General features: G+C 54.4%; 5 protein-coding genes, 5 long non-coding RNA genes and 1 other non-coding gene across 11 annotated transcripts in view; 5 read left to right on the top strand and 6 right to left on the bottom strand.

Moving 5' to 3' along the window:
• LOC132249518 (butyrophilin subfamily 1 member A1-like) overlaps window positions 1-4,010 on the bottom strand; it is a 21,487-nt gene extending 17,477 nt beyond the window's left edge. The window contains exons 1-2 of the mRNA XM_059724816.1: window positions 3,905-4,010; window positions 2,058-2,405 (exon numbers count right to left, since the gene is read on the bottom strand). Coding sequence (XP_059580799.1) covers window positions 2,058-2,405; window positions 3,905-4,010 — 454 coding nt within the window. The remainder of the gene's footprint in view (window positions 1-2,057; window positions 2,406-3,904) is intronic.
• Window positions 4,011-15,444: 11,434 nt separating this feature from the next.
• LOC132248854 (uncharacterized) lies at window positions 15,445-20,184 on the top strand. Its single transcript, XR_009460313.1, has 3 exons — window positions 15,445-15,524; window positions 16,438-16,624; window positions 20,110-20,184. It is a non-coding gene; the product is annotated as an uncharacterized LOC132248854 (long non-coding RNA).
• A 22,151-nt stretch (window positions 20,185-42,335) lies between these two features.
• LOC132248849 (uncharacterized) lies at window positions 42,336-49,482 on the top strand. The gene is made up of 5 exons (XR_009460303.1): window positions 42,336-42,376; window positions 43,120-43,813; window positions 45,646-45,829; window positions 46,943-47,020; window positions 49,374-49,482. It is a non-coding gene; the product is annotated as an uncharacterized LOC132248849 (long non-coding RNA).
• Window positions 49,483-50,779: 1,297 nt separating this feature from the next.
• On the top strand, window positions 50,780-55,907 carry LOC132248853 (uncharacterized). The gene is made up of 3 exons (XR_009460310.1): window positions 50,780-51,611; window positions 53,069-53,129; window positions 55,677-55,907. It is a non-coding gene; the product is annotated as an uncharacterized LOC132248853 (long non-coding RNA).
• A 5,218-nt stretch (window positions 55,908-61,125) lies between these two features.
• LOC132249517 (E3 ubiquitin-protein ligase TRIM39-like) lies at window positions 61,126-65,171 on the bottom strand. The gene is made up of 4 exons (XM_059724815.1): window positions 65,154-65,171; window positions 64,674-64,696; window positions 64,463-64,563; window positions 61,126-62,458 (listed from the first exon to the last, which is right to left on the bottom strand). The coding sequence occupies exons 1-4, from the start codon at window positions 65,169-65,171 to the stop codon at window positions 61,917-61,919; spliced, it is 684 nt and encodes a 227-aa protein (XP_059580798.1). The 3' UTR covers window positions 61,126-61,916.
• Window positions 65,172-65,415: 244 nt separating this feature from the next.
• LOC132248847 (E3 ubiquitin-protein ligase TRIM17-like) lies at window positions 65,416-70,888 on the bottom strand. Its single transcript, XM_059723280.1, has 3 exons — window positions 70,804-70,888; window positions 69,725-69,820; window positions 65,416-65,695 (listed from the first exon to the last, which is right to left on the bottom strand). The coding sequence occupies exons 2-3, from the start codon at window positions 69,779-69,781 to the stop codon at window positions 65,447-65,449; spliced, it is 306 nt and encodes a 101-aa protein (XP_059579263.1). The 5' UTR covers window positions 69,782-69,820; window positions 70,804-70,888; the 3' UTR covers window positions 65,416-65,446.
• A 17,708-nt stretch (window positions 70,889-88,596) lies between these two features.
• Window positions 88,597-95,407, top strand: LOC132248850 (uncharacterized). Its single transcript, XR_009460305.1, has 3 exons — window positions 88,597-88,831; window positions 90,055-90,150; window positions 94,836-95,407. It is a non-coding gene; the product is annotated as an uncharacterized LOC132248850 (long non-coding RNA).
• Window positions 95,408-99,779: 4,372 nt separating this feature from the next.
• LOC132249515 (E3 ubiquitin-protein ligase TRIM39-like) lies at window positions 99,780-100,706 on the top strand (the record flags this gene model as incomplete). Its single annotated transcript, XM_059724809.1, has 1 exon — window positions 99,780-100,706. A coding segment is annotated over one exon (561 nt), but the record flags the coding sequence as incomplete, so codon positions are not given.
• A 7,061-nt stretch (window positions 100,707-107,767) lies between these two features.
• On the bottom strand, window positions 107,768-107,838 carry TRNAG-GCC (transfer RNA glycine (anticodon GCC)). The gene has a single exon. It is a non-coding gene; the product is annotated as a tRNA-Gly (tRNA).
• A 15,668-nt stretch (window positions 107,839-123,506) lies between these two features.
• LOC132249513 (E3 ubiquitin-protein ligase TRIM39-like) lies at window positions 123,507-128,850 on the bottom strand. Its single transcript, XM_059724807.1, has 3 exons — window positions 128,845-128,850; window positions 124,887-124,893; window positions 123,507-124,781 (listed from the first exon to the last, which is right to left on the bottom strand). The coding sequence occupies exons 1-3, from the start codon at window positions 128,848-128,850 to the stop codon at window positions 124,240-124,242; spliced, it is 555 nt and encodes a 184-aa protein (XP_059580790.1). The 3' UTR covers window positions 123,507-124,239.
• Window positions 128,851-129,405: 555 nt separating this feature from the next.
• LOC132248852 (uncharacterized) lies at window positions 129,406-134,768 on the bottom strand. Its single transcript, XR_009460308.1, has 3 exons — window positions 134,395-134,768; window positions 133,076-133,171; window positions 129,406-129,434 (listed from the first exon to the last, which is right to left on the bottom strand). It is a non-coding gene; the product is annotated as an uncharacterized LOC132248852 (long non-coding RNA).
• Window positions 134,769-139,475: the final 4,707 nt, after the last annotated feature.

Genomic DNA, 139,475 nt, shown 5'->3' with positions numbered 1-139,475 from the left:
TATGAATCTAGGCCAGACCCCACGAGGGTCATGAGCAAGCTCTGAACCCGAGCCCCAGATGAGACCTCCCCCCATGGGCTACAAGCCACAGCTCTTGGCTCTTCTCGGCTCCACGAACCCTTTTACACTCGCTTTTACACCTAGCAAGTTGTAGCTCATCAGGCTGTTCTGTATGAACGTTACCCACGTGGGTTTGAGGTACACTGATTTAGCTTCCACTTCCAGCAGATCTGAGAGGTGTGCCCCTGAGTGCTAAGTCCCTCCCTCCGTTAGCATGGTATAGCCATTCCTCTGTCCACTCCCTGGTGCTTCCCCTGCCCAGGGAGAGGAGCCGGCTGGAAGGGGAGAGACTGGATGGGGCTCAGGCACTTCACCACTTCTGTGGCCTAAGTCCTGTACACCCCGGCGGGGCAGGGTGCTCCTGTATTCTCCCACGTAGGCCCCAATTGTTGTGCCCTATCCAACCAGGTGCAATGAAGAATTTTCTGCAACATCCCCACCTTTCCCTGATCCTGGGGTCCCTGTCTGTGCCATTCCCTTCCAGCACAGCCCAGACTTGCCACCAGTATCCACGCACCAGAGTCCCCCATTCTTTCGCTGATGCTCGGGGCCAAGTGCCCCCACACGTGCCCTCCCCCAAACCAGGAGCTCAGTGTGCTCCCTCAGTCTCCATCCATCTTTCTTTCTCTTCTTTCTTTCTGGCAGGAAGGTCATTCAGGCTGTCACCCTGGGAAACTCCCCTAGATGCCTGGGCAGAGGTGAGATGGGGGTGCTACACAAGGAAGCACGGATAGCTTTCCAGTTCTCAGCTCCAAACTCAGAGATGCGCTGGTCTGAGCTGTGTGTCAGGCCTGGCGGGGCTCAGCCCGTCACCAAAGGCCAGGCAGGATGAGCAAAGGACAGGCAGTGAGGCCCAGCAGCCGAGACACGTCCAGCACGTCCATGCCCAGGTTGTACCGGTGACTCTGCCTGTGTGCAATGTTCCTCTGAGCTTATTCTGAAAGAGGCTGGGGGCTCGGTCTGGGCTGCATCCAGGGTTGGCCGTGACCTGACAAGGTGTGATGAATGGCATGAAAATACACCCAGCAGGCACTGAAGGGGAGAGATGAACTGGCCTTTGCTCCAACAGCCTTGGCCCAGGCTACAGCTACTGGTGTAAGGAGAGTCCTGGTTGGTCTCTAGATTAGCTGTGTTATCTTAACACTAATAAACACACTGCATTTCTCTCAGCGTATCCTTTTGAATCATACAGAAAAGGTGACAAGCGAGGAGACCAGCAAACATCCCCTGGGCACAGCTACCAGCATGTGAACTGGCTGACGATTAGCAAGACAGGGTGCAAAGGCCAGAGCCCCCAGTATTTCACCCATATTACAGCAGGGCTGGAGACTGGAGAGAAAATCCAGTAAAACACTCTATGCAGGGATTAGGACACTTGTGTCTGCATCCATACACATGAAAAGTCCCCACACTCCCCACAGCTCACTTTATCTAAGAGAGGGGCTATGTATTGTTATGCCAGAGACAGGGGTTGGCCTCTCACCTCAAAATCAATATATGAAAAATCACATCAAAATCAATATATCCAACATATGTACAAATATCAAAATATATCCAATATAATCACAATTGCATAAAGATCAATATAGCCATGAAAGATATCAATCAAAAAAATCCTTGCCTCTCGCATTGTTCCTGGACCACAGCTACAGCATCCCCCTACCACCAACAGTACATATGACATGTTAATGAAATTAAGTGTTAATAAGTCTGTCAAACTGAAACCTTCTGCCCCAGCCCCACGGTCCTGCCCCAGCGTGCTCCAGCCCTCGACAGACCACAGGCTACCCTGAGGTCAGGATGAGAATGGAAAACCCTCCCGGGCTGCTCTCAGGAAATAAATCCCCCTCCTCTCTCAGGGAGCGCACACTGCAGGACGTGGAGGCAGAGATGGGACTCTGGGGACTGACAAGTGAACTATCACCTGCTCCCGTTAAGCCCTCCAGCCCCATTCAGTGCACTATGGGCAGGCCCAGACCGTAACAGGAGCTACCCACCTGTCACCTGCAGCTCCAGCAGAGCTTCTTCATAGGAGACACCGGCCTGGACGAAGCAGGTGTACTGCCCGTGGTCGGAGGGTCGCACCCCCTGTATTCTTAGGGAGACGCTCCCAGACGTGATGTTGTGCTTCAGGAGCTGAGTCCTCCCGAGATACTCCTGCATCTGCTTTCCAGGCTGATCCCGACCTCCCCGGTACAAGTGCACCACTGAAGAGACCCGGGACCGAAACCACCGCACCTCCATGCTCTCCGCGCTCGTCGCAGGGGAGAGGCGGCAAGGAAGGACTGCGACTGCTCCCACAGAGGCAACAACTGGCTGGTCCGGTCCAATCACTCTGAACTGGGCTGGGGAGAGTGCAAGACCAGAGGGAAATTAAACTGGACAGAAGCCATGAACTCTGTCAATGCAGCTTCAACGGCAGCATTACATAAATGTGGACACAGGCAAACACGCATGCAGAGCAGCCTGGCTGGAGCGGGCAGAGGACAGCATGGCCTCCCTCGGCCTCCCTCTGCAGTGGGGCAGCTCTCTGGCCCTGGGCCCAGCAGTGACAAAGGAGAAGGGACAGGGCCCTGCACATGCATGGACAGGACGGGGCAGGTATATGTTGGAGGAGGAACAGGCCTGGGTCTTCCCGCCGCACCTCAGCCCACAGGGCTCAGGGAAGAGTCTCAGGCCCTGCCCGCTGGCTGCATTGCACTATGCATCCCAGCCAGGAATTTAGTTTGCTGAGTCAGAGACCAGGGAAAGGGGCCCTTGTAAATCCAGGAGAGACAAATGGTTAGCAGCAAAGGCAGACAAAAGGGAGGGCAAGGTGGTACTTTAGGGCATTGATACACAGACCGTGAGTCTTCTCTGTCATGCTGGAAACACAGCATGTTGGAGCACACTTGATTAATTGAGTCTGCTGGAGTACATAATTAATCTACCCAGAGCTCTTACAGGGGCAGTTGTACAAGTGGTGTACTGCACATCAGCACTGAGAAAATAGTGGACTGTGTGCTTTAAACTAAAACACATTTGACGTGCTTTAGTTCAAAGCGCACTACCACCATTTTCTCAGTGCTGACACGTGCTGTGCCACTTATACAACTGCACCCAATGCAGCACTGGGCGCTTCTCATTAGTGTGGGCTGCTAATTAAACGTACCCAGCACTGCATCTGGCACATGTGTAAAAATGCCCCCAGAGACTAACCACTTCAGCTACATGCTTCTGCAACAGAAGATTCTCTAGAAGAGAGGAATTGCTCTATTATTTTTCCATAGTCAAGAAATGAGTGAATGCAAAGAGCTGGCATTTTTCAAGGTGTGCCTTGAGTCTAACAAGTGAGCTGTGAGTCTAAACAGGTTGTGAGCCACTGATCCAAGGAGCCGCCCTGCCCTGCCTTCTGCCTGACTCCAGACTGCTGTGGCTGACACCCCGTAGCCAAGGGAGAGAGACTGACCTGAGACCTGAACTCAGTGCCTGCAACAGGCTCATCGCAGACTGAACTGGAGGCATGACTAGGGACAAGGGAAAGTGCCCCAGTGGTAGGAGATGCCATGGACAAGGTCTCTAACCAGCAGTGGGGATGGGGTAGGAGGGGAGGGAAGAGGCCGGGCTGGGCTGGCTCCGGGAGGAGGGTGAAGCAGAGATGACAGGTGCAGGAGCGGGGCTGGCACAGGCCTGCAGGGAGGCTGCGAGAAGGAAGCTCCGTGCCTGCCCTGGGCTGTGCCGGGTCCAGGGGGATGGCTGTGGGAGGGGGTGATGGGATCACATCTCTGACTGTGTAGGGAGCCCCGGGCAATGGATCTCTGCATGAGAGCAAGCAGCAAATGCCACGAGGAAGCAGGGGTCCTACCTGCCACCAGACGGTGAACCTGGAGAGCGATGAGGAGAGCGATGCAGCCGGGCAGAGAGGGGCTCGCTGAGGGGCTGAAGCAGAACAAGGAAACCTCCCTTTTCATGGTGGTGTGGTCTGTGCAGCAGAGAAAAGCACAAACCCAGCCTGAGTATGCCCAGGGCTGTGACCCCGGTGCCAGGGCAGCAGGTGGGATGGTGCAAAGGGAAGGGGCTCTCCAGAGGCACCAACCTGGGCAGTGTCACACAGCAGCAAGGCGCACCCACAGCAGGAGATGGCACATATGAGCATCTGCGCCCCTGAGCTACCCTGGAGCTACACAGCGCTGGGGGAAGCTGGAGGGAGCAGGGCAGGCCGGGACTCCACGTGTGAGATAAAAACACTCACCCCCTTCCCACCACAGCCCCTCCCCTGCCCATCCAGAACAGCACAGAAACAGAGACAGCGAAGTCCCCAGAGGGAAGAAGTGCCCCTGTCCCTGCGGTGCCCATCCCTGGCAGGGGATCTCCCTGGGAGCAGACCTGCCCTCCACCCCGAGGGCACAGCGGGTAGAGCTGGCCCTTGGGGCCTCTGGGTCCCACATATGGGGAGCTGCCTGCTCACGCCCAACCCCTCTCTGGACTGTGGGGCTCTTGGTCCAGTCCCTCTGAGCAGAGGGATGTCAGACTGAGCACATCCCCGGCCATGGCAAGAATGGGTTGCACGAGTCCCGGATCCATTCAGGGCTGACACCAGCTCTCCGTTCTGCTCTGTCTAGACACCATAGATTCATAGATGTTAGGGTCGGAAGGGACCTCAATAGATCATCGAGTCCGACCCCCTGCATAAGCAGGAAAGAGTGCTGGGTCTAGATGACCCCAGCTAGATACTCATCTAACCTCCTCTTGAAGACCCCCAGGGTAGGGGAGAGCACCACCTCCCTTGGGAGCCTGTTCCAGACCTTGGCCACTCGAACTGGGAAGAAGTTCCTCCTAATGTCCAATCTAAATCTGCTCTCTGCTAGCTTGTGGCCATTATTTCTTGTAACTCTGAGGGGCACCATGGTGAGTAAAGCCTCACCAATTCCCCTCTGCACCCCCATGATGAATTTATAGGCAGCCACAAGGTCACCTCTCAACCTTTTCTTGTGGAGGCTGAAGAGGTCCAGGTGCCCCAGTCTCTCCTCGTAGGGCTTGGCCTGCAAGCCCTTAACCACGTGTGGGGCCCTTCTCTGGACCCTCTCCAGGTTATCCACATCCCTCTTGAAGTGTGGCACCCAAAACTGGATGCAGTACTCCAACTGCGGTCTGACCAGCGCCCGATAGAGAGGCAGCATCACCTCCTTGGATCTATTTTTCATGCACCTGCTTATCGATAAAGTGCCATTAGCTTTGCTGATGACTTTGTCACACTACCGTCTCATGTTCAACTTGGACTCCACTAGGACTCCGAGATCCCTTTCCACTTCCATGCCACCGAGCAGGTCATTTCCTAGGCTGTAGGTGTGCTGGACATTTTTCCTCCCTAGGTGCAGCACTTTGCATTTCTCCTTGTTGAATTGCATTCTGTTGTTTTGTGCCCATTTGTCCAACCTGTCCAGGTCTGCCTGTAGTTGTTCCCTCTCTACAATCCCATTGTGAGACTTGTCTTGCCCCTCATTTAGGATCACTGAGGCAAAGAACTCGTTGAGGAGTTCAGCCTTGTCCCCCCTGTCTGTCACCGATTGCTTTTGCCCATTCAGTAGAGGTCCTATTCCTCCCTGGGCCTTCCTTTTACTCCCTATAGATCTGAAAAACAAATTTTTGTTATCCTTAACTTGGGATGCCATCCTCAGCTCCGTGGTAGCTCTGGCCTTTCTAACTGCCTCCCTACAACTGCGAGCTGAGGAGGCATACTCCTCTTTAGTAATCTCTCCCTGTTTCCACTGCTTATATGCCCCGCTTTTTGCCCTTTGCTGCTCTGGATTTCTCTGGTCAGCCAAGGAAGCCTCTTGGCTCCTTTCTCCCTTTTCCCCCACATCGGGATCATCTCCCTCTGTGCCCGAAGGATTGCTTTCTTAAGGCACAGCCACCCTTCCTGGGCTCCCATCTCGCCAAATCTCTTACCCTTCAGTGCGTCTTCGACTAAACGCCTGAGCTCGCTGAAGTCTAGCACTTCCACCCTGATAGTTACCTTTCCCACTCTACGCCTTATGATGAATTCTGTTATTTGGTGGTCACTGTCCCCCAGGTGACCACCGATCTGTAGGTCTCCTACCATGTCATCCCCTGTTGCCAGTACCGGTCCAGTAAGGCGTTCCCCTTAGTGGGACCGTGTACCTCCTGCGTCAGGTGGAGGTCCTGCACACAGGATAGGAACCTGCGTGACCGATGGGATTTTGTTGTCTGCATCTCTCAGCAGATGCCAGGGTAGTTTAGGTTCCCCATGACTACCGCCTCCCTAGTCTTTATGGTCTCCAAGAGCTGCCTCAGGACTTCCAAATCTATTTCTTCCCCTTGGTGTGGGAGTCTGTAGCAGACCCCTACCACCAAATCCCTTTCCTCCTGACCTCCATGTATCCTAACCCACAATCCTTCTACTTTCTCCTCCTCCGATTCCATTTTGATAAGGGTCGATGTATAACGCTCCTTGACATAGAGCGCAGCCCCTCCCCCTCTCCTCCCCACCCCATCCTTTCTGTACAGCTTATAGCCCTCAGTGTGCACCGCCCAGTCGTGGGTCGAGTCCCACCAGGTTTCTGTTAACCCCACTAAGTTGTAAGTGTTTTCTGCAAGCAGGAGTGCTAGTTCATCCTTCTTGTGCCCCATGCTCCCAGCATTAGTGTATAGGCACTTGAGCCCTGCGACTGGTGCCTTTGTTGCCCCCCAGCTCTGTTGCCCAATGGGCCCCTTATTGCTTACCTACTGATTGCTTACCTGTGCTATACTGCTGGCTGCCCCATGGATTGCAGGTTCCTGATGTTACCAGTGTGACCCCATGCCGGGGACAAGGGCCCTGCTCTGGGCTGTGGCTGGGAACCAGATGTCGTGGCTGTAGGCATGTTGAAAAGGGCTCTGCATAGCCATTAAAACAGATCACACTGCTGGACGTCAAGGTGGCAGACATGGATGGCTTGGGGAAGGGCCTGTTTGCTGGGCTAGCCCTGATCACCCAGCATGGACGGATCTGGTCTCAGGATGCCCCTCCTCAGCCGCCCTTCTCCCCCGCTGTTATCTCAGGACAGGGACAGGCTTCTTAATGCACAAAAGCCCTGGCACACACTGGAGGACATCATGCAGGGCAGGCCAGCACTTTTTTGGCTGAAGTGCCACTAGCTAGACCCAGACCTTCCCTGACTGCTGCTCTGATCCCTGCGATGTCCGTGTCTCTGCCTCCGTCCCAGCACCTTCCCTTACCCCAGGCTCACATGCCAGACCCAGCCGCTGCCCATGCCCCTCATGGCACACAAGCACGGGCTGCCCACACTAATGTAGGGAAACAGGCAGGGGCACCTCTGCACACCCACAGCCAGCCGGGCTGGTCTCAGGAGTGAACAACCAGGGCCATCGCCCGGGGACCCTCTAGGCTAAGTCTGTGCCAGTCCCACAGCCCTAGGACGGTGGGGGGGACCCTGTCACAAGTGTGTCACAGGCTCTGACTCGGAGTGAGCAATGGGTCCTTTTCTTGCTGACAGGTCCCATGGGTGGTCAGTGGGTCCATGTGTGAAGATCTCAGAGCGAGCGTGGACCCCCTCCCCAGAGCCCCCCACTACCTGCTGAGTGCTGGACCACCGCGGCTGGGCTGTGTCTTCCTCTCCGGTGCTGGGGCTGCGCTCCGTGCTCCTTCCCAGGGCTGTTCCCCAGCAGGACCGGCCCTACGAGTGTTACCCCTCATCCAGACAGGAGGTTCTGGCCCAGAGGCCTCAGGAAAGGCACCCCTCACCGTCCTTTTGTTCATTTAATGCATTTCAGGATCACTGGGGATCCTCTTTCCTGCTGCTCCCAGCAGTTACAAAAATGAAAGTAAATGGTTACAGGAAATGACTGCCAAGGACACCTGTGGAGACACACCAAGATCACTGAAGCAGAGGTCAAAGTTCCCATCAAGAAGCACGCAGGTGTGGCACTGGCAACTTCAGTGACTGCTCTCCAGAGAACCTGGCACCAGCCTGCCCTGCTCTCCAGGACCTGCGACAGTCGCCGTCCATGGGGTTTGCATGATGCCAGCGACCAAGGCCCCTGTCCCTGGGGAAGTCGGCAAAACCCAGCGCTCCTGCAGTTTCCAGGCTGTGACGGAGCAAAGGCCTGTGTGCTCCACACCACACCAGGGCACTGCTCTTCACGGTACTGATGTGGAAACAAAAGATTAGAATATATAAATGTAAAGGCCACCCTTTACAATTCATTACACTGATTTCTTTGTTTGATTTCTTGCTACTGTAACAAAGTGAATAAAAACAGGTAAAATAATACTGCAACAACAACAACACAAGTTCCCTGAGGAATACTGAGAGCTTTTCCCCACCTGCTAAAAGTCTGCCAGAATTGAAAGGTCTTACTCAGACTCCAAAAGATGGCCAAAGTAATGGGTCGTGTTGTGAATGGAGGAATTGAGGGATGAGCCCTACTTAAACCCAGGAAGCCAGAGCTCCAGTTTGCAGCAGCTCTTCATGACTGGTGATAAAAGGGTTCATTTTTTTTCTCGTCCAATGGCTGTTCTTATCTCCTGAGCCCATACAGACACCACACTAACTGCCCCTGCACCCACACTTTCCAGCTAGGGCCTGGTCAGAGGGTGCAGAGTGCCAGGAATACATCTGGACTCTGTAAGGGTCACACAATGTGCTGAGCTGAGAGACCCCACGTGGGCTGTCTCCTTGGCCTCTGCCACAGGAGCCTGTCCCCTTCCACACTAAGGCCATGGAGGTGGCTTGCAGGACCGCAAAGGGCACAAACCCGACTACAGGCCATGTGTGAAGCCCTGTCTGTGCTGCCAGGAGCTGGACAAGGAGCTGGACAAGGTGTGGAGCGATGCCCAGGAGGAAGTTCCCACCACACGGCACAGCTGGCTGCCCACGTGGTCAGGACATGTGTGCACAGCTGGGAAGGGAACAGCCACTGCCCAGCATCGCAGTGCAAGGACAGCCCTGGCTTCTGGGTTACTTTTCTAGTCTTTCCCTGCTTTCCTCCTGCAGCTCTGGTCTCTGTGCTAGCCACGACAGTGGGGCAGGGGGAGACCTGTGCCCGTGGGTCAGCACCAGTCAGGAAAGTGCTGGCCTGGAGCCCAGGAAGTGCAGAAACCTCATGGTGCCTCGATACCAGGGAGGTGCAGCTCAGGGCACTGAGCAAGACAACTGCCCAGAGGGAACCTCCCTCCCAGCCTCTGCTTTGGGGTCACCTCACCCCAAGCAGCCAGCGCAGCTGAGACACGTGTTGGGAAGGGGGTAGTAGTAGTGGGGTAAGCAGATGGGAGGAGGAAGGGGATGAGGAAGGGGAGCTGGCAGAGCTGGGTCGTGAGGCAGAGCCTGTGAGACAGCACTGCTGTGCCCACTCGTGGATTAGAAATTGGCTTAAGATAGAAGCAAAGAGCGAGTAGAAATGGCCCTTTTCCAGGATGGGAAGTAAACAGCCGGGCTCCCCCGGGATCCGTGTTAGGGCCAGTGCTGTTTAACAGGTACATCAGGGAGCTGGAGAAGGCACTGAGTAGCAAGGTGGACAATTTTCATATGGCAAAAGTATTCCAAGCAGGAAAGACTGAGGCTCCTGCGAGGACCTGCAGAAGGCTGTGCAGCAGACTCAGGTTACTGCTGAGCTCAGACAGTCTCTCGTACGACAGTCCGTACAGGGGCATTCACAGGCCTGGGTCTCCTCTAGCCCTGAGAAGGCACCTCTAGCTCCCTGCTGCTTCCTCCGCACTGCCGTCATGCACCCCGCTCTGACGCTGGTCCTGTGGTGGGACAGCTGCTTCTGGCCTGGGGTCTCTTTCCAGATCCTAAGGAGTAGCTAAACGAGGGATGAGCAGCTAAATGGCAGGTGAAATTCAATGCAGATAAATGTAAAGTGAATGTAAAGCACATTGGCAAAAATAGCCCAAACCCTACCTGTACTCTCATGGGCTTTACATTAGCTATCACCACACAGGGAAGAGATCTAGGACTCACTGTGCACAGTTTGCTGAAAACATCCGCTCAGTGCTCAGCAGCTGTTGAAAAATAAAGGCAAACAACATTGTTAGGCATTATGATGAAGGGGATTGTAAACAGGGCAGACAGTATCCTGATGCCTCTTTGCAAATCCAGGTTGCGCCCACACCGTGAACTCTGCGTGCAGTTTGAGTGCCTGCCCCTCACAAAGCATGGAGAAGAACGAGAGAAGGCGCAGAAAGGGGCAGCAAGGACGGCTGTGATGTGGCAGGACTTCCCGACGAGGACAGATGGAAGATGCTTGGCCTATTGAGTTTAGAAAAGAGACACTTGAGGACATAATAGGACACTTGAGGGGGACATGATAGGAGTTTTTAAAATACTAAATTTTGAACAGAAAAAGTAAATAGGGATTTATTATCTACTCTCACAGTACAAGAACGAGGGGTCATAAAATGAGTTTAAAACAAAGAAAAGGAATTCTTTTTTAGCCAGCGTATTACTAAAGTGTATAACTCGTTGTCTCAAGATGCGATGGCCATGGGGCAGGATGTTGTGGAAGTCTACAGTATAACTGGTTTCAGAGAGGGGTTAGATAAATGCATGAGGAAAAAAATCAAGACAAAACAGTCAGGGCTGTAACCTCAGGCTCAAAACACCCCTAAACCTGAAATGAGAGGTGTAGGCAGCTATTCCAGCACCCCGGGCAGCAAGGAGAAGGGAGAAGGCATGGGGTGGGGAGTATGGTGCCTGCTGTGATCGTGTGGATCACTGAAAACAGGCAGACATGAATGAGAGAGAGGAGGCCACCCGCATGATCGGGGGCAGCACGGCAGGCCCTCCGAGGAGAGGCTGCAGGACCTGAACCTGTTCAGCCTCCACAAGAGAAGGCCGAGGGGGATCTAGTGGCCATCTACAAACTAGTCGGGGGGACCAGCAGGCATTGGGGGAGTCCCTGCTCCCCCGAGCACTCCCAGGAGTGACTAGAAATACCGGTCACAAGCTGGCAGAGGGGAGATTCAGACTAGACATCAGGAGGCGCGACTTCACTGTCAGGGCGGCTAGGATCTGGAACCAACTTCCAAGGGACGTGGTGCTGGCTCCTACCCTGGGGGTCTTTAACAGGAGGTTAGACGAACACCTCGCTTTGGGTCGTTTGACCCCAGTACTTTTTCCTGCCATGGCAGGGGGTCGGACGTGATGATCTGCTCAGGTCCCTTCCGACCCGACCAACTATGAAACACTGACTTGTTGCTTCATGTGGCCAGGTGTGGCTTTTTGACAAATTTTGCAGCGAACTGTGACTGAGTATCAATAGTGAACGGAGGCTGGGGCTCAACCCTCAGTGAACGCCTGAGCAGGTGGAGTCATGCTGACAGTGGCTGCAGCATCACAAACCAGCTCAAACTTCAACAGGAAACATTTGCTTAGGTCCTCAGTGACACAGGATGGAGCTGCACATCCAGCTGCACCCACGTGTGCTACCACACTGCTCTGCGCCCTGACCCCCAGCCCTGCCCGTGCCCCTCACTCCCGACCTGCAGCCCTGACCCCCTCCCCCTACCAGCTCTGCGTCAAGAAGAGAGCCCTACATGAATAAATGAGAGACCAAACGCCACCCGTGCACCAGAATGAGCGCTCACCGGAAATCTATCAAAGACAGGAATTCCCAATGACCAGTGGGGACATATTTCTCACAAGAAAACCACTCTCTCAATTACCCGGACATCTCGTGGGAGGATCGCTTAGCAAAATCTGAGCGGTCACAAAGCTTCCTCTCGTGCGTGGATGACCTCTACTTGACTCAAGAAGTCTATGGGCCAACGAGAGGCAAAGCGCTGCTCGACCTGGTGCTGGCTACTGGGGATGACCTAGTCGGCGACCTAGTGATCGATGGGAAGCTGGGTGACAGTGACCACGAGCTGATCACCTTCACCATCCGCTGAAAAGCTGGCAAGTCAGTCAGCAACACGCAAGTCCTTGACTTCAGGAAAGCCGACTTTGACAAGCTCAGGAGGCTTGTCAGTGAGGCCCTAAGGGACCGTGACCACAGGGAGAGGGGAGTTCAAGAAGAGTTGTTGCTCCTCAAGGGAGCGATCCTCAATGCACAAACTAAGTCTATTCCATCTCGGAGGAAAGGCAGGAAGAGGGCACAGCAGCCCCCCTGGCTCTCCAGGGACCTAGCAGACCTCCTGAGGCTAAAAAGAAAGGCCTACAAAGGATGGAGGATGGGAGTCACCTCCAAGGAGGATTATTCTGCACTGGTCCGGTCCTGTAGGGAGCAAACCAGGAAAGCCAAGGCTGCAACTGAACTCCAGCTAGCTTTGAGCATCAAGGACAATAAAAAGTCCTTTTTCAGATATGTGGGGAGCCGGAGGAAAAGCAGGGGCAACGTTGGACCCCTGCTGAACCAGATGGGGCAACTGACAACTGACGCCCAGGAAAAAGCCAACCTATTAAATAGGTACTTTGCGTCGGTCTTTCATCAGCCCCATGGGACGCCCGTGCCCGCTACAGGGCCGGGAAGTCCGGGTGAGGGTGATCCCCTGCCCTCCATTAATGCTGACTTCATGAAGGAACATCTTGAGAAGCTGGATACCTTCAAGTCAGCCGGCCCTGACAATCTTCACCCCAGGGTACTCAAGGAGCTGGCGAGCATCATAGCCCAGCCTCTAGCACGGATCTTTGAAAACTCTTGGCGCTCTGGTGTAGTGCCCGAAGACTGGAAGAAGGCCAACGTGGTGCCTATCTTCAAGAAAGGGAGGAAAGTGGATCCGGCTAACTATAGGCCCATCAGCCTGACTTCTATCCCGGGGAAGATCTTAGAAAAGTTTATTAAGGAGGCCATCCTTAATGGACTGGCCGACGCCAACATCTTAAGGGATAGCCAGCACGGGTTTGTTGTGGGTAGGTCTTGCTTGACCAATCTCATTTCCTTCTACGACCAGGTGACCTATCACCTGGACAAGGGAGATGAGATTGATGTCATATATCTTGACTTTAAAAAAGCCTTCGATCTGGTGTCCCATGATCGTCTCTTGGAGAAACTGGCCAATTGTCGCCTTGGGTCCTCCACGATCCACTGGCTGGAAAATTGGCTCCTGGGTCGGACCCAGAGGGTACTAATTGAGGGAAGTCACTCATCGTGGTGTCCTGTGACCAGTGGGGTCCCCCAGGGCTCTGTCCTTGTACCCATACTGTTCAACATCTTCATTAATGATGTGGACACTGGAGTCAGAAGTGGGCTGGCCAAGTTCGCCGATGACACCGAACTTTGGGGCAAAGCATCCACACCAGAAGACAGGCGGGTGATCCAGGCTGACCTGCACAGGCTCAGCAAGTGGGCGGATGAGAATCTGATGGTGTTCAACGCCGATAAGTGCTGGGTTCTCCACCTTGGGAAAAAAAACCCGCAGCATCCTTATAGGCTCGGCAGTGCTATGTTGGCTAGCACTATGGAAGAAAGAGATTTGGGGGTCATCATTGACCACAAGATGAACATGAGCCTGCAGTGCGATGCTGCGGCTAGTAAAGCGACCAAAACGCTGGCTTGCATCCATAGATGCTTCTCAAGCAAATCCCGGGATGTCATTCTCCCCCTGTACTCGGCCTTAGTGAGGCCGCAGCTGGAGTACTGCGTCCAGTTTTGGGCTCCACAATTCAAAAAGGATGTGGAGAAGCTTGAGAGAGTCCAGAGAAGAGCCACGCGCATGATCAGAGGTCAGGGAAGCAGACCCTACGATGACAGGCTGAGAGCCCTGGGGCTCTTTAGCCTGGAAAAGCGCAGGCTCAGGGGTGATCTGATGGCCACCTACAAGTTTATCAGGGGTGACCACCAGTATCTGGGGGAACGTTTGTTCACCAGAGCGCCCCAAGGGATGACGAGGATGAATGGTCACAAACTACTACAAGACCGTTTCAGGCTGGACATAAGGAAGAATTTCTTTCTGTCCGAGCCCCCAAGGTCTGGAACAGCCTGCCACCGGAGGTGGTTCAAGCGCCTTCATTGAACACCTTCAAGATGAAACTGGATGCTTATCTTGCTGGGATCCTATAACCCCAGCTGACGTCCTGCCCTTTGGGCAGGGGGCTGGACTCAATGATTTTCCGAGGTCCCTTCCAGCCCTAATGCCTATGAAGCCTATGAACAAACGTGGCCCAGTGTTAAGGGTGCTAACCAGGGGTTGAGAGCCTGTGGGTCGTGTTTCATTTCCACCACAGGTTTCCCCCGTTATCTTGGCAAAAGCACGTAATCCTTTTTCAGACCTGGACCGGAGATGCTGCTCTGCTGAGCTGCAGAGTGCCTCCCTGCGGGCGCCCAGCCCGTGGAGGGGAAACCAGAACAGCGATCCATCTAGGCACCTAGGGCCAGAGTTTGCTTCCCCTGCTAGGTATCTATGTCCGTAACACACGGTTGTCTTTGCCTTAGGGCTAGTCAGGAAAAACAGAAACAGTGGGAAATGCTCAGCGACAAGTGGTATAGGGTGTAGGACAAACCACCTTCCTCTCCTGCCCCCGCTCCAAACCCCCATCCCCATGTCCGAGCCAGCCATTCATTGGGGCGGGGGTGGGGGGTTACAAAAAAAGGCTGAGATGATGGGTAGGCACAAAGGTACTTTTCAGCTGTTTTGGAAAGGATAAAGGCAGCAGCTGCTGAGGAGTGGGCACAGCCTGCAGTGGTGCGCACTGGCTGAACTGCCCTGACTCACACTGAACAATGCCGGGTTAGCGCTGTAGTGGTTCTGGTGTATTTGTGCAGAGGATCAGGCAGATGTATCAGTTTAGTTATTAATACATAAAGTTGCATTGCAAAAGTTTATACTGGGACCCTATACAATTGGTGCAGTTGTGCGTGGAATTCCCTCCCCAAGTCAGTGCAGAATTAAATTATAGCGTGCTTACATACAATATACCTGCTTAGGTAGAAATGAAGCCTGGGTAATTTCAACCCAGAAGACTTAGATTTCAGTAAGTGATCCAAAAAAAAAAAAGAAAGAAAAATGCATAGGCAATCTAACCTGATTAGTTCCCCAACTAAGGCTATTGATATTGGAGCCACTTCTCTCTTCCTGTAGTTCTTGCCTATCCTCTTTTCCCTTTGCATCAGTTTTGCGTTCATGTTTTTCTAAACTTGTATAAAACTACCAATCCTCTCCTCTTTGCCATCATCCTTCCATACAGAAAATCACCCCTAGTCTCTTCCTGTATTATTGTTTTTTCCTTTTATCGTCAAACAAGAGCGTAGTTCAAAAGAGTCCCTCACGCTATCAAATGAGTACAAGGAAGCTCTGAAAGCTGGGAGTCGCTGTCTCTCTCTCCAGGCAATTTTTGGCGTTGTGTTGGGGTGAAGGCTCGTGTGGTGGAGCTTTTCTCCACATGTTATGTGAGAGTCCACTGTATGAGACGTAATAACAGAAAAGAAAATCATTTCTGGCTCTTGCAGACGGATTGTTACTACGAAGGGTTTGTGGAAGACGTCCCAGGATCTGTAGTTTCTCTCAGCACCTGCTCTGGACTCAGGTAAAGCAGACTGCTCTGTGCAGTGGGTAGTGCGCAGTTCGAACCACTTAGCTCTGACATGATAGAATAAATGGTGAGTGGCTCTTTTTTCTTTCTTCACGGAGATTTTATTCCAGTTATTTTATTAGGTGTCCTTCTGTGTTGTATCTCAGTGACATATCACAAATGTATGAATGTAATCCAACGCACAAAATAAGCCATGATATTATAACGTTATAGCTCTTATCGAGGGCTGTGATACACATGTGAGGGACATAACTCCCAGTAGATTAGATTACAGCCTTGGTCAACATTAAGCATTTATATGGTCAAATGCTGTTTCTGTTACTTTTTGTATTGTGCTAAGGGAAAGGCAAATCTTGCTGGACAATAGGAAAGAATATAAGTGCCGTTCCTTGGAGCAATGGCAGAGGCTCATAAGGGCTGGAGCAAGAACAGTGTCACAGCGGTTTAGCAGAAATCACACTGTCCTGAGTCAAGATCCTGTGCCCAAAACCACGTTGATTTTAACTACTGCATAAGTACAAATGACTGGTTTTCGTGGTGTCCACATAGGCAACAAGAAGTACCGTTGTGACTGCAGAGTTTTCCTGATGTCAGATTTCTTCACAACACCAAAGTTCATAACGCTGCTTAAAAATGGTCATTGCCCACACTTCTGTCTTTATTTTGTCTCTTCCTCCTTCTACCTTCTGTCTATAGTCTTTGAAAGGTTGAGAGAGGCCATAGATTTGTCCTAATGGGCTTGTGGATACACACAATTTTACTGTGCTAGTGCAATGAAAAGATTGGTAAATTGTAGGAATTTTAACTGCTTTTTTTTCCCCAGTCACTCTTATTCTCCTCTTTAAAAAAAGACTGCAGTTTAATTCATGTGAACATTACGTTTTCACTTCTATTTGACCCTTTGTAGTGGACTCCTGAAAGTTGAAGATAGAAACTATGATATTGAACCTATTGAGGACTCGTCATCCTTTCAACACCTCATTTTTCAAGTCGCAGCTGATGAGGACTCACCCGATCGCTGTGGAGTAACTGGTGATTTCCTGGAAAATCAAGCAGCTGAAGAGAGAGAACTTCCTACAAACGAGAGCCGGAAAGTACATACTATATCAATAAGAGTTACCTGAATTCATGCATGTGTTTAGTAGGGAACTTGTGTATGGAAAGGCCATGTTTAGGCTGAGAGTGTCCTCGCTGGTGCTGGGCGTTTGTTTTGTATTCTGGGGACAGAGATCATGCTGTTTCCCTGCCACCCCGTGGTTCCCCCATGGTCTGGAGGCTAAGGACATTGTTCTCTGTTCAGACACCCTTTGTCTGTACCACGGACTCTCTGCTCCACGTCCGCGCTGTGGCAGAGCACAGGCTGTGCCTCCCCTGTAAGGGCTTGAGCAGGCTGCAGCCAGTCTGCAGACCCAACCAGGCGGTCATAGGGTGATCAGGAGGAGCCTGGGGATAAGGATAGGCCCTGAGAGCAGAGCGGGCAGCTGCTGAAGGGAGCTGAAGAAGCCACATTGCCCAGCAGGAGATCTGCTGGTCCCAGAGCAGCCGGGAGGTCCAGGGTAGGAGCTATGGGATGGAGACGAGTTCTGGCCCTGGGGCATGACCTGAAACTACTCCCTGCTGGGGAGGATGGTGTGAGGCTGCCTGTGGCGGGACAGTCCCCAGGACATGCCACACCAGTACCTCCCCAGTGCAAGGTGAGCATGGGGCACTGGAAAGCCTCAGCCCCTACTGCCTTGTGGATGCTCCTATGGAGAGGAAAGACTCGGGGAGCACACCCCGACAGAAAAGCACAGGTCCCAGGCCCACTGAGTGGGGCTGAGCCAGGGTCCAGGCTGACAGAAGGGGGCCTGAGGCCAGGCCAAAGCACGTTGAGCAAGGCCTGAGGCCCAAAGGGCATAAGGCCCAAGAGCCCAGGGAGGGGCAGGGCAGAAGCCCCAGCGAGGGGCCTGGGCAGAGGTCCCAGTGAAGGGGGCATGTGGCCTAGGTACCTGAGGCCTCATTTGGGCCAGAGGTTGAGTGTGGGCCAACAATGGGGCCAGGGGAATTGGAAGTAATTTTGGATGCCATCTGCGAGGCATGGGACATAAGGTGAGGTTTGAAGCTGTGTTCTCCACCCTTAGCATCAGGGCAATTAAATGGGCAGCTTCCCGCCTAGGGACAACTTCAGTTACAACAAAGGCATGGCAGGAGAGTCAGGTAGGCAGACTTCCCTAGACAGGTAGGTGAGCCAACGCTTGGACTGGCCTCAGGACAGTGCCCTGTTACACATGCCCAAACTCTCTCTGGTCTGCCTCTGCTGGAGACAGAATACCACCACTTTCCTTTTGGGCACTGCTTTGGGTTGTTGTTCTTCTTCTTGATATGTTTCTAGAGGATGTCCAGCCCTTGCTTCCCTTTCATTTGGGGTCAGATAAAGAACCAACTTTCATTATCATGCCCAGATTTCTTTCCCACTCTCTTCCCCCCACATTCATAGGACATTTATCGTTCTGGAAGAGTCTGCTAGGTAAGGTGTGCCCAGTGCACTCAGAAATACCTCACTGCAGAGCAGCTTTGACACCCAGTTGCTGCCTATGCAAAGAAAGCCTGTAACCGGGGTCTAGTAATGTACCTCCACTTATGATAAGCAGCTCTTCTTTCTCTGCATGTTACATCTGAAGAAGACTTGATAATCCTTCACGTGGTCTTTTCTACCTTTCTCTCTTCTCTTCCTGACAAGTCCTGGTCCGTAGTCTTTGGAGAAGTGAGTGGGCTAGGAGCAGGCAGGTTCAGGTAGGCCCTTTCTTTGCTCGTTTGACCTCAAGGTACTGCAGACCAGCATTGAACCTTGGGATTGTCCCCTTGTATCCACGTGCAGCTAGGATGAAGTTTGACACTCTCAGAAAGTGATGTCATTTTGCTGGAGATGGGGATGCCTAGACCCTTGAAAAGCTGAAGAGTATGACAGAGTTGTAGACCAGGACCTCAGATTCTCTTCTCCAGGCTTTTCCTTTGAGGTATCAGATGATGTCATCCCATCCCTGACATCTACCGTCATCGGTTTAGAGATGCCAGAGGATATGATATATCCCTGACTGCTTTGTTTAATATTTACTAATTAAAGATAGAACAAAAATATTATCACTTCTTGGATGTTTCCTAGACCATCATGACTACAACAACACTGTAGCCTTATTGCTTTATCAGTCTATCATCCATTAATTCGTCTAGTCCCTTTTTGACCCTGACTATGCTAGCTGCCTCTACAGCCTCCTGTGGCAATGAGTTCCACAGGTTAACTAACTACCTGCTGCACAAAAAGGTACTTTCTCTCGGTGTTAAACCTGTCTCCTGTCAAGGTCAGTGGGTGCCCTGAGTTCTCCTGTCCTGAGATCTGATGCAGAACAGTCCCCTGTTACTGTCAGCAGCTCTCACATTCCCTTTCTTCGTGACATCCCTGCCCTTTCTCTTCTACATGGAATCTGTTCTTTCTGTCTTATCCATAGCATCTGGGGAAGCTGGTTGCTGCTTATGAAAGCTCATGCTTCTCTGAGCCAGTGAGACTCCAACGTGCCATCCTGCCCTACCTTCTGCCTGACGTCAGGGACCGTTAGTCTCAACGCAGATACTGGTCTTTGTTATAATACGATGTCTCTGTCATTTGTCTTCGGTGGGTGGCAAATGAAGGGAGTGTCTACATCTTGAATCTTTTCCCCAAGTCTGCATACTTCTTCTTTATTTGTTCCAGTGGGATTCTTGCAGTGGTAATGTTTTCCAGGAAAACAGCACCCCTGTCTCCTCCTCCCAACTGAGTTTAACATATAGGCCCCCTCAATGACTTCCTCAGTATTTCTCTCTCTCTTGGACCCGCCTCTCTCTGCCCCGCCCAAAAAAGGTAGCTGGGGGGCATGCACACAGTTTCAGCATAGGCAGGGAAGGGAGGAGCACACGAAATGGGGCCAGGTAGCAGGGGGTTGTGAATCCCTGGTGTCGATGCACACAGAAGGAGGGGAGCTGGCGCAGCAGTTAGGGGTGGAGGAGTCATTGTGCCACTGCCATGGTATGGATGATGTGGGGAGCCTTGAATGGGAGGAAGAGAAGAGGCGGCACACAGAGCCCTGACAGAGCAGTGACAGTGGGGGGAACCAGGGGGCCTGAAATAATGTGGGATGGGAGTGTGATGCCGAGGGAGCTCTTGAGGAGGAATGGAGGAATGCATTCCCTGAAAGCACTAAGATGCCTTTTCAACTCTCTGCTATTCATGCTCTGTGCAATTACAGTCACAATTTCCCTCTTCCGTGTAAAGGCACTAAACCAAGTCATTTGCAGGGAAACGGGCTACAGTCGTGTAAAGGAGAACTCTGGGTGTAAACTGCCCGTTCAGTAACCTATGGTATCGTCTATGTTAAAATTAACAGTTGATTCTCTCCTTTCACGTTGCATGACGCTCCAGATCGGTAACCATGGCATACATAGGACTGGCTGCACCGGAGTACACAGGATGGCAGCGTAGGACTGTACTATCGTGCTGCTGTCTTTGCATGCCATGTCATTTCCTGGATTTGCTGTACATAATGCTAGTATGCTCCTTAATTTCCAGTATGATCCTCGTTACCACACCTTGTATGGACACACCAGATACCTAGAGTTCTTCCTTACTTCAGACAAACTGGTGGTAAGTCTCAGCACATTTTACTTACAGTACTTTTTGTTCTGGCTGTATTCTGATGCACTGAACATATTTTAGTGATGCTGTGTTTAAAACACTTGTACAAATGGACTAAACACTGAAACCCGTTATAGATTAAAATGGAAATTATCCCCCTTAGTCATTCATTGGAGAAATTAGGGAAGTTAGTGTCCTTCCTTTCCTAAGAGCTCACCTTACATCTGCCTCATCTGCCTCAGCTCCTGTGTCAAGGCAATGTGTTACCTGGTTGTAAAAGGCTATAAGGTTTGTCAGGCAAGATCTACCTGTGATGAACCCATGCTGGTTTCCCTTCGGCATCATCTCCCCTGCTGGGCCTTCACAAATGCACTCTATAATGATTTTTTCCAGTGTTTTTCCAAGGATAGAGGTGAGACTGACTGACTTAATGTTACCCGGCTCATCCCTTGACCCCTTCCTAGAGATGAGCACCACGTTGGCCCTTTTCCAGTCCCCAGGGACCTGCCCAGAGCACCATGAGTGTTCAAAGAGCCGTGCCAGTGCTTCAGCTATGACACTGGCCAATTCCCTCAGCACCCGTGGATGGAGGTCGTCCAGGCCTGCTGACTTGTACCCACCCAGCCCCTCCAAGTGCTCCTTAACGAAGTCAGCACTAGCCATTGGCGGTCTAGTGCCTTCCGGACATCTATGTATGTTCAAGCTGGGCAAATTGTCTTCATCAGTCCTGAGGAATACTGAAGCGAAGAACTCATTGAAGAGCTCCGCCTGTTCCCTGTGTCAGCCCCCAACTGTCCTGACTTGTCCTGCGGGGGCCCTGTGTTACTCTGCGCCTTCCTTTTGCTCGCCAGGTCTCTGTAGAAGGGCTTTTTTATTGTCCTTTATTGTTGTAGCCCTCCTAAGCCCCAGTCCTGCCTTGGCGGGCCTGATTCCCTGCAATAGTGCGCCAGAGGGGTATATTCCTCCTTGGGGGCTGCCCCCTGCTTCCACTGCCTATACATCTCTTTCTTTGCCCCGAGTCTTTTCTGGGGTTCCCTGTTCAACCAAGGGGGCTTTTTAGTCCCCTTTCCCCCTTTCCAGCATAGCGGAATAGTCTCCTTTTGTGCCCTAAGGATCACTCCCTCGAGAAACTGCCAAGTCTCCTGGACCCATATGCTCGATGCTCTTGAGTTCAGCCACCTCGCCAACTAGCCTGGGCCCTAATTGTCCCTTCTGAAGTCTAACACTTCAGCCTTGCTGCTGATTTTTCCCACCCTTGGTTGGATTGTAAATTCGACCAAATGATGGTCGCTGTCTCCCAGGCTACTGTGCGCTCTCAGGTTACCCACAAGATCATCCCCTGTTGCAAAGACCAAGCGTAGCAAGGTGTTATCCCTGGTGGGACTGGACACCTCCGGGTTAGGTGGAGGTCCTGCATGCAGGTTAAGGACCTACGTGAGTGGTTAGTTTTGGCCGGCTGCTCCTCCCAGCAGATGTCCGGGTCATTTCGGTCCCCCATGAGCACTGCCTCTCTCGCCTGAAGCTGCCATTTCGGTGTGGCGTCACCAGTGCTTAGTCTTTCTTTCTTCAAGGGCCACGTTCAGCTAGTTCTTCCCCACATAGGGCCCCACGTAGGGTTGACTAATGGCCACTGAAAAGAGGTGTGTCAGAGGTGGAAGTAGCAGATGACGCTTCCCCTTCTGCCATTTCTCAGCATAACTGTGCAGATGTCACCTCCAAATGCAGACAGCCTAGGAGAGCATGAAGGCAGGGGCACTGAATCGGTCAGTATAGTCTCTGCAAGCCCAGATCAACCAGGGAGAGTTGCCAGGCATTAGCCTTCTTGAGCATCAGTAGGGGAACACAGGTGATATCTTTGGAAAAAAAAGTAATCGCCATCTCCTTTTAAGCACATCTTTTTTTCAATATTTCTGGAAGTGTTGTGTGTTTTCTCTCCCTGGACAGGCGTGGTGTCCCCTAGGACCCACTGCATAGACACAAGTCCTCCTTCCCTATGTGGCTGTGACCCATGTATCCAGATAAGGGCCAGCGTGGGCCTGGGCTCTGCACATGTTTTGTGATGTGAAACACTGGATTTTCTGTGGGAAACCACAGAGGCAGGTTCTGAAGAGTTTTTTCCTGCATAATAGAGATACAGAATAGATGCATAATAACACTATTACAAGAGGTAGTACTAAGAAGAAAATTGGTTCTTTGTCAGTCCTGTGTTTCCAGAGGTGTTTTGTGGGGTTTTTTTTCTTCTTTTTGCAGTATAAAAGGCTTGAGGAAAATGAAACCAAGGTGTTAAACTCAATGCTCCTTTTGACCAGCATACTGAACACGGTAAGTTATTTCCTAAATATATGCTGTAAATGAAAAATCTTCTACTATTCTTTTCAACTGAATTACTAGTTTGGCAAATATTAGCACCAGAAGAGTTGCTGTTCTGTGCTAATCCAGTGGTCTGTCTAATCTGGTATGCTGGCTACGACCGGTCACAGTTTTGGGGGAATAATTGACTGAAGGGTAACGTTGAGACGGGCGTCCAGTCTAGATATGAAAAGAGAAAGGAATCGAGACCCTACGACTTCTCCTTGTAATTAGGTTTACTGGTTACTCCACCTTGGTTTTTGGGGTTGTTTTAAAGCCCAGTTTTAACCTGCAAAATATTAATTCTTGTTTTACCTGTCTCCCCTATATTTAAAAAATAAACAAAATACTTAGCAAAAACTAAAAATCCTTTAGTCCCCTTTTTTCCATTATTTTGTTTGAGATTGCTTTTATATTAAATGACCTATAATTTTTTTTTCCTTGGTCTGACTGCCCTTCTTAAAAAAACAAACTAATACAAGCTTTCTTTCCATCTTATTTTAGTCGCATTTAAAATATTACTAATCAACAGCAGCAACAGGATGCCAATCTTTGTAGTCAGCTCTAATACCACAGGGTTCAGGGTATCCAGCCCTGCGCCTTTCAAAAGGGGTTTCTCCAGTAAGAGCTGTTTTGTGCTTTACTAGCCAATCTCCCGTTGTGAATGATGGAGCATGTCCAGGAGAGCCGACATGCCCCCACCCCCCGCCACACACTCTTTGGGGCCGGTCATGTAAACCAGGGGTAATTATTTTGAGCGGAGGATGATGTCCTGAGTTTTGGAAAGCTGTTGAAAGCCGCATGGGTAGCTCCACCCCTTGGCAGGTGCCTCCCCCCCCCCCCCCGTCAACATCTTGTGACCGGAAGTCCAGCCCCCTGACCTTTGACACCAGAAGTCTGTTCCCTTGCCCCCAAAGTACTCCTTCCAGAAAGCGGTTGTGCCGTCTTGGAACCAGCACAATACCAAACTCTATTTGAAAAAGGAAACATCTACAGCATTCATGAATTTGATTTCCAACAGTTTTTGTCCCAATTTAAACAAGTTTGTGTCGTGCACACACAGGGGATTACACAATGGCTTAAAATACAGTTTTGTGCTTGTATATTGTATGGGGGGGTGGTATGTGGGGTGAGGGAGCATGTGGGTGTGTGCGTGTGGATATGTGGGGTGTGGGTGGGTATGCAGTCTGTGGGGGGCTGTGTGTGGGGGGAGTGTGCCTGGGCTGTGTGATGGGGTGTGGAAGTGGGGGTTAGTATGTATGGCAGTACGAGGGGAATGTGGGTGCATGCGTATGGTGGGGAGTGCACGTGGACCTCCTCCTATGAGCACACACACAACCCCACACACTCTGCCCTGGCTACACATGCACGCGCGTGCGCGCACACACACACACTTTGCTCTTGGCTGCACACTCACCTACCCACCCACTCTGCCCCTGGCTACACGCACCCACCCACCCACCCACCCTGCCCCTGGCTGCACGCCCACACCCACCCACTCAGCCCCTGGCTGCACACGCACACCAACCCATACACTCTGTCCTTGGGTCCACAACCAAACCCACTCACCAACTCTGACCCTGCCTGCACACCTACACCCACCCATGCTGCCCCTATCTACACACCCATACATACCCACCCACTCTGTCCCTGGTTGCACACCCACACCACCCATTCTGCCCATGGCTTCACAACCACACCCACCCTTGCCTTGGCTGTACAGCCACTTTCCCACTATGTCCCCAGCCGCACACCCACCCACCCACTCTGCCCATGGCTCTCTCCACTTCCAGCTACCTGCCTGAGGGGGCAGGGCCTGTGCAGACATTGCTGCCCGCCCTCTCTGGGGTGCATGCATAGCTGGCCCCCAGCATTAGGAATAGACAGGCGGAAGTACTAAGCCTTTTATTATACTAGAATACTTGTGTGGTATGAACGCATCCAGTTGCTTTGGTCCATATACAAAACAGAAATATTCATGGTTACTATTTGTGTAAAATTATTAACATTCATATAACGGGACGTCATTGTTCCTCTCTTTCCTTTTCCTTTGCGCATTAAAATCTCCTTATTGTTCCTTTGCCCTGCCACCTGTATCATCCCTTTCTCCTCTTAACCAAACCGAACTTTTAAGGAAAGTAATGGGGAAATGAGATTTTAGGACTTTATAGTAACCCTTTTTGAAAAAATCCCACCATTTTCCCACTTTTTCCTAACATAATTTTACTTCTTTCAGCATTGGGAATTGTTTGGATGCATTTTCCATTTCTCCAAAATGATGGTGTTCAGGTCATGGTGTGTAGCCAGCATGTTTCCAACAACCTCTTTCCAGCCATCATCACAATGTGGTCTAAAACCATGTTACTCTGTAATGGATGAGATATCTTTTGTTTTAGAAAGTTATCTCCAATTCTCAGAACTAGTTTCCTTACTTGTCTCTGTATAGCCCGAGGGTAATGCATAGTTATTCCTTTTCTTCACTTTGCAGATAGGCACTTCAGGAACCACTCCTTCGGTTCTCTCCTTTGATCTGGGGGATCGTAACAGGTTCCTGCCAGTGTCCCGTCCTGTGTGCCACACGTTCAAGGTCCTGCTGTTGGGAGCCATCACTTCTTGTAAACCGAGGCACTGTGCTCAGTGCCTCCCTTCCACTCTGGTACCCACTTTGTCCTTCAACCAACTGGTCATTTTAAAAGTTTGGTCCAATGACGCGCCCCATAAATTTCAATAATACCGGCCCTTAATCTCCTTTTCTACAACCTAACCACACTCAGTTTTTTAACCTTTTCCCAGTGGCTTGCATTTCAACTTTTACAGTAGGTTGGGGCAGATGGTTGTCTGGCTCCATTGTGTCTCATTGCTTGAGACCTGCAAGCAAACTTCAGGATCCCATCCCATCTGGAAGTTACTACTGATGAGAGTATGCGAGGAATCAGCCTCTTCCAGGGGAAGCTCTTCCTTGGCACTCCCTGGAAAGTTTTGTTTGGTCTCTGTCCTGAAGGACCCCTACGGCCAACCCTGGTATGGGTTCCAAGGGGCGTTGAGACCCTGCCTCCCTGTTGGTCTTGCTGTGTTAGATGGCCTGTCTGCTCCCACGGCTGTGACTGTGACCCAGACTCCTAGAGACCAGGTAACCCCTGCTACCCTTTCCGAACCATTCTCATGCATACACAGATACCTGTAAGCCAGTTCCCAAAAAGCAAACCTTTAAATGCCATTTTCTAAGCCAACAGGGAAGAGGTAGGAGTGCCATGTCCCAGCCAGCACAGCAGACTGCTTCACTTCAGTTTTTCTTGTGCCATTGCCATTCCCCTGTCCTCCCTGGGACTCGTGCTTGCCTCCTCCAGCTCCCTCCATGCCTCTTCAGTGACCTTCAGGTGCAGTGTGCCACATTGGCAACAAAACTATTACAAGACTGTCGTATCAACCCTGGGGACTCACCTTGCTCTCCTAGGACTCCCCCTGCTCTCCTAAGTATCCCACTTACAAACCTATCTATAGCAAAGGGTGCTCACACTAAGCCCCTCAAGATCTCCCCCCCAGGATGCTAGATCCTTTCGAGGGAGCCTGGGGGTACCACACCTATCAGCACTGTTAGGTGGGCAAATATGATTCACAAGATGCACCCAGAGATTTCCAACAGAAATCCAGAGCTGTGGTCTTTTTGAGTCCTTCGCAACAGAAAACTGCCGTGTTGTTTTTCAGTAGTTAAAAAAGAGTGAAAATGAAGAGCTGGTGTTTTCTGAGGGGTTCCTCCAAGCGATCCAGGCTGAGAACCACTGCACTAGATATATCCGGTTTAATTTGCCACCTCTATAGTGACCATTTCTGCCACTGCTGGAGCAGGGTCTGGGCTAGGTGGACCATGGGTCTGACCCAGTATGGCACATCTTTTGTTCTTATGCCCCTTTCAAGTGCCTGATTTGGGAGCTACTTAATTGCTTCCAGCATGATTATTTCTTGGTTGCTGATGGCAAGCCCCTTCCCCATTTTACATGCACACCTCAGCTTCCTCTTCTTGCCTCCCAAACTTCCTCCCCTCTCAAGTACCGCATGCGTGTGCTGTCAATGTGTTCATGCATGAGGGAGTGTAATCATGAACTACCAGGGCAGAGGAAGATCTTAGGTGAGCAGAAATGGTATTAAAAAAAAAAAGTGAACAAATGAAAATACATATTCTGCAGTCAATATTGTTCTTATAACTAACAATATAAATGAACAAACTGCAGAAAAATATTGGGTCAAGCAGAAGGTCTCTGAAACATCAACATGAGCACATGGAAATCATGTACTGTAAAACCCGGCAAGTAGATGACACCTTGTTTTCAACGCTTGGTCTCTTTGCAGATGTACACGTCACTTAATCTGCGCATTGTTCTGGTTGGAACTGAGATATGGACAGACGTGGACCAAATCACAGTCACTCATTTACTGGACCACGCTTTTCACTTTTTCGCTCCATGGGCTAGACGGTTCCTTAAACCCCGCATATACTTTGACCATGCGCAATTACTCCTGTAAGATACTCTTTCATTTTTGTATGACTATGTAGATACTGTTTCTGACGTGTCAGTATTAAATGCACGTTCCTCAGCTTTTATGAAAGATTTAACATGCATTTTCGTTTATGTAACCAAATTTGCTATTTCCAATATTGGGATGTTGTGGGGTTTTTGCATCTGAAACAAGAGGAGAGTTCAGACCTTCTGTGCCCACAGAGCTGGCTTTGTTTCTAGGAAAGAATATAAGAACTGCCCCACCACACTGTACAAGTCGTCTCTCTAATCCCGGGGTGTCAAAAACACAGCAGCATGGGTCCAGCCTGCGGAGCCGGGTCATCTGGCCTGCGGGTCTGGGTCCTGGGTGGTGGGGTGAGCAGTGGCAGCATTAATATCCACAGCTTCGGGAGTTGTGGCAATTCACACTGCTGCCGCTCGTCCCGCTGCCAGATTTCCAGCCTCGTGGGCTGGATCCAGAGCGCAGCGCTGCGTCGTCTGCCTGCAGGACTGCTCGTGGGCCAAGAGTGTGACTTCAGGACAAGCAGCGGCCAACGTGGCTCTAGGAACCACAGCAGTTAGTGCTGCTTGACCCACCACCACACTTCTGCCCTGCGAGCAGCCCCACAGGGCAGATGAGGTGTCTCCACACTGGATCGAACCTACTCCGGCACCCCTGGGGCAAGGTGAATACGATACCCCTGCTCTAATCCAGCAGTGATGATCACTAGACATTTCAGAGGGAAGGGCAGGACCTGTGCAGTTATGAGTGGCTTCTTCCTAAGGAAATGGTTACTTTTTAATCCCCACTTAGATGAGCTTGGGTTATACCCTAAAGTTTGATGGTTTTAAGAGCCTTTCCTGGTGTTTTTTAAACATTTATATTGGCACTTGGGATATTCTGAATAGCTGTATCTTGTACACACTATCCATAGTTTAATGATGCAGGGTGTGTCTACAGGTTCATTAATGTGCCCGAATTACTGTGCATTTAGTTTAGTATGTGTTCAATGAAGTACTAACTAACTGCGCAGTAACTACAGTTCCTGTGCAGTAGTGCTGGCACACGGGTATTTTGCAATGCTTTCTGCGCATTAGCCTAATAACACTGCACAGCAGGCTGTTAGCATGGTTTTTAACAGCCACACTACTGCACAGTGTTTTAGGCTAATGCGCCGTAAGCATCTTATGTAGATGTGCCTGCATTGTGCTAAAGTAGTACTTACAATTGATGCCAGAACATATAATGTCTTTCCATATTGAGTATCCTCTTATTCTTTCTGTCCACACACTGTTAAAAGCACATTCATGTTCAGAAGATAAATGTTAAAACAATTCAGAAACGGAAGAATTACCAATGCGGCTGCAAACATGATTTGGTAGCCTTGTGCGCTGTATTTACAGATTCATTTCAATGGCTACTTGACCCTGCTTGCAGCTGGAGCCTGAACTAGACCTGCCAGTTAAATGGCAGAAGGAATATGGCTTATTAAAATGAAAGGCAGGCTGCTTCGCCTTCTCTGCTGAAGAGCTTTGCTTGAGGAAATTGTCAAGCCCCTTTTTTCAAATAAGAAATTTAGAATAACATTTTGGAAGTCAGAGTCCCCGCCATATCCTAGGGATGTGTTGAGCTTTTTGATGAGACTGCCCTTTGGCTTTGCATCCTATGCAGGCTCAGGGCTAGTGCCAGGCCAAGAAAATCCTGATACAAAACGTCTCCTGCTTAACGTCCTTGTTGCATGGTCGCTGGAATACAGAGCCTCTCTTCGGTCAGCATGCAGTTCCCCCATCACGTCCAGTCTGCATGCGGTTTTTTCCTTCCTTCCCCCGCGCTTCCAGTGTAAGCAAGGAGGAAGGCAAGTGTTGTAGAAGTTGGCTGCAAGACCCAGCGACTCCCCCAGCTCTGCTCCTGACTGTGCACGTTCTGCTTCCTGTGGGAGTGCAGATGGAGGACACTAAATTATATAGATACTGCTTATCCCAGATTGTGAGAAGAGGCTTCCTGGCGATCCTTACAGCCACGGAAAGCTTTGCAGGTTAACACTTGGGGATCTTGGTCTGAGCCTCTCCAGTGTGCAATTATCATACCTTAAAGTTTCAGCCCTTGTAAGTATGCCACAGGCTACCTCAAACTCTCTGTCCTCCTGTTTGCCCTTTATGACTTCTTCCGTGCCAGCAGTCACGATGTCCACTGAGACCTCCTCTCAGTTCCCTAAAACCACCTGCAGTCTCCCATACCAAGGACTCTGCACGTGTTTCGTGAGCAAGCCACATGCCCAGTGCTCGGACCCTGGGGAAGGTTTGCTTCCTCAACTCTGGGAAAGCTCTGGGAGGTGAAACGTTTCAGATATTTCACTAACCATTTCACATTTTCTCAGGTCTTCCCTTTGAGTTATAAAGGATTACTAGATAAAATCCAGAGATTTGAGGACATTTCTTGAACACTGACACATCTTTTTTTTTACCCATGAATCTGTATTTTGTGACTTGAGCCACTCATGTGTAGCAAGCATTAAAAGGCATAGCCTTGCTTGTGCATAGACTCTTCTTGCCTGTGCTCATCAGTCATTATAATCATGTTCTCTGCCTCGTCTCATATGGTATGACATCCTATATTTCTATTTATTCTTCATTTTATTCCTTGTCTATAACCATTTAAATTTAAAACAAATCAGCCGTGCACGCAGAAGGGTTACTGGAAGTCTTTACCCTTCCACCTTGCATTAAATGGCTTTCAGATGATGGGAAATGTTCAGCAAGAACTAGAAGGCTGAGGCTAGAGCTTGAATAAATAAACTGGCAAAGAAAATGAAAGTTTTCTTGCTTTTTTAGTAAAATTCTTTTAGATTTCAATGTGATTCCACATTGAGGGCTTAAAGATATCCGGGGTGATGTTGAAGTGTTGCTGAATTTCATCCCAGTGAATGTCAACGTTGCACCTTGATACATGGACTCATGAATTTCTCTACGCTGTCAGATTTAATTAACACGGCTTCCTCCATTATTTGTACAGCTACAGGCCACTTCTCCTCAACGGTGGGCAGCTTGCATGAGAAAATGGAACAATTTCATTCTGACCTGTACAGCTTATCTTTACATAATGTAAATGCCAAATTTGAAGAACTTCTCACTTTTAAAATGGTTTCAAAGTAATTTTAAAATATGAGGACCAGTCAGAAAGTGATGTCTCCTATTTTTCTTTCTCAGCAAATATTATTGGAAAAAAACCTTGCCTGTTAGTGCTAAACATGCAGTTATGGACTGAGGATGGGGCAGCGCAGTCCATTCAAATGATGCCGTTGTCTCTGCGGTGTGCAAACTGCAGTGTGGGTGAGCACTGCCACGCAGAAGCAGCGCCTCGGGCCTGTCTCCCTTGGGACACATTACAACGGGCTCGCGTGCAGTTTTCAGCTTCAAGTGGAGGCTCCTGTGCTTGGACAGAATTTTTTCTCCCTGGCTGCTACTGGTTTGCTTTGAAGGGAAAAATTAGGAAGCAATACTTTCTGACTGAACCTCATTTTTACCATTTAAAACGTCCTTTGTTGACTCCTGCGGCCTTGCAGCTTTCAGTACTGTTACTGCACCCCTGAAAAATTATAATTGCTTCAGACGGGGGGATCTTTAACCAGTAGGGACTCTAGATTTGAAGACCTTGGGTATAAGAGGACACATTTTCAGGGAAGAAGAACAAGAAAAAGTTCTTTTTGTAGGTAAAACAAGTATTTTTCTTTACTGATTTATGCTGTGAAATCCATGCCAACTGCAGATTGTAGTAGCATTCAATATTTTGTAATGTGTTTTCTCGACAGAGGCAGACACTATCGAGGCACGCTAGGACTGGCAACACAGGGAACCGTATGCAACACAGACGCCTCAACATCTATTATTAGGGTAAGAAAAGAGTATCTTGCAATACATCGTGTAATACCAGATAGTTTCAAATCGTTTCTGCAGTAAGGCTGCACCGGTGTGGTGCAATGTGGTGTGGCACTTGGGTTTTCCTAATTTTTGAGTTGTATCAAATGCATGGCCAGTTGAGATGCTTTAACCTTATTCCTGATCTTGGGAACATAACAGTTGTGGTTCCTCAACTTTTTATTTAATCCACTGAGACAAGCCGTAGGAGGAAAGGAAGGAAAATGGCAATGAAACCCTGCTTGCTGATGACGTGGCACTGGAGGGGACCAGGCCACGGGTCAGATGCCCAGCTGGAAACACTGAAAAGGGCTAGCTGAACAAGGTCAGGGAGGCAGAGGGAACTTGATGAGGCTGGAGAGCCTTGGTAGCCTGGAGGAAGGCACCGTCTGTGTTACAGCCTGGAGGGAGAAAGGCGAGTACTGTTTATTAGCCTGGAGAGGGAAGAGGGACGTTTTTCTGTTTGACTTCCTTTGCTGAGAAGGCTTCAAATAAAGGACCTGGCTTGCAAGTGAAAAAGAAGTGTGGCTGCTCAAGTGAGATGAGCTGATAGAAAGGACTACAGCTCCCAGCGCTGAGTGTCTTCATAACAGACTCAGTTGTGCAGGGAAAAACCCGGTTCTGGTTTCGGAGGTATTGTAGAGGAAGTAGTAATATGTGAGTACGTCTCGGCCATGTGGGACAAGGACATGAACGGTGGATGATGCCTCCGATTCCTGGCCTGGCTGTGAGGAAGATGATGGTGTTGTTGGCTCTGACAAATTAAGTTGAGGAGAGACTGAGGGAAAAAAAAGAAGTTCAGTTTTGGCCTCATTAACTGAGTTAAATAAAGTAGTCAAACTTATTATAAGTTGGCCCAAGTTGGGAGACTAGATTTGAAGGGTTGTTGACTGTAACCATGCTGATCTAAGGCCACAGGCAGACAAAGTTGTTTGGGTGGATGTCATATCTTTTATTAGACCAACTCAATTGATAGCTTAAGATCTCACTTCTATCCAAAGAAACTTGTCTGTCTAGATTTGAAGGCCCGTTCTGTTATAGGGGTAAAAGCCTATCCCAGATTGTATGCTTCGTGTGTCCACAGCTGGCACTTGTAAGGCTATTGTTTTGAGTCCACACCATGCAGTTCTCATGCTAGTGAGTCTACCTGACACGTACACCTCCTCCCGAATTTTCCTACAGTATACTAGTGTTCTCCATTGCAGATGTCAGATGATTGGAAATTTTCTGAGCCAAGAGTGTTCTCAAAAATGGTTGTTCATTAAACCCAAAGTTTCATTTTAAAACGTCAAGGATTTCTGTGATATCTTTTGTTGGACCACTGCATAGTTGACAGACCTGTTGGACAAGCCTTTGGTCATCGAGGCTAGGGACAGAAGTTACACATAAACTGGTATAAGTGATTGGAAACCAGTTCAAATCTTTAACATAACAGAAGTTCAGTGCATATAAACTGCTTTCAAAATGGCCAAAACCAGTTTAAGATCAACCTGGATGGATGTAATATCAGACTTATTTACGTTAAATTGGTTTATTGAACTTCTCTCCCAGTTCCCCCCAAAATTCAAGTTAACTTACATCCCCACCCCTGCACCCCCCTACCCCCCAGGGTGAGGGGGCTAGCCTTGTGCAGGCTGTCTGCTCCAGCCAGGCAGGGAAACATGCTCTAGCTTCCCCCAGTTTCTGGCCTGAGCCACTGCAGACATAAGGCTGCATTTCCAGAATCAAAAGTGAACGTCTGTTCACTTGCTTATTGGTTCAGTCCAGTCTGCGAAGGTTGAATTGATTCTGTCTTGGGGTTTTTGACAGTCTTCTCTTAGCCCAAGTGCCCGTCCTCAGGTCGCATTTTAAACCTGTCCAGTTTGGCACAGTCTGGATGAATGCATAGCAACCCTGTCTGGATTTCGCAGATGAGGCCTGACCAGCTCTGAGGAGAGAGGCACGAGCACCTCCAGGGTCTTGCACCTAATTCTTCTATTGATGCATCCCTAAAATGCAGGTGCCCTAAAATGCTTGTGCCTTTTGTGCAGCTACATCACACTGCAGACACATTTGAGTCTGGGATCTACCAAGACTCCCAGATCCTTCTCTGCAGTGCTGCCATCCAGCAGGTGTCACCCATTTTGCATTTGTGTTTTTGATTCTTGTTCCCAAGTTGCAGTATCTTGCACTTGTCTGCCCTGAATTTCATTCGGTTAGCTCCAGCACAGATTTCCAATCTTTCAAGAGCCTTCTGAATTGCACTCCCTCACATCCTCCAATGTGTCCACAGTCCTTCCCAGTGTAGTGTCGCCTGCAAACTTGCTCAGGAAGCTTCCTGTGCCAGTGTCCCAACCATTAGCAAACATGTTGAACAGCACCGGGCCCAGGACAGACCCCGTTGGACTCCCCGTGAAACCTCCTGCCATTCTGACAGGGATCTGTTGATAATTTCCCTTTGCTTTTGGCTGCTGAGCTAGCTGTCTATTCACTTACTAGTAGCTCTGTGCAGCCAACGTTTCTCCAATTTATTTATGGTCCTGCAGGACCTTGTCGAAAACCTTGCTGAAGTCCAGGTGCACTATATCCACAGCATTTTCTTCATCTACCCAAGTTGGTACTTTGTCAGAGGAGTTCAAGTTTGTTTGCCTTGACACTAGGTCCCTGAGCAGGTGTGAAGTTCCCAACCCTGGAAAGATGCACTTGATGGCTTTTGCCTGGAAATGCAAGCTCTGGATACTGCCTGGTCCCAGGTCGAGAAGCAGATGCATTTGTTGGGTGTTCCTGAAAACGAAGCGCTCTGACCCCCTCCGTGCAGGGGCTGCCCATAGTAGTGAAGCTCACAGAGTGCTCAATATTACTGCGTGTCTGCTGCATGCAGGGAGTGTGTGTGGCGTATATGGAGGTGATGGCATAAGAGCTCAAACAAGTCTTACTCTTGTATATTGTGGGTAGAGGGGCATGGGGTCTGGGGTTTGTGGGGATTGTGTGTGTGTGTGTGAGTGGATGTGGGTGGGTGGGTATGGGGGTTTTGTGGGGAGGGTGTGTTGCTGCTGAGTCTGGGCACGATGTGTCAGGACTGTGCAGTACAGGTCCCCGCTGGTACCACGGGGCTGGGGCCAGTGGCAGCGACAGCTGGAAGGAGCTGCCGCCACAAGCTGGGCTGCCTAGAAAGACAGTGCAGCTGCGGAGCTGCCCAGCCGTGCTGCATGCCCAGGGGTGGCAGGACGTGCCATAGCTGGACTGTGCCTGAGCCAGGCAGGACGGAGGGACCTACCACAGGCCAGACAAAGACCTGCTGTGGGCCCCAACAGGCCGTATTTCACCCACCCCTGGTCTAATGTCTCTCCTGATTGTACAGTTGGTCCAATAAAAGATATCACCAGAAAAAGGCCCTCTTTTCACCAGCGACAGATACAGGACTGTGGAAAGAGGAGGTTTGGTGTCGTCTGCAAACTTGCTCAGGAGGCTTCCCGTGCCAAGAGACGTCCTAGGACACCACTAAAGAATTAATCCTTCTCTGTGCAAGTTCTCCCGTGGGATTCTGTAATTACTCAAACTGGCCACTTGCACATGCAGCCCTCATGTTTGCTGTGGAAATCATACTTACATATTTTTAGAGCTGAGCTCTCCCAGAGACTTTCTGAGTCAATGTGCAATTATTTCCAAGTGCTTTTCATCTTTGTGTTTTGTCTCCCTGTGTACAGTTCAGCAATAATGAGAACGTATATAATGCAGCTGGTTCTGCTCATGAGCTTGGCCACGCTCTCATTTTTGGACATGATGATGAAGCCGGCAATGTAGCCAGATTCTGCCGATGCCCTGGCTGCAAAGAAAGATGCATTATGAGATCAAAACTCTCGTGAGTAACGCTAAGTTTGAATGTACCCCTTTTTTTCATTCTCTTTTGATACAATAATGCTGGAGAATCCTGGTTGAGAATCGCTGCCCTAATCATTTGGCAGGCTGTATTCCTTGCAGCACTCAGCCACTCACCCCCCTTCACACTGCCTCTCCTCTTTTGTCAGTAGCAGTGATCACCAATACCAGTACAGTTGGTGAAAGGACAGCGGAGTTGGCATTAATACAAATATTAATCAAGACCAGTTCCTCAACTGATGTTTGGGAACTCTAGCAGTAATCTGCTTCCAGCCCAACATTTCTCCTTTCAATGCTGCACCTTAACATTGCCTCTTTTTCTGTGCCCTGCTCCTGCCAAGGTTGTTCAGATATGCTACAGAGATCCCAGGCAGCGGACCACAGTCCCTGCTACAAAGGGAGGCAAAACCCTGCAGTCCATACCAGCCTGACAAGGGGGAAATTCCTGACCCCAAATGTGGCAATGGGTCTGATCCTGAAAGGACGGGCAAAAGCCTCTAGTCAGAAACCTCCAGGTTTAAGACCCAGTCAAAATCCCCAGCTTGGGCTGCAGCCAACAGCCAGTGCTTCAGAGGAAGCTGAAGAAAATCCTCCTGACACATGTAGCAGCAGGAGGGGGGAAACTTCCTTCCTGGCCCTATGTGGCAGCCAGGAAAGCCCAGCAGCTTGGGAAATACCCATAGCAGAACATGGGAATAGCTATGCTTAGATCCTCCCTGACCAATACTTACCTGGCCTCCCCTCGAGCACCTCCAGGGATGGAGAGTCCCAAACTTGTCTCGGGGTCTGGTCCACTGCCTCTTTGGAAAGAAGCTTTTCCTGAGATCCAGTCTAAACCTTTGCACCAATTCAAGCCACTGGTCCACGTCCCATCATGCCCCCTCTTGAAGTGCCTTTTCGGCAAGATGAAAATGCTTAGCTCCTTAATCCTCTTCTTGTATGATTTGCTTTCCAAGCCCTTTGATCTTCTTTGTCGCCTGCCTCTGGGGCCTCTCTAACTTCTCCACCTCCTTTTAAAACTGCGGAGCCCAGAACAGCACGTGCTATTCCAAGTAAGGCCTAACCAGTGCTGAGTAGAGAAGCCTAACTATCGCTATCAGTCCCCATGTCTTGCACCTACTGCTTCCCTTGATGCGTCCAAAAAACACATTGGTCTTTTGTGCAGCTGCATCCCACCGCAGACTCGTATTGAGTCTCTGATCTACCAGGACTCCCCAGTCCTTCTCCTGAGTGCTGCCATCCAGCTAGGTGTCAACTTCTGATTGGTATTTTGGATCCTTCTCCCCGAGGTGCAGCACCTTGCATTTGTCTGCACTGAACTTCATCCTGCCCGTTCCAGCTCCGCTTTCCAATCTGGTGAGATCCTCCTGAATTGGGCTTCCCTCCTCCAATACTTCACAGTCCTTCCCGGTGTTGCGTTGTCTGCAGGTTTGCTCAAGACGCTGTCTATGCCAGTATTCACATGATCACCGAACACATTGGACAGCACCAGAGCCAGCACAGATGCCAGTGGGACTTCACTCAAAACCCTCTGCCCCTCTGACATGGATCTGTTGATGACTGCCCGTTGGTTGTGGCTGTTGAGCCAGTTGTCTAGCAGTCCTGTCCAGCCTGCGGTTCTCCAGTGTGTTTGTGGGAAGGTCACGCGGGACTTGGTTAAAAGCCTTATTGAAGTCCAGCTTCACACTATCCACTACATCCCCTTCATCCACCCAAGTAGTTACTATATTTACCTGAGTCCAAGACAAATATGAATTTAAGACAAGCCCCAGTTCGATTCTAGACATGGGACATTTCTAAATTGGTTATAATTTTCCATGTACGGCACCTGACTATTGGAGCTTTATCTTAAATTTCTTCCTCCGCTCCCCATTGCTGGTGTGAGGAAAGTCAGGCATGCGGGGGGAGTGGGGCAGGCAGCAGGAGAGTCAAGTGGCTTGACCCTTGCTCCCTGCTACTTGTTCCCCCCAACTTGCCCCCACCCGCCACCTGCCCCCACCTGCCACCCATGCCTGCATACCCTGCCCCTGCCCCCTTCAGTGCCCGTCTTCCTTAGCACTTGCTCCCCGCATGCCTGCTCCCCGCATGCCCCCCACATCGTCTTTAATCCCTCCCCCCAGCGCCTGAGGCTCCAGCTTCAGGGCACATCATCACTTCAGCCCAGCTCCTCAGCGGCAGCTCTGGGGCCAGGGCCAGGGCCAGAGCCAGAGCTACCACTGCTGGGTGGCTGGGCTGGGGCTGAAGTGCCACCGTGCTCCTTCCCCCGGGGCCAGACCAGACCTGGAGCTGCAAAGTGGAGTGGTGGCAGGTGGGGGTGCAGCGGCTGCAAGGAGCAGGGAGGGGGCTGCTGTGGCTCCGACTCTGCCCCCCACCCCCAGCTAGTGCTCAACTCCAAGATGAGGGGCTTTCCCCCGTGTTAAATGAGGTAAAAAAGACCTGATCTTGGATTTGAGTAAGCACAGTACTTTGTCAAAGAAAGAACTCAAGTTTGTTTTTACTGAAGTCCAGATCGATGAGAGACCCGCTTCATTTCCTTTGTCTACAAGTGAGCGAAATCTTTGTCCCAGTTTTCATTTATCACCATGCTTTGAATTATTTCTTGCTTTCAAAATGTGTTCTGTAGTCATACTGTTAAACTGATGCAAACACGCCTGTTGTTGCTCCGAGAGCGTTTCCCCTATATTAAATACAGGGTGAACATGTGCTGTTCTCCAGTCATCTTGGGCCGCTCCGGACTAGGTCTGTGAATAGTCTTACTTCCAGACCTGTGATGCCACACTCCAGTTCTTTGAAAACTGTGGGATGGGAGTTATCTGGTTTCCCCCAAAAGAGACTGCTCCCTTCGTACCCATCCTGGCTGCACCGATTCCCACGTCCACAACCTCAGTCTCTTTAGTGCTAATTGCCATATCTTGATGACTGAAGCAAAGTACTCATTTAGCTTTTGGCTCAGCCCCAGAGTTCTTCAATCTCGGCTCTATCCTCAGCGCCCCCCAGTAGCCACAGTACTTCTTTCCTTTCTCTCGTGTTTACATGACTAGAGGACCTTTCATTCTTTAGCTTCATTACCCGCTATAAGGTCTAACTCAGCTTGACTTTTGGAAGTTTTCATTTGATCTATACAGCCTCACTTGAAGACATAGCTTCCTTTTTGATCCCTTTTTTTCCATTCCTTTGAGGCTCTGCTTACATTCAGTACCCTTCTTGAGATGATCGTTCACCCAAGATTGGAGCAGCTTTTGCACCTTTAATTTAAGGAAATTCTAGCCCCTTGCACACTCAACTCTCTGAGGTACACAGTCCTCGTGTCTCTATTGACTTGTTCCCCTTAATCTATTTATATTTTCCCTTATGAAATGTAGACCCTCACTTATTTATTGACAAGCTGTGCTATCTTTAATATACAATCCTGTCACGCTGTCTTTACCTTCCTGCTTCTATCTTTCCTGAACAGGGTACGTCCTTCAAGCCCAGTTTCACAGTCAGGACCGCTATCGCATATTGTTTCCATATTCCCTGTGTGCCCAGTTTTACATCCTCTACTAATACTTTGGTTTCCTTCTTTTTGTTTTCCAGGCTGTTTGCATGAGAATATTAAATAACTGAGAGGGCAGTCACACAAAATAATTGAACCATTCAAAAATGCCACTGACAGGGATGAGAACTGCACGCAGTTTTTAAAATGTGGGCACAGTATGACTTTGAAAATGAAACAGAGAACATCATCGTGCCATTATACAATTTCCTCCTTAATGATGCCCAACATTTTATTGGCTTGTTTGGTCATCATTGCAAGCTGAACTATATACAATCTCACCGAGGTGTCTTTCTTGAGTCGTCATAAGCTAGTCTCTTTCCAAGGTCTCTCTCCTGAGTCATGAGCTAGTTCAGAATCCAGGTTTGTGCACGTAGGCTATGGACAGACGTTCAAAAAGCCTGAGCCTGTATTGATTCAATCTTTGCAGGTTAGTTCATCCTGGCTATGCCAAACCGGTTTGTAACCATACAGACACCCCCTCTAGACTGAAGAAAGGCAGGCATATGCCTACAGTGGCTCAGGCTAGAAGCTGGGGGGCACTAAAGCAGCCCTCCCTTCCCTTCCAGAGTGCTGAACTGAGTGGGGTGTGGTCAGGAGTGTCTGAAAGCTCCAATGAGGGAGGGGCTCCCCCCCACAGGGAGGGGTTCCCTCCCTCCTCCAGCTGCTCCTGACCAGCGAGGGTGTCAGCAGGGAGTTGCACCGCATTTAGTTACACAACAGGGAGTTACGCAGGGAGTTGATAGCATTTAGCATCCCATCAAGAAAACAAAAACCTCTTTTTAGTTCAAGCTCTTATTAGACAACTTTTTCCAAGCAAGGAGTGGAGGGATGTTACCAGCTACCTGTTGATTAGCTCCAAAAATCCCTAAGGGGACACAGTCTTGTCTGCCTTTGTCCTGTCTTTCTAACACGGACACCTTTCAGCATTAGCTAGCATACCACATGCTGGCTACCGTCCGTGCTGTGGGAGAGGGGAGTGGGGAATCCCTGCTGGAGCAGGGAGCGGGGAGCAGGGGCACAGGGAAGCCAGGCAGACACTGCTAAGCCTGCAGTCCCTGTCAGAGCGAGTGCCAGTGAGGTAGCAGGCGGGCGGGGCCAGCCCTGCTTTCTGGAGCAGAGAGCCCCGCCCAGGACTGCAAAGCATCTGGGATGCTGGGGGACTCTGGTTTAACTTAAACCAGGACGGAGTCCAGAACAGACATTGTATAAACTGGTTTGAGCCAAATCAGCTAAGTCTGAAACTACATTCAACCAGGTTTATCACAAGCCAGTTTCAGCCATTTTCAACCTAGTTTATGTGCACTGAACATCTGTTCTGTTACAGGTTGAAACAGTTTTTGATCGCTTATACTGGTTTATGTGTAATGTCTGCCCCTAGCCCCTAGATGAAGTTATTTTGCCCCAGGTGCATTACCTTGCACATATCAACATTAAAGTTCATCTGCCATTTCTTTGCCCACTCCGTTAGCCTGGTGAGATTTTTCTGCAGCTCCTCTCCATCAGCTTGAGACTCGATTACCCAGAATAATTTGGTATCCTTTGCAAACTTGGGGAGCTTTCACTGCACACCCTCATTTCCAGGTCATCAATTAAAATGTTGAACAAATTGGGCCCAGCACAGATCCCTGCAGGCCAGTGCAGCAACTGTTTTCCTTAACTCTAATTGTCTTCTACCAGCTTGTCTTTTGCTCTGCCTCGTCCTTACTGTGACCTGCTTCCCTGGTTCTCCATCCCTGTTTAAGGAGGTCTGCCCTCCATATCCTTCTGTTCAGTAGGGATTTACATTTCTTGAGTTGTCCGATTACAGTCTTCATGGGAAGTAATGTGTTTGTTGCTTATTGCTCACTGGCTCACTTGGTTGTTTTATGTACTTTATATCATTGATCCTAATGAATATACTTTATTCCAGAGAGTGCACAGAGTTCAGTAACTGCTCTGCTGCTGACTTCTATGACAGGTTGATGATGGGAAAATTAAATTGTCTACTTAACATGCCACCTGTAGCTACACTCACATATAATCAGTGTGGGAATGGTCTCTTGGAAGAAGACGAAGAATGCGATTGTGGTAGAGATAAGGTTAGTACATTAGGACTTTGCTTTGCCAGCTTTGTTGCAGTAACATTATTAAGCCCTTGGTTTTCTTTCAAGTTCAGAAATATTGTCTAAGAGATAGAGCGTGCTCACTTAAGGAATACACAGAGTCCTAAATCTGCCAGCTCCACAGCTCTCCTTTGAAATGAATAGAAGTCAGACACCTAAAATATCCCTTTCTTTTTATTTCCAATATATAAACTTGAATACACAGAGGATTATGGGGGCACAAAATCAATCCCGTCTTTCAGAGCTCTACAGGAACCTTTCGTAGCAGAATCTGTTCAGTTATACCAGAAGCAGATTGCATTTGAGCTGGATGTAGTAAACTTATATCTTGTCTGCGTACTGTATGGAAATACCTGAGACCTCAGGGCCATTTTTAACTGCTGAGTGGCAGCTCCATATGTTTTAGACCGAGTTGTCCAGCAAACTGAAATGACTGTAGTTTGCATTAACAAAAGTGTGTGATTGGAACAAGGGGAATGGTCTCCTGTGAGGGGCACTACAAACCAGATGCGACGGCATCAGACTGAAAGAAATCACCTGCGTCTGGTCTTGACTCGGTTCCTGCCCTGCTGAGTCCCTGATCTCATCGCAAATGTGAGTTAGCAGTGTGATGCTATTCGCAAAGAAAGCACAGGCAGTTGGGCCAGCCTTCAAATAAGTATTATTGGCAAGATACAGGAGATGCTAGCAGCACCCTGCACAGCTCTGGTTAGGCATCAACCTCTGAGAGGGCTAAGAGAAAGGAAAGGGAAGCAGCAGAGATGACGAGGAGCTGGAACACAAGCTTTACAAGGAAAGGTTGAGAGAGAGAGATGCATATGGGCAGGAGGAAAGAGGACACGACAGCAGTTTCAAGTATTTGAATGGCTCCTTAAAGAAAAGTTTGAACTACTGTTCTTTGTTGGCAGGCAGGGTTTAGCCGGCAGCCAGGTTTAGATTACATCTCAGGAAAAAAACCCACCCTTCCAAACTATAAGAAGCGTGGACAATGGACTGAGCTACCTAGAGAAGGCATGAGGTATAAAAATCTAAAAAGGTACCTCTCCAGGAAGGTTTAGCAGTAGTTTGTCTCGTATCTGTGTTGGACTAGCTGACCCTTGCACTTTCCACGTGTAAAATTCATCCTTTTGACAGTTCCTTTCCACAGTAGCTTACGGTCTGTGAATGAGAGGGGCTCTTTAGCACTGCATATCTAGTGTAAGTAGCAAAATGGTGATATTTCTGAAGAGTGTCTAATGCTTTCTATGAGAAATTTCTGTTTACAAGTGCTTTAAATTTTGGACAAACTAAGATCTGTGCTGCGATTCCCCAAGTTATTTATCAGCCGTAACTTGAAATCTCACGTGATATCGACTGAGAGGATTCTTCTTCTGTTAAATTTTTGAAAAAGAAGTAGTTTTGCTAATGTAAGAGACTTTTCAGACTATCAGCTTTCCTGTATTGTGGGATTGAGGGGTTCGGGAAGTCAACAAGTGGGACAGCTCTGCAGAAAGAGAAGAGTCGTTCAGTGGCCAGTGAATATCCACGTAGATCTGATGAACTTCTACGTGGCAGAAAGTCAGCAGGTGTTGCTAATGTCCTTTCTGGTCTTGAACCGCTGAGCCCTTGCCGAGCTGTCCTGTGTGTGCGCTCAGCCCTGACTGAGTCTCACGTGGTTTCCAAGTGACTCCAGCCGTCTTGCAGGGCTCGCAATTACAACCCAAGCTCTTCCTCAATGGGCTGAAGAAATGATATTAGGACACGGCATTACTTCAGTGACTATTAAATGAAATAAAGCCTGGCAATGCCACCTTCTCTGAAGGACAGCCCACATGATGTAGTTAATGAGACGGTATCGTGTTGTGTGCTTACAGGTATGCCGTGACAATGGCTGTTGCCAGTCCAATTGTACGCTTGTGCCAGGAGTCACTTGTGTGTCAGGACATTGCTGCACAAAATGCCAGGTAATACATTGCATAAAATATTTCTAGTAGGCTGCATATTTTAAGCTCAATTAAATATTAAATCATTTTTGTTTGGTTGGTTAGTTGGTTGCTTTAGCATAGTGCTATGAAATGTATTTTCTGTCTTGGGAAAATAAAGTTGTAGGCCTACTAATCCTGTGTAGAGATGTCTGGCACGTTTCTCATGGTTAGCTAAAAAAGCTGTAGCCCTGCAACAAACCACTGGTAAAATGTTACTGCTCCCAATGGAAGCAAAGAAAGGAGTGAAGAAATGTGGTGGAGCATACAGAGAATAAGCATACGATCATGAACCAGATGCCCAGACTCATGAATCTGGCGTTAAAATCATACTATTTTCAAAGATGACTTATCTGCCTTGTGATTGTGAGACACTGGGGAGAAAACAGTTGCCTGTTAGTGCCCAGGGCACAAATAGGCATGGGCACACATGACCATTAGACCTGAAATGCATGAATTCAAACATGAACTGTGCTAATGGCTGCTCTGAACCCACTGTCCCCTTCTGAATGCTGGGCTGGCGAGATGCCGTCCATCACTTCGGTTCCCTCTGCAGTTAGTGGGCTGCCTGCTTGTGAATGCAGGCTGACTTTTTCCTTTACCTCGAGTGTTTCTGGGTACCCCCAAAATAAATCCATTTTACAACGATAGATTTCTTCGTGTGAGAAGCTTGCTGAAAGTAATCTTATTCATCCTTGTGCTTGGTTTGCCTGTTTCCCCCCCAGTTTGATCTTGCAGGAAAGTTGTGTAGAGATATCGGTGATGAGTGTGATCTGCCAGAATATTGCAGCGGCGCGTCACATCTGTGCCCAGAGGACGTGTTTAGACAAGACGGAAGTGCGTGTGGGAAAAGTGACATCTGCTTCCAAGGGAAATGCAATAACCATGACAGACAGTGCAAAGCTATATTTGGTGAAGGCAAGATATCTTAATCTTTTCCTTCAACCACTTTTTTTCACAATTCATACGCTTTCTTGTGTGGAATTAGTAACCTCCCATTGCCAGGGTGCATGGCGCTCATGCATGAGCCCACTCCTGCTGGAAGCCAGGTCCAGAAATGATGGGCAGAAGCTTTCTAATTTCCAGTCAAAGTATATTCCTGGTTCATTGATACCTGTGTGCTCTTCTGCCAACATGATATTTTGGCTTAAAAACCTCCGATTCCTTGCTGTTTATCCCCCTCCGTCTTTGTAGCATAAGCCAACGTGTTTTCCCGTTAAGACAGTTCCGGACGAACCTGTCACGCAGGTGATGTACGGGGCGGTTATCTTCCACCTTGCAGTGAACTCTCTGCTCCGTCTTGACCTGTACAGGCGCCCGCCGCGCTCCAGAGAGTTGCTTCAGAGAAGTGAATCTGCGAGGTGACCGGTGCGGTAACTGTGGTTGGGATGGACTGGCGTACAAGAAATGTGCTGAAAAGTAGGTGGGACAGCTGTTACGAAAGTATCTGAGAGTGCAGCCCCGGTCATGACTGAGACCCCGTCATTTTGGGGGTTCTAGTGGCATAAAAATAGGAATCTAAATACAGATAGGATGGGCGAGGACGTGATAGAGGGGAAAGGAAAGAAAAGAGGTGGGTGACAGGAGAGGGAAGTCTGGGTTGTACACCAGCTGAGGGGGCAATCTGGAAGCTGCACATTGTGGTTTATTTTTCAGTAGACAATATTTCTGCAGCATGAACAGACAGCACTGCTTTATGGGAAGCGTAGCCCTGCTGACTTCCCAGAAAGGCCTCCCAGTCCTCTCATCCATCACCTCTGAATGCCTTGCAATCTCTCTCTCCACAAACCTCATTCTGAAAAAAAGCTGGCGTGCCCCTTGAGCAGCTCTCTCCCTGCACGTCCAGACTTGTGGGTGCAGTTCACGTCCTGGGCCTTTGACTGAAGACTTTTGCCATAGCAGCACCTAGAGCCGAGAGAGCGCGCCCCAGCTAAGCCTTCCCTCCTGGTCTGTCTTCTTCAGCCGTCCCTCGCAGTGGATGATGATTGTCTTCCGTGATCAAGCTGTTTTCATGGAAGATGCCCATGCAAGATTTCTGTTATCGTGGAGAAGCTGCTGCACACCAGCGTCAATACGGCTTTTCACGAAGTAGGACCTTGTTCCAATGGCAAGGAGACCAAGACAACCGGGGATCTCGTTCCGTGGCAGTCTTCCTCCGCCTTCAAGCCATTGAGAGCCTTACGTCTTCTTCCGCCTGCTCCGCTGTTGAAGACTTGTAGACCCATGGCTCTGGGCTTGGCAGGATTATTACAGTGGCGACCTGTTCCTGCCTTGTCACAGCACCGTCAAAAGATACAGGTGGCTTTTCAGGAGGAAAAGCATTGTCATGTGGTATCCTCACCACATCCTGGCAGTGCTGCTGCTGCTCGGTCCATGACTGCTCGTTCCTCAGAGTTACCCCTGCTTATTCCTCAGCGAACCTCCCTGGAGCTCAGTCCATTATCTGCCCCCTGGGGCCATGCTGGGCAGCAGCACAGCTCTGTGCCCTACTCCCAAGGAGTACAGTGCTTTTGACTGAGACCCCCTCTTCACTGGATCTCCAGTTGTACCCAACTGTGTTACAAGGATGGACACGCTACCTTTCATCCCATTGATGCAGGACCACAAGCGGAGGGGAGGCCAGGTTGCGCTGTACGAGTGCTGCTATGGCAAAAAAAAGAAAATCCCTGGTGCCAAGCGCAGGGAGTGAGATGCACCCGTCAGTCAGCAATGTGAATGTGGGCAATACATCTTGTAGAGCTCCAGTTCCTAGTAATTCATTCCCTGTTCCCACAAGAATGGTTTGATCTCCCCAGGTTCGATACAGGATGACCATGAATAGAAGGAGTGAAAACTAATGCAAGAATGACCATTTGCTTGCTGTGGCTTACCAGTATCATGTCGGTTTACAGAGACGGGGAATAGAATTGGCAATAGCAGAGCAGGTGTCTTGTGCTGAGTCCAAATTCAGGATTCTTGCACACTTGTTTTCTCCACAGCCTTGAGCATTGTGCAGTCCCCCCTGCCCCATCCTGCAGCCACGTCTCTACAGAACTGCAGCAATATTGAACAATTTCGGTAAAAAAACCTGCCCATAACGCTCCATGATAGAAAGATAAGAAGCTTCGCGCTGGGCTGCTAAAGGGTTAGCAAGGCACACAGAAAACGGGCCTGGGAGAGGAGTTGTGGGAGTGACTTGGCAGCTGTTCATGATAGGATATACTATAGATCCCACACAGCTCTTCAGATGCTCTGTGAACTTTTTCTTTCAGGGATATTTTGTGTGGAAGAGTGCAGTGTGTTAATGTTAAAAGCATACCAGTAAAGGCAGATGAGGAGACTACAGTCCAGACTCCCATTAATAATACCATTTGTTGGGGTATAGACTTCCATGTCGGGCCAGATGTTCCTGATGTGGGATCGGTGAAAGACGGCACCCTGTGTGATAAAGACCAGGTAGTATCATACAACACCGATAGATACCTGGACAGCATGAAAATGAGATTCAGTCGAGAAGGCATGGAACTGGTGTTTCCAAGTCTAACTTGCCCCATCTCTGTTACATGATACACTCCCCAAAACAGCCTGCTCTGACCCATGTATGTAGGAAGAACCCCAAAAGCAGGCCCTCTTACCCCTTCTCCAGGACCGACTGCAGCTGGCAAGAGATGCCACGCTTCTTCTGTAGAGCGAGAGGAGATGGCATGAGGATGGGTCCTCTCCTCCTGAAACTGCTACCCTGCCTACATCAAAGTTCATTCCTGGGTATGGGACACTATGAATGACATGGCGCCGTGCATTGTTCTTCCAAGGACATGAAATAAGGCAAATCCCATCCCCACAATGGTACCGCGGCAAAAGCTCTACCATGCTGATACATGCAGTGGTAGGATCCTTAGACAAGTGCGTGGGGCTGGAACGCAGATGTGCACCAGGAAATAGCAGTGCACTTCCAGGCACTTTTTCCCCTTACAGGAAGCAAGTGTGCTGGGCAGGATGTATTGTGATTGCAACTGCCCAGTCCCAGGGAGATGGAGACAATTAGGGTTGTTAATCTTTATGCTCCCCAGAGGATGTGCTCCTGTTTTATGGTTTTGTCACTTAATTGGGGAACGGTTTCAAAGAGTGCAATCCCCCGACTCTCCATGTTGAAAAATCATCCTGCTAGCATACCTTCCCCTTCTGACTAGTAGCTGTTTGTTGCCTTTATTCTGGGAAGATTTAAAAAAAAATAGTGATTCTTACAACATATTCTGAAAATGCTTAGTTTTGGAGGCTTTTGAGCTTTTGAGCTCAGTCAAATACTTCATTTCTGTAGCTTCCCAGCTGCCAATGCCTGACGGCTCTGCTTCTGTCCGCTGCAGCAAGAGGTTTCCAGCAGGGACTCTGTGTACCATTTTTCTTGAAAACAGGATGTTTTCAGACAAGCTTAGATACATTTTCTGTTTATCACTACCCATTGCTCCCCAACACACAGTGGTATTCCCAAATGTCTCTGTCTACTCTGGAGTCAGAATACAGGCTTCATTCCTGTCTTCTTATCTAATATACACCTCTGTATTTTTCTAGATGTGTATAAACAGAACCTGTGTCAGCACAAATATTCTGGAGTATTACTGCCGTGATGAGAAATGCAACGGCCAAGGGGTAAGTAGCAAAGATCCCGTGAATGCTAGAGTACATTCAGTTCAATTTTGGATTAAATGCAAAGGTGACGTTCCAACTTGCAGGTGCTCATTTATTTAGCAGTATCTAGGTTATTTGGGACTGAAAAGTTTCTCTTTAACAGTTGTCATTCAAGTGATTGTCCACAGATTTCACTCTTGGTGCTTGGATTTTTTTTTAAATAACATTATTCAGTGTGGCCAGGCCTTCTCAGAAGGAAAACGAGGGCAACAAAAATGGTCTGGGGACTGTGGGACAGGACTGGTGAAGAGAGACTGAGGGAACTGGGTTTATGTAGTCTAGAGAAATGAAGACTTGGGGTGGGGGTGGGGTGTTAAATCAGAGCCTTCAGCTCCCTGCAGGGGATTGCAAAGAGGATGGGGCTGGACTGTCCTCAGTGGGGGCAGATGACCGAACAAGGAGCAATGGGCTCCAGTTGCAGCAAGGGAAGTTGAGGTTGGATATGAGGAAGAATTGTCTCTCTAGGAGGGCAGTAAAAGACTGGAACAAGTTGCCCAGACAGGTGGGAACGTCTCTATCCTTGGAGGTTTTGAAGACCCAGGTAGACAAAGCTCCGGCTGGGATGATGCAGTTGTGGCTGGTCCTGCTTGGAGCAGGGGTTGGACTAGATGTGACTCCTGAGGTCCCATCCAACCCCCATTTCTATGATTCTATGTTTCTAATGGGCCTGATATGCAGGCAGCCATAATTTGTGCTTAATTCTTTCTTCCTGCCTGGGACTAAAAGATAGCAACGTGGAGTGTGTGTCTCTTGCTTTTTTCTGTGTCCTTTTTGGCTTTTCCACAACTACATCCCTCTTGAAGTGAAAATATGCTTTACTGTATGACTGTTGCGAGGGCATTGCCTCTTGGTTTGGTCTCTGACTAGGGTGACACCTTTTCAAAAGGGGGAGGCGGGACACACGCCTGCCCTTTCCCTCCCCCATTCCCACTGCTGCCGCTGCCATGGCCGGATGAGAGCCCAGTGCAGCTTGGGGCTCTCTGCCCTGCTGCCCTTCCCTTGGGATCCCTTCACCAGCTGTGTGCCCCCTGCCTTCCCCGTGGCAACAGGGAGCACAACTCCAAGCTGTCGCAGCCCTTGCTGCTACCAGGCGGGCAGGGTTTGCCTCGCTATGGCAGTGTGGCCAGTGTGGGGCCCTCAGGAGCAGGGTGGGGAACCCCAAGCCCACAGTGGGCAGCCCTTATGCACCCCTGCCCCATGCAGAAATCTGGAAGAGGACATGCCCCTCCCATGCCCCTCCCTCCCTCCCTCTCCTTTCCCACCCCCGTGAACAGGGGAGAGGAGGGAAAGTAGAATGAAGAGTATGGACCTGTGGCGCCATCCTGCTCCCTTCTCTGGACCCGTGCACTGCCTGTCTGGGCAGCACCCCCAGCCCCTGCCCCACTCCCTCACCTTGAGGGGCCTCAATCTGCCCCCACTCCCACTTTCCCCCTCCTGCCAATAGACTTACCTGCCGGGAGCTGCTCTCCGTGCTTCTTGACTGTATTTCCTGGCCAAGGGCATGTATGTGGGCGTGCATGTGCACGTAGGACCCCCTGAGCCCCTCTCCCGGCAGCCCCTTGCACGCTGGAATGCTGCCAGCCTGCAAGGGGAAACCCACTGTTTCCCGATCCCAGCAGGCACTGCAAACCAAGGAGAAACACTGCCCCAGAATCCTGCACCCTGAGACAAGGACTTGAGGTTCCCACAGTGGGACCATCCTGCCTTAGGGACGGGTGGTCTCCTAACCTCTGGCACTTCGTGCCATTTTTGAAAAAGCATAATGAATGCCAGCCTACAAGCTAAGTGGGTCTCACACTGCGTTGAAACTATATGACTGGTGGGGAAAAACAATCAAGAAATATGATTTTGTTGAAATTAACTAGAGTTAATGAAACACAGGTCTTCAATTTTTGTCACAGAGGTAAGAGAGAAAGAAGAAAACTGCTCTGATGAGATATTCAGCTTTTGGGTTCTCACTTCATGTTTTTCCCCCTGGGTCTTTACGTGACTTCAGTTCTGGGTTTAGAGGCTGTGGTAGTGATGCCTTGACATCTTATCATTCAGACTCTCCAATTTCAACTGAGATGAGTACTCCTAAATCAAAACTAGTGCGTTAACTTTCTAGCCCAGAGATGCAGAGGCTGTTATCATTATTCTGCCCTGTTACGTAGAGGGATTTAGAGGGACCAAATTACCAGGCCAGTTTGCTCCCCCACTGCGCTTTAAGGGATACCAAGCGTGCAGGCCAAAGAGGAGGCACTCATCACACACCAAAATAGAAGATGGATTAGATTATTTGTTTCCTGCAGTTTATGCACTTGCTGTATTTCAGATTTGCAACAGCAACGGAAACTGCCACTGCGACTTTGGATGGGCCCCCCCATACTGTACAGAGAAAGGATCTGGAGGAAGCCTTGACAGTGGCCCTCCTCCGTCTACCTCTACTAGTAAGTGCTGTGACAATCTTACCAATCTGCATATTGCCCTGCCTTTTTTGGTTGATGTGTCTCTTGGGTTTGTCCCTTGGTTCAAATAAGCTTGTGTACCTGGTCATTTATTTGCTGAGAGTCTTTTCTGCCTAATCTGCCTTCCTTTTTAAATCCTTCAAGAGATTTATGTAATGCATGATCCTGGATGAGGGTATGTTTATGGGACATACCCAGATTATGGAATATATTAGACCACCAATTTTCTTACATTTAGTAGCCAAAAATGAAGCGCACAGACTGCACAAGCCCTAGTGCTGCTGAGTGCTCTTCGACCGCTTCTCACTCTAGAAATAAAGTGGATTTCAACCTGTTTTCCTTTGTGGACTCCAAAAAGTTTCCAGCGGAGGTGTGTGGATCCCTTTGACTTGTAAGTGTGGGCATTCACATACTTTTGATTGATCAGAGTCATCTCTTGCAGACCCCTAGACATAGTCTGCAGACCCCCAGAGGTCCACCGACCGCAGGTTGCAAACCACTGCTCTCGATCTCTGACCCCAGTGACTTCTGCAGCAGAGTTTCCATCCTATAAAGGGACACAGCACACGTGGACACAGCCTTTTATAACAGCTCTCCTCTCCTCTGAGAAATGTAATGTCATCCAGCCCCTCAATTAAGACAAATACCACATTCATTGCTTCTGTTTGACTCATTGATTTCCAAACATTTTGGCCCTGCTCCGTAGATATTATTTTCATTTATAGCAGGGCCTCACTACCTTTGCAGACAATTTGCCAGTTAGCAAATATTCCCGCCAGTGGCTCTGCAATGACGTCGGCCAGTGCCTTCAGCACCCTCGGATGGAGCTCATCCGGGCCTGCCCACTTAAAGGCATCCAGTTCTTCCAAGTGACTCTGCACCATCTCAGGGTCTACGCATGGCAGTCTGGCGCCTTGCTGCTGCCTCTCTACAACCCCAGTGAGAGGCCTTTACTTGGGATGCCATCGTCAGCTCCATGGCAGCTTTGGCCCGTCTAACTGCCTCCCTACAAGCACGAGCAGAGGAGGTATACTCCTCTTTGGTGATCTCTCCCTGTTTCTACTTTTTATGTGCTCCCCTTTGGCCCGTAGGCTTCCCTGGATTTCTCTGGTCAGCCAGGGAAGCCTCCTGGCCCCTTTCCCTCTTTTTCCTCACATCGGGACTGTCTCTCTTTGTGCCCGAAGGATCATTTCCTTAAGGCACAGCCACCCTTCTTGGGCTCCCATCACTTCAAAACTCCTACTCTGCAGTGCGTCCTTGACTAGTCGCCTGAGTTCACTGAAATCAGCTTTCCTAACGTCTAGTACTTTCACCCTACTAGTTACAGGCACAAACATTTTGGCCCTGCTCCGTAGCTACTATTTTCATTTATAGCAGTGCCTGGCTACCTTTGCAGACAATTTGCCAGTTGGCTCCAGGAAAGCCTTCCTGGCCCTTAGCTCAGAGGTGCAAGCAATAGCCAAAACACCTCTGCTTTAGATGTGGCAGCGCTGCCTCACAAGCCGTGGGCATGGCACGGTCACGAAACATTGCTCCTGGCTCCAGGGGTCCTGATTCCTGAGGGATGTGATTAGCACTGAGGAGAGCCGTCCTTTCAAGAGATTGCAAAAGAGATTTTGTGCTATATACCTGGAAGCAGTTGAATGCATCCTTCCTTTGTTCGGTGTGTGCACACCTGCTCCTCAGTGAAAGCATAGGCACCAGGTCTTTTCCAGTGAGAGAGACCTGCACCGATTCTCTACTCCTACTCTATTTATTGGCAGTCCGCAAAGCTAATATGAATCCTGGCACATGATGTACAGAGAAAACCAGTTACAGGGTTTGTACTGTTAGTTAACTGGTGGGAGAGGGAAGGGGAGAAGGAGAGCCGGAGAGAGCGAGCACGTGCACAGGCATGCAGTCCTAAAAGTACCTGGGTCAAATCACACTAAAACATGTGTTACAGTTGTACCAGGAACGGCTGAATTAAAGAAAGTATAACCTTGTGTCTCTTTGTCTTTCCAAGCATCCTCCAATACCTTTTTAATAGGGATAATCATAGGAAGCGTGATTCTCCTTCTGCTTATCACCATTGCAGTGTGTAGTATTGCCTGTCGCTTTCGAAGGTAAGTCAAATCTGCTAATATCTAAACCTGATTCCTTATCCCAGTTCCCCATGGCACATGCTGGGTGGGACGATAAAAGAGGGCGCTGTGTTGTCACCATCCGTTGCCTCCACCGTTGTGCTGGGTCTAACCTGAATGTCGGACTCATCTGCAGAAGGGCAGGTGGGCAAGGCACGGCTGGGTGAGTAAGTGAGGTTACTGCCTCCTACTGTGACTCTGCTTCCTGCCACGTGAAGCAGGGCTTCAGCCGCAGGGCTTGCAGGATCTGGATGGCTCCCCGGTGGGGGCAGCCCTGCTTCTCTCCCCATGAAAGGAAACCGTGCCTTTCCCTGTCTGGAGGAGGCAAGGGCCCAGATGCCATTTGAAGAGAATTAGGGCCTAGAGCCATAGTTGACCCCAGTTACCACTCTGGTAGCAGGGAGGGGACACAGGGCTTGGCCCTGCCAGAGACTTCAGGATGGCTTTGACCAGCCTGAGCGGGTAGTGAGAGGGCGGCAGGTCAAGATGCGCAGCCGTGGTCTTAGGCCAAGGCCCTCGGTTTGAAGTTGCAGCCTGACAGCCTCGTCCACGATGAAAGTGTCAGAGCACCTGCGGGAAAGCGAGCGGGAGAGCCATCATGTCGTGCTGTGTGCGGAGCAGCAGCAGCTTCCCCTGCCCTGTGCCTGGCGGTCTCTTCCCCAGCACTGTCTCTGCTCTGCCTTGGCTGCTGTGTGCATCCGCAAAGGCCTGCCGTGCACCCGCATGCTGCTTTTACTTTCCCATCCCTGGCAGGATGGAGCAGCGTGTCCGGTGCTGGGGTCTGTGCACATCCCCTGTCTGCCGTGTGCTATGCGGAGAGGGCTGAGGTCCCCCCCATGGGGAGGGTCCTTGAACGACCTACTAGGCAGTGCTGCAAGTGAGTTATTAGCGGGGATCCGGATTTCCTCTCATTTAAAAAAACTCCCCAAATCCACATTTTAATTGGGGCTTGTTAAATCAGAGAAAACCAGGATCCCTGGTTCTTAGTTATAGTATCAAATGAAAGGCAGTAGTGTAGCTGGCGGGGGGGGCAGGGGGAATAAGCCCCAGGGCTCAAGGCGAGGTAGATAGAGGCTCTTAACACTCTTTCCTGCCTGCCTGCTATCGGGTGCTGAATTAAGGTACACCTGTGTACAGCTATCAGTGAGCCTGCGTGGAGCTCTGGTGTTGCAGCTGGATTACTTCCCAGCACCTCGCAGACTCTTCCAGCAGTACAGGGGGAGAAGCAAACAGGGCACGTTTGATCTTCAATATAGGGCCATGAACTGTGGGGCCTTCATGGCTTTCACATCCTGCCATTTGACAATCCAGTTACACGGAAGTGTTTTATTAAGCATGACCTCAGGACAGATAGTTGTGATGCCCTGTTAAATGGTTTGTTCAGGAAATGCAGCATTCAAAATGCATGGGGACTAAACATTTTTTACTTTTCATCACAGGTCTGGTCAGAAATCACAGACAAGCAAGAAAAAAAACGATTCTTCTGCTAGTGTAGGCAAGGTAAGCGTCTGTTTTCCAGGCTACTTCCCTCCATTACTCCTAGTTAAGAGCGGAGCACGGGTGCCTGTTCTAGCCTGGGAGATTCAACTTTACTTGCTTTTTTTCACTTTTTCAATTTCAAAAAGTTGAGCTGTAAAGACAATCCAGAAAATCATGACTGGACCCCTTTGTCTAAAAATGCTGCATGCGGTAATACTCACTAAAAAACCAAAGACAAGGTTAGAACCAGTTCTGACCAGAGAAAGAAATGGTTAATTTTTCTGGAAATTTAGAATTGTTGTTGCACATTGGGAAGAAGTGAGACTTTCCAAGTTTTCTATGAATCGCCTCAGAGCGGGATGCTCCGACAGTCATGGCAGGAACGTGCCATATCGCGGCCTCAAGTCCAAGTTCCTGGTTGTGGCCATGGGGCGCTCTGTGGTCTTTCTGTCATTGATTAGAAATTATTGATCAAGAGAGGCATTGCTGAGAAACTTGCTGTGATGGAAGTTGTCATAGATTGTAAGAAAATTAGGCAGGGCAGGATATGACTTGGAATGTAGATAGCAAGGGCCATAGAAAGCAGTTAAAAAGGGACTTCAGTAGTATGTCAAGAGGAAAAGGAAGATCAAAGAAACTATCAGACCTTTCTGGATTGCAGGAGGCAATCTAGTTACAAACTAAGCAGAGAAAGCCGAAGTATTCAGTGCCTTTCTTCCAGTAGTCTTCCCAAGTCAAGGCAGCCTGCCGGGTGATGAGCACAGCTGACAGCAGAGAGAGAGGAGACAAAAGGCCTAGAACATGGATGCTCAGCCCCTGCCCCGTGGGTCAGATCTGCCCTGCAGCAGTGTCATCCAGCCCACAATATTCCCCCCGGGTCTGGAAATGTGGAGGTGGGGGAGCGGTGCCAATTTTGGAGTTTTGGAGCCGGGCTTGCAGGGAAACAGAAACTAAGAAGAGAGAGGGGGAAGAGGAGGGGAAGGGCTGCTCTCATATTGACATCTGGAGCTGGGCGGTGTCTGCGATCTGTCCCTGAGGTCCCTTCCAGTCCCAGTGCTCTGGGGGAGGGACGGCAGCCTGCTGTCCTCCCGTGCACAGATCCAGGGGCCCACACCCCGCCCGAGGAGTCTGGCACGGCCCCGCTGCCCTCCCGTGGGGTGTGGGCCTCTGGATCTGCATGCGGGATGGCAGCAGGCTGCCGGCGCCAGCAAGTGATACCAGTTTTTCTTTGAAGAGTTTGAGGTGTTGTTTCACAGAACCCCTGCACCTATGTCCTTGAAACCTGGCTGGGTTCATGCCCTCAGAAGGGGATACCATCTCTGCAAGTTTCTTCAAAATCAGGCCAGAAATGACAAAGTTATAGGTATTTTAGTATTTCCCCATTATAGCCTACGGCCGAATAACCAAAACAGTGTCGAAACTCCCAAACAGATTAGGCTGAATCAAAACGGAACAGTAATCCAAAACACCCACACGAATCACTGTCCCTCGGAAATGGCTGAATCCGAATCCGAATCGAGACAGCCGCTTCGCACAGCCCTAGTGAGGACCTGAGTATCAGGGAGCTCAACTGCTGAGCCTGGTCCCCGTTTCAGTGGTGGCCTGAGGGTTGTCGGAGCCCTGGGCAAGAGTCATTTGGGGCGATTAGAAGCTTATTATTGATGACCTATCAGCAAGTTGGACATTTTCAATTTCAATTTCGTGTTGCCCTATCATGAAACTGCAATGAAAGTATCTTAATACAACGCTGACAATACAGATAGTCAGGGTAACTCATTTTTAAGGAACCGGAGTGGAGAATATTACATAATGCATTTAAGTAATACAGCACTCTGAACATGAGTGTTAACAAACCTATTTTATTGAGAGACATATTATCAATATAGAATGGCAGATTTTCGCAACAATTTAAATTTAGAGTCAGTGGTCAATCCATTGCTCCGACACCTATTTTGATAATCAGTATTCATAAGTTGAAGAAAGAACAATGTTTTTAATAAGTTACAGAAAGAAAGAGTTTTTTTACCACTGAGCTACATTCTAGATTTGTTTTAGGTTCAAAATTTTGGGGACCCTGAAAGTGTGGGACCCCGGGTGGCCGCCTGGTTTACCTCCCCTAAGGCCGCTACTGCTCATCCTGCTCCCAGCGGGTCACGTGCAGAGATACTTTTGCTGGAGCTGGGCAGAAGCGTAAGCAGCAGAAACTGCTGTTACCGCGTTTCTTGTCTATAATGCACCTGTAGCCTGTTCTAGCAGTTCCAGCGACGGACAAGTGCCATTTTGTCATGGAAAATGAAATAGGCTGCTGCTCTCCAGATGAATGCTAGGGAGGTGCCCAAGTCTCCAGTCCTTTAACCATACTCCAACTCACACCAGCTGCAGTGAGTCCTGTTCCAAACCGTGGCTGGAGGAGGGGGCGGCCACCTTTTGAACAGCTTTGTAGTGGTCGGTGTACGCTCTTGGGAAGGGGGAGCCCTCGGTTCTGGGCCCTCGTCTCTTGGAAGACCATTCAAAGCATCCGAAAGGGTACGAGCCACGGGAACTGATCTTATTCTGCTATCTTTTTAGGGCAGTCAAAAGTAATCAGGAGCAATTACGTCTTTGTGCACCAAAAAGGCCAGACCAGCATTTTGCCAACTGCTGAGGTAGCGTTTCATAATTTCCAGCTCCGTGGGATTCATCAAAAGCCTTCTTATATCCTCAACCCTATCAGCGTCTGTCTATTTTTGTTCACCGGTTAAAATCTTGATTTTGCTTAAATAAATGTGTTTTCTCCTTGTTTCTGTGTTTCTTTTTGTATTCCCCAAAGTACCTCTTCAGCACATTCCAAAAAGCAAATTTTAAATAATCTATATCTACTGAAAACTTCAACAGAAAATTAGGGAAAAGGACTGTAACTTCCACATTTTGAATGAGTTGGGATGAGTGTGAGGGTCTCGGATCCTAAATTTGTGTGTAAAAACCACTTCTCTGGGAAGCCTGTTGCAGTGCTTCACCCCCTTCCTAGTGACAAAGTTCTTCCTCATATCTAACCTCAACTTCCCCTGCTGCAGCTTGAGCCCATTGCTCCTTGTCCTGAGAACAGCCCAGCTCCATCCTCCTCGCACCCCCTGCAGGGAGTCGAAGGCTGCTATTCAATCCTCCCCGCACAGTTTTCTCTTCTCCAGAATCAATTAGCCCAGTGCCCTCAGCCTCTGCTCACAAGCCAGGTGCCCCGGCCCCCAACCATCTTTGTTGCCCTCGGCTGGACTCTTCTTGCCCTTCCCTCCCTAGAGCTGCAAATTCTCACTGGCATTTGGAGGCTTGGATTCAAGTTATATTTCGACCAGTTTTACTTAACTATTGATTTTCTTCTGCAGCTTCAGTATATCAGACGCAGCTGATACGAGAGCTCCTTTTTGGGAGGAAAATGTGTTGCATACACTGGAGCAGATGGTAACAGTTGTGGCTATAGTAGGTTAGTCTGCACTAGGGATCTTGGCTGGTAATACTAGAGGTGCACCAACATATCGGTTGCGTGTCGGATCAGCACTGATAAAAGGAAAATTAACGCTATTAGCTCTTGGCTTGTTCTACCCTGTGTAGCAGATACTTTTCATCACTAAACATATGTGCCTTCTAGCCGTGCCCCGAGACACTGCGTCTATGTGCTCCCTGCCACTGCGCCCACCCCCAGAAGAGGCGTGGAGGCACCAAGTTAAAAATGTCCCTGCACTTAAAAATGGTGGCGGCAGCACTCGAACTCACGTTCATTCAACAACCTTTATGTCAAGCACCCCCACTGCAATTATTAAGCACCGGGACACTGATCCCCTGGACAAACCACCTGCAGCTGTATCCTGCTCCCTGCACTGGCCCTGGGTCCCATTCACCACCCTGGCTGGGCAGAGACCCCAGCCCCTGCCCCTGCTCCTGCCCCACTCCTTCCTGACTGTGGGGGCCTCAGTCTGCCCCCACCCCCCCATGCCTCTTCTCTCCCCCATGCCCCTTCCCCTCCACAGGCTTACCTGCAGGGAGCTGCTCCCCACGCTGCCCACCTGTGCTCCTGTAAATCGGTTATCGAATCGATATCAACCGATATGGCGGGTTAATAGTGGGCTATGTGTATCGACCAAGAAGATCTTCACTGGTGCGCCCCTCGCTAACACTGATCCCGTGGTGGCAGTGTTAGGAAAACCTGCCTTGAAAACTTCCTTATTGGGATCTGATGAATGGAGTGAATTTAAACCTGCTCTATGTGCAGCTGTAGAGATGGGTCATATCGACTTCTTGTAAGAGTGAATGTAGGACGTGGTTGATTAAAATATTCTTGACTACTGTTAAATATGTCTTAATGCTTTAGGAGGCAGATGCATGACGAATAGATCCAAAGAGGTGATACTTCCCCTCTATCGGGCGCTGGTCAGACCGCAGTTGGAGTACTGCGTGCAATTCTGGGCACCGCACTTCAAGAGGGATGTGGATAACCTGGAGAGGGTCCAGAGAAGGGCCACTCGTATGGTTAAGGGCTTGCAGGCCAAGCCTTATGAGAAGAGACTAGAAAATCTGGACCTTTTCAGCCTCCGCAGGAGAAGGTTGAGAGGCGACCTTGTGGCTGCCTATAAGTTCATCATGGGGGCACAGAAGGGAATTGGTGAGGTTTTATTCACCAAGGCGCCCCCGGGGGTTACAAGAAACAATGGCCACAAGCTAGCAGAGAGCAGATTTAGCCTGGACATTAGGAAGAACTTCTTCACAGTTCGAGTGGCCACCGTCTGGAACGGGCTCCCAAGGGAGGTGGTGCTCTCCCCCACCCTGGGGGTCTTCAAGAGGAGGTTAGATGAGTATCTGGCTGGGGTCATCTAGACCCAGCACTCTTTCCTGCTTATGCAGGGGGTCGGACTCGATGATCTATTGAGGTCCCTTGCGACCCGAACATCTATGAATCTATGAATAGTTTACTGTTTTCTGCCCCACTCGGAGGCTTGGGGGGCATGTCTTTACCCTGTGATCTGTTTTCTGGACTGCTGTAAAGGCCCAGAGAAACAAACACCTGAGCATAAAATAGCAGATCCCGTCGGCTCCGAGCCTTTATAACAACAGGCAGTAGGCGCGCGTCCCTTGGACTAGGTCTCTTGTTAGCAGGAGGCTCCTGTGCGAGGACCGAGTGGATCTCCGGCTGGTTGGAAACGTTTACCCAAGCAGCAGGTTTTGGTGGCGATGGTAGGTGGAGGACTGCCCACCTCTGCAGCTAGTCTGGCATGACAGACGAGTCCAGTGCCAAGCACGTCACGTCTGCCTGTTGAAAGGCAGAAAGTAGCCCGTGCAGGTGGAGGGGTGCCTTCAGTGCTGGAGCCTGGGCCGCAAGTAAGATACGTCTTACCAGTGTTACATATCCCTCACACCCAGGAGTTTCAGCCACACGCCACCCTCCTCTCTTCCTGCGTCTCCGGCCCTGGCAGACGTGCGGTTGAAGGCACGAGGGGGTCGGACACATGATCCCCACCACTGCGCTTCCTGGCAGGACGTGTGATCCTGGGACTGAACAGCAGACCCCGCCATACTATACTGCCAGCGCGAGGGGAGCCCACGCTCGATCTGATCCCAGGCTCCTCCTGCTCCGGCCAGCAGCAGGCTCCCAGGACGGGGAGCCTCAGCAGCCGACGGGGCTCCCAGCTGCCGGGCACAGCGGGGCCCTTGACTCCAGCGGGCCCGGCACGGGGAGCAGCAGTCAGCTGATCGGGCTCTCGGCCAGGGGGGACGGGAGAGTCAAGGACTCCCAAGTGCTCTGGAAGCTGGGAGCCCCGGTCAGCCTGGCCACACATTCAGTTAATGGTGTGCTGGAGACAGCTCTAGAACTACTACACATCCCTTGTGTAATGACTTTGTGGCCTATTCCTGCTTTCATCACGCCATTCGCTGCATGAACGGATCGGGCAAGTCTTTACAAGACATCATTAACTGGTTATTCATGTCTGAAGTGTAAAGCATGCCCGGCACCTCTTAGGGGAAGTTGCGTACAACTGTAACCGCTGCTGCTGGATTTGAGCAGGGCTTAGGATCCCTGCAGAGGCAGAGTGGGCAAGTTTGCAGAAAGTTGTTGCTTGCAAGAGCACACGCATGTTTTTGCTCGGGTCCTGAGGCAGGACAGGGCAGGGAGCTCCGGCCCGGGGACTCAGCCAGGCTCCAAGAAGGGAAGGCGCCAGGACCACGGCGCGCGGGGAGGATCCACCCTGCAGCCTGCCTGTGAGATCTCACCCATGTGGAGCAGGGAAGAGCTGCTCTCGCCCAGGAGGCGCTGGCAGAGAGCAGGACTTTCTGCAGCAGCACCAGCCATGGCTCCTGTGTTGGCAGTGTGACAGAGAGCGGATGTCTTGTTCCCCCGCGTGCTCCTGCTGAACGTCACTGCAGTGCAAGGTTGACGCTGGGGAGTTGTACTGAGGGTGCCTGTGATTCAACTGGGACGCCGTGTTTCAGTGCATTGATACCTGCCTTCGACAATTCGATTGCCGATATCCAGTAGTGGGGCAGAGGAAAACCAAGGCTGTGGCTGCCCCAGTCCCGCTGTGTGCCCAGGGCTGGTGGGACTGGCTGCACGTGCCACGGCTCGGACTGCCCCCGTCCGCGGGGTGGAAGAATCGCGCTGTGTGCCAGATCCAAGCCAGAGGCTGCGTTTTGCCCAGCTGTGAAAACACAGGGAAGAGCAAGGGAGAGGGAAGTGCAAGGACACAGCAGAGCCAAGCCACGCCGGGACTGGCAAAAGAGCTGGCGCTGCAAGAAGCACGAGCTGGAGCTTCTGCCAAGACTCAGGCCAGGATTGCTGGATTCAGAGTCCACAGTGCTGGGCATTGCACCACGCTCCCTGCATCGGGGGCTCCCCCAGCCTCTGTGCAGGACCTTGCCAGCCAGATGCCACCTGCCCAGGGCAGCCTGGCCCCAAGATCCCCTGAGTGTCTGTGGGGAAGAGCTCCCGAGGCTGGCGGGGCAGTCTGACTCCCATCCACTGCTCCAGCGGGGCACGGCTTCAGGAAGAGGTCCTCTGGCCATCCACCCATGGGGAGGAAAGGGGCAAGCGAGGAGCTGCTTCCCCTCCACTCGAGCGGGTGGCTGGAGCAGCAGCAGCCGTCTCCACAAGCCCCGGCTTTCCTTGGTGGTTCAGGGAGGAGCAAACCCGTGTTTCAAGCACTTGTCCTGGGTCTGGTCCCTGCCCCATGCTGGTCCTCTCCCTCTGCCTGGTCTCTGGTGCCATTGCTTCCCTTCCCTAGCCACGAAGGTCATGAATGCCCAGGAAAGCACCCGGAAAGAATGAGATCTACAAGCCGGCGCCCAGGACGAGTGAGGAGCCCTCCAAGGATTTGCAGACTGCTCTCATAGTCTCTAGCTCCCACAGCCTCTCTTCCGAGGACTTGCTCTCCAAGGCCTTCCCTCCCCACCTCTGGCCCGTCTCGAACTCCCCCGTGTCTGTTTAAAACACGGAGCCCAGACTGCTCCCAGGAGTCCAGACCAGGCCGAGCTGGGGCTGAGCAGCGGTGCAGGATCTCCTCCGGCACGGCGGCCCTCTTGCTTGATGTCTTGTTCCTTTTGCTCCCCCGTCCCACACCGAAGACCCCTCGTCCCTGTAGTGATCTACCAAGACAGCCCATCGTTTCCCCTCGTGCAGGCACACCACCCACTGGACCACTTCATACCTGTGTGCTCCATTGCTTTTCTCCGAGTGAAGCCCCTTGCTGACCCGCTTTTCTATTGCCCTAGCGCAGCGGTGGGGGACGTCCGACCCACAGGCTGGGTCCGGTCAGCCGGGGACTCCCTTTCCCAGCCCCCGTGCCTGCACGGCTTGTGCCGCTCTCCAAGGAGACCCCGCCTCAGCCACGCCGCCAGCACGCGGCAGAGCAGCGCAGGGGCTGCTCCAGAGGTGCTGGGCACGGGGGGCGGGCGGCTTGCTCCGGAGCCAGCGCAGAGCCATGGTCTGTAGCCTGCACGCTCCGGGCAGGGCACGTGATTAGTTGTGAGTTCAGCAACGACACTGTTCACTCCGGTGTTGAACTAACAGTTATTTATTATGTCCAGTCCTGGTGCGTGAGAGGAACCAAATGCCCACCGGCTCCTCGTGGCAGTGAAAATGGAGTCACCAGTGCCACAAAACTGCCACAAGCAACTAAACCCTGCAATGCTGACCACGGGGGCCTTGGCCTGGAAGGGGCAGTGCAAGCAAACACAATAAGACACAGCAGCACGCACGCAGGGGATCGTGGCTCTGCCCCGGCTCCAGCAGGCTGCCCCTGCTAGGGATGCTGCCCCCACACCCTGCCACCCAAGCACCCCTGTCCCCGGGGCACTGAGCCGTCATGTACGTGCACGGGGTCCGGGTCCGCCTGTGCAGTCCAACCGCACGTGTGGCCCTAGATGTGGTGCGGGGCCCTGGACTCGCGCACCAGAAAGCTTGAGCACCGCTGGGCTTACGGACTCGGAGACGCATCAGCTTTCACGAACACGCGCTCACCTCCTCACACGCTATGGCAGGAGGCGCAGAGTGAAAAGGACAGGGCGTGGAGGGAGGGGAGGAGAGGAGAGGCAGGAGGACAGTGCTGAGAGAGGAAAGCAACGTCCCAAGTGACAAACCACGGGGACGGCAGGGATCTGTACATGAAGGACGAGAGCTTGGAGCCGGTCCCTCCCAGGCTGTGTGCGTGGGGACTGGGACATGAAGCAGGTGCTGTGATGGAGACCCCAGCCCTGCCCCCACCCCGGGGGCACCGAGGGGTGGCAGTCGGGGCGCGGGGAGGGGACAGTCTGTGCCCCCCGCGGGTCATGGCAGGGACAGGGATTCCCTCAGGGCTGGGCTGGGACCGGGCACAGGGTCAGGGAAGCCGCGTTGGTGCCCCCAGCATTGACACCAGGACTGAAGTAAGGGCGCAGGGTCCCGGAGAAGGTGTCAGTGAAAGTGAAGAGATGGGACCTGTCGGTCACGTTGTAAAATGAGACCTCGCCCCCCTCGTAGTCCAGGAAAACCCCCACCCGCCTGGGCCGTACGCACATGGGGAGGGGGGTCATGGGGGAGGTGAGAGCCTTGTATCCCCCGTCCTGTAGCCACACGACCCAGTATCCATCGCCAGGCGATCGTTTGACCTTCCCCTTCCTGCGCACAGACTCCCTGCACACGCCCAGGGTCCAGCGCGTCTTGTCTCCCACCTCCACCTCCCAGTAGCGCCTCCCGCCCGTGATCCCCTCTGACCCCAGGACACAGACACAAGGGTCAAATCTCTCGGGGGTGTCGGGCAGATCCTGTCGGGTGTCTCCGTGTCTCACACATTTCCGATCCTCAGACAGGACGAGTTTGGGATGAGCCGTCCCTGGGTCCAGAGTCATGTCCACTGGGGAGAGAGTCACGGGTCAGGGCCGGGGCAGGCGGTCCCCGCGATCACGGGGAATTCCCTGCGTCCCAGGACTCGCGGGTTGGTCCCTGCTGGGAAAGCACCGTTGCCCCACGGGGAAATGGGGGAACAGGAAATGGGGGGACACGAAATGGGGGAACAGGAAAGCGGGACTTCCCAGAGGGATTTTTCCACTGTTGTGAGCTGCACAACTCCCCTACAGCCATGCCCAGGCCCCCCAGCATATAAAGTGCTGGCAGGGACTGGCTCACATCCTCAGGGAGCGTGTGTGCTTTCCACCCCACCCCCCACCCCGCAGCCCCTGCTCACTCTCAACAACCAGGCAGGATCAGGGCAGGGCTGGGGGATCCCTGCAGGGTGAGAGATCTCGCACCCTGATCTGGGTGCAGACTGGCCCAGTGCGGGCACTCCCCATGGTCAGTCTGGTCCAGGCTCATCTGACCCACAAGGGATGGGGACAGGCTGGGATTGTTCATGCAAGTCACCCGTTGGGAGGACAAGGTCCAATGGGGACAAGGTAGTTGAGAAAAAATTAGGGTAGACATCAGGAAAAACTTTGATTCCGTAAAAGTAAGTACAATGTGGAGCACACTTCCAGCAGAGGCAGTACACTTGCCATCCCTGGAGGCGTTCAAGAGGAGGCTGGACAAGCACATCTTCGAGCTCATTTGAGCCCAGTTGCCTCCTGCCCATGACAGGGGACTGGACTTGGTGATCTTATTGGTCCCTTCCGGTCCTTCTTTCTATGACTGTGACTGTGTGCGTGTAAGGAGTGGGACATGCTGGGTTTCATTGCAGAGCCTCTTCCATTCATGAAGGGCAGCCCAGCTGAGCTCAGCTGCACCTGGGCCCAGTCCCAGCTCCCCTCTAAGCAGCGCCTGCTCTAGGGTCTGGACAGCTCCAGCCTGACCTCCCCTCCCCAGTGTCCCCCAGGGGCTGTGATCTGTGCACACCTGCTCCTACCGCACAGTGCCCCCAGAGCTTGGCCCAGGCCCCAAGGACTGCCTCCACTGTCCCCTGTCCTCACTCTTGGTAATCATTCATCCAGGCGCAGGTCCAGGCAGGGTGTCCCCGCAGGGCTGGAGATCTTACACCCCACTCTGGATGCAGACTGGCCAAGGCCAGGCTCTCCCCACACTCAGCCTGACTCCAGCCTCATCTGACCCACGTGGGGAAGGTGATAGCTCTGGGCAAGATAAGTGGGATACCTCAGATGTCCCTGCCAAGCCCGCACCATTCAGGAAAGCCTCAGGGCTGATCCACACCACAGACTGAGCTGGGGCATCAAAGCCCCTTTAAGAATGGATGCCTTGACTCTCCCAAACCCAGTCCCGGGTGGAACCAGCTGCTGGGCTGCAGCTCTGTGTGGGCAGGACTGCACTGGCTGCTGCTTTGCACCATCACGGGCAGGAAACAGCTGCAGAGACCAGGCTGGGACCTGCCAGTTGGGTCCCTGTTCGTTGCTGCCTGGAGGGGGCTGGGGGCTGTGGGCACCTGTCTGCACTCCCAGGGCAAGGCCAGGCCTGGCTGAGGCTGACGTCTGGGCCACCTGCCCTTCCTGCTGCCTCACAGAAGGGACCGTTCTGCCCCGTTCTGCCCCTCAAATGATCAACCAGGTGGATCCCTGTTCCTGCTGTGGGAGGGAGCAGGTAGTGACAGGATCAGGGCTGGACAGCAAAGTGCTGGTGGTCTGAGATTATCCTCTTGCATGTGCCCCAGGCCCAGTTCCTGCCACTCGATCTCCTGTTTCCAACTTCCCCTGTCCCCACTGGAGTGACCCAGCCGTGCCCTGCATGGAAACTACAACGGGACTTTTCCCCTTGCCGATCCAGGGACTCTCAGACCTGGGCTGAGCAGACCGCTTCAGGACTGCAGAGGCTCTCTGCCGACACATCAGTCGCATCCCCTGTGCTGTGTGTGCTACACCCCCCAGTGCACTCAGCACCGCTCTTGCCAATGACCCTGCCATGTACTGCCACGTACCTGTGAATTTCCTTAGCATTTCCACCATCCCTGGGATGCTGCACGGGGTCTTCAGCTCTGTTGAAACAGCTTTTGTTTCCTGAAGCTTCACATCCTTGCTCCTAAGAGGAACATATCCCCCAGCATCGCTCAGCCCAGCTCTTCCACATGGATATGCCTGCCACAACCCAAGCAGGAATGTACTGGGTGGGGGAAGGGGAAGATACAGCACCTGTCCAAGGTCCTTTTCACATCCTAGAAAGGGAAAAAGGTGGGTAAAAGTGAATATTCCCTTGCTGGGTGAAACCATCTGTGCCAACATTTAGGGAGTTTATGACTTGTCTGTTCTATGGGCATCATTTTTTTCAGTGTGAAAATCCTTATGTCTGCCTCTGCCTGGTGCACTTGAATGCAGCCAAGGGGGATGAGCCATTTCTCTGCTATCACCTCTGTCTCAGCATTACTTTGCTCTGAACATTTTCTCAGCTACCTCCAGATTTCCTGATTTCCTTTGCAGCTGCTGACAGACATGAGAAAACCAAATAAACTGTGCTTTCCTGGAAGAGGCCGAACGTTAGTTGGACCCGGCTCCACAGCATCTCTCTAGATCACACGGTTCATTAAGGCTTTTTGTGGCTTTAATCTAAAGTTGATTCAACCAGCTATCACATAAAAGCTCCAAAAAATCCCTGTGGAAGTGCCCAATCTATACAGATATTGGGCAAGCCATGTCCAACTATTGTGCTACCATTTCTGGACATGTGCTGGGCTTGGCGGAGGGGCACACTGACCTTAAAGTCAATCCCTTTGTTTTCATTTCTGTAGGCAGCTTTTATGTTCAATAACTTGGGGCTTCTCCCAAATCAGAATTTCCTCCCAGTACAGACTGGTAGATCTCTAGGATGATGGAAACTCTTGTCTGAGTCTTGGCTCGGTTTCCCCCAGTTCTGGGGTCCAGGCCGAGGGCTGCTTTGTGCCAGACGGCAGCAGCATTGAGGGGCCGGATCAGCAGCACACGCTCACCTTCAGCAGCTCAGCAGGTGTCTGCCGGCTCTTTTCCTTTATTTCCGAGATCAGCGTGCACAGAGAGGAGCTTTGCCGGGAGAGTTGGGCTACGTTCGCCTTCAGGCTCCGCAGAGTCTCGCTCTCCTCCTCCTTCAGTCTCTGCAGAAGCCGCTGCTCCTCCTCGCTCACAAAGCGACGCAGCTTCTTGCACTCAGACTTGATTCTCTCTCTCCGTCGCTTTACCTTGTTCTTCCAGAACAAGCAGCAAAAACAAGTGTGAGCTGTGATCTCCACTTTCAACTTTGCATTGGCAGAGGGAAGGCATGAATTCAGTGTGTGCAGCCCTTTGTCACTAGCTATACTCTCACCAGATATATAATACACACATTAGATATAGTGATGCACTATCTAGAGAAAGGATCACACAATGTCACTCGATGTCAAAGAGCACCTCACATCATGAAGTATTCGCTTTGGGTTAGAGGAGGGGGCAGAGACACTATGGGTCAAACTACAATGGGGCATGGTGAAAGGGACCTTATGGTAGGTGTCTACTACAGACCACCCGACCAGGGGGAAGAGCTGGACCAAGACTTCTCCAGTCAGCTTATGGAGGCAGTTAGGTCAACGGATGTTATTGTCATTGGTGACCTAAACTACCCAGACATTTGCTGGGAGGAGCAGACAGCCAGGTCTGACCGCTCGCGTAGGTCCCTGGCTGTATTACAGGACCTTCACCTTATCCAGGAAGTGCACAGCCCCACTAGGGTAACGCCTTGCTGGACCTGGTCCTGGCCACGGGGGATGACCTGGTGAGGGGACTGCAGGTCCTTGACCACCTGGGCAATAGCGATCATCACCTGCTGCATTTCACTATCCAACGCAGGGTGTCAAGGGCTCACACCAACGCTAAAGCCCTTGACTTCAGATGAGTTTAGGGGACTTCAATGAGCTTAGGAGACTAGCGGGGGAGGCAGTGAGGGCCCAGAAGGTAGAGGAGATGGGAGCCCCCAAGGGATGGTCATACCTTAAGGGGCGATCCTCCAGGCCCAAAGGGTAACAGTCCCTGAGAAAAGCCAGGGGGTAAGAGTGCTCAGAAACCCCCTTGGCCCAGCAATGGCATTCAGCAATGCCTGAGGACTAAAAGGGGGGCGCACAACCAGTGGAAGGGAGGAGCTATCACCAAGGAGGAGTACTCCTCCGCGGCCCGGGAGTGTAGGAGGGCTATGAGGAAGGCCAAGGCAGAGATGGAGCTCAGGCTAGTGTTCAGGATTAAAGACAACAAAAAGTCCTTTTTCAAGTACGTTGTGAGCAAGAAGAGGGCACCAGGCAATGTAGGGCCCCTGCGAGATGCAAATGGTAATCTTGTGGCCATGTCAGACAAGAAAGCTGATATTTTTAACAGTTTCTTTGCCTCTGTTTTCTTGAACAGGGACCGGGACATCCCACCTACTAGAGGTAGGCACAATCTCAGGGATAGCTCTATCAAGCCTTCAGTCAGCAGAGATGTAGTTAGGGATCTTCTGGAAGGGCTGGGCATCTTTAAATCTGCAGGTCCAGATGCCCTCCACCCAAGGGTGTTGAGGGAGCTGGCAGGGGTCATCACAGAGCGCTTGGCCCAGCTGTATGAGCATTCGTGGTCATCTAGCCAGGTTCCGGGGGATTGGAAACTAGCTAATGTGGTCCCAATTTTCAAGAAGGGGAGGAAGGAGGACCCAAGTAACTAGAGGCCCGTAAGCCTCACCTCGGTGCTCGGGAAGCTCTTGGAGAGGATCATCAAGGAGCACATCTGTGGGGGGCTGCAGGGGAGATCATGCTCAGGGGCAATCAGCATGGGTTCGGCAAAGGCAGGTCCTGCCAGACCAACCTGATTGCCTTTTACGACCAAGTAACTAAATCCTTGGGTGATGGTGTCACTGGGGATGTAGTCTTTCTAGACTTTAAGAAGGCCTTTGACACTGTTTCTCACCCCATCCTCATCAATAAATTAAGCAACTTTGGCATTGATGCCTACACAGTTGAATGGGTAAAACAATGGCTGATGCGGTGCACCCAGAGAGCAGTGGTGGACAGGTTGTACTCAACCTGGCGAGATGTGAGTAGCGGGGTGCCCCAGGGCTCGGTCCTCAGGCCAGCACTGTTTAATATCTTCATTAGCGACTTGGATGAGGGGGTGGAAAGCACGCTGTCCAAGTTTGCTGATGACACTAAGATGTGGGGCAAGGTGGACACATTTGAAGGGAGAGAGAGGCTGCAACTAGATTTAGACAGACTACAAAAGTGGGCAGACGAGAGTAGGATGGGGTTCAACGTAGACTAATGCAGGGTGCAGCACCTTGGGAGAAGGCATCCACAGCACACATACAGGCTGGGGAGTTCCCTGCTTGAAAGCACAGGAGCAGAAAGGGATCTCAGAGTCATTATTGACTCCAAGATGAACATGAGCTGCCAATGCCAGACCGCAGCCAGCAAGGCCAGCCAGACCTTGTCATGCATCCAAAGGTGCATCTCAAGCCGGTCCAGAGAGGTGATCCTCCCCCTCTATGCGACTGTGGTCAGGCCGCACTTGGAGTACTGCGTCCAGTACTGGGCGCCGCACTTCAAAAGGGATGTGGCCAGCCTGGAGAGGGTTCAGAGGAGGCCACCCGCTTGGTGAGAGGGCAGCAGGACGGGCCCTACGAGGAGAGATGGAGGGACCTGAACCTGTTCAGCATCAGCAAGCGGAGGCTGAGGGGGGACCTGGTGGCTGCCTACAAGCTCATCAGGGGGGATCAACAGCAAATAGGCAGAGCCCTTTTCTCCCCAGCACCACCTGGGGTGACGAGGAACAATGGTCATAAGCTGATGGAGAACAGGTTTAGGTTAGAGATCAGAAGGCAATATTTTATAGTTAGGGTGGCCAAAATCTGGAACCAACTTGCCAGGGAAATGGTCCTCGCCCCTACCTTGGGCAAATTCAAGACAGGTTGGACGCTCACCTATCTGGGGTCTTGTGAACCCAGCATTCATTCCTGCCTGTGGCAGGGGCTGAGGCTAGGTGATCTGTTCAGGTCCCTCCTGACCCTAGCTACTATGAAACTATGAAACAATACTTTCACTCCACACCGAAAGGGCTGAAACCCAAACTGGGCATTCAGGATCTGGTGCTTCTGCAAAGACCCTGGGGCTTGGAGCAAAACCCAGTGGGCCACGGATCATCTCTGATAGATCTGTTGATGTTGGTGCTTTTGTGCCAGGCCTGGGGCTGTCCCTGGGTCGAGGATGCAGGAGGTGCTCCATGCAAAGAACTTCAAGCCTGTGTTGGCCAAGGGAGATGGATGGGAAGGACCCCAAGAGAGCCCCCTTCACCAACAGGAACTCTCTCCGTAGGAGACAGGCTCCTCTGCCAGTGGCTTGTTCCCTTCCAGGGTGGGGAAAGTGCAATATCCTAAAGTGACAGCCCAAGAACCAGGAAAAGCACAGGACATAACAAGAGACACGTGAGGAAGGGACTGCAGGGATGAAGAACGAGCCCGCACCAGTCCCACAAACCATTACCTCTGCCCCTGTGAGAGCTGCCCCAGGCTGGGGAGCCTTGAAGTCCCTGTCCATGGGCCCAGGGCGGGGCAACAAGAACCGCCTCCCCCTTGGCCCTGGGATGGGGAACAGCAAACTCCAGAGCCCCTTTCCCTTCATGCGGGGGCACCGCGGGTGAAAGAGCACAGGGCTCCCGTTCCCCGCAGGGCAGGGTAATGCAGAGTGCCCAGCCTGCCCTGCCCCAGGGCACCGCAGGAAGGGCTCTGCACCAGTCCTCTTCTGGCTCAGTGATGCCCATCGTGATAGGAGGCATTTAGGTTTCAGAGAACTGCTAGAAAAACCTCACAGAAACCAAAACACTGATGTGATGGAAATCCTGCTGGGGTGCCCAGAGCCCTGGGACAGCTGGGAAAGACAGAGACATGGGCTTCAGGGTGTGCAGAAAGTGAAGCAGCTCTGGGAGCAAACATGGCTCCAGCTTGCAGAGTGTGGCCCATTTTATGGGAGGTAAAGTATGTCATCCAGGCCAGGAGCAGTGGCTCTGTACTCCCCTGGAAATGTGGCAAGGAAGGGGTTAAGCTGCCAGCACCTCAGCCCAGTCTGGTCCCAGCTCTCCCCCAGACCGCAGCATCCCCCTGATGTCTAGGAAGAGCTCCCTCCATGGCACACCGCCCCTGAGGGGGCAGATCTTATAGCTGCCCCCACCCCGCACTGCCAGCTCTGCATGGGGATGAGCTCTTGAGGACACGAAGTGGCACCTGCCTTCCACGCCGCGGTGCTGTCCTTCTCCTTGGACTCCATTGCCAGGGCCCTCTCCATCGCCTTCCTCAGAGGATCCAGGACTCGCTGGAGCTTCACCTGGCAGGAGAACCGTCAGATCCTTATTCCTGACCCTGACACACGCTGGGACAAGGAGGGCTTCATACGGGATCAGTAAATGTGCAGGGAAAGCAAGCAGCAGAAGCAGCCGTGTGTGGGGCTCTGGGGCCCCGGGACCAAAAACCCAGCAGAGTCACTGGCCAGGACCGTGCCCAGGGCAGCGCCCATCCCCGCTCCTCTCGAACCCTCTTTGCAGCCTCTGGCTCAGGGGCTCTGGCACCGGGTACAAGACGCAGCTGATCTTCGATTAACCAAGGGAGATTGAATTAATTGATGATTAAGTGCTTAGCCATGGATTGGGTGGGACTGTGGAATTCATCTAGAATTAAATGACGAATTCATAGATAATTAATTTATTGTTGGGGGAATCAAGGGAGGCTGGTGACTAATCATGAAGTAACCTCCTGTGGATTAAATAAAGCAGGGGGATTCAGTGAGAACCACTTGATCTTGTTATAGGAAAGGGGGAGTGTTGAATTCACTGATAAGGAAGTGCGATGCCGTGCACCATGGGAGACAGGGAACTCCACTGATGTTTGACTGAACTTCCATGGCTTTGGGGAATAAAGCAGCCAGTGAGCAGACAATGAATAGACTGAGGACTGACTGAAGTACCCTACGAAAGGCTTGGGGCAGCAGTGCGAGTGGCAATTGCTGACTGAGGGGTTCAGGATCCCAGGGGTAAGGAAAGGCTACACATTTCAACACCAGGTTGGGCGTAGAAAGGAACAGGCTGCAGGAGTGGAAAGAGCCTGTGAAGAGGCCGGTTCTCATCCAGGCAGATCTTAGCCCTCCTCTTATCACCTGACCTCTCTTCAATCTTCTTAACAACAAGGCGTGGGAGGTGAGACCGAAGGGAACTGGAGGCGGAGACCTGGACAAGAGAGGCGGTGGCTGCCGCATGCTCCTAGCAGAGGGTGCTCTGTCCCCCCTTACCCCCACAGCCCTTCACGTGCTCTGACCTCCAGCACCCCGCACCAGCTTCCACCTCTGCTCGGAGCCTAGGGGCGGAGCTGCCGCACGCACTTCCGGGGAGACCGGGGCGCCTGATTGGCTGTCCGAGCGGGGCGGGCTTTAAAGCCGCGGGTGACGTAATTCCCAGCAGCGGGAAGGAGAGGGGTCAGCGCACGTGTGTCCCTTTTCCCACTGACGGACCGGCGGCGGCGGCGGCGGCGGCGGCAGAGGAGGAGTCGGCGGCGGCGGGGGAGCAGCAGCTGCCCCCCGAAGGTAAGTGTGGCGGAGGGACCCGGCGCAGCTGAGCCGGATCCGGAGGGGAAGCCCCCGGGTCCCATGTAGCTGAGCCGGTAGGAGCCCGCGGCGCAAACAGACGCGCTCTGTAAGAGCGTGCAGGCGTTCGCGCCGGCGGGCGGGAAGGGCCAGGAGAGAGACTGGTGTAGGGTAGGGCGTAGACACCGCGCAGGTCTACAACCAGCAGCTCGGAGCGGTGTCTGCGAGGAGTGCTGCTAGGGCCTCTGCCCAGGGGGACAAGGCTACCCGGGGCTGGTCTGAGGCCTCCACCCAGACCGAGCCCACGGGGGAGCGGATGTCCCCCTACCTCCTGGCCTGTGGGGGATCCCCGGCAGGGCCGGGGGGGCAGAGATTGGGGGCCCCCACACCTGTCCGGCAGGAGCCCGTCTTAGGGCTCTGGAGGCGCAGGCGAGGGAGCTCCGGGAGGAGGTTCGCAGGCTGAGGGGGAGCAGGGAGGCGGAGGATGAAATTGATAGTTATTTCCTTTCCCTGCAGGCCCAGGCACCGAAGGAAGAAGCAGCCCGGGGAGTGCCCTCCACAGCAGAGTGGCAGATGGTCACAGCCAGGACCGGAGCAGCTCGCAGCGAACCGGTACCAGCTTCTCCAGTCCGACTGGTGAACAGGTACGAGGCCCTGGCGACCCTGCAGGAGATGGAAGGGGAGGAGGAAACCCTTGGGCAAGAAGAAACACCACGTTGTTCACACTCCGAACAGGTCAAGAGATCCACGAGGACCCAGAGGAGGAGGCGACGAGTGCTCGTCATAGGGACTCCATCCCGAGAGGTACGGAAGGACCCATCTGTCACCAGGACCCCTCAGCACGAGAGGTATGCTGCCTGCCTGGAGCGAGGATTCGGGATGTGACGGAGGTAATTCAGGGCAGGATCAAGGCCACCGATTCCTACCCATGGTCCTAGTCCATGTGGGTGCTAATGATGCAACCATGGGCAAGCCGGGGGCAAACCGGGGTCGTACCACTCCCGTCTCCCGTACGCGCGGTCTGTGGCCGGCAGCCTGGGCACGCGGGGTGGGAGAGAACCGCGGGGCGGTTTTGCACACGCGAGTTAGAATTAGTTACGGAGGCGTAATGGTTGATTGAAAAGATGGTTTACTTACACCCAAAGATGGTATTGGTGTAGCCTGGACACGTTTCCAGGCACAGTTCCCGCTTGAACCCTCGTTGGAAGACTCTGACAAATCGATTACTCCCACGGAGTTTGCTAGGCTCCTCGGGTCCTGTTAAGTTGGGTTCGAAAAGTTTCCCCGGAGTTATTCAGGCTCCGCGGGTCCGATAGGTTTTCCCCAGAATTTGCTAGGCTCCGCGGGGTCCGAAGTTACAGGAAAGGGATACGTCTAGGATTGCGCTCGGCGACGGGGAGAGGCGAGTGTCATATTGAATGAAATAGTTTGAATGTTTGTGAAGGTTGCCCATTAGCCAGTTTCAGGAAGAAGATAAGATTTATCTCCTTATCTAGTTCATTGTTTTGGGGACTACGTGCAAAAGGTCCTGACTTCGCTTAAAGTCTTAATTTAAATTTCATCTTTTAGAAATCTTTTACAAAGAGAGCAAATATCCTGAATTCCAAGAGATCAAACCCTGGGGCCTTTTGACCAGGTTGGTAAGAAAAGGGCATTTGCAGTGATATGGAAGTTTCCCAAAGGTAATTTAAAATGCTCGACAAAGGCAAAAGAATCTGTTGAGTAAGATCCGAGCCCAAATTTGGGAACAGTGACATATATTGAGTAGGAGGAGCCCGCTGACGGCAGCTCACTCAATAAAAACTGTAACTTGCTGTCCCAATTTGGAGGTGACTATACTTGTAGACCAGCGAAGGAAAAATCGCAAGTATAGCCCGGGTCAGACTGATCACCTGAACCACCCTCTCCATGACACGAATCTCTTAATTCACGCTGAAGCCGCGGAGCGCCTGAAAGGGACTGAAGGAAGGGGACTTAGTCCTATCACTGCTGAAACCAGCCTATCGAATCGTATTGCTGAGGCAAGCCCATTTCATTGAACCGTACTACTGAGGCCAACCCATTAAATCGTATTACTGAGGAATGAAACTGTGGCAGAAATGCCACCCTGGGTGCCCCTCTCCAGAGACCTGTCTCAGCCAGCCTGGGAGGCTGGTGTTTCATTCCTCAGGGTGGGGATCTCCCACCTTGTCTACATGACAAAAGCCTGGCGCCTGGGAGGCGGATGCTCTAGTCACCTGGGCAGGGGGGAAAGACCCGGCCCTGCGCGGGCCCAGGTAGCCAGGGATGCGGGGGAGATTGGTCGGTTTGTAGCCAGTATTGGCAGCTTCGATTGGACCGGGCTGCTGAGGTCAGAGAGGTTATTTAAGGGCTCGGTCCAAGAAGAAGGGGAGTCAGCCATTAGCCATGCGGTCATCCAGGTGAATCTGAGCCTGGCTCTCTCCTCATCACCGCATGCTCCAAGAGTGCCCTGCCTCCAGAGGATACAACAACTACCTCTGGACGATGAGAGTGAGTAAGCTACTAAAGATCCGATTAGATATTTAGTTTCAGTAACTCAGATGCGTTTAAACGGCTACCTCAGCCACCCTGGTTTGCTCTATGGGATTCCTCTGATATTCCTGTAAGATTTCTATGATACTGCTCTACCTTTTACCCTGTTTCCGCCCTACCCCTTGTCATCAATAAAGTTCTCCTTTGTGACCGGTGTGGGAGACGTATTGAGGGGTGGGACTAAATTATGCCGAGGAGGCCCCTTAGGTCTGTGGACTAAGGGAGGCTTCCTAATAAGCCCCTGACTTGGGGAAGTGCCCCAAGTGCTGGTATTGGGTCTAGTACCCATTGGACGATCAGGCCTGCGTTTTCCAAGGTGCGCAGAGCCAGAAGTGAGTCCAGAGCCTTGGATGGTGGCAGCGGGACCCCAGGCTAGCGGGTGTGCTCCAGGGAAGGGGTCGGCCGGACGGGAGGCACCCTAAGGGAGGCACTCGGAGCCTGGAAGGTGGTCGGGCGCGGGGAGGTGGGCAGCTCAACGCAGGAGCGCCCCCTACCGGCCCGCCACACGTGGTGGCAGGGGTGGGATCCGAATACCCTGCTGTATTTGAGGCATAATTTGGGAAAGGAGTAGAGTCACTGAAATCCCTTGAGCAAACAATTTCTAATTTAACATCGGGTCGGCTGGAAAGGGTAGAGAGTCAGGATGGCGGACGAGTATGTCCGGATGACTGTGCCCGAACTGAAGGAACTGGCAAAAGAGAGAGGCCTTCATGCAACAGGAAGGCTAAAGAAGGATGAGCTGGTTAAACTCTTGTGCACCAGCGAGTCAGAACCAGCGTCAGCTTCATGCTTGTCAACTCCTGGGCCTGACCCAGGACCACACTCCCGCTCACCAAGCCCAGAGGCTGCCGGGAGATCACTCTCTGAGAGCGAGCAACAGAGACTCCATGAGAGAGAGATGAGAAGGATGGAGCTGGAGGCCCAGCGTGAAAGGGAACAGCAGGAAGAAAAGGAACAACGACGGCTGGAGGAGAAAAGGATGGAGCTGGAGGCCCAGCACAAGAAGGAGCAGCTAGAATTGAAAAGGCTGGAGCTCGAGGCCCAGCGTGAGAGGGAACAGCGGGAAGAGAGGAGGATGGAGAGGGAAGCCCAGTTGGAGGCACAAAAGATAGAGCACGAGCAGAAAAAGCTCGATGCTCAGCTCCGTCTGCAGACCATTGGGGGAAACGCGAACCCTCCGCAAGCGTCCGGGGAACAGCCCAAACTGGACGTCTCCGCCTTCGCTCGCTACCGAGAGGGAGACGATCCTGCGGTGTTCCTAAGCAACTTCGAAAGCCAAGCCCAGCGGTGCAAGGTGCCGGAGGAAAAGATCATGATGTACCTGTCTGCTCTGGTAGAAGGTGACATGGCGGTGATCCTGAACAGCCTGCCCTCAGACGCAGCTGATGACTATAATGCCTTCAAAGCTGCTGTGTCCAAACGGTTCAAGTTAGGACCGGATTATTTTCGGAAAAAATTCCGGAATGCGCGCCCACAACCCGGAAAGTCATTGAATGATTATGTGGTCATGTTGTACGACACATGCAGTAAATGGTTAGCTGAAGCCAAGGTTGACAATTTAGATAAGGCAAGCCATCTCCTGGTGCTGGAACAATTCTATTTTTGGTGTCCGAGAGAGATTAAGACCCTGGTCAGGGATAGCGACCCCAAAAATGGTTACGAGGCCGCAGACATTGCAGACCGACTGTTGCTAAACCAGGAGAAGCCTCCCTACTCTGGGAAGGAGCAAAAAGGGTCCAAAGAGGGGGGAAGGGAGGCCCAGGTCAAAAAGGGGAAAGAGGGCCACCTCCTGCCGAGCGCAAGGCGGCCCCAGATTCGGACAAACCACCCAATTCGGAAAAGAGGGGGTGCTATAACTGCGGGGAGCAGGGCCACATCAAGCCCAACTGCCCAAAGCTAAGCACTAGACCCAGGCCCGTCAGGCGTGCAACAGCCGTGAGCAGCGAGGGGGAGGGCCGGAGCCCCTCTGAGGAGAGTGTCTGTTGCTACAGGATCACAAACTCGGAGGAGGTGATGGCCCCCCACCAGACCATGATCACAGTGAAGGAGAGGACCCTTGTGGGGGAACTGGACACGGGGGGCCAGTGTGACACTGATTAGTTCCAACCTGGTCTCACCTGCAGACATAATCCCGGGGAAGACCCTCACTATTCACGGAGTGGGGTCCGCACCCCTGAAGGTACCGGTATTCTGTGCCCCCGTCGTGTGGAACGACTGTGCAACGTACCTGGAAATGGGGGTACTGGAAGGGGCTCCGGCCCCCATCCTGGTGGGACGGGATCTTATAGAGCAGGAAGCCCAGCTCCGGAGGTGGGAACAGATCCAAGAGCCAAAGCCCCACACCGTTCATGCGGTGACTCGCCTGCAGAGCAGGAAGGCTAAAGAAGGGGGGTTAGGAAATCCCCGGGAGAAAGTCACACCATTGGCCGTAGGGGAAGGGACCCCTGCAGACGGCGATTGCACCCTGGTCCCAGAGGGAACCGGTAACCCCGAGGGTGGGTTAAGTGACAGTCCCGGGGAGGGGTGTAATCTGTCAGTGGCAGAGGGAGGTGACACTAGCAGGGAGGAGACCCAGGAAGTCCCTGTGGGTGAGTGTGCACTCCCTGCTGATTGCCTAGTTGGGCAAGAGGAGTTCAAGCAGGAGGTTCGGGAGGACCCCAGCTTGGAGGAACTCCGGCAGATGGCTCAGGAGCAAGAGACTGAGTTCACTCCGGACAAGAGGGAACAGGTGGTCTGGGATAAGGGGCTTCTCTATCGGTTGTGGGTGCCGAAGAACCATGCCGAGACCAGGGAGCCCCAGCGCCAGCTCATAGTACCCCAGAAATACAGACAGCAATTGCTTGCCCTGGCTCATGATCTACCGTGTGCTGGTCACATGGGCAGGGAACGGACACGCCAGCGGTTGCAGGTGAACTTTTTTTGGCCCAGAATTGCCCAGAATGTGACGGACTACTGCAAATCTTGCGAGACATGCCAGCGGACGGGCAAAAGCGGGGACAAGAGAAGAGCTCCCCTGCAGCCCCTCCCGATCATAGACCAACCCTTCCACAGGGTGGCCGTGGACATTGTGGGACCGCTGAAGCATAGGACTCGTAGGGGAAAGAAATACATACTGACTCTGGTGGATTACGCAACGCGGTACCCGGAGGCAGTTGCCTTGACCTCCATCGAGGCCCCCGTGGTGGCTGATGCCCTCATCAAGGTCTTCTGCCAGCTGGGTTTTCCCTCCGAGATCCTGACGGACCGGGGTGGGAACTTCATGGCGGAGGTGATGGAGTGCCTGTGGGACTGCTGTGGGGTGCAACACCTTAAGACCACAGCCTACCACCCTCAGACAAATGGGCTGGTGGAAAGGTTCAACGGGACATTGAAGGGGATGCTTAAGGCCTATGTGGACTCCAACCCCAATGACTGGGATGAGAAGCTGCCGCATCTGCTCTTTGCCTACCGGGAGGTGCCCCAGGAGTCCACTGGGTTCTCGCCCTTCGAGCTGATGTTCGGGAGGCGAGTGCGAGGTCCTCTCGATTTGGTGAGAGAGGAGTGGGAAGGGAAGATTGCTTCCACAAAGACCTCCATGGTGGAGTATGTGCTTGACTTTCGTCAAAAACTGACTGACATGATGAAGGTGGCACGGGACTCCCTGGGACAAGCCCAGGAGAAGCAAAGGTCCTGGTATGATGAGAAGGCCCGCTTACGTACCTTTGAGCGGGGTGAGAATGTGATGGTTTTCCTGCCACTAAAAACGGACAAGCTGCAAGCTGCTTGGGAAGGTCCCCATGCTGTCCTGGACAGACTGGATGATGTGACCTATGTAGTGGGTATTAAGGGTAGGAAACCTAAGACAATTCACGTGAACATGCTTAAACCCTACTACGACAGAAAGGAGATGGTATTCTGGGTCCCCTCCGTTGAGGGAACTCCGGAGGATCCCGAGGAGCTGGTCATGTATGGAGACTGGGACGGCGAGGCAGGGATCGAGGAACTCCGCCTGCCGGACCATCTGCCCTCCCAGGACAAGGACCAGCTGCTCGCAGCGCTCAAGGACTTTGAGACAGTGTTCTCTAACAAACCAGGTAGAACGGACCTGGCGGTACACTCGATAGAGACGGGCAGCCATCGCCCTATATACTCCCGACATTACCCAGTCAATGAGAAGGTGAGGCAAGAAATAGAACGGGAGATCGCAGAGATGGAGGAGTTGGGGGTAATCCGGCCTTCGACGAGTCCCTGGGCCAGTCCGGTGGTGCTCGTCCGGAAGCAGGACGGGACCATCCGGTTCTGTGTGGACTACAGGAAGCTGAATGCCATCACCACCCCGATGCATACCCTATGCCCAGGATGGACACGTTGCTGGATCGCCTGGGCCCAGCCAAGGTGATCTCAACTCTCGATCTGTCCAAAGGATTTTGGCAAATGGCCCTGGACCCAGATGCCATAGCCAAGTCTGCCTTTACCACACCTACAGGGCTATACGAGTTCACAGTTTTACCTTTCGGTTTGCGCAACTCGCCCGCCTCTTTCCAGAGACTGATCAATAATCTGCTGCAAGGATGTGAGCAGTTTGCCATGGCTTACATCGATGACATCGCCATCTTCAGTCCGGATTTCGAGTCGCACCTGACTCACCTGACCACCGTGCTAGGTAAGATCAAGCAAGCTGGTCTTACGGTGGAAGCCAAGAAGTGCCAGTGGGCACTATCGGAGGTAGTGTACTTGGGTCATCGTGTGGGTGGAGGTCAGATTGCTCCCTTGTGAGACAAGATCGAGGCCATCAAAGACTGGCCGCCTCCACAGACCAAGAAGCAAGTCAGAGCCTTCCTCGGCCTGGCGGGTTACTACCGAAAATTTGTCCCAGGGTTTGGAGCAACCGCAGCCCCGCTGCACGAGCTGACCAAGAAGGGCAGCCCGGACCCGGTGGTCTGGAAGCAGGGGTGCCAGGAAGCATTTGACGCCCTCAAGGCAGCCCTGGTCAAACAACCGATCCTGAAGGCACCGCTCCAGGATAAACCCTTCTACGTGGCAACGGATGCCTCCGACATAGGACTGGGAGCCGTGCTCTTACAGGAGCATCAGGAGACATGGCACCCCGTGGCGTACCTCAGCCGGAAGCTAATCCCTCGGGAGCGAAACCTGTCCTCCATCGAGAAGGGGTGCTTGGCCATCGTCTGGGCCCTGAACAAGCTGAAGCCCTACTTGTGGGGACAACAGTTCACCGTCCTGTCGGACCATGCCCCACTGCAGTGGCTGCAGACCATGCACAACACCAATGCCAAGCTGCAACGTTGGTCTTGGCAGCTGCAGGAATTTAATTTTACGGTCCAACACAAAAAAGGAAGCCAGAACGTGATAGCGGATGCCTTGTCATGAAAGGACTCTGGGTAGTGGGTCCTTGGGACTCGGGACTAGTGAGGAGATCACTAGTGTAAGACTGCTATCAAGTTCTATGGTTTCTGTATGTTATTGTCTTAACTTGTTCCATGTTCCAGGTTTTTCCCTTTTCCTTCTTCTGGCATCCTGTGGGAACTCCCTGACCCGACACGCCCGGACCCACGGCCCTGTGAGGCCCCGTGTCCGAGCTTGCAAAGGAGGGGGGGGAAGTGTGGCAGAAATGCCACCGTCGGTGCCCCTCTCCAGAGACCTGTCTCAGCCCGCCACAGAAACCATATTTTGGTATTTGGCTTCTCGGACTTCTAGGATTGTAAGTATATTATGAAAATAATAGTATTGATTCAAATTTAACTTTTAGTTGTCATTGTAGTTGTTTTTGTAACTAATTCTTATAGTATTGTTTGGGAAGGAAGTGCATTCGGAGCATTGTTTGTGATATATGTAATTATTGTGTTTTTAATGTTTGTGGTGTTTCTTAAAGCTAAGCAGTGTTATATACGTAGCAAAGAGTTTTAAAATAAAATTGTGTTGTATACATTAAGTGTGTAATCATTGTGAAATCGTGCAATCAGTTAACTACTCCCCCAGCCAGTGCATCAAAACGAATCAGTAAATTGTGTGGGATTTTCTCTATTCCATAACCCACTAGAGACAGCGAGAAGCGAAAGCTCCGTAGGCTCGGTGCCATTGCCTCTCTTGCCTGCTTAGGGGAGGCGCGCCGGGTCCGCGAGGGTCCGCAGTGCTTGGGGATCTTCACACAGAATCTCTCTCTCTTCCTCCCTCCTCCGGCTTGGGCGGAAACTACCCAAGCCTTATGTACGGCTAGCAAGCCAATCGCTAGCCGCCACGTGTGCCTAAATTAAGAATCGGCCAATAACATGGCGTGGATCCTAATACAAATGGCGGGAACTTCTTTAACAACGTGTATCACTACGATGCAAGAAAAAGATGCACACTGCAAAGAAGCTACAATTTTGTGGGAAATCCCCCGTTGCACCAGAGCTCTCTCTTGCAGCAGAGAGCTCTACCGTGCAAAGAAAGCGACAAATTGGCGGGGAATAATTTAGCGGTGCCGAAGCACACACACAAACAAAAAATCACAACTTTGGGTTGTGACAGCAACATGGAGCAGCAGCAGCCAGATGCTGCCCCCCACCTGTCATGGCCCCATCACGTCCATTTAACTGAGTCTGCCCTGCCCTGCCTGCCTGCCGGGGTCCCCAGCTAGGCCCCATGGAGATCCCACCAGTCTGCCCACTCTGGCATCCGCAGAAGTGGGTTTGGAATGGACTGGTCTGGGCCAGATGGGATTAATTGCCCTCCCCCACCCCTCCAAGCTGGGTCAGCACCACATCCTGCCCTGCCGCACTGGGCTGTGCCAGCAGGACAATACCTGGGTTCTGCCCAGATATCACAGCAACCTACCCAGTGCCTTACAGTTCAGGTGCTAAGGTGCTCAACTCAAGTAATCAAGTCCTACTGCAATGAAATCAAGTAGTATACCTCCAGTATAGGGTGTTGGCTCAAGCAACCATGTCATAACATAGTTCAGCAGATGAGAAACCTCCCAAGTGGTGGAGGGTTTTTGTGTGTGTCGGGTTCACCCACAACAGCCAGAGATGGATCCAAAAAACTAACATTTACAACCAACCAAGGGACAATGACCTCCACTCTCAGCTTTGTCTGCACCCTGCTCTTTAGCCCTTCAAGAAAACTATGCGTTGAGGAATGAGTATAAGAGAAGGATGCAGCTGCCAGCAAGGCGCGCTCATTTCAGAAGGGAAACCCCACACGGCCCCATGCTAACCTGTGCCCAGCTGACCACCTGCAGGGACGGATCCACGCCTGGTGGGAGGCCGCAAAGATCAGAACCACTTCCTCGCCTGTGTTGGTGAGAAAACCACTATTGTGGCTAGAAATACTGGACTGGATTATAGCTTGTTTTATTTGCAATGTAACCCTAGGTGCAGTGCTACCCACGGCCACGGCGGGATTCAGGGTCTTGCAGTGTCAAATAGCCTCGGTCAACCTCCCGGCCCTAGGGCTGGGGCCACCTCTCCGTGGTGTGCTTTCTGAGGGTTTCCCCACACACTGGATACAGGCAGTCCAGCTACTTACAGTTTATTATTTACAAAACCAGAGGTGGTTCATGCACCCACTTTGAACGCCTTCAAGAGCAATTTGGATGCTTATCTTGCTGGGATCCTATGACCCCAGCTGACTTCCTGCCTTGGGGCAGGGGGCTGGACTCTGATCTGCCGAGGTCTCTTCCAGCCCTAATGTCTATGAAATCTATGAAAATCTATGAAAACAGTCAACATCTGAATGAGGTTAAAGCAGAAGAGGATATTGGTAATTGAATTGTCGAAGGCAGGTATCAATGCACTGAAACACGCCGTCCCAATTGAATCACAGGCACCCTCAGTACAACTCCCCAGCGTCAACCTTGCACTGCAGTGACGTTCAGCAGGAGCACGTGGGGGAACAAGACATCCGCTCTCCGTCACACTGCCAACACAGGAGCCATGGCTGGTGCTGCTGCAGAAAGTCCTGCTCTCTGCCAGCGCCTCCTGGGCAAGAGCAGCTCTCCTCTGCTCCACGTCGGTGGTATCTCACAGGCAGGATGCAGGGTGGATCCTCACCAAGTGCCGTGGTCCCGGCGCCTTCCTTCTCGGAGCCTGGCCGAGTCCCTGGGCCGAAGCTCCCTGCCCTCTCCTGCCTCAGGACCCGAGTACAAACACGCGTGTGCTCTTGCAAGCAACAACTTTCTGCAAACCTGTGCACTCTGCCTCTGCAGGGATCCTGAGCCCTGCTCAAATCCAGCAGCAGCTGTTACAGTTGTATGCAACTTCCCTAAGAGGGGCCGGGCACGCTTTACACTTCAGACGTGAATAACCAGTTAGTGACGTCTTGTAAAGACTTGCCCGATCCGTTCATGCAGCGAATGGCATGATAAAAGCAGGAATAGGCCACAAAGTCATTACACAAGGGATGTGTAGTTATTCTAGAGGTGTCTGAGGCTCCCCGTCCTGGGAGCTTGCTGCTGGCCGGAGCAGGAGGAGCCTGGGATCAGATCGTGCGTGGGCTCCCCTCGCGCTGGCAGTATAGTATGGCGGGGTCTGCTGTTCAGTCCCAGGATCACACGTCCTGCCAGGAAGCGCAGTGGTGGGGATCATACGTCCGATCCCCTCGTGCCTTCAACCGCACATCTGCCAGGGCCGGAGACGCAGGAAGAGAGGAGGGTGGCGTGTGGCTGAAACTCCTGGGTGTGAGGGATATGTGACACTGGTAAGACGTATCTTACTTGCGGCCCAGGCTCCAGCGCTGAAGGCACCCCTCCACCTGCACGGGCTACTTTCTGCCTTTCAACAGGCAGACGTGAAGTGCTTGGCACTGGACTGGTCTGTCATGCCAGACTAGCTGCAGAGGTGGGCAGTCCTCCACCTACCATCGCCACCAAAACCTGCTGCTTGGGGAAACGTTTCCAACCAGCCGGAGATCCACTCGGTCCTCGCACAGGAACCTCCTGCTAACAAGAGATCCTAGTCCAAGGGCCATGCACCTACTGCCTGTTGTTATAAAGGCTCGGAGCCGAGGGGATCTGCTATTTTATGCTCAGATGTGTCTTTCTCTGGGCTTTTACAGCAGTCCAGAAAACAGATCACAGGGTAAAGAAATGCCCCCCAAGCCTCTGAGTGGGGCAGAAAACAGTAAACTATTCCTACTCCTATTTCTGTTCCTAAAAGCACCACCAGGAAAGCCCGTATCCCACAAGGGCTAACATGCAGGGATCGCCCCCAAAAAGCAGTTCTCATCTCTCTGAAATATCTTGTCCAGCCTCTCCAACTCTTTCTTTGGCATAAGATCAAACGAGGGGACATTCACGAGGCTTGAAAAGCTAAAAAATATGTTTAAAAAACATTTATAATGGAAATATAGTTTTACCTTGAAAGATGCTTGTCCCTCCATAACTACTATGGCCAAAATAAAGCCATTTTCCTTTCAATCCATTCCTCCTCCTTTTTCACCTTCTGTAGTAGCTCCTTATCTAGACTGACACTACTTTGGGGCAGGTCTTTTTCTGCACACATGCGTGTAAAACCCCACGTAAGCTATTTTGCTCTAAAAAGTGCAAAAGGAAGCTTGGAAAGAAAGCACTTACTTCTTTTGTAGTAGATGAACACCATACTAATGTCCTTCTATATTAGTGACATAAGAAACAGCCTCCTATTGCATCAAGACGTATTTAACAGTAGTCAAGAATATTTTAATCAACCACGTCCTACATTCACTCTTACAAGAAGTCGATTTGACCCATCTCTACAGCTGCATGTAGAGTAGGTTTAAATTCACTCCATTCATCAGACCCCAACAAGGAAGTTTTCAAGGCGGGGTTTTCCTAACACTGCCACCACGGGATCAGTGTTAGCGAGGGGCACACGGATGAAGATTTTCTTGGTTGATAAACATAGCCCACTATTAAACAGCCATATCAGCTGCTACCGATCCGATAACCGATTTACAGGAGCACAGGTGGGCAGTGTGGGGAGCAGCTCCCTGCCGGTAAGTCTGTGGAGGGGAAGGGGCATGGGGGAGAGAAGAGGCAAGTGGGGAGCAGACTGAAGCCCCCACAGTGAGGGAGGGAATGGGGCAGGAGCAGGGGCAGGGGCTGTGGTTTCTGCCCGGCCAGGGTGGTGAATGGGACCCAGGGCCAGTGCAGGGAGCAGGACAGAGCTGCAGGTGGTTTGTCCAGGGGATCAGTGTCCCGGTGCTTAATAATTGCAGTGGGGGCGCTTGACATAAAGGTCATTGAATGAACTTGATTTCAAGTGCTGACGCCACCATTTTTAAATGCAGGGATGTTTTTAACTTGCTGCCTCCATGCCTCTCCTGGGGGTGGGTGCAGTGGCGGGGAGCACATAGATGTGGTGTCTCGGGGCACGGCTAGAAAGCGTATATGTTTAGCGACGAAAATGATCGTCTACACCGGGCAGAACAAGCCAAGGGCTAATAGCGTTAATTTTCCTTTTATCAGTGCTGATCCAACACGCAACTGATATGTTGGTGCACCTCTAGTATTACCAGCCGAGATCCCTAGTGCAAACTAACCTACTCTAGCCACAACTGTTACCATCTGCTCCAGTGTACGCAACACATTTTCTTCCCAAAAAGGAGCTCTCGTATCAGCTGCATCTGATATACTGAAGCTGCAGAAGAAAAGCAATAGTTAAGTAAAACTGGTCGAAATATAACTTGAATCCAAGCCTCCAAATGTCAGTGAGAATTTGCAGCCCTAGGGAGAGAAGGGCAAGAAGAATCCAGCTGAGAGCAACAAAGATGGTTGGGGGCCGGGGCACATGGCTTGTGAGAAGAGGCTGAGGGCACTGGGCTAATTGAGTCTGGAGAAGAGAAAACTGTGCAGGGAGGATTGAATACTCTCTGCGGGGGGGTGCGAAGAGGATGGAGCTGGGCTGTTCTCAGGACAAGGAGCAATGGGCTCAAGCTGCAGCAAGGGAAGTTGAGGTTAGAGATGAGGAAGAACTTTGTCACTAGGAAGGGGGTGAAGCACTGCAACAGGCTTCCCCGAGAGGTGGTTTTTACACACAAATTTAGGATCCGAGACCCTCACACTCATCCCAACTAATTCAAAATGTGGAAGTTACAGTCCTTTTCCCTAATTTTCTGTTGAATTTTTCAGTAGCTATAGATTATTTAAAATTTGTTTTATGGAAGGTGCTGAAGAGATACTTTGGGGAATACAAAAAGAAACACAGAAACAAGGAGAAAACACATTTATTTAAGCAAAATCAAGATTTTAACCGGTGAATAAAAATAGACAGACGCTGATAGGGTTGAGGATATAAGAAGGCTTTTGATGAATCCCACGGAGCTGGAAATTATGAAACGCTACCTCAGCAGTTGGCAAAATGCTCTTCTGACCTTTTTGGTGCACAAAGACATAATTGCTCTTGATTACTTTTGACTGCCCTAAAAAGATAGCAGAATAAGATCAGTTCCCATGGCTCGTACTCTTTTGGATGCTTTGAATGGTCTTCCAGGAGACGAGGGTCCAGAACCGAGGGCTCCCCATTCCCAAGAGCGTGCTCCGACCACTACAAAGCTGTTCAAAAGGTGGCCGCCCCCTCCTCCAGCCACGGTTTGGAACAGGACTCACTGCAGCTGGTGTGAGTTGGAGTATGGTTAAAGGACTGGAGACTTGGGCACCTCCCTAGCATTCATCTGGAGAGCAGCAGCCTATTTCATTTTCCATGACAAAATGGCACTTGTCCATCGCTGTAACTGCTAGCACAGGCTACAGGTGCATTATAGACAAGAAACGCGGTAACAGCAGTTTCTGCTGCTTACGCTTCTGCCCGGCTCCAGCAAAAGCATCTCTGCATGTGACCCGCTGGGAGCAGGATGAGCAGTAGCGGCCTTAGGGGAGGGTAAACCGGGCGACCACCCGGGGTCCCACACTTTTGGGGTCCCCAAAATTTTGAACCTAAAACAAACCTAGAATGTAGCTCAGTGGTAAAAAAAAACTCTTTCTTTCCGTAACTTATTAAAAACGTTGTTTTTTCTTCAACTTATGAATACTGATTATTGAAATAGGTGTCAGAGCAACGGATTGACCATTGACTCTAAATTTATTTTAGTGTGAAAATCTGCCATTCTATATTGATAATATGTCTCTCAATAAAATGGATTTGTTAACACTTGTGTTCAGAGTGTTGTATTACTTAAATGTACTATGTAATATTCTCCACTCCGGTTCCAATAAAAACTAATTACTCTGACTATCTGTATTATCAATGTTGTATTAAGATACTTTCATTGCAGTTTCATGATAGGGCAACATGAAATTGAAATTGAAAATGTCCAACTTGCTTACAGGTCATCAAAATTAAGCTTCTAATGGCCCCCAATGACTCTCTTGCCCAGGGATCCAACAACCCCCAGGCCACCACTGAAACGGGGACCAGGCTCAGCAGTTGAGCTCCCTGATACTCAGGTCCTCACTAGGGCTCTGTGAAGCGGCTGTCTCGATTTGGTTTTGGATTTAGCCATTTCGGAGGGACAGTGATTTGTGTGGGTGTTTTGGATTATTGTTCTGTTTTGATTCAGTCGAATCTGTTTTGTAGTTTCGACGCTGTTTCAGTGATTCGGCCGTAGGCTGTGTGGCGGGCCAGTAGGGGGCGCTCCTGTCTTGAGCCGCCCACCTCCCTGCGCCCGCCCACCTTCCAGGCTCCGAGTGCCTCCCTGGGGTGCCTCCTGTCCTGCCGACCCCTTCCCTGGAGCACACCCGCTAGCTTGGGGTTCCCACTGCCACCACCCACGGCTCTGGACTCAATTCTGGCTCTGCGCACCTTGAAAAATGCAGGCCTGATTGTCCAGTGAGTACTAGACCCAATACAAGCACTTGGGGCACTTCCCAAGTCAGGGGCTTATTACAAAAGTCTCCCTTAGTCCACAGACCTAAGGGGCCTCCTCGACATAATTTAGACCCCCCCCCCCCCCCACCCAATAAGTCTCCCACACGGGTCACAAGGAGAACTTTATTGATTACAGCGGGTAGGGTGAACACGGGGTAAAAGGTGGAGCAATATCAGAGGAATATCAGAGGAATCCCATAGAGCAAACCAGTGTGGCTGAGGTAGCCTTTTGATCTCGCATCTGAGTTACTGTAAGCTAAATATCTAGTCTGATCTCGAGTAGCTTACTCACTCGCATCATCCAGAGGTGGTTGGAGTTTCCCTCTGGAGGCAGGGCACTCTTGGAGCATGCGGTGATGAGGAGGGAGCCAGTTTCAGATTCACCTGGATGACCGCATGGCTAATGACTGCCTTCTTCCTGGCCCGGGCCTTTAAATAACCTCTCTGACCTCAGCAGCTTGGTCCAATCGAAGCTGCCAGTGCTGGCCTCAAGTGAACCAATTAAAAAAGCATCACTGGCTACCTGGGCTGGTGAGCGGGGCTTTTCCCTCCCCCTGCCCAGGTGACCAGAGCATCCATCTCCCAGGCACCAGGCTTTTGTCATGTAGGCTTTGTTTGTCAAACTGAAACCTCAGTCATGTAGTCCTAACCTTGAGGTTTAACTCCCCTTTTCGCATGCAATGTCTGGATTGGTACTGGCGGGTGTTTGCTGGGGCCCGGGAAGGAAGAATGAAACCTTTTGTGTGCTGAAAAAAGGTGTCATTCTGCCATGCTGGTCCCCAGAAAACACCCGCCAGTACCAATCTGTACTTGCCACCTTCACCTTTCCGTTGGTAAACCAAATCATTGAAATCATAAGGCACCATGGCCTAAATCCAGCTCACGTTTACATGGGGTGCTATTGCTTCCATGACTAATTCTAGCCACATAAATATCATTTGGGGCCCCTTCTGCAGATTTCAGATCATGTCCTTCAGCGAAGAAGAAATACAAAGTGCTGCAACTAGGGAAGAAAAATGTCCAGCATACCTACTGCCTAGGAAATGACCTGCTGGGTGGCACAGAAGCAGAAAGGGATCTTGGAGTCCTAGTGGACTCCAAGATGAACATGAGCCGGCAGTGTGACGAAGCCATCAGAAAAGCCAATGGCACTTTATTGTGCATCAGCAGATGCATGATGAATAGAGCCAAGAAGGTGATAGTTCCTCTCTATCGAACGCTGGTCAGACCGCAGTTGGAGTACTGCGTGCAATTCTGGGCACCGCACTTAAAGAGGGATGTGGATAAAATGGAGGTGGTGCAGCACAGGGTGCTGGCGGAGGGGGATGGCTGAGCAAGCTTCCCCCCCACTTCTGGGAGGCAGCGGCAGAACAGGGTGGTGGGTGGCAGAGGGTCCAGAGAAGGGCCACTTGTATGGTTAGGGGCCTGCAGACCAAGCCCTACAAGGAGAGACTAGAGAAACTGGACCTTTTCAGCCTCCGCAAGAGAAGGTTGAGAGGCGACCTTGTGACTGCCTTTAAGTTCATCACGGGGGCACAGAAGGGAATTGGTGAGGTTTTATTCACCAAGGCGCCCCCGGGGGTTACAAGAAATAATGGCCACAAGCTAGCAGAGAGCAGATTTAGACTGACATTAGGAAGAACTTCTTCACAGTTTGAGTGGCCAAGGTCTGGAACGGGCTCCCAAGGGAGGTGGTGCTCTCCCCTACCCTGGGGGTCTTCAAGGGGAGGTTGGATAGGCATCTAGCTGGGGTCATCTAGACCCAGCACTCTTTCCTGCCCATGCAGGGGGTCGGACTCGATGATCTATTGAGGTCCCTTCCGACCCTAACATCTGTGAATCTATGAATCTATGAAAACCCCATAAGTCTTGGCTCCTAAGCTCTGAGTGCCTCACTCCGTCGAGGCACAGGGCCGTGGAAGGAGAGAGGAGATGCAAGCCCAGAGGCAGGACCAGGCTAATAGGGTGACAGGGGAGGGGCTGCAGTTTGGGGCTTCCCATCAGCCTGTGCTGTGAAAGCTTCACCCCAGGGCAGGACTCCCAGAGTTGCCCCCTGCCCCCTACATAGAGCAGTGCCCCCCAGGCATGGCACAGTGTGAGGGGGCCAGGATGTTCCTGGGTCTGGGGCTACACGTACAGAGTCTGTACAGCAATCCCAGCATGGGGCCGTGCTGCACCACGCAGACATCCCCTGAGAGACCTCACTGCTCCTTGGGATTCGTCCCCATAACCCTGCACCTGGGGCTGCACTGCCCACGCTACGCCTCACTCCCAGCCTGCTCCTGGTGCCTGCACACACTCTCCTGGGACGCCTTTGGTGCAAGGTCTGACTGAGTCCAGGTCTACTGCAGCCAGGAGATATAAGAGGTTCAAAGGCCTTGGGAGAACGGTGAGGAAAGATTTGCTCATGGTCCATTGGTAGCTGCTGGGGTGAGAGAGCAGGCGCAGGAGTCCCCTGAGGGCCACGGCTGGACACGGCCGGCAGAGCCCTGGGGACAAGCTGCTGGGACAGACAAGGGGGCTGGCTCCCCGGCCGGCATTCGCTCGGTGCCTGCAGCGCTGCAGGGGACAGCGTCTGCGGGCTGCATTGACGGCACTCGAGCACCTCAGTCCTGACTGCGCCCCTGGGGTCGGCCTGCGCCGCCTGGCACGAGGGGTCACACTGAGATTCAGGACAACCGCACACTGGCACAGGGCTCAGCTTTCAGCCTCTGACTGAAGCAGGACTAGCACATTTCCAGTTTCAAAAAAGAGGACACCTGACAGGAAGGAGGGGGTATAATGTGATTGCAGGGGGGCAGAGATATGTCTGTGCCCTGCCCCTGCCCCTCACTCCCAAGCCACAGCCACCTCAGCCCTGCAGCTGCCTATCACTCCCAACCCACAGTCCTCTGGCACTGCCTGTGCCCTGAGCTCCTGACCCACCGTCCCCTGCCTCCCCGCCCCGGTGCCCCTCACTCCCGTCCTGCAGCCCCCTGCTCCCCGCAGCCCTGCAAGTGTCTCCTGGAGGGCACGCAGCTCCCCCTGCCCCTCCCCAGCTCCCTCCCTGCCGGAGAAGCCGGTGCCTCCCCTGCCCTGCTGCAGCCCAGTGCCGGCGGGGGGGAAACTGCGGTGCTGAGCAGAGCAAAATCCGAAATGCCAGACACTTGGTGATATTAAAAACAAAACACCCAGACAGAGATGGGAGGACCCCAAAGAGGACGTGTCTGGGAACACCCAGATGTATTGTAACCCTGGACTGAAGGGACATGGTTTGTCTTTGCTGACCTGCTGCATGAGGAGCCACTTTCCATGAGGGTCCCATGATGCCCTGAGGAAGGGGAGGTCGCTATCTCTCTTGCCTCAGGCTGGCAGAGGTTTCTGCATGCAGGGGTTGTGCTGCTGGCTCTGGTTTATTCCTGCAGTGACCACTCTGCTGCCTCCGGGCAGGGGCAGGGCAGTGGGTGCGTTAGCTGGTCTTTAGCTTGGGCTCCCAGTGTGCTAAGCATCAAGCATGGGGGAGGCCTGTTGGCCTGAAATCCATGAGGAGGGTCCCAGGGAAAGCCACTGCTGCCCCCAGCCCTTGCATTTGCTCACACAGGGCTGCCACGTGAATGCCACTTTCTCCTGCAGGTCCCTATTTCCCATGGGCGGTGGCTCTGGCCGTGATTCTGCCCCTTGTCGTTCTCCTGGGCAGTTTCTGCCTCTGGCGGCAGCACCGTGTGAAAGGTAAGTAAGAAAGGGGGGAGACTGTGTGGAGAGGTGAGCTCCTCGGAGATGGGACAGGACAGGATGGACGGGGCTCCATCCACTGCTCTGAGAGGAGCTCCAAGCACCGGGATGGACTGAAGCTGTGGGAGGTCTCTGAGCAGGCCAGACCCCACATCTGAGCCAGGAAAGGGGCCACGTGGATTCACAGCCCTGGAGCTCGGTGAAGAGCCCAAACCGAACACCGCAAGTGCAAAGTGCTGCACCTGGGGAGAAGGCATCACCAACACACCTGGAGGCTGAGGGATGACCTTCTCGGCAGCACAGCAGCAGAAAGGGATCTCGGAGTCATAGCTGACTCCAAGATGAATGTGAGCCACCGATGTGATGAAGTGATTGGTAGAGCTAACCACACTTTGTCATGCATTAGCAGGCGCATGATGAACAGGTCCAGGGAGGTGATGCTCCCCCTCTATGTGGCACTGGCCAGGCTGCGGCTGGAGTACTGCATCCAGTTCTGGGCGCCGCTCTTCAAGGGGGGTGTGGATAACCTTGAGAGGGTCCAGAGCAGAGCCACTCACATGGTTAGGAGCCTGCAGGTAAGGTCTTACAAGGAGAGATTGAGGGACCTGGATCTCTTCAGCCTATGCAAGGGAAGGCTGAGAGGTGATCTTGTGGCCATTTACAAATTCATCGGTGGGGAGGGGGGCAGCAAGAAATAGGAGATGCTCTGTTTGCCACGGCACCCCTTGGAGTAACCAGGAACAACAGCCACAAATACACAGAGCGGGTTTAGGTTGGACATCTGGAAGAAGTTCTTCACGGTTAGGGTAGCCAGAATCTGGAACGGGCTCCCAAGGGAGGTGGTGCTCTCCCCTACCTTGGGGGTCTTTAAGAGGAGACTGAACAAGCACCTAGCTCTTTCCTACATGGGTCAGGGGGTTGGACTCGATCTATCGAGGTTCCTTCGGACACTACCAACTATGAAACTATGACACTGCAGCGAGCTGTCCCACCAGATCTGTGCTGCTCAGCTGCAAACATGGATGAGGAGGGAGGATTTCTGTGCTGGGAGCCTATTAATGTGTTTTTCCTGTTGCAGGGAAACACCATTACCATGGAAGTGGTTTTCCTAGTTGCAGGAGAAAACCACTTTCTTGGCAGGAGGCAGTACCCTGACGGATGTAATGCATAGTTAGTCTCCCACTTTGTCTTCCAGTGGGAAGATCTCAGCTATACAAGGACTTTATGGAAATGGGAGACTCCTCCCTCGCTTTCTCCTGTGGCCATACAGCTGAGGGCAAGCAAAACTCAGGGACATCTGAACCCCGATCCTCTTGGTGTGGGCCTGCACGGAGGATGCCCGTCAAAGGATTTGGAAGTATCTGATGCCCCAGGCAGGGGTGGAGGAAGCTTGCTGGTAGCAAGGCTTCATGTGGTTCTTGGATGACTCATGGATTTGGAATTGATTTGGCTGATTTGATTTGGGACATGAACATTTTTCATTTAAAAAAAAAAAAAGTGTTTGTCCCAAATTCAATTCTCTCCTCAAAGCTAGGGCTGCTCGGCCGGAGATCGCCCCACAAGAACGGGCTGCACGGCATGCTGGTGTGCTAGTGTGTCTCGTGCACTGCGGGTGCTTCCTGCTGGTTTGCTCCCTGGTCTCCAGGGAGCCCGTGGGTGAGAGCAGGGTCTTAGGGTTGCCAATGGCTGTGACCTGACCCGGTGTCTCCAATTGAGGAAACACAGAAATCGCTCTCGGGACGTGCAAGGCCATTCTCACACAGGGCTGGTGCTTGGGCCCAGCTGCTCTCGCTCCAGCTGTGCTGAGCAGTGACTGTCAGGCATGACGATGCCTCCGTGTCCTGCTGGACTGTATCCCAGGGCAGGCCCCCAGGTCCATCCGCACCTCCTTCACTAAGCCCAGGCAGACATGAGCATGTGCCCGACAAAGGCCCCTCTGCCCCATCCCCTCATGGACATGTCTCTTCTACCCTGGTCCCAGGGGCAGCTACTCTCCATTGTCCTCACAATTAGGGGCAGGGACTAGCTGCAAGGCCAGGGGTTGGCCTAGGATGGACCCCACCTGGTATCCAGCCCGGGCCCATGCCTCCCGCTGCTGACCCACTTCACCTTCCTCAGTCCCATCCCAGAAGCCTCAAGGTCAGCTCAGTGGATGGACACAGAAAAGAGCAGGAAAGGGATGAGGACAAAGGGACACAAGAGTGGAAGGGCCCACGTGGGCCCCTGACTGCAGGGCCTTGTGGCCACAGGCCGTCACACAGCTGATGTTTAGCCAGAAGGGTGCACAACAAAAGCCATCCAGGCCCTGCTCTCCTGCATGCACAAAGACCTCTGACCCCGGGGACAGGTTCCCTTAGTGGGAAAAACCCACCAAGCTAGAGAGCGTACAGTCTGGCCCAGAGCAGGAGAGACAACGGCCCACCCAACACCTTGGGCACCTGCAGGGGCAAGAATGTATTGGGTAAAAGATGCCCGATGATCCCAGTAAGTGGAACCAGCCAGCCCACAGTCTTGGCCAAGCTGACCTGGGAGATAATTCCCTACTTCAGTACGAGCAGGGAACCAGCCCCCCGGGCCAGTCTCTCTCCAGTACAGCATCACCTTCAACTACCCCTGCCCTAAGGGCAGGAGTCAGAGGGGACCGGGCAGGGGGATGGCTCCTTTGGAAGAGACCTTTAGAGCAGGTCCTGGAGGGGATAGGAAAGAGTGGGGCAGTTTGCACCATGCCCTGGAGCAGGTCAGTCCGAGGCAGCAGGGACGTGGTGCGCAGGGAAGCTGATGCAAACCTGTCTGTGTTGGCCCATCCCCTTACGTGCGTGTGACAGTAGGCGCGTGTGCACAAGACACTACGTCACTGAAGCAATGAGCTAGGGGGACGTAGCTTGTCAGTACGACATAGCATCAGTGGGCACAAACCATGATGCCAACACTGTATCACCATAGTGATGAACTACGTTGCCATAGCTTGTCAAAAAAAATAACCGTGCATCTCTGGGACTGCACAGTCCTGGCAGCACTTGATTTAGTACTACATGTCCACAGTCCCAAAAGGATGACAGGAAATAGGTTGCAGCTGAAGCAACCAAGAGCTCTGTCCTGAGCTGAAGGGAGGCCACGGCATCCCTCACAGCACAGGGAGCCCCTCGCTCGCCCCAGGGCCACGGCTGCCCCTGCCCGTCCCAGGAGAACGTGTGCTGAACTCTTGTCCAAACACAGAAGAAACGTGCTTTCCTCAGTGGTCCCCGTGGCTCCGTTAAGCCAGCTCAGGTCTATGCAGGGACACTCAGGAGACAGAGCCCAAAGTGCCTGCCTGACTGTAGGAGGCCAAGTGACAGCCTGGTTTGTCCCCAGCTAAGGGCCATCCGCATTTCCACTGCAGACCCCAGCAGTGCGCTGAAGGGCTGCTCCTGGGCACACAGACCAGCTCTCACGGGAACAAGCCGGTGTCTTTACCTGCACGGTGACTATTGCAGAAGGGGTCCCTGAGCCCACAGCCCTGAGCAGCCTTTACACTCCCTGGTCCATGCCATTGCAGGAGACAGGGAGACCTGGCCCGTACGTAGCAGGATCCCTCCTCACATGGGATCCCCTGGGCTCTGGCCCTTCCGCGGCCTGCAGTGGGGCGAGGGGCAGGACTCTACCCTGGAGCGCACGGCCAGCCTTAACTCTGCCCTGCCCGGACCCCAGGAGCTAGTCCCACAGCCTGGATCAATGTAGGATTGGGGCTGCAGTTCTGAACCAAGGGAGCCTTGTTGTTAAATATGCTTTAGAGGTTCCCCCTCCTCAGGGAATCACAGCAGGGCAGAGATCGGGATGTTCAGGGACTGTGTCTGCATTTCCAGCCTGCAGCAGCTTCTTTTCAGTTTCCCCTGAGCTTTCCTTGGTGTGTAACTCTGGGAGGGGGCCCATTACACCCCCCTTGCAGTGTGTTTCCCCCATAAGTTGCTGACAGCTCCTTTCACCCCATCTGGAGGGGCAAAGGGTTTCAGAGATTTCATACACTTTCGGACTGGAAGGGACCTCGAAGATCATCAAATCCACCCCCTGCCCCGGAGCAAGAGGTCAGCTGGGTTCAAAGGATCCCAGCAAAATAAGCATCCAAACGTTTCTTGAATGAGTCCAGAGTAGGCGCCTGCACCGCTTCTGGAGGGAGTCTATTCCAGGTCTTGGTGGCTCAGACAGTAAAGACATTTTTTCTTATGTCCAGCCTAAAACATCTTGGAGGAGTTTATGACCGTTAGTCCTTGTTTTTCTTTGGGGAGCTCTGGTGAACAGATGTTCCCCCACATCCTGATGCAAACCCCTCATGTACTTATAAGCTGCCACCACGTCCCCCCAAGCCTGCGCTTCTCCAGGCTGAAAAGTCCCCTGGCTCTCAGCCTCTCTTCATAAGGCCTGTTCTCCTGCCCTCTGATCATGTGCACGGCTCTCCTCTGGACTCTCTCAAGTGTCTCAACGTCCTTCTTGAATTGTGAAGCCCAGAACTGGATGCAGTACTCCAGCTGCAGCCTCACCAAGGCCGAGTGCAGTGGGTTTGGGGACCCAGGTGTGCTGTGGCCAAGGGGACAGTGAGGGACAGCCCCTGCATGTATAGGTACAGTGGAAAGGCCATTGCTTGGTGCTCTTCATCACTGTGTCCAGTCTCCATCCGTGTAACACGTCTCTCCTGCTGTTTGTTTCAGAGAGGCGCCGTGCAGACAAAGGTAACTTTTCTTCATGGATTTCCCTACGGAGGGAAGGGGGAGGTCTCATGCTGTGCAGCTGGTGTCCCAGCAGGCCTTCAGGGCTCTCCTTGGAGAAGCTGTGTGTGATGTGTGCTGAGGAGCTCCCCAAGAAAGCTCATCCCCAGCACCCCCAGCCTGCTGCTCTGTCCCCCCCCCACCCCTGTGCAGTGCTGCGTGGGAGCCCCAGGGGCAGGGCTTGTCTCTCCAGGAGCCAGGGGCTAAGGGGCAGGATGCATATGGGGGGAAGGCACAGATTAGAGGGGCTGGATTAGTTGTAGCAGGAGAGAAGGAGGGTGGTGAGAAATTGGGCTGTCAGGATTTAGGGGAGGCTACACCAGCAGAGTTACAGAGAGTTGGCAACCATGGTACTGACTCGTGTCTTTATTTTCTCTCCTCCCCTTTCCTTCCTGGGACCCTTGGCAGAGCTGGGTAAGTTGTGGTTTTGGTTTTTGCAGTGTCTTGTCCACTGACATGTGTCCTGTGGGGTTTGTGCCTGGTTGTGTGACCTCTGGTTTCTGGTTATTTCAGGACTTGCCCAAGCCCGACAATATGCAGGTAAGTGGAGCCAATGCTTCCTCAGAGACTCCTGGTCTTGTCTCCCCAGGGACCTTTGCTTTCTGCTCTGCCCTGACACCCCTCGCAAGCACTACCAGGTGGAGTCACGATGTCCCTGCCTGTGTGCTCAGGAGACAGGACGCTCCCCAGAGAATTTGCTCTGGAGAAATGCTGGGGCCAACCGATTTCAGTGGGGCTGCCCTGGACAGGGCTCTTCAGCCTCCTGCTAATGAGGGGTCGAGCTGCTCCCTGCTGTCACCGAGTGTGGAGGAATCGCCCCTCCAGTCCCCCCTGCTGTGACCAGGCAGGGCTCCTCCCCCACCATGTTTCATATACCACGGAGCTGGGACCTGGGCTGCAGACATGCCTGACCCAGGAGGACCTGCTCTCTTTGTCTCAAGTGTCCCTGCCACTGCAGGCCATGTGACTGGCCATCTCACCTGGCAAGGGCTGATGTCATTGGGAAACACCGGCCCGCAGCCAATGGGGCTGCTGGTGGTGGGATTTTAGTGATGAGGTCACAACAGGTGTATACAAGGGGCCGCATGAGGAAGGGGAAGGGGACATATTTTGGGACCATGGAGCAGGCACGCGGGTTGTGCAGCTCTTTCAGACTCCAGATCCATGTGCGAGCAGCTTACCAGAAACGTGCCCAGGAACGGTGTTCTTGGAGCGTGGCACAAGGCTACCAGGCTGCTTCTGTTTGCTCAGACGTGCTCTTTGGATACTTCGCTGGCTTGTCCCCCTCCCTGAGCCTCCCCTCCCCACCCAATAAAGCTATCCGCTATAGCAAGCTTTATGGTACATGGTTGAGATGGAAGGGACCTGCTAAGGTGGGCTCGGCTTTTTACTCCCCCCCTGCCCAGGAGGTGACAGGGGAGTGCTTCAGGCCTATAGAAGCGCCCCAGATCCCCAAGGACTACAGGGCCTGTGTATCCCGGGTGGCACAGGGCCCAGACAGAGACCTGAGTCCGGGTGGTGGCAGCATTTCCCCAGGCTTGTGGGTGTGCTGCGGAAAGGGGACGGCCAGGCGTAGGCACCCCAGGGACACACCTGGAGCTTGGTAGTTGGTCGAGTGCAGTGAGGCAGGTGGCTCAGCACAGGAACACCCCCACTGGCCCGCCACACCATCCATGGGCCTCACCACTCCCCCCTCTCTGCTGCTGCAGTGGCAGGTAGTGGGCAGAGGGCCAGGACAGCTGCTTATTGTTAGGGTCACTGGGGTGAGGAACCAGGCTCCAAACCTCGTCCACCAGAAGTGTGAGATCTCCGCCAAGGGAGAGAGGAGCTGCACCCCATCCGGGCCTTTAGTGCCCAGGCAGCAGGGGAGATGGACACGAAGGGAGTGTGGAAGTCAGTGGGATTGGAGAGCTGCAGGGTGAGGGGTGAGGAAGGGGCAAGAGCAGAGCATGGAGGGTGGGGGAAGGGAACTTGGCCTGGGTGATGAGATAGAAAACGACTGATCTGTGGTGCTGGGGTCAGGAGAGAGAAGCCTGGTAGGAAAGTCATGTTGCTTTGGGGGCTATAGGGCTGAGAGGATGGAGCCACAGTCTGCAGGTGCTAGGCAAGCTCTGGCCCCGGGGCTTGGCTGCAGGCTGGGGAAGGAGGGAGGGAAGGAGGAGATGCTGCAGTCAGGGGCCCTGACAGGCAGGAGCATCAGCTCAGCCCTGCTCCCCTCCCTCCTGGCTGCCTGGGAGGGGCAGCAGAGCCCCCCGAGCCCCCATGGGCCCTGCTCTGCAGGCTGCTCAGTGGACTGGTCTCAGGGGGCTCCTGGCTGCAAGGTGCTGTTCCCAACCATGGCTCCCAGCACAGCCTGAGCACCCACATCCCAGTGCTGCAACAGCGACAGGGCAGGAGCCAGCCTGTGCGGCAGGGAGGGCGGCAGTGGGCTGTCCGGCTGAGGGGTTGCTGGCTGAGGGCTTCTTCTCCCAGCCACGCAGCCAGCACGTCTCTCCCTCCCTGCTGCTTCCTCCTGGTGTCCTTCGCTCTCTTTCCCTGACACCCACGTCCTCTCCCAGTTGCAGCCCAGTCTGTGCCCAGCTGCTCCTTTTGCCTTTAGTGCCCAGGGAAACCCCTCTCCTTCTCCCGCGGCAGCTCTTGCTCAGGCCGTGTGTGTTTCCTGGGCTTTGGACGGTGGCTTCTGTTACTCCAGGTTCCTCCCTCCAGGAAGGGGCTCCACTACTTCTTCCCTGAGGCAGCAGGGAGGGCAGAAAGCAGCCTTCAGCCAAGCCTGGGGTTGCCCAGAGAGCACAGACACACCAGTGCAAGCACCAGCCCCTCCAGGCAGCAAGAGATGCCGACCCAGATGTCTGGGTCCCTGCACCTGTTCTGTGCCCAGGGGGGTGCAAACCAGCAGTCAGTGCAGGCCTGACCCGCACAGAGCTGAAGCCAAGCAGCCACTTTCACTTGGGGCTGGTACACACGTGCCTGGGTCTGGGAGGGTCAGTCCCATAGATCTTAAATGGCTTTGATAGCCCAGGTCAGCTCTGTTGTGTGTGTGACCCCTGGGGCTGTCATGGGTGGAAGAGACTCTCCAGGGAAACCTAGCATGCCTCCCTCCTTACACGGATGCACACGCCCAGCCATGCAGAGCTGTCACCATCCCTTGTGGGTCAGATGAGCCCGGAGCCAGAGTGACCGTGGGGAGGGACTGCGCTGGGCCACTCTGTGCCCAGATCGGGGAGTGAGAGCTCGAGCCCGAGCTCTGCGTGGATCCCTCAGCCCTGCTCTGGTCCTGGCTCTGGCAGGTTGTTGAGTGAGCAGGGGATGGAGAGCACACACGTTCCCTGGGGTTGTGGGCCAGTCCCTGCAAGAACTGTATATGTGTGTGTGTGGGGGGGGTCTGCCCATGCATGCAGGGGTCTGTGCATTTGGGGACAGACAAATCACTCTGGGAAGAGAGGTTCAGCTGGAGCCACCTTTGTTTTTTTGCCTGGTTTTGGGTGAGAGCAGGGGCCAATTTCCTCCTGCTGTGACATTTCCAATGCAAATGTCACAGCAGATTCAGGGAACAGAGCAGAGGGGATAATTTTTTGAAGTGCTCTGAACAGATCCCCGCTCCCAAGCTGCTCATCCTCCCCATCCTGCCCTTCCATAAGTGCTGGGGGTCCCCTGTTGTTGCCTTGGCCTATCCATGTCCTATCAGAAGCCATTGGAGTTTGTGCTCCTAAGTGTTTCCAAGTGTTTCCCCAGAGCAAGTGTAACTCAGATGTGTTTCAAAACTGCCATCTCTGTGCAGCATCTGGCACAATGGAGGCTGGCCTACAGCAGCTGGGCCCCACGGGCATGGGGTTATCCAGTACTCCGGGGACAGAAGGCCCCAGACCCAGCAGTGCCCCAGGGCTGGTCTGCACAGGGCGTCCTTGGCCCAGTGCAGGATCTGCAGCGTGGACCCCAGAGCAGATGCACAACAGGGGTGAGCTGGGACTTGTGCCTGGTGCAGCTGAGCCCAGAGGGAGGGACAGTCCCTGGGGAAATGCCTCTCCTCACTCAATGGCCCCAGACTCATGAGCAATGGGCCCTGTTCTGCGGTGCTTAGTGCCCCTGTCAGTGCTCCCCCTGCCCTTCCCTCCCCTCCCCACCCCGTGCGCCCAGCCCCATGCACGGCCCTGCCCTGGGCTGGGCTCTGGGGCGGCGCTGGCTGTGGGGTGCCCTGGCTGCAGTCCTGTGCCCACAGGGCTGGGGCATGGGGGTCCCCGCTGGGGCAGAGCAGCCCAGCCTGGGGTGGCAGGGGCAGCACCCACCTGCTGTCGGCAGCACACCCAGTGACCCCGGCCCAGAGCACAGAGACCCCCGGGCCCTGTCTTCTTCTCACCCTTGCCAGCCCCTTCCCCCGGGCAGGCTGCTCTGGGCCCCTCTGCTCCCTGCTGTCTCCCAGCCCGTCCCCCCTGTCCCTCCAGTCTACCTGCCTGCCCCCCTCGCCCCCTTCCCAACAGCGCCTGTGACACCAGCTCATGGGGAAGGCGCTGCCCCTCTTGCCCCATCACCCCCGAGCTGTGCTAGTGGGGCCAGGCAGCCAAGCCTGGGGTGGGGGAGGGGCAGGACAGGGACCTGCTGGTATGACATAATCTCATGCCCCTTCCCCACCTGGGGCCTACCCTGCACCCACCTCATGGCCCCCGCCCCTCTCTCCTCCCCCCTGTGGGTGCACCACCCGGCCCCCTAGCCCCCACTCTGCCCCAGGGATGAAGAGGTCTGGTGGGAACATCCCTCTCTGCCCCGGGGCCATTTCCTGTTCTCCCCATTTCCCCTTGGGGCGATGGTGATTTCCCAGCAGGGACTGACCCACGATTCCTGGGATGCGGTGAATTCTCTGTGATTCTGGGGACCCTCCTGCCCCGACCCTGACCCGTGACTCTCTCCCCAGTGGACGTGACTCTGGACCCAGACACGGCTCATCCCAACCTCGTCCTGTCTGAGGATCGGAAATGTGTACAGCACAGAGACACCCGACAGGATCTGCCCGACACCCCGGAGAGATTTGATCGTTGTCCCTGTGTCCTGGGCTTGGAGGGGTTCACAGGCGGGAGGCGTTACTGGGAGGTGGGGGTGGGAGACAAGACAGAGTGGTACGTGGGCGTGTGCAGGGAGTCTGTGCGCAGGAAGGGGGATGTCACACTGTCACCTGGCCGTGGATACTGGGTCGTGTGGCTGGAAGATGGAGGACACAAGCCCTGCACCTCCCCCTGGACCTCTCTCCCCGTGCATGTGCGGCCCAGGCGAGTGGGGGTTTTCCTGGACTACGAGGGGGGCGAGGTCTCATTTTACAACGTGACCGACAGGTCCCATCTCTTCACTTTCACTGACACCTTCTCCGGGACCCTGCGCCCTTTCTTCAGTCCTGGTCTCAATGCTGGGGGCACCAATGCAGCTCCCCTGACCCTGTGCTCAGTCCTAGCCCAGCCCTGAGGGAATCCCGGTCCCTGCCATGACCCGCGGGGGGCACAGACTGTCCCCTCCCCGCGCCCCGACTGCCACCCCTCGGTGTCCCCGGGGTGGGGGGCAGGCTGACGGGTCAGGGCTGGGGTCTCCAACACAGGAGCTGCTCCAGCCTGGACCCTGGTGCTGCCCAGGCCCAGGTGTCATCTCCCAATCCCCAAATGCAGGGGCGATGCTTAGGGGCTGCACACAGGTGCACGTGCACCCCCTGAGCATTGCAGTGCACTCCCTGCAAAAAGGTGCCGCTGACACTGTTAGCAGTAATTGCAGGCAGTCCATGATCAGCCCTGGCCGCCACCGGTGCTGCTGGCTGTGCCTGTGGGTCTTCACTGATCCCTGGTCAGCACTCGCCACCACCCCCACCCCCGCCCCCGCCCCGCCATCAACAGCTCCGACAGCTTCTTTGGGAGCTCCCCACTGACCACCGCTGGGGTGCAGCAGCCACCGATGGAGCCGTGCTCTCCCCAGCCACTGGGGGCACGTGCCATTCATGCCCACACGCATAGCCCCCCCCTGGAAGGGACTGTCTCTGAACTCTCATCCTTCACTAACATCACTACAGTCACTCTGGGGTTTTTATTTTGTTAATTTGTTTGCCTCTCTCAGCACTGTTTCCCTTCCCCCCTGACCCCATCCTCTCCCCTCCTCTTCTCTCCCCTCCCTCTATTCCCTTTTATATTTAAAATAAATACCTTTGCATTGTACACCTGCTGTCTGCACATCATTTCTTACCCTCTGATGAGTGAGCACTTGCTCCCGAAAGCTGATGCATCTGGGATTCAGTAAGTCTGGTGGTGCTCAAGCTTTCTGGTTCTGGCGTGTGAGTCCAGAGTCACACACCACGGGCCTCATGTGGGTTGATTGGCACAAGTGTCCCAACACACGTCACATTGTGCCTGAGTGCCCGGGGTACAGGGTGCCTGGGGGTGGGGAGCAGCAGGGAGGGGAGATCAGCATCATTAGCGCTGCTCCTGGCAGTGTAGCCACTAGTATTTTTTCACCTCCTGCCCCTGGGTTTGGTGCCCAGGGCACGTGTCCCAGTCTCCTATTTCACTCTGCTACTGTCTACGGCTCCCGACATCTCCAAAATAATCGCCATCACCAAATCACTGGACCTGTGGGGTTGCATGACTTGGCTCTGCAGGCAAGATCTGGCCCATGGGCCAGGGATTGAGCGCTCCTGAGTCTATAAGGTGCATCTCTATCCTGCTTCTGTCGGACTTCACGCTATCAGAGCTAGCTGCCTCTCTCACTACACAACAATAGTTCTCCAATATTTTTAGAGCCAAGATCCCCACTCATTAGACTCAAGGCACCCTCAGAAAATGCCTGCTCTTCCTTTTCACTTGCTTTGCTACTGAAAAATAATATAGCAGTTCTTCTGGTGCAAAGAACTCAGAAAGGCCACAATGGATCAGCCAGTTGCTGCCCCAGGGATTGAGGGGGAGAAAGAAACAGCTCCACATCCTTTTCCCTGTGAAGCACCACGGCCAGAGGGACCCAGACACGTGCCTTGTCAGCAGGGCCCCACTCAGTGTCACCCCGTCCTCAAAGAGGGGATCAAGGGTTGTGTCTGCTCTTGCTCTGTTTCTCATTTGAGAATCACTGGGGGATACTGGGAGGCATGGGGGTAACGGGGGACCCTAGGCAGGTACTGTGACCCACTGGATGATAATGGTAGGCACTGGGGGAGCACTGGAGCTAATGGGAGATCCTGGGAGGGTATTGAGACAACTGGGTTCTCTGGGCATCGGGCTGTCCAGGTGCCCAGTTCCTCTGTGACAGCCCTTCTCCCCCCAGGATGCAGCCGTCCCACTGTGCACTGCTGTCCATGGTGGTAGCTGGCCCAGTGCCCCCCAGCCCCTTGGCCCTGGCAATGGACCCCATGGCAATGCTGGTGCCGGGGACTGAGCTGGGTCTGCGGCTGTCCCAGAGCCAGGAGAGCTGTGACCCCTGAAACATGGTCCTGTTCCCCAGTGCCAGGGCCCTGCCTTGGACCCTGCAGCCTGTGGCCCACAAGCACAGTCCTGCCCCAGTCCTGGGTTTGGCCCCTGTGGGAGGTGCCTCCAGGACCCGGGATGGCAGGTGGAGGCAGAATAGGGCAGGGCACAGCCTGGGTCTGCAGCAGGGATGCACGTGGCCAGGAGCGAGGCAGGGCCCAGACCTGCTCCTGCCTGGCCCAGCCCTGGGGGTGCAGAGGGGCACCTGGGTGGGCATCCTGTGGGGAAGGGGAGGGTGTGTGTCTCCCAGTATCCCCAGTGCCTCCCAGTATTCTGGCAGACCACTCTAGAGCAGCAATGTGTAGAGACAGAGGCTGGCAGGGTGCTCAGCACGGGACTCACCGAGGGCAGGAGCCGAGGTCTGGGCCCCACACGTGGAAGTGCAGTGGAAATGAGCTACAGCAGAGCGATGCAGCGACACCCTGGTGACAGCCGGCCCAGCACGAGACTTGGACGCTGCGCAGGCTGTTCGGAGGCACTGCGGGATGCTTCGAGACATGGGGTGGGGGGCAATGGTAATAGGGGAACCTAGCAGGACACTGGGACATACTGGGAGTGTGGCAGAAATGCCACCGTCTGTGTCTCTCTCCAGAAACCTGTCCTGGTCAGCTTGGGACACTGGGGTCGAATCTCTAAGGGAGGGGGATTTTCCTCCCTGCCTACCTAACAAAAGCCTGGTGCCGAGGGTGCGGTCCCTCTGGTCACCTGCGCGGGGGAGGGAAAAGCCCCTGCTCCTCTGACCAGGTGACCAGTGATGCTTTCTATATTGGTTTGCTAGTTGCCAGCACTGCTGGCGTCTACTGGACTGGGCTGCTGCGGTCAGACAGGCGATACAAGGGCCTGGGCCCAGAAGAAGGAGGAGAAGCCGTTTTTCCAGCATGGCCCAAGCATCAGGACACCGGGAGAGAGTCTGATCCATCTGAAACGCTCTCTCTGGAAATCTCCGAGCCAGATCTCTTCCGTCTTCTGGATGATACGTGTGAGTGTTTGTAGGAGCGAGTCTGCCATCCCCCCGTCTTGCTCAGCGCTCCCCTGCCTCGAGTGAGAAGAAGGGAAATGAAAGGATGCTCTTCCCTGAGGAGTGGGGTAAGATAAGGCAGACCACCCAGTTAGTTGTTTCCAACGGTGGAAGTCTTTATTTTACTCAGAGACAAAAGTATCTCCTTGCTAATCGTCTCATTAGCTGGCGGCGGCGGGTCGGCCGGCGAGGCAATGACTGGTTAAACTGGCGGCGGCGGACTGGCCGCGTGCATCAGGTCTGGGTTGCCCCTGCCCTGCAGCCTGGCCCGGAGGTGAGCGTCTCCCCCCTTGTCCCGTCTCCCGGCACAGACTCGCCGTGTGCGTCGCTGCGCGCTGGTGCGCCGCCGACAGCCGTGCCTCCGCGCTCCGCGCTTCCCGCGCCCGGGGGCAACCTCTGCCACCGCTCCCCGATCCTGTGTGCTGCGGGGCGATTAGCCCTTCCCGGTCCCGGGGCGCGGGCCTGCACCCGGGACTGCGTTTTGCCTAGTTTCACCCTTGGTAACCTCGGCTAAAGTCCCCTGTTACCCCTAGACCTGCTCGTGGTGCACCTGCCCATGCAAGAAAGAGTGCGGTTAGCCTTGGTTATGACCTCATCACATGGCGACTCGTGTTCATTTTGGCATGAGGCAGGACTCCGAGGTCTCTTTCCAGGGCTGTGGTGCTCAGAGTGGGCAGGACTTGGGTCCCAACCTGCAACGAGCAGCACCCACATCCCAGCCCTTCCCCTGGCCGCCTGCAGCCAAGCTGCTCTCATTTCATATGCCAGCTGTTTGCAACCCCACAGCAAGGATCTCTGCTCTGGCAAGATAAGGCCTGGGCGAGGGTGAAATAAGTGCAGGTTTATGGGCTAAATCAAGGTTGAAATGAAGGTGTTTGAAAGGTGTGAATGGGCTGGAGCTCCATGTTTTTTGCTGTTCCCGCTCCTCCTCCCTGGGTCCCTCCGGAGGCAGCGCAGGCTCCACCTGGATCCGTTAAACTGGAAACGAGACACAGGAGACGTAGCAGCCGGAGGGACGGCAGCAGTGGGCAGACACTGACCTGGCACTCAGCTCCACCCGGGGTCACTCCCTGCACCGAGGGGAGGAGATGCCCCCTCCAACACACCGCCCACTGCGGGGTCCCCTGCGCTGCTTCCGGCAGTAGGGCTGTGCGAGTCGGCAGTGATCCGATCCAGCTTCGGATCCGGCCACTTAGGATGGCAGTGATCCAGTCTGGAGCTCCAGACCGGGTTTCCGCCTCGATCCGGCTGAAGTGGCTCCGAAGCTTCAGAGCCGCGATCTGGCCACAGGGTATAATGGGAAATCAATGGAAGATCTATAACTTGGTTGTGTTTTTTCAATTTGGATGAAATTGGTAGGGATGGTAGCCTCTGTGGAGAGCACTAAGTGTGCCATGTTTTAAGACGATTGGTGTAGGGGCTTGGGGGAACTGCACCCCAAATTCTTGAAAGCCAAACGCATGTCACAGCTGTGTGTTACAACATGGGGGGACAAAACTGCAGGGGTGGTGGCTCGTACTGAGGCCACAAAGCCTGCCAGCTGTGTGTGTCCTAGACCAGGCCTGAGTGCGTGCTGGGCCAGCTGTGTGTGTCTCGTGGGGGGACTCTGTCGTTTGGGGCCCTGCACCCCAAGCTGCTGACAGGCAAAACTCGTGATGTGGGTGGGTGACACTGTGTGTGTGTTAAGGTGTGCCCTTCCTGGTGCTGGGGCCTCTGCACAACACGGCAGTGTGCCCCACTGAGGCCTCCTCCTCCCCTACAGCCTCACGCCCGGTCCTCCGCTCTACCTGACAGCAGGTACAATAACTCAGCTGGCTCAACGCCAGTAGCATCAGCATCGGCATCAAAGGTACCCACACAGAAGTGTCACAGAGCCTGTCGTTTCATACAGGAATTGACAGCGAGAAATAAAGATGTTGTGTTGTGTTGTGTTGTGTTGTGTTGGACATATGATGTTATTCATGGTGTGTAACAGCTTATCTTGTGTTTTTATGTCTATACATGAATTATGAAAAAAAATGAGTACTTAAAAAAATGTATCTTTGGACGCTTTAGTGTTGCAAACCCCTTCGTCAGGCTGAGGAAGTACCTGCAGCTGGTCGTGGGTGGAAGGAAAAATAAGAAAGCCAGCGTCTGGCCTGGCCCACAATGCAGGCGAGAAAGCCAGTCAGTGAAAATGGAAATGGAGGTGTCGGGGGGGAGGGACAGGCTGGGTGGGGGTCGGGGGGAAAGGGGGTGTAGGAGCACAGGTAAAAGTGCAGAGCTGCCTGGGCTGTCAGGTGTCCGGCCGGGCGCAGCGTGCCAGACTCCACTGTGTGCACTGAGTCCAGGAGTTTCTGTACCGACTGCCCAGGAGGCTGACGAAGTGCAGTCCATAGGTCCAGCTCTGAAAGGTGGTTTGTACAGTCAAACACGCACCTGACCTCATCACCAGAACTGAAGCCACCTTCCTACAGCTCAAAACACAAAACCTGCCAACTCTGTCCTGTACCCCACAACCTGCCCACCAGAATCTAGCAAAGACAACAGACCCCGACTCCCCGTGGGGCACACTCCTCGCCAGAACAACACTCTGCCTCCAGTTTCTCAGGCCTGACCCTGACAGGAACAAATTACAATGCAAACCACTTTGCAGAGCTGGGCCTATGAACTGATGCCGGGTGTATGATCCAGGCAGCAGCCACACTCATCCTGCGCTGCCAACTCAGTCACTTCGCCCTGCGCCAGGCTGGGGGCAGGTCCCACCTGGCAGGAGCCACATCTGGTGCCTGCCCGTGGGGCAGCAGCCGCAGCAGTGGGAGTGGCACGGGAGCAGAGCAGGGCGCGGAGCGGTGGCACCGACTGGAGCAGCCCCCGCTGGCTGCAGCCTTTGCCCAGATGTGGCTGCACCTCATGGCTCAGCCCGCACTGCACCCCCTGCCTCGGACCTGCTTACACGAGTGGGCCCTGAGGGGCCTGGAGCTGGGACTTGGTCCCAAGTCGGTCACACAGGGACAGGTACCACTGCTGGTGGAACCGCCCTTCAGCTCCGGCGTCTGCACCTTGGAGAACAGCCCCCGCCACGTCTTCTTTTAGGTGGCGTTGGGCAGCAGTGTGGGGCCCATGGGCTCAGCTCCGGCCTGCTCCCGACCAATGCTGGGGAGGTGGGGAGGGGGCAGACCCGGGGCTGAGCCGGGGAACTGGATGCTCCCTCCCATCGGCTGGTGCTGGGCTGCAGCACCGGGCTGCAGGGGATGTCCAGGGGGCTGCCTGTTTTCAGTCTCTTCGCTTTGGGGGCATGGACTCAAGTTCCTCCGTCCGGTGACCGCGGTGCCTTGATTTGAAGTGAGCGCAGGACAGGAGTGGGTGGAGGGGACCTGCTCCTGTCGGCAGCCCCGCGGCAGCACTGACAAGTCCTTTGCTGCACGGCGGGGTTTAATTTGAGACCTTGCAGTGATCTCTGCCCGTGTCCACACAACAGGGTCTCCCTGGGGTTTCTCATTTATCCTGGGAAATGAAGACTGCTCTGTGGTTGAGGTGGGGAGGAGGGGAGGAGGCAGTACTTCTCCTTTGCCGAGGTGTAACCTTATTTTCTGTATAAAAGGACTTTTGTGGTATTTTATGCCTGACTCCAGTGAAAAATCCCTCCATGGGGAGTGGTACAGAGTCAACACCCTTTCTGTAATAATCCCCAGAGTTTTGCTGAAGACAAAAAAAAAAGAAAGAAAGCAAAGGGAGGCAAGGGGGCTAGAAAATAGAAAAGGACAGTGATGCAAAGGAGAGGTCATTCAGGATGGAAAGAGCTGCGTTGTGGAGACACTGCATTTTGAAATGAAATGTAGATTTAATGTCCAGGGTGCTGCATCCAGCTTTGAACTTCCCTCTCATTCTCTCCTCCCCTTCTCTTTCTGCCAAATGTATTTCTCAACGGACAACAAACCTTTTTTGTGAAGACTGAAATAAAATTAAGGTATTAAATATGTGGGGTTTCTCTTTCTTGGACCTTTCATTTTCCCTGCTGGACAAGGCATGGGGTGAAGGTTGCACTTTTGGTCTTCTGTTTTTAATTGGTAGCATGCTCTTTGTGCTGTTGAAATAATCTAGAGGAGTGAATCTCAGCCAGGGTGAGTGGGCACTCTGGGGTGCCATCAGATTTTTTTTAATGGTGCCACACAATATTAGTGCTGCTAGTTGTGTATCCATCTCCATATGAATCATAAAGAAAATGCAGAAGTTTCAGAAAGGAATCAATAACGTAAATAAATTGCAGATTTACTCGGCCATGAAATATCTGTTGGTTTGGTTTTTTCTTTAAATTCAAAGAATAATAGAAAGTTGCAACAGAAGAGCAGGCTTGTCAAAGATTAGCTCAGTTTGCTAACATACACAGTGTATTCACTTGCATTGGCTGGGAATTGAACCCAGGTCTCCTACATGGCAAGCAGGAATTCTACCATTGAACCACCAATGCTTGAGGTAGTGAAACTGATGAAACCCCAGGAAAGAAAAGGTGATGGTGACTCTTCCCTCCATTCCAGTTCACTCCAAGGAGAAACAAGCCAGAGGTTTTGGGAGCTCTTCAATGCCATGGCCCAAAGCTGATCAATAAGCCCTGGCCAGAACTGAAAGAAACAGCCTGCATTGGAAAAGAGGGGAAATGTCACCATGGGGAAGTGATTGAGCCACCTTTGGTGTGTTTGTTTCTTTGTCTTCCTTGCACAAGGACCCCAAATCCCTTTTTGAGCTCCTGCTTTCCATGCAACTCCCTCCTTTGCTGGGCTGGGTGCTGGGGGGATCCTGATCTGCAGTGATTAAAATCATCCAAGAATGTGGGAGCCCAAGAGAGGCTGGATGGACATAGCAGACGCCCGCATGTGTGGTGTCTGTGCTACAGACTGGGCATTTGGCTGTTCCTTTCCCTTTTTCTGGATTGATTTTTGCAGTCATCCTTCACTGGCTCCAGGGCAAGAGCGGGGACATTTAAAAAAAAAAATCCCCATGTTCCAAACCAAATCAGCCAAATCAACTCCAAATCCGTGAGTCTGTGCAGAACCATAAGTGGCCTGACTACCGGCAAACATCCTCCAGCCCCATCTGGGACTTCAGATGTCCCCAGCTCCTTTGAGGGGCATCCTACATGCAGGGGTTTGGATGCCCCCGAGTTTTGCTTGCCCTCAGCCATATGGCCACAGAAGCAAGCTTGGGAGGAGTCTCCCATGTCCATAAAGTGACATAAAGCCAAGATCTCCCCACTCCAGCAGCTACATTGGAGATGAATTATGCATTACCTTTGTGGGTACTACCCCAGTGCCAGGAAAGCGGTTGTCCCCCGGTGCGACTAGGAAAACTGCTTCGGTGGTCATGATGTTTCCCCTGCCAGGTAAGCAAAGGACTACACTCAATCTGATTTAATATATAAAGTTAAATATATTCATCCTCCATCATAAACCTTTTATCCTCCATCATAAACCTTTCATCACAGAAGAAGAACTGCGCACGTGTTACAAAAAACACACCCATTCCCCCGGGCTCCACACACCCACCCGCTACCATAGTCCCTTGGTCCAAAGAAACCCTTTAGGGTTTAAAATCTCAGTTCATTCCTTGTCCTTTTTGCTGTCGATGTTGCTGTCACTCCCACTGCTGCTGATCCTGTCGCCGACCTCCTCGCTGTCATCGGGTCCGGTTATGTCTCTGTCCTCTTCATTCTCACTGTCCAGTTCCCCTCCCGTTGGGCTCTGGAGCAGCCTGTGCCAAGCATCTCTCTTCCACGTGGAGTTGACTGTCTCTTCTCCGTCCTCTCCTGCTGATTTCTGGTAGTGGGATTGGAGCTCACTCAGAAATGTGTTTGCACTTCATCTGATGATCGTGGAGTTAAAAGGAGAGAAAGCCCAGAGCAGAACAGCTTTCATGGGGAGTTTGCCTCCTCTCGGCATCTCCCCTCAGTCAGGGACAGGAGAGCACGAGTCCCCAGCTCCACGGGCCCAGGGCTTTGTTCTGTATTTGCTAGGACACACTTGTCACACAATCAGTGCTACATGCTCATGCACACATGGCATACCAATGTCACAGAAATACACGTATATCACCTGTGGGCCAGATCCAGGCCGTAGGCTGTATTTTCCCCACCCATGCAAACATGGGGGAGGGCAAAGGAGAGGGAAGTTCAATGAGAGAGCCAAGCCAAACACCTCCGGACTGGCAGAAGCATTGGAGGTGCAATAAGCACACGCTGCAGGCTGTGCTGAGATCTGAACTCAAATCACTGGATTTGAAGCCCAGATTCATAGATTCATAGATGTTAGAGTCGGAAGGGACCTCAATAGATCATCGAGTCCGACCCCCTGCATAGGCAGGAAAGAGTGCTGGGTCTAGATGACCCCAACTAGATGCATATCCAACCTCCTCTTGAAGACCCCCAGGGTAGGGGCGAGCACCACCTCCCTTGGGAGCCCGTTCCAGACCTTGGCCACTCGAACTGTGAAGAAGTTCTTCCTAATGTCCCGTCTAAATCTGCTCTCTGCTAGCTTGTGGCCATTATTTCTTGTAACCCCCGGGGGCGCCTTGGTGAATAAATACTCACCAATTCCTTTCTGTGCCCCCGTGATGAACTTATAGACAGCCACAAGGTTGCCTCTCAACCTTCTCTTGCAGAGGCTGAAAAGGTCCAGTTTCTCTAGTCTCTCCTCATATGGCTTGGTCTGCAAGCCCTTAACCACATGAGTGGCCCTTCTCTGGACCCTCTCCAGGTTATCCGCATCCCTCCTGAAGTGCGGTGCCCAGAATTGCACGCAGTACTCCAACTGCGGTCTGACCAGCGCCCGATAGAGGGGAAGTATCACCTCCCTGGACCTATTCGTCATGCATCTGCTGATGCACGATAAAGTGCCATTGGCTTTTCTGATGGCTTCATCACACTGCCGACTCATGTTCATCTTGGAGTCCACTAGGACACTGAGATCCCTTTCCACTTCCGTGCCGCCCAGCAGGTCATTCCCTAGGCTGTAGGTGTGCTGGACATTTTTCCTCCCTAGGTGCAGCACTTTGCATTTCTCCTTGTTGAACTGCATCCTGTTGTTTTCTGCCCACTTGTCCAACCTGTCCAGGTCTGCCTGCAGCTGTTCCCTGCCCTCCGACGTGTCCACTTCTCCCCATAGCTTTGTGTCATCTGCAAACTTGGATAGAGTACACTTCACTCCCTCGTCCAAGTCGCTGATGAAGACATTGAAGAGTATCGGTCCAAGGACCGAGCCCTGCGAGACCCCACTGCCCACCCCCTTCCAGGTCGAAACTGACCCATCCACCACGACTCTTTGGGTGCAACCTTCCAGCCAATTCGGCACCCACCGGCCTGTGCAGTCATCCAAGTCACAGCCTCTTAACTTGTTCACCAGTATGGGGTGGGATACCGTATTGAAGGCCTTCCTGAAGTCTAAGTATACGACATCCACCCCTCCTCCTGTGTCCAGGCGTTTCGTAACCTGGTCATAAAAAGAGACTAGATTGGTCAGGCACGATGTGCCTGCCACGAACCTGTGCTGATTTCCCCTCAGCATTATTTGTCCTGCCGGGCTCTCGCAAATATGAGCCTTGATAATTTTTTCAAAGATTTTGCCAAGGATGGAGGTGAGACTGACTGTCCTATAGTTGCCCGGGTCCTCCTTCCTCCCCTTTTTGAAAATGGAGACCACATTGGCCCTTTTCCAGTCCTCCGGGACTTGGCCCACGTGCCACGAGCGTTCAAATATTCCCGCCAGTGGCCCTGCAATGATGTCGGCCAGTGCCTTCAGCACCCTCGGATGGAGCCCATCCGGGCCTGCCGACTTAAAGGCATCCAGTTCTTCCAAGTGACTCTGCACCACCCCAGGGGTTGGCCATTACTGCATAGGGGGCTGCCCCAGGCCTGCGTGGAAAAGGCTTGGCAGCCAGAAGCCACCCGCCCAGGGCAGCCTGTCCCCAGGATCCTGAGTGTCTGTGGGGAAGAGCTCCTCAAGCTGGTGGGGCAGCCTGACTCAAATCCACTTCTCGAACTGGGCAAGGCTTCGGAAAGAGGTCCTCTAGCCAGCCATGTGTAGCACCCCAAAACTCACAAGTCATTTGGTGCAATAAAGTGTGTTTCATGTTACAGAGCATCTCGCTTGGTTGTAAAGCATGATCATGTTTTCTGTGCGATTGTTGTATATCATGACTCCTACAGGACTGGAGCGGACCACCTCCCAACCCCCTCCGACCGTTGCCACCAGATTCCTCCACACAACCTGTCACACCAGTTTACGGACTCTCCCCACATCCTGGACCCCCTGGGAATGGATGGGTCTGCATTAGCAGCCTTCAGTGAGGCTGCGTCTTGACTGGGGCCTTGTGATGAGGTCAGAAAAATGATTTAAGGCTCAGGCCAGGTGGGCTGGGGGGCTCTCTCTGGTTGTCCCTAGGGTCCCTGGGGCAAAGTGGGCTCCCCAACTAGCCACAGTGCTAGCTGCTCTACTTGCCTTTGGGCACGCCACCCACCTGACTCACCTGCCATGGCTTCTTCTTAAGTAATTACTATGCTAATCAGGCAGGAGGCTGCCCCTTCTTGCCCCGATTCAGGGGGCGCTATCTGCATCTCCGACCCTCCCCTACACTGCAGCCCGAGGCCGTGGCCCTGGTCGAGGGGTCTCAGCTGGGGCAGGCAGAGGAGAGAAGCTCCAGGGGAAAATGATTAACCTGATCAATCATCAATGCTGCTGTCCTCATCTCCATGTGTCTGGGGGATGTGCCCCCCGCCCCAAGGTCCCAGCTCCCTGTAACATGCTTGTCTTGCCCCAGGGCACCGTGCATGTGAAGCTTGAGCAGGTGGCCCTGGAGAAGCTGGCACCTGCTGGGGTTTTGGGAACCTCTTGACTCCTGGCTGGAGCAGCCACAGCCCCATCCTGTAGCTGTGTCCCTGGAGGAGGCAGGGCAAGGTGAAACCCCAGACCTTCAGGACGTGTCACCGCCTGTGCCCAAAAGGAGCCCTGCCACAGCAGGAGTCAGGTAATGTGCACATGCAGGGGAGGGCCTGGGTCTGGGTGCCTGAGCGGCGGTCCTGCGTTTGTGGTAAGAGGCTTAAATCTCTGTCCCTTCCCATCTCTAGCATGGGAGGAACCAAGTCTGTGGAGCTGCAGGGATGGGGTGGGAGAGGGCTCTGCGCTGGCAGCAGTCAGGGGAGAGCCCTGCATGCTTCTCGTTGCACGTGTGCAGCACCCGGCACAAAGATCCTGTGTCTCGGCTGGGCCTTGTCGCGCTGACAGGTAACAGTCAGTGATCCTGTTCCAGCCACTCCTCTCTCGTGTGCTCATGGCCCTCTGCTCAGGATCGCACCAGTACAGGCGCTGGGGAAATGGGCTTCCCTGGGGGTGCTTTTAGCTGTTCTCATGCAGTGAACTCCAGGCCTCTGCCCTGCTGACACTTCCCTTGACACAGAGACCTGGGTCTGCTCCATGATAACTCCTTGGGCTTGTGCGCCAGACAAGGCCCTTGTCCAGGAGCAGGAGCGTGGCGGTGGGTCTGCCCTTCCAGCAGCACGAGGCCCTGTGCAGCAGTGGAAGACTTTCTTGGGCCAGAGTGTTTTGGTGGGGACCAGTGCCCCAACAGAGCAGCTTCTCCTCTTGTCCCGGCATCCCGCTGGAAGCCACTCACACGCCTGGAAGCAGATTCGCCCTGTATTTCCCACGCCCTGCCTTAAATCACAGCTCCTGGCACGGCACCTGCCTCCCTTGTCTGCCTCCCACTGCGGTTCTGGCCTGTTCATCAGTGAGAAACTCTCTTTTGCCAGAGCATTGATGCAGGAATCAGTGCTGCAGCACATCCACTCTTCCTCTTCTCCCCACATCACCCTGGAGACCCTTCTTTTGTTTCCCTCCCCTTTAAACTGTGGGTGCTGACTCTAGAGTCCTGTGCGCGTCCCCCAAGGAGCTACTCTGCACTTGCTCCGTGGTGCGTGGTTCAGTGCTCAGCCCTCGGAGCAGAGAGGAGTCACGGGCTCATCTCCACCTTCATGGCCGGGGAGGTCTAGTAGGAAGTGGTGAGAGACTTTGCCTCTTCCTTCTCCCTCCTCTCTGAGGCCTGTGGCTGCCCCAAGCAGATAGGAGTCTGGCAGAAGAGCAGGGGTTTCCTGTGCCAGCAGCACCGGGTCCAGCTGTGGCTCCTCTACCCCAGGCACCAGGTGCAGGGGCCCTGAGCAAGGCTGAGCTGCAGCCTCCCAAGGAAGGGCCTGTGAACCTGGAGCTGCAGAGCACCTCCCCAGGGAGACTGGGGGAGAGGGGTCCCTGGCACCTGGGCCAAGTGCAGAAGGTGCAGAGCAGGTCTCCGAAGCAGGAGAGCATGGGGGGAGCAGGGCACCAGGTGCAGATGGGTGTGGGAGGGCAGCTGGGGAGAGTCCAGACCTGCAGGGAAGAGCTGGGCGACCTGAGAGACCTGAAGAGCTACAAGGGGAAGCTTCACTGGCAGCAGAGGCACATTCACACTCAGCAGGAGAGGAGGGACTCTGGGGAAAGCAGGAGCTGGCTTCCTCGTGCAAGTAGCCAGGAGTGCCAGCACTGGAAGGTCTGGTCAGAGTTGGTGGAGCCAGAGCTCCCTGCCTCTGGAAGCGCTGCCTTGGCTGCCTCTGGGGGGGGGGGAAAGGGGGAATTTGGGGGTGGCTGCAGCTAGCTGTTCTGCTAACATAAGTGCAGCCGGTGGTCGGGGCACGACCGGTGCGCGCGGGGCGGGGTGCAGCGCGCGGGGCGGGGAGAGGAGAGGAGAGGAGAGGAGAGGAGCTCCCCGGGGCTGGCGGCGCTTTGCAGAAGACCCCGGGGGGGCGGGGCTGCAGGAGCCGCGTGCTCGGTCCCACTCTCTGCGCTGTGCCCCCATTGGCTGAGGTTTGTACAGGGGCGGGGCTTCTTTTTCTTGCTTTCGATGTCAGTGAGGTGTCACCGGACTAGCGGCGCCGCTCCCCCGGGCCGGGCTCTGCCGCGATCCAGCCGGGCACACGCGTGCCTGCCGCAGCCCCGGGCCGTGCCCTGCCCCGCCCCGCCCCGCCCCGCCCCGCGCTGCCTCCTCCCTGCCGGCCCGGCCCGGCCCTGGCGCGGTGCGGTGCGGTGCGGCCCGTCCCGCAGGGCCCAGCCCGGCGCGGGGCAGCGCTGGGGCGTGCCGTGCCCGAGGGCCGCGGGCTGCCGGGCGCTCAGCTGGGGGCAGCGCGCGCTGCTCTGGGGCTGCTCCCAGCGCTGGAGCAGCCTCGGGCCCCGCTCCGCCTCCGCCACCGCCACCGCCGCGGGGTCTGCCGGCCCCACCCGGCCCGTGCGCGGGCCCCGGGGCAGTCACCGCCACGGCAGCAGTGCCCGGCGGGACAGCGGCGTCCTGGGGACAAGGGGGGACAAGAGCTGCGCACTGGACCCCGTAGTGTCCAGAGAGCCCAGACCACCTAGCTCCCCCTTCTCCCCACCAGCCCCAGACCTACTAGCACCCTCCCAGCATCCCCCATTACTTCAGTGCCTCCTGGTTTCCTCCAGTGCATCCCAGCATCCCCCATTACCCCAGTGCCTCCCGGTATCCCCCAGTGCCTCCCAGCACCCTCCCAGGAGCTCCCATAACACCCAGTATGCTCCCCAGCATCCCCCGGTACCTCCCAGTATTTTCCAATAATCTCCCAGTACACTCCCAGGACCCCCCAGTGCCTCTCACTATCCTTCAGTACATCCCTGCACCCTCATAGGATTTTGTATTACCCAGAGTGCCTCCCAGTACCCCCAGTACATACCACTATCCTCCCAGGATCCCCCATTACCTCCAGTGCCTCTCAGTATTACCCAGTGGATCCCAGCACCTTCCCAGGGTCCCCCATTTCCACAGTGCTTCCCAGTATCCCCCAGTAGCCCCCAATATGGTGCCAGGGTTGGTCCCAGCAGGCCAACTGACAGCCCATTAGCCCGTTCCTTATTCAGGCCAGGTTCTTTGAGTAGATGGGATGTTTTATATTAGACTGAGTCATTGGAAAAAAGTTCTTAGTAAACTTTCTGGCACAATCCTTATTCGATTGGAATAATTCCAGTCAAATGTATCATTCAGTAATTCGAATGATATGGAAATGGAATCATTTATTCCAGTGTCCCCTTATTCGATTCCACAATCCAAGTACTTAGTGCAGTGGCATGGGGGTGGGGGTGGGGGGCAGTCAGTTGGCAGCTGGGCAGGGCCGTGTCACACTTTGAGCCAGGCAGGATGGCACTCGGGGGTCTTCAGGACAGTCTCTTGGTGGCATCAACAGGAAATTTGGGGTGGACTGAGAAGTATTTTGCCTCCAAATCCCAATTATTCATTTACAGGGGTGTAGGTTGTAGCCATGTTGGTTTAAGGACATAGGCAGGCAAGGTTCTTTGGGTGAATTTGATATCTTTTATTAGACCAACTTAAATAGTTGGGGGAAAGAAACTTAGCAAGCTTTTGGATTTAAAAACCTGTCATCAGGCTGAGGAAGCCTCTACAGTTGGTGTGTGCTCTTCCTGGATGGCAGGAATAGCAACGAAGCCAGAGGCTGGGCTGGTCTGCATGGAAGACAGGCCGTCAGTGAAGATGTAAGTTGAGTCAGTGGGTGGGAGACTGGCTGGGTGGCGGGGAGAAGGGGGATGCATGTAGTAGTTAAATAGTGGGACAGTACCTGGGGAGTCAGAGGTCAGGCAGGATGTAACGTGTCATAAATCCAATGTCTATATTTAGTCCATGATGTTTTGTATCCAGAAGGTTGATGAAGTGAAGTTCATAGGCTCGTCTCTGAGAAGTGTTGTGTAAGTTCCCTTTGAGGATTAGACCTGCGAGACTGGAGAGAGAGTGGTTTTCTTGTGAGAAGTGTGCCCCACCGCTCATTGGGAATTCCTGTCTTTGATAGATTTCCGGTGAGCGCTCGTTCTGGTGCACGGGTGTTGTTTGGTCTCTCATTTATTCATGTAGGGCTCTCTTCTTGACACAGAGCTGGTGGGGGGTGGGGTGGCAGGGCTGCAGGTCGGGAGTGAGGGGTGTCCCAGCGACCTGCAGAGGGATTGGGATTGAGAGCATGGTCAGGGGTAGAAAGGTAAGGAAGATTTATTGACTTAACAAAAATACAACCACACGTAGTAACAAAACAAACAACGACAGACAAAAGCAATTCACATTGGCAACTTATTGGCAGTCCTCTCTGATGCCTGATACACAGCAACCTTCTTTTCCTCAAAGATCAGTGCAGTCAGGCGTCCCCGAACGACACTGTCCAAAGGGGTACCGGAAAGGACCCTGGGATGCAGTTCTTGGGCTCTTCGAGGTCCACGGGCCCACTGATCCGGGCAACAGCTACTAATTCTTTTACAGAGCTGTATCTTCCTTCTGCCTGGTTTCCAAATATTCCAGCTCATTTAAAGCTTCTGAATGGTTCTGATCACGTACAACCACTCAGACTCCTTTTACTTAACTGTCCTTAGACTGACCAATAGCAGTACAAGCCTTGCATTCCTTTGGTAAGGTAATTTTAACTATGCCACATGGCCTTACTACTTCAAGGCTTTGCTAAATTTACTAGGCCTTACTTTATACAAGTCCTCACTACATCTTAATCTTTAATTAGGTTTTTAGCAACAACATATAGCTTAATATCTAAACAAATACAGAAAAACACTTAGTTTAATCTTCATAGAGCCTTCAGCAAGCACCTTTATCACACAGACATAATTTCAGCTGTCACAAGGGGCACCGGCAGGGCTGGGGGGTCAGGGCGCAGAGCAGTGTGGTAGCACACGTGGGTGTAGGCTGGATGTGCAGCTCCATCCTGTGTCAGTGAGGACCTATGTAAACATTTTCTGTTGAAGTGTGAGCTGGTTTGTGATGCTGCTGCCACTGTCAGCACGACTCCACCTTACTCAGGCGTTCACCGAGCGTTGAGCCCCAGCCTCCGTTCGCTATTGAGACGCAGTCACAGTTCTCTGTAAAATTTGTCAAAAAGCCACACCTGGCCACATGAAGCAACAAGTCAGTGTGTCTGTAGCAGATGTACCCGTCCCCTTTGTGACTCCCTCCAGTCCCACCATGCAACTCTGACCACAAGTTCTGCTTCCTGTTTTCTTTACCAAAGCAAGCACACAGCCCACCTGCCCACACACGTACACACACACACACACACATCCACCCCCCCACCCCACTGTCTGTGACACACAGGGGCACACACACTCTGCAAGGGTTTGAGAAACACACAAACATGCTAAACACAAGTCTCTGCAGGCCACACATATACAACCCAAGTGTCCGGGACACCCATGCACAGACAGACACCTCTGAGATGCACCTGGTTCTGGGGTAGGCGCCAGGGGCTGTGTACAGCAGGGCCCCTAATGCAGTTGGGGCCCGGGCTGTGAGAGGCTTGGTTGCCTGGGCTCTCTGGGAAGGGGAGGAGAGAGCATGGGGGACTGGGAGCCTGGACACCTGGGTTCTTCCTGTTCTCCCCTCAAATCCCCCACCCTGGAGGGTGTCAGAGAGGGACTGAGTCCTAAGCTGCACTCCAGTGCCCAGCCATGCTGCCTTGCACTGCGTCTGTGCCAGGGCCCGTTGTCTCCACCCACCCTGGGCACCGGGTCACACCTGCATCTACCTCCAGGCTTCCAGTTGCACCCCTTCTCCCCCAGCACCCAGCTGCCCCACTTTTCTCCCCATCGTGGTAGTGTGCATGTGATGGGAGGCAGCAGACATGGGCGTGGGGGAGAGATGGCTCTCCCCAGAGCAGAGGGTAGCACATGCATGCAGGACCAGGTATCCATGGACAGGATGGTGGGGGCAGGGGTCAAAGGACATGTGCATTGGGCTGGAGGGGTGCAAGGGGAGGGGTAGTGGGGCAGAGACCCCCCTAGCCCCTGCTGCCCCCCAGCTCCAGCTAGTGACTCCCTGACGGAAGTGGAGGGGGTCTCATGCCTGTCTGTGAACCTCCCACTGCTGCCCCCGAGCTGTGGATGAGCTCAGGACCCCCAGCCAACTGCATCTGAGAGGCAACCAGGAGCCTCCAGCCATCAGCCACTCAAGGCTGTGGCCCAAGGGGGGCAAATCCACTCCCCAAACTGGAACTGACCCCCCCACACACACACTGGGGCCCTCCACAGTGCCAGCAGGCCCAGGGCTGGGGCCTTTGGGTCCAGAGGGACTGGGGGGGCTAGGGTATAACCCCCCAAACACCTGGATAAATCAGGGTGCAGTGATTGAGTACTTCCCATCATGGGGCTGTGGGTCAGGAGTGAGGGGCATCAGTAGGGCTGGTGGGGAGGGGGCTGCAGTTGGGAGTGAGGGGCACTGGCAGAGCTCTGGGGGGAGGTGCTGGGTTCGGGAGTGAAGAGCACTAGCAGGGCTGGGGGGTGAAAGCAGAAGGGTCCATTAACACAAGAGGGTGGGGGCTGGATGTGGAGCTGGATCCTGAGCAGGACAGAAGTACAGTTTTGTGTTAAAGTCTGTGAACTTTTGGCAAAGCAGGAGTTGAGTCCCAGGGGGTGAGGACGAGACCCCCAGGCATGAGGGCTGTGCTGGGCAGTGACTGCGGGGACTCAGATGTCCATGTGGGGAGAGCCATGGGGTGCAGGGACCAGGCCCCGTCACGCCCCTGGTGCAGGCAGGGCTTGGGCTGGCTGGGGCACACGCTGGTGGCACCTCTGGGGCTGCAGTGGGGTCCCTGCTCTGGGCAGCTGCAGCATCCCCTGCTCGGGCTCTGCTCCCGGGCCTCACTGCCCGAAGGGGAGGCTCCCGGTGCCGCACTGCTCCCGCACAGAGAAGCACCGCTCTGCTTTCCAGCCTCGACTCATCCTGGATGGTTTCACCTTTTCACCTGCCCCTTGCTCCCCCTACCTTTGCCTTCCCCTTCCAGGGGCCGTTCCCACCCCCATCCTCGATCCTGGGCTCCTGCATTCCCAGCGCACGTGGGGGCTGCGGTTGTGTCCCGTCAGCCTTGTTCTCTGTAAACAGAGACCCCAGCTGTCCCAGTGCTGCCCGACCCCCATGGTTTTGGCTCTGCCCCTGCCCAGCCCAGCAACCCTGGGGGGCATCTGCTCCCTGGGGCCGTGACCGTGACCGTGACCAGGGCCTGGATCTGTGCGTTTCAGGGTCTCGCACTCTCCAGTTCATGGAGCCCCAGGAAGACGGCAGCACTGGAGGCTACATGCGGTTCAGCTGAGACGCGGGAGACTTCATCAGCTATGACCCGAGAACACACACCTGGGTAGCAGGAACAATGCAGGCCCAGGTCACCCAGCGCAGGTGGAATGAGGAAAAGGCCATGCTTTAGCATGCAGGAGCCTGCCTGGAGGAGACCTGCAGTGAGTGGCTGCGGCAGTACCTGCAGCGCGGGGAGGCAGCGCTGCAGAGCAGTGAGTCCCGGTGTCACCGCCCAGGGCAGCACTGACCGGGCACCCCCTCACCCCAGGGAATGCCTGCCCCATCCCCCTGTGTCCAGGATGGCGACCACTGCTTCTTGGTCTTGCTGCTGGGCGAGACCCCAGCACAGCTGTAGGACACGGTGCCCCTGTCCCTGCCCTGGTCAGGCCTCCCAGCTGGGCAGAGCCCACGTGGTGTCCCTGCCCTGGCCGTGTGTCTGAGAGCCAGAGATCAGCTGTGTCGAACCCTGTTCCTGCAGCCCTGAGCCCAGCGCAGCCGTGTCTACCGTCCCCCACACTCCTTCCCCAACACTGCCTGCTCCTGCCTCAAATGGGCGCTGGAGCCAGTTTGTGTGGCCCGGTGCAGGCCCAGCCCGGGCTCCTGGCAGGGGTGCTGAGGGCCCAACAGGGCAGTCACTCTAGCAGGGGTCTCCTCCCTCCCAGAGCGTCCCGTGGCACAGGTGAGCGACAAGCCATCATCCTGGGGCGGACGCACCGCCCTAGCCTGCCAGGTCCATGGCTTCTGCCCCAAGGACGTGGCTGCCGTCTGGCTGAAAAATGGGGAGGTGCAGCCCCAGGAGACGAGCCATGCAGGGGTCCTTCCCAGCGGAGACGGGACCTACCAGACCTGGGCCACCATCGAGATTGACCCGAGCAGCAACCACAACTACGCCTGCAGCGTGGGGCACGAGAGCCTGGGGGCAGCTCTGAGAGTGGCCTGGGACAAGGGCCGGACGGGTGAGTGACCCCCGCACGGGGAGGGAGAAGAAACGTGGTGCTCAGGAGGGAGAACCTGACTGACCCCACTGAGCAGGGAGGAATTGGGGGGTCAGAGGATGCAGGGGTACTGATGGGGAGGGGGGACTGGGCCCATGCAGCGTTGGGAACAGGTCTGGGGGTTCCCCTCACTCACAGACCCCTTCCCTCTTCCAGAGTCCAACACTCACCTCCGGGACAGGCTGCAGCGGGCGGGCTCGGGCCGGGCGGGAGCGCTGACCTGCGGGCTCCTGGCCGGGGTCGGCGCGGGACGGCTGAAGGGCGGCGCATTATTAGTACTCCGGGAGCCATCACACTTCCCTCGGGGCAGGAGGAGTCACCGATCCGGCCGTACGGATCCGGGAGGGAAGGCAGGAGAGCTTGTGCCCGAGGAGGTGCCTGGCATGGCCAGAAGGGCAGCGTCTCCGGGCCAGGCTGCAGGGCAGGGGCAACCCAGACCTGATGCACGCGGCCAGTCCGCCGCCGCCAGTTTAACCAGTCATTGCGCCGCCGGCCAACCCGCCGCCGCCAGCTAATGAGATGATTAGCAAGGAGATACTTTTGTCTCTGAGTAAAATAAAGACTTCCACCGTTGGAAACAACTAACTGGGTGGTCTGCCTTATCTTACCCCACTCCTCAGGGAAGAGCATCCTTTCATTTCCCTCCTTCTCACTCGAGGCAGGGGAGCGCTGAGCAAGACGGGCGGACGGCAGACTCGCTCCTACAAACACTCACAAGTATCATCCAGAAGACGGTAGAGATCCGGCTCGGAGATTTCCAGAGAGAGCGTTTCAGATGGATCAGACTCTCTCCCGGTGTCCTGATGCTTGGGCCATGCTGGAAAGACGGCTTCTCCTCCTTCTTCTGGGCCCAGGCCCTTGTATCGCCTGTCTGACCGCAGCAGCCCAGTCCAGTAGACGCCAGCAGTGCTGGCAACTAGCAAACCAATATAAAAAGCATCACTGGTCACCTGGTCAGAGGAGCAGGGGCTTTTCCCTCCCCCGCGCAGGTGACCAGAGGGACCGCACCCTCGGCACCAGGCTTTTGTCAGGTAGGCAGGGAGGAAAATCCCTCTCCCTTAGAGATTCGACCCCAGGGTCCCAAGCTGACCAGGACAGGTTTCTGGAAAGAGACACAGACGGTGGCATTTCTGCCACACTCCCAGTATGTCCCAGTGTCCTGCTAGGTTCCCCTATCACCATTGCCCCCCACCCCATGTCTCGAAGCATCCCGCAGTGCCTCCGAGCAGCCTGCGCAGCGTCCAAGTCTCGTGCTGGGCCGGCTGTCACCAGGGTGTCGCTGCATCGCTCTGCTGTAGCTCATTTCCACTGCACTTCCACGTGTGGGGCCCAGACCTCGGCTCCTGCCCTCGGTGAGTCCCGTGCTGAGCACCCAGCAGGCCTCTGTCTCTACACATTGCAGCTCTAGAGTGGTCTGCCAGAATACTGGGAGGCACTGGGGATACTGGGAGACACACACCCTCCCCTTCCCCACAGGATGCCCACCCAGGTGCCCCTCCGCACCCCCAGGGCTGGGCCAGGCAGGAGCAGGTCTGGGCCCTGCCTCGCTCCTGGCCACGTGCATCCCTGCTGCAGACCCAGGCTGTGCCCTGCCCTATGCTGCCTCCACCTGCCATCCCGGGTCCTGGAGGCACCTCCCACAGGGGCCAAACCCAGGACTGGGGCAGGACTGTGCTTGTGGGCCACAGGCTGCAGGGCCCAAGGCAGGGCCCTGGCACTGGGGAACAGGACCATGTTTCGGGGGTCACAGCTCTCCTGGCTCTGGGACAGCCGCAGACCCAGCTCAGTCCCCGGCACCAGCATTGCCATGGGGTCCATTGCCAGGGCCAAGGGGCTGGGGGGCACTGGGCCAGCTACCACCATGGACAGCAGTGCACAGTGGGACGGCTGCATCCTGGGGGGAGAAGGGCTGTCACAGAGGAACTGGGCACCTGGACAACCCTGATGCCCAGAGAATCCAGATATCTCAATACCCTCCCAGGATCTCCCATTAGCTCCAGTGCTCCCCCAGTACCTACCATTATCACCCAGTGGGTCACAGTACCTGCCTAGGGACCCCCATTACCCCCATGCCTCCCAGTATCCCCCAGTGATTCTCAAATGAGAAACAGAGCAAGAGCAAACACAACCCTTGATCCCCTCTTTGAGGACGGGGTGACACTGAATAGGGCCCTGCTGACACAGGCACTTGTCTGGGTCCCTCTGGCCATGGTGCATCACAGGGAAAAGGATGTGGAGCTGTTTCTTTTTCCCCCTCAATCCCTGGGGCAGCAACTGGCTGATCCATTGTGGCCTTTCTGAGTTCTTTGCACCAGAAGAACTGCTATATTATTTTTCAGTAGCAAAGCAAGTGAAAAGGAAGAGCAGGCATTTTCTGAGGGTGCCTTGAGTCTAATGAGTGGGGATCTTGGCTCTAAAAATATTGGAGAACTATTGATGTGTAGTGAGAGAGGCAGCTAGCTGTGTTAGCGTGAAGTCCGACAGAAGCAGGATAGAGATGCACCTTATAGACTCAGGAGCGCTCAATCCCTGGCCCATGGGCCAGATCTTGCCTGCAGAGCCAAGTCATGCAACCCCACAGGTCCAGTGATTCGGTGATGGCGGTTATTTTGGAGATGTTGGGAGCTGTAGACAGTAACAGAGTGCAGTAGGAGACTGGGACACGTGCCCTGGGCACCAAACCCAGGGGCAGGAGGTGAAAAAATACTAGTGGCTACACTGCCAGGAGCAGCGCTAGGGATGCTGATCTCCCCTCCCTGCTGCTCCCCACCCCCAGGCACCCTGTACCCCGGGCACTCAGGCACAATGTGACGTGTGCTGGGCCTGGGACACTTGTGCCGTCCGACCCACATGAGGCCCATGGTGTGTGGGTCTGGACTTGCACACGAGAAAGCTTGAGCACCACCAGACTTACTGAATCCCAGATGCATCAGCTTTCGGGAGCAAGTGCTCACTCATCAGAGGGTAAGAAATGATGTGCAGACAGCAGGTGTACAATGCAAAGGTATTTATTTTAAATATAAAAGGGAATAGAGGGAGGGGAGAGAAGAGGAGGGGAGAGGATGGGTTCAGGGGGGAAGGGAAACAGTGCTGAGAGAGGCAAACAAATTAACAAAATAAAAACCTCAGAGTGACTGTAGTGATGTTAGTGAAGGATGAGAGTTTGGAGACAGTCCCTCCCAGGGGGGTGGTATGCATGTGGCCATGAATGGCACCTGCCCCCAGTGGCTGGGGAGAGCACGGCTCCATCGGCGGCTCCTGCACCCCAGTGGTGGTCAGTGGGGAGCTCCCAAAAATGCTGTTGGCACTGTTGGCAGCAAGGGCGGGGGTGGGGGTGGGGGTGGTGAGTGCTGACCTGGGGTGAGTGAAGACCCACAGGCATCGGCAGCAGCATCGGTGGTGGCCAGGGCTGATCATGGACTGCCTGCAGAAACTGCTAACAGTGTCGGCGGCACCTTTTTGCAGGGAGTGCACTGCAATGCTCAGGGGGTGCACGTGCACCTGTGTGCAGCCCCTAAGCATCGCCCCTGCATGTGGGGATTGGGAGATGACACCTGGGCCTGGGCAGCACCAGGGTCCAGGCTGGAGCAGCTCCTGTGTTGGAGACCCCAGCCCTGACCCCACAGCCTGCCCCCCCACCCTGGGGACACCGAGGGGTGGCAGTCGGGGCACGGGGAGGGGACAGTCTGTGCCCCCCGCGGGTCATGGCAGGGACCGGGATTCCCTCAGGGCTGGGCTGGGACCGGGCACAGGGTCAGGGGAGCCGCGTTGGTGCCCCCAGCATTGAGACCAGGACTGAAGAAAGGGCGCAGGGTCCCGGAGAAGGTGTCAGTGAAAGTGAAGAGATGGGACCTGTCGGTCACGTTGTAAAATGAGACCTCGCCCCCCTCGTAGTCCAGGAAAACCCCCACCCGCCTGGGCCGCACGCGCACGGGGAGGGGGGTCCAGGGGGAGGTGCAGGGCTTGTGTCCTCCATCTTCCAGCCACACGACCCAGTATCCACGGCCAGGTGACAGTGTGACATCCCCCTTCCTGCGCACAGACTCCCTGCACACGCCCATGTACCACTCTGTCTTGTCTCCCACCCCCACCTCCCAGTAGCGCCTCCCGCCTGTGAACCCCTCCGAGCCCAGGACACAGGGACAAGGATCAAATCTCTCGGGGGTGTCGGGCAGATCCTGTCGGGTGTCTCTGTGTTGTACAGATTTCCGATCCTCAGACAGGATGAGGTTGGGATGAGCCGTGTCTGGGTCCAGAGTCACGTCCCCTGGGGAGAGAGTCACGGGTCAGGGCCGGGGCAGGCGGGTCCCCAGAATCACAGAGAATTCACCGCATCCCAGGACTCGTGGGTCAGTCCCTGCTGGGAAATTACCATCGCCCTAAGGGGAAATGGGGGAACAGGAAATGGCCCCGGGGCAGAGAGGGATGTTCCCACCAGACCTCTTCATCCCTGGGGCAGAGTGGGGCTAGGGGGCCGGGTGGTGCACCCACAGGGGGGAGGAGAGAGGGGCGGGGGCCATGGGGTGGGTGCAGGGCAGGCCCCAGGTGGGGGAGGGGCATGAGATTATGTCATACCAGCAGGTCCCTGTCCTGCCCCTCCCCCACCCCAGGCTCAGCTGCCTGGCCCCACTAGCACAGCTCGGGGGTGATGGGGCAAGAGGGGCAGCGCCTTCCCCATGAACTGGTGTCACAGGCGCTGTTGGGAAGGGGGCGAGGGGGGCAGGCAGGTAGACTGGAGGGACAGGGGGGACGGGCTGGGAGGCAGCAGGGAGCAGAGGGGCACTAAGCACGGGAGAACAGGGCCCATTGCTCATGAGTCTGGGGCCATTGAGTGAGGAGAGGCATTTCCCCAGGGACTGCCCCTCCCTCTGGGCTCAGCGGCACCAGGCACAAGTCCCAGCTCACCCCTGTTGTGCATCTGCTCTGGGGGCCGCGCTGCAGATCCTGCACTGGGCCAAGGACGCCCTGTGCAGACCAGCCCTGGGGCACTGCTGGGTCTGGGGCCTTCTGTCCCCGGAGTACTGGATAACCCCATGCCCGTGGGGCCCAGCTGCTGTAGGCCAGCCTCCATTGTGCCAGATGCTGAACACAGAGATGGCAGTTTTGAAACACATCTGAGTTACACTTGCTCTGGGGAAACACTTGGAAACACTTAGGAGCACAAACCCCAATGGCTTCTGATAGGACATGGATAGGCCAAGGCAACAACAGGGGACCCCCAGCACTTATGGAAGGGCAGGATGGGAGGATGAGCAGTTTGGGAGCGGGGATCTGTTCAGAGCACTTCAAAAAAATATCCTCTATGCTCTGTTCACCGCATCTGCTGTGACATTTGCATAGCATAGCATAGCAAATGCAACAGCAGGCGGAAATTGGCCCCTGCTCCCACTTAAAACCAGGCAAAAAAACAAAGATGCCTCCAGCTGAACCTCTCTTCCCAGAGTGTCTTGTCTGTCCCCAAATGCACAGACCCCTGCATTCATGGGCAGACCCCCCCCCACACACACATATACAATTCTTGCAGGGACTGGCCCACAACCCCAGGGAACGTGTGTGCTCTCCATCCCCTGCTCACTCAACAACCTGCCAGAGCCAGGACCAGAGCAGGGCTGAGGGATCCACGCAGAGCTCGGGCTCGAGCTCTCACTCCCCGATCTGGGCACAGAGTGGCCCAGCGCAGTCCCTCCCCACGGTCACTCTGGCTCCGGGCTCATCTGACCCACAAGGGATGGTGACAGCTCTGCATGGCTGGGTGTGTGCATCCGTGTAAGGAGGGAGGCATGCTAGGTTTCCCTGGAGAGTCTCTTCCACTCATGACAGCCCCAGGGGTCACCCACACAACAGAGTTGACCTGGGCTATCAAAGCCATTTAAGATCTATGGGACTGACCCTCCCAGACCCAGGCACGTGTGTACCAGGCCCAAGTGAAAGTGGCTGCTTGGCTTCAGCTCTGTGCGGGTCAGGCCTGCACTGACTGCTGGTTTGCACCCCCCTGGGCGGAGAACAGCTGCAGGGACCCAGACATCTGGGTCGGCATCTCTTGCTGCCTGGAGGGGCTGGTGCTTGCACTGGTGTGTCTGAGCTCTCTGGGCAACCCCAGGCCTGGCTGAGGCCTCCTTTCTGCCCTCCCTGCTGCCTCAGGGAAGAAGTAGTGGAGCCCCTTCCTGGAGGGAGGAACCTGGAGTAACAGAAGCCACCGTCCAAAGCCCAGGAAACACACACGGCCTGAGCAAGAGCTGCCTGTGGGAGAAGGAGAGGGGTTTCCCTGAGCACTAAAGGCAAAAGGAGCAGCTGGGCACAGACTGGCGGCAGCTGGGAGAGGACGTGGGTGTCAGGGAAAGAGAGCGAAGGACACCAGGAGGAAGCAGCAGGGAGGGAGAGACGTGCTGGCTGCGTGCCTGGGAGAAGAAGCCCTCAGCCAGCAACCCCTCAGCCGGACAGCCCACTGCCGCCCTCCCTGCCGCACAGCCTGGCTCCTGCCCTGTCGCTGTTGCAGCACTGGGATGTGGGTGCTCAGGCTGTGCTGGGAGCCATGGTTGGGAGCAGCACCTTGCAGCCAGGAGCCCCCTGAGACCAGTCCACTGAGCAGCCTGCAGAGCAGGGCCCATGGGGGCTCGGGGGGCTCTGCTGCCCCTCCCAGGCAGCCAGGAAGGAGGGGAGCAGGGCTGAGCTGATGCTCCTGCCTGTCAGGGCCCCTGACTGCAGCATCTCCTCCTTCCCTCCCTCCTTCCCCAGCCTGCAGCCAAGCCCCGGGGCCAGAGCTTGCCCAGCACCTGCAGACTGTGGCTCCATCCTCTCAGCCCTATAGCCCCCAAAGCAACACGGCCCTCCTACCGGGCTTCTCTCTCCTGACCCCAGCACCACAGATCAGTCGTTTTCTATCTCATCACCCAGGCCAGATTCCCTTCGCTCACCCTCCATGCTCTGCTCTTGCCCCTTCCTCACCCCTCACCCTGCAGCTCTCCAATCCCACTGACTTCCACACTCCCTTCGTGTCCATCTCCCCTGCTGCCTGGGCACTAAAGGCCCGGATGGGGTGCAGCTCCTCTCTCCCTTGGCGGAGATCTCACACTTCTGGTGGACGAGGTTTGGAGCCTGGTTCCTCACCCCAGTGACCCTAACAATAAGCAGCTGTCCTGGCCCTCTGCCCACTACCTGCCGCTGCAGCAGCAGAGAGGGGGGAGTGGTGAGGCCCATGGATGGTGTGGCGGGCCAGTGGGGGTGTTCCTGTGCTGAGCCACCTGCCTCACTGCACCCGACCAACTACCAAGCTCCAGGTGTGTCCCTGGGGTGCCTACGCCTGGCCGTCCCCTTTCCGCAGCACACCCACAAGCCTGGGGCAATGCTGCCACCACCCGGACTCAGGTCTCTGTCTGGGCCCTGTGCCACCCGGGATACACAGGCCCTGTAGTCCTTGGGGATCTGGGGTGCTTCTATAGGCCTGAAGCACTCCCCTGTCACCTCCTGGGCAGGGGGGGAGTAAAAAGCCGAGCCCACCTTAGCAGGTCCCTTCCATCTCAACCATGTACCACAAAGCTTGCTATAGCGGATAGCTTTATTGGGTGGGGAGGGGAGGCTCAGGGAGGGGGACAAGCCAGCGAAGTAGCCAAAGAGCACGTCTGAGCAAACAGAAGCAGCCTGGTAGCCTTGTGCCACGCTCCAAGAACACCGTTCCTGGGCACGTTTCTGGTAAGCTGCTCGCACATGGATCTGGAGTCTGAAAGAGCTGCACAACCCGCGTGCCTGCTCCATGTTTCCAAAATATGTCCCCTTCCCCTTCCTCATGCGGCCCCTTGTATACACCTGTTGTGACCTCATCACTAAAATCCCACCACCACCAGCCCCATTGGCTGTGGCCCGGTGCTTCCCAATGACATCAGCCCTTGCCAGGTGAGATGGCCAGTCACATGGCCTGCAGTGGCAGGGACACTTGAGACAAAGAGAGCAGGTCCTCCTGGGTCAGGCATGTCTGCAGCCCAGGTCCCAGCTCCGTGGTATATGAAACATGGTGGGGGGGGAGCGCTGCCTGGTCACAGCAGGGGGGACTGGAGGGGCGATTCCTCCACACTCGGTGACAGCAGGGAGCAGCTCGACCCCTCATTAGCAGGAGGCTGAAGAGCCCCGTCCAGGGCAGCCCCACTGAAATCGGTTGGCCCCAGCATTTCCGCAGAGCAACTTCTCTGGGGAGCGTCCTGTCTCCTGTGCACACAGGCAGGGACATTGTGACTCTGCCTGGTAGTGCTTGCGAGGGGTGTCAGGGCAGAGCAGAAAGCAAAGGTCCCTGGGGAGACAAGACCAGGAGTCTCTGAGGAAGCATTGGCTCCACTTACCTGCATATTGTCGGGCTCGGGCAAGTCCTGAAATAACCAGAAACCAGAGGTCACACAACCAGGCACAAACCCCACAGGACACATGTCAGTGGACAAGACACTGCAAAAACCAAAACCACAACTTACCCAGCTCTGCCAAGGGTCCCAGGAAGGAAAGGGGAGGAGAGAAAATAAAGACACGAGTCAGTACCATGGTTGCCAACTCTCTGTAACTCTGCTGGTGTAGGCTCCCCTAAATCCTGACAGCCCAATTTCTCACCACCCTCCTTCTCTCCTGCTACAACTAATCCAGCCCCTCTAATCTGTGCCTTCCCCCCATATGCATCCTGCCCCTTAGCCCCTGGCTCCTGGAGAGACAAGCCCTGCCCCTGGGGCTCCCACGCAGCACTGCACGGGGGGGGACAGAGCAGCAGGCTGGGGGTGCTGGGGATGAGCTTTCTTGGGGAGCTCCTCAGCACACATCACACACAGCTTCTCCAAGGAGAGCCCTGAAGGCCTACTGGGACACCAGCTGCACAGCATGAGACCTCCCCCTTCCCTCCGTAGGGAAATCCATGAAGAAAAGTTACCTTTGTCTGCACGGCGCCTCTCTGAAACAAACAACAGGAGAGACATGTTACACGGATGGAGACTGGACACAGTGATGAAGAGTGCCAAGCAATGGCCTTTCCACTGTACCTATACATGCAGGGGCTGTCCCTCACTGTCCCCTTGGCCACAGCACACCTGGGTCCCCAAACCCACTGCACTCGGCCTTGGTGAGGCTGCAGCTGGAGTACTGCATCCAGTTCTGGGCTCCACAGTTCAAGAAGGACGTTGAGACGCTTGAGAGAGTCCAGAGGAGAGCCGTGCACATGACCAGAGGGCAGGAGAACAGGCCTTATGAAGAGAGGCTGAGAGCCAGGGGACTCTTCAGCCTGGAGAAGCGCAGGCTCGGGGGGCACATGATGGCAGCTTATAAGTACATGAGGGGTTTGCATCAGGATGTGGGGGACCACTGAGGAAAGCATATTTCTTCTGTGTTTGGACAAGAGTTCAGCACATGTTCCCCTGGGACGGGCAGGGGCAGCCGTGGCCCTGGGGCGAGCGAGGGGCTCCCTGTGCTGTGAGGGATGCCGTGGCCTCCCTTCAGCTCAGGACAGAGCTCTTGGTTGCTTCAGCTGCAACCTATTTCCTGTCATCCTTTTGGGACTGTGGACATGTAGTACTAAATCAAGTGCTGCCAGGACTGTGCAGTCCCAGAGATGCACCGTTACATTTTTTGACAACCTATGGCAATGTAGTTCATCACTATGGTGATACAGTGTTGGCATCATGGTTTGTGCCCACTGATGCTATGTCGTACTGACAAGCTACGTCCCGCTAGCTCATTGCTTCAGTGATGTAGTATCTTGTGCACACGCGCCTACTGTCACACGCACGTAAGGGGATGGGCCGACACAGACAGGTGTGCATCAGCTTCCCTGCACACCACGTCCCTGCTGCCTCGGACTGACCTGCTCCAGGGCATGGTGCAAACTGCCCACTCTTTCCTATCCCCTCCAGGACCTGCTCTAAAGGTCTCTTCCAAAGGAGCCATCCCCCTGCCCGGTCCCCTCTGACTCCTGCCCTTATGGCAGGGGTAGTTGAAGGTGATGCTGTACTGGAGAGAGACTGGCCCAGGGGGGCTGGTTCCCTGCTCGTACTGAAGTAGGGAATTATCTCCCAGGTCAGCTTGGCCAAGACTGTGGGCTGGTTGGTTCCACTTACTGGGATCATCGGGCATCTTTTACCCAATACATTCTTGCCCCTGCAGGTGCCCAAGGTGTTGGGTGGGCCGTTGTCTCTCCTGCTCTGGGCCAGACTGTACGCTCTCTAGCTTGGTGGTTTTTCCCACTAAGGGAACCTGTCCCCGGGGTCAGAGGTCTTTGTGCATGCAGGGGAGCAGGGCCTGGATGGCTTTTGTTGTGCACCCTTCTGGCTAAACATCAGCTGTGTGACGGCCTGTGGCCACAAGGCCCTGCAGTCAGGGGCCCATGTGGGCCCTTCCACTCTTGTGTCCCTTTGTCCTCATCCCTTTCCTGCTCTTTTCTGTGTCCATCCACTGAGCTGACCTCGAGCTTCTGGGATGGGACTGAGGAAGGTGAAGTGGGTCAGCAGCGGGAGACATGGACCTTGGCTGGATACCAGGTGGGGTCCATCCTAGGCCAACCCTTGGCCTTGCAGCTAGTCCCTGCCCCTAATTGTGAGGACAATGGAGAGTAGCTGCCCCTGGGACCAGGGTAGAAGAGACATGTCCATGAGGGGATGGGGCAGAGGGGCCTTTGTCAGGCACATGCTCATGTCAGCCTGGGCTTAGTGAAGGAGGTGCGGATGGACCTGGGGGCCTGCCCTGGGATACAGTCCAGCAGGACACGGAGGCATCGTCATGCCTGACAGTCACTGCTCAGCACAGCTGGAGCTAGAGCAGCTGGGCCCAAGCACCAGCCCTGTGTGAGAATGGCCTTGCACGTCCCGAGTGCGATTTCTGTGTTTCCGCAATTGGAGACACCGGGTCAGGTCACAGCCATTGGCAACCCTAAGACCCTGCTCTCACCCACATGCTCCCTGGAGACCAGGGAGCAAACCAGCAGGAAGCCCCCGCAGTGCACGAGACACACTAGCACACCAGCATGCCGTGCAGCCCGTTCTTGTGGGGCGATCTCCGGCCGAGCAGCCCTAGCTTTGAGGAGAGAATTGAATTTGGGACAAACACTTTTTTTTTTTTAAATGAAAAATGTTCATGTCCCAAATCAAATCAGCCAAATCAATTCCAAATCCATGAGTCATCCAAGAACCACATGAAGCCTTGCTACCAGCAAGCTTCCTCCACCCCTGCCTGGGGCATCAGATACTTCCAAATCCTTTGACGGGCATCCTCCGTGCAGGCCCACACCAAGGATTAGGGTTCGGATGTTCCTGAGTTTTGCTTGCCCTCAGCTGTATGGCCACAGGAGAAAGCGAGGGAGGAGTCTCCCATTTCCATAAAGTCCTTGTATAGCTGAGATCTTCCCACTGGAAGACAAAGTGGGAGACTAACTATGCATTACATCCATCAGGGTACTACCTCCTGCCAAGAAAGTGGTTTTCTCCTGCAACTAGGAAAACCACTTCCATGGTAATGGTGTTTCCCTGCAACAGGAAAAGCACATTAATAGGCTCCCAGCACAGAAATCCTTCCTCCTCATCCATGTTTCCAGCTGAGCAGCACAGATCTGGTGGGACAGCTCGCTGCAGTGTCATAGTTTCATAGTTGGTAGTGTCCGAAGGGACCTCGATACATCATCGAGTCCGACCCCCTGACCCATGTAGGAAAGAGCTAGGTGCTTGTCCAGTCTCCTCTTAAAGACCCCCAAGGTAGGGGAGAGCACCACCTCCCTTGGGAGCCCGTTCCAGATTCTGGCTACCCTAACCGTGAAGAACTTCTTCCAGATGTCCAACCTAAACCCGCTCTGTGTATTTGTGGCTGTTGTTCCTGGTTACTCCAAGGGGTGCCGTGGCAAACAGAGCATCTCCTATTTCTTGCTGCCCCCCTCCCCGCCGATGAATTTGTAAATGGCCACAAGATCACCTCTCAGCCTTCCCTTGCATAGGCTGAAGAGATCCAGGTCCCTCAATCTCTCCTTGTAAGACCTTACCTGCAGGCTCCTAACCATGTGAGTGGCTCTGCTCTGGACCCTCTCAAGGTTATCCACACCCCTCTTGAAGAGCAGCGCCCAGAACTGGATGCAGTACTCCAGCCGCAGCCTGGCCAGTGCCACATAGAGGGGGAGCATCACCTCCCTGGACCTGTTCATCATGCGCCTGCTAATGCATGATAAAGTGTGGTTAGCTCTACCAATCACTTCATCACATCGGTGGTTCATGTTCATACTGGAGTCAGCTATGACTCCGAGATCCCTTTCTGCCACTGTGCTGCCGAGGTCATCCCTCAGCCTCCAGGTGTGTTGGTGATGCCTTCTCCCCAGGTGCAGCACTTTGCACTTGCGGTGTTCGGTGTGCGCTCTTCACCGAGCTCCAGGGCTGTGAATCCACGTGGCCCCTTTCCTGGCTCAGATGTGAGGTCTGGCCTGCTCAGAGACCTCCCACAGCTTCAGTCCATCCCGGTGCTTGGAGCTCCTCTCAGAGCAGTGGATGGAGCCCCGTCCATCCTGTCCTGTCCCATCTCCGAGGAGCTCACCTCTCCACACAGTCTCCCCCCTTTCTTACTTACCTTTCACACGGTGCTGCCGCCAGAGGCAGAAACTGCCCAGGAGAACGACAAGGGGCAGAATCACGGCCAGAGCCACCGCCCATGGGAAATAGGGACCTGCAGGAGAAAGTGGCATTCACGTGGCAGCCCTGTGTGAGCAAATGCAAGGGCTGGGGGCAGCAGTGGCTTTCCCTGGGACCCTCCTCATGGATTTCAGGCCAACAGGCCTCCCCCATGCTTGATGCTTAGCACACTGGCAGCCCAAGCTAAAGACCAGCTAACGCACCCACTGCCCTGCCCCTGCCCGGAGGCAGCAGAGTGGTCACTGCAGGAATAAACCAGACCCAGCAGCACAACCCCTGCATGCAGAAACCTCTGCCAGCCCGAGGCAAGAGATATAGTGACCCCCCTTCCTCAGGGCATCATGGGACCCTCATGAGAAGTGGCTCCTCATCCAGCAGGTCAGCAAAGACAAACCATGTCCCTTCAGTCCAGGGTTACAATACATCTGGGTTTTCCCAGACACGTCCTCTTTTGGGGTCCTCCCATCTCTGTCTGGGTGTTTTGTTTTTAATATCACCAAGTGTCTGGGATTTGGGATTTTGCTCTGCTCAGCACCGCAGTTTCCCCCCCACCGGCATTGGGCTGCAGCAGGGCAGGGGAGGCACCGGCTTCTCCGGCAGGGAGGGAGCTGGGGAGGGGCAGGGGGAGCTGCGTGCCCTCCAGGAGACACTTGCAGGGCTGCGGGGAGCAGGGGGCTGCAGGACGGGAGTGAGGGGCACCGGGGCGGGGAGGCAGGGGACGGTGGGTCAGGAGCTCAGGGCACAGGCAGTGCCAGAGGACTGTGGGTTGGGAGTGATAGGCAGCTGCAGGGCTTAGGTGGCTGTGGCTTGGCAGTGAGGGGCAGGGGCAGGGCACAGACATATCTCTGCCCCCCCGCAATCATATTATACCTCCTCCTTCCTGTCAGGTGTCCTCTTTTTTGAAACTGGAAATGTGCTAGTCCTGCTTCAGTCAGAGGCTGAAAGCTGCGCTCTGTGCCAGTGTGCGGTTGTCCTGAATCTCAGTGTGACCCCTCGTGCCAGGCGGCGCAGGCCGACCCCAGGGGCGCAGTCAGGACTGAGGTGCTCGAGTGCCGTCAATGCAGCCCGCAGACGCTGTCCCCTGCAGCGCTGCAGGCACAGAGCGAATGCCGGCCGGGGAGCCAGGCCCCTTGTCTGTCCCAGCAGCTTGTCCCCAGGGCTCTGCCGGCCGTGTCCAGCCGTGGCCCTCAGGGGACTCCTGCGTCTGCTCTCTCACCCCAGCAGCTACCAATGGACCATGAGCAAATCTTTCCTCACCGTTCTCCCAAGGCCTTTGAACCTCTTATATCTCCTGGCTGCAGTAGACCTGGACTCAGTCAGACCTTGCACCAAAGGCGTCCCAGGAGAGTGTGTGCAGGCACCAGGAGCAGGCTGGGAGTGAGGCGTAGCGTGGGCAGTGCAGCCCCAGGTGCAGGGTTATGGGGACGAATCCCAAGGAGCAGTGAGGTCTCTCAGGGGATGTCTGCGTGGTGCAGCACGGCCCCATGCTGGGATTGCTTGGCGGCTGGGCTGCCTTTGTTCCCCTCCCCCGCCCTCCCCCCGGGTGTCTGCCCATTTTGTGTGCGTCCTGTGCTCCACTCCCCGCTCCCGGTGTTTTGTGAAGGCCGAGCAGGCCAGCAGCGTGCCCCCCCCCTCCCCCCTCCCCAGTGTGACCCTGTGTCCCGGCCGCCCTACCCCCGTGGTCCTCCCCGGCACGGTGCAGCATGGAGGAGGTGCCTCCCCCCCCCCCTCCTCCCAAGCAAGGAGGGGGAGTTGAAGTTTGTGAAATGGCTGACCCCTGTCTCGGGGCCACCGGCCCCGGCACTGCCCCTGGCCCCGGCCCCGGCCCCGGCCCCGGCCCTAGAGCGGAGGGTGGGGGCAAGGGGAAGGGGAAAGGGAAGGGCTCCTCCTCGTCAGGGGCCTCCTCCGCAAAAGGGGGGGCGGGGAAAGGCAAGGGCCCCGCAAACCCAAAAGGCAGCCCGCCCCCTGACCCTGACCCAGCCGAGTCAGGCCCCGGCCCGAGTCCCGGCCCTAGCGCCGGCCCCGCAGCAGGAGCGCCCCCCCCCCGGGAGAAGGGCGGGGCGCGCAGTTACGCCGAGGCGGCCGCCGGCCGCGCAGCGGGGCCGGGCGGGGGGCCGGGCGCCAGCACCTCCACCGCCTGGGCGTCTTCGATCCCGGGGGGAGGGGGGGCCCCCTTCCCGGCACTCACCCGGAGAAATGGGGTGAGATGCTGGCTGCCCGAGCGGGAAGGGTCCGCCTTCGAACCTTACGTGCGGGCCCTAGCGCGGGTGGTGGGGGCCCCGAAAATTGTGGCGGCCTCCAGGTTCCACGGCAAGGGAGTATTCTTCCTTGCCACGGAGGCCGCCGCCCAGAAGGCGGTGGAGAGGGGGCTCACAGTGGACGGGGAGTACGTCCCCGTGGAGCCCCTAGAGGAGCCAGGGACCCGGGTGGTCCTTAGTTCGGTGCCCCCGTACCTCCCTAATTGGGCCCTCCTGCCCCGACTATCATCGCTGGGGAAGGTAATCTCCCCGGTGCTGCCCCTGGGTTTGGGGTGCCGGGACCCCACCCTGCGACACGTGCGCTCGTTCCGCCGGCAGGTAACGATCCAGCCGGCGGCGGGAGCGCAGCTGGGGGCGGAGGGATCCCTCCAGGTAATGTTTGGGGGGGCCCTGCACCGCATCTTCTTCACGGTGGGGGACCTGCGGTGTTACAAGTGCCGCGGGGTAGGGCACCTCCGCCAAGAATGCCCCTTGGGGCAAGCGCGGCGGCCACCGCAGGCCCCCGCCAGTGGAGGGGGGGGCCCTGCCACCGGCCCCCCCAGCCCCCCCGGCCCTGGCGGGAGCCCTGGCGGGAGCCCCCCAGCGGCAGAGCCCCCCTCGGCCTCGGCCGCAGTCACCGGGGGGCAGGGAGCAGGAGACGGGGAGAGGGAGGTAGGCCCCGAGCCGGGCCCAGTCCCGGCTTCAGCCCCAGCCCCAGCCCCAGCCCCGGCCCGGGGCCAAGCGTCCACCGCGGGCAAGCCTCCGGGCCATAGAGAGGACCACCCTGCGGGCGAGCGGGCGGGCCCCCCCCCTCCTCCATCGGGGCGGGCCCAAAAGAGAAAGGCCGCGGAGCAGCTCGATCCCTCCCTAGAGGAGGGCCCCCCCTCGGACACAGGCGAGGAGGGGGAGGGGGCCGACGTGCAAAAGGCCCCCTCACCAGCCAGCAGAGCTGCTCCGGAAGACCCCCCCCCTCCCGAGAAAGTGCGGGTAATCCCTGTGGAGGAGGCCCCAGAAAGAGAGAGAGAGAGAGAAAGAGAGAGAGAAAGAGAAGGAGAGGAGGAGCCCATGCGGGAGGAGCCCCCTGAGCCTGCCATCGCGGAGGTAGGGCCCTCCCCAACAGCAACAGCAACAGCAACAGCAACAGAAACAGAAACAGCACTAGCCGCTTCAACCTCAAGCTCAGCGCCCCTCCCCCCCCTCAGCGAAGAGACCCTGGGGCTCACCCCGGTGAGCTCCGGCACGGGTCCCGAGGGGGAGGCCCTCCCCGCCCCCAGTCAAGCCGCCCCTGCGGCACCTGACGGGGAGGAAGAGCAGGGGCCAGGTTCCCCCCCCCCCACCCCCACCCCCACCCCCAGCCAGGCCCCCCGCGAAGGGGCTGCAGATCTCCCTCGGGCCGAGTCGGAGAGCCAAGCGGACCGAGAGGTCCAGATGGAGGCCGAGGAAGCCTCCGCCGGAGGCGCGGCGGAGGCGGCGGAAGCCAGCCAGCCAGGCCCCACTGGACCTGACCAGGCTGAGGATGCGGGGGGGTCAGCAGGCAGCGTTGAGCCTGCAACCCCCCCAGCCCCAGCCCCAGCACCAGCAGCAGTCTCCAGGGAGGACCTGGTGGCCTTCTTGGAGCGGGAAAGCACCCGGCGCGCTCCGGCCCGGGTGCAGCTGGCCCTGGACTGCTGGGGCGACTTTAACAGCATCCTCGAGGCCACGAGGGCGCTGGTGAGGGAGGGGAAGGGGCCGAACAGATGCAACGCCCGGGTGTACACCCGGGCCCGGTCCATGTACGACGCCCTGACGGTGTACGGGCGCGGGGCCGGGTACCGGCTGGGCGTTGCCCTGCGCGAGCCCCCGGCCGAGCCATCGGAGCCCCCTCCCGCCAGCCATGACGTCGCTTAACATCGCGACCCTCAACGTCCGAGGCTGCAGGCAGGGTCTCCGGAGGAGCCAGGTGTTCTCCTTCCTGCGGGAGGGGGGCTACTCGGTGGCTTTCCTCCAGGAGACCTGGACGACTCCGGCCGACGCCGCCGCCTGGCGGCTGGAGTGGGGAGACGGGGTTTTCCTGAGTCACCTGTCGGCCACCTCGTGCGGGGTGGCCACCCTGTTCTCCCCGAGCCTGCGGCCGGAGATCTTAGAGGACGTTGAGGCGGTGCCGGGCCGCCTGCTCCACGTCCGGGCCCGAGCGGCGGGGACGGTAACGAACTTTGTGAACGTGTACGGCCCCGCCGCGGAACCGGACGCGGCGGATTTTTTCCGCCGGGCGGCCGACTACCTGGGCACCTTGAGCCCTCGCGAGAGCCTGGTCTTAGGCGGGGACTTCAACGTCACCCTCGAGGAACAGGACCGCTCGCGCAGGCAACGGTGCCGGGCCGCCGCGGACGCCCTCAGGGGGATCCTGGAGGAGCACTCCCTGGTGGACGCCTGGCGAGTCTGTCACCCCGACGGCCCCCCGGCCCCCACGTACGTGCGGGTGGGGGGGGAGCGGGCGAGCCACTCCCGGTTGGACCGGATTTACATCTCGCCCCGCGTGGATGCCCGAGCCGTGTCCTGCAGAGTGAGGCCGGCCCCCTTCAGCGATCACCATCTGGTGTGCGCCCGGGTGGCGTTTGGCCCCGGGCGGCGGGGGTCGGCCTACTGGCACTTTAACAACAGCCTGCTGGAGGACCCGAGCTTCGGAGCGGCCTTCCGGGAGTTCTGGTTGGCCTGGCGCGGGCAGCGGCAGTCTTTCCCCTCGGCTCGGGGATGGTGGGACGGGGGGAAGGCGCGCATCCGGCTCTTCTGCCGCAGCTACGCCCGGGGGCACACCCGGGAGCGGGAGGCGGCCATAGAGCGGCTCGAGCGGGAAGTGTTGGAGCTGGAGAGGCGCCTGGTCGCCGACCCGCAGGATCCGTCCCTCTGCGGAGAGTGCAGGGAGAGGCGGGAGGAGCTGAGAGCCCTGGAGGACCGCCGCGCACGCGGCGCGTTCGTCCGCGCGCGAGTCCACCTCCTGCGGGAGATGGACCGCGGCTCCCGTTTCTTCTACGGCCTGGAGAAGCAGAGGGGGGCCAAAAAGCACATCACTTGCCTGCTGGCGGATGATGGCACCCCCCTCTCGGCCCCGGGAGAGCTGCGAGTTCGCGCGAGGGCCTTCTACGGAAGGCTCTTTTCCCGGGAGCCGACCGAGGCGACGGCCCGCAGCGCGCTCTGGGAGGAACTGCCGCAGGTGGGCGCGGGCGACCGTGACCGGCTGGAGGCTCCTCTCACCTTGGCCGAGCTCACGCTCGCCCTCCGTCTCATGCCCGGCAACAAGGCGCCGGGGCTGGACGGGCTCACCACGGAGTTCTACCGGGCCTTCTGGGACGTGCTCGGCCCGGACCTTGCCGCGGTCTGGGCCGAGGCCGAGGCTCGCGGGGAGCTCCCCCTGTCGTGCAGGAGGGCGGTGTTGACTCTCCTGCCGAAGAAGGGAGACCTCCGCGACCTGAGGAACTGGCGTCCCGTGTCCCTCCTCTGCACGGACTATAAGGTGGTGGCGAAGGCCGTCTCGCTGCGCCTGCGGTCCGTGCTGGCGGACGTGATCCATCCCGACCAGACGTACACGGTGCAAGGTCGCTCCATCTTCGACAACCTGTACCTGGTGCGGGACCTCCTGGAGCTGGCGCGCCGGGAGGGCCTGTCGTTCGGCCTGCTCTCCCTCGATCAGGAGAAGGCGTTCGACAGGATGGACCACGGGTATCTGACGGGCACGCTGCGGGCCTTCGGCTTCGGACCGCGCTTTGTGCGGGCTCTCCAGGTGCTGTACGCCTCCGCGGAGTGCCTGGTTAAGCTCAACTGGTCCCTGACGGAACCCATCCCGTTCAGGCGGGGGGTGCGTCAAGGCTGCCCGATGTCGGGCCAGCTGTACGCGCTAGGCCTGGAGCCCTTCCTGTGCCTCCTGCGGAGGCGGGTGGCCGGGTTGGCGCTGCGGGAACCGGCGCTGCGGCTGGTCCTCTCGGCGTACGCCGACGACGTGCTCCTCGCGGTCCAGGGCCCGGAAGATCTGGAGCGGGTGGCGGCCTGCCAGGCGGTTTATTCGGCGGCCTCCTCCGCCCGGGTCAACTGGGCCAAGAGCTCCGGGCTGACGGTGGGTGCCGGGTG

This window comes from Alligator mississippiensis, chromosome 1 (assembly GCF_030867095.1).
Source record: "Alligator mississippiensis isolate rAllMis1 chromosome 1, rAllMis1, whole genome shotgun sequence".
NCBI classification, from domain to species: Eukaryota; Metazoa; Chordata; order Crocodylia; family Alligatoridae; genus Alligator; species Alligator mississippiensis.
This window is presented reverse-complemented; position numbering and strand designations above follow the sequence as displayed.

Bases quoted from the DNA above. Each gene is read 5' to 3' on its own strand.
- LOC132248847 (XM_059723280.1), bottom strand. From the start codon at position 69,781: ATGGAGAGGGCCCTGGCAATGGAGTCCAAGGAGAAGGACAGCACCGCG. The intron at 65,696-69,724 runs GCAGGTGCCACT...TTGTTCTGGAAG, and splicing joins ACAGCACCGCGGCGTGGAAG to AACAAGGTAAAGCGACGGAG.
- LOC132249517 (XM_059724815.1), bottom strand. The intron at 64,564-64,673 runs GTGCTGTATCTT...TGTTCCTCTTAG, and splicing joins GTGAAAAGGACCTTGGACAG to GAGCAAGGATGTGAAGCTTC. The intron at 62,459-64,462 runs GTACGTGGCAGT...CTCTCTCCCCAG, and splicing joins AATGCTAAGGAAATTCACAG to TGGACATGACTCTGGACCCA.